The sequence below is a fragment of the Trachinotus anak genome, unplaced genomic scaffold, assembly GCF_046630095.1.
Source record: "Trachinotus anak isolate AG129_WGS33_773 ecotype Australia unplaced genomic scaffold, CSIRO_AGI_Tana_v1 ptg000019l, whole genome shotgun sequence".
Taxonomy (NCBI): domain Eukaryota; kingdom Metazoa; phylum Chordata; class Actinopteri; order Carangiformes; family Carangidae; genus Trachinotus; species Trachinotus anak.
In genome coordinates this window covers 18,529,209-18,634,114 of record NW_027273870.1, presented here as the reverse complement: position 1 = coordinate 18,634,114, position 104,906 = coordinate 18,529,209, and the positions used below count along the sequence as shown (strand labels likewise).

At 38.5% G+C, this 104,906-nt stretch overlaps 8 protein-coding genes and 1 long non-coding RNA gene across 12 annotated transcripts in view; 5 read left to right on the top strand and 4 right to left on the bottom strand.

The window, feature by feature from the left end:
- The first annotated feature begins 6,617 nt into the window (after window positions 1–6,617).
- helt (helt bHLH transcription factor) lies at window positions 6,618–8,755 on the top strand. The gene is made up of 4 exons (XM_071504998.1): window positions 6,618–6,973; window positions 7,530–7,634; window positions 7,810–7,906; window positions 8,167–8,755. Exons 1-4 carry the CDS (start codon window positions 6,806–6,808, stop codon window positions 8,640–8,642), a joined length of 846 nt encoding a protein of 281 aa, XP_071361099.1. The 5' UTR covers window positions 6,618–6,805; the 3' UTR covers window positions 8,643–8,755.
- Window positions 8,756–8,933: 178 nt separating this feature from the next.
- LOC139637109 (uncharacterized) lies at window positions 8,934–24,698 on the bottom strand. Its single transcript, XR_011694529.1, has 4 exons — window positions 24,588–24,698; window positions 23,570–23,695; window positions 13,190–13,301; window positions 8,934–12,942 (listed from the first exon to the last, which is right to left on the bottom strand). It is a non-coding gene; the product is annotated as an uncharacterized lncRNA (long non-coding RNA).
- Window positions 24,699–32,549: 7,851 nt separating this feature from the next.
- Window positions 32,550–34,843, top strand: slc25a4 (solute carrier family 25 member 4). Its single transcript, XM_071504404.1, has 4 exons — window positions 32,550–32,743; window positions 33,435–33,921; window positions 34,021–34,161; window positions 34,277–34,843. The coding sequence occupies exons 1-4, from the start codon at window positions 32,633–32,635 to the stop codon at window positions 34,435–34,437; spliced, it is 900 nt and encodes a 299-aa protein (XP_071360505.1). The 5' UTR covers window positions 32,550–32,632; the 3' UTR covers window positions 34,438–34,843.
- Window positions 34,844–35,395: 552 nt separating this feature from the next.
- Window positions 35,396–43,623, bottom strand: cfap97 (cilia and flagella associated protein 97). 4 transcript variants are annotated; one of them, XM_071504400.1, is made up of 6 exons: window positions 43,432–43,623; window positions 41,532–42,478; window positions 40,408–40,688; window positions 37,025–37,187; window positions 36,499–36,591; window positions 35,396–36,157 (listed from the first exon to the last, which is right to left on the bottom strand). In XM_071504400.1, the coding sequence occupies exons 2-6, from the start codon at window positions 42,451–42,453 to the stop codon at window positions 36,036–36,038; spliced, it is 1,581 nt and encodes a 526-aa protein (XP_071360501.1). In that variant the 5' UTR covers window positions 42,454–42,478; window positions 43,432–43,623; the 3' UTR covers window positions 35,396–36,035. The 4 variants fall into 4 exon arrangements, with proteins under 4 accessions (XP_071360501.1, XP_071360500.1, XP_071360503.1 ...); XM_071504399.1 differs by having other exon boundaries at window positions 35,396–36,591; XM_071504402.1 differs by lacking the exon at window positions 36,499–36,591.
- A 1,887-nt stretch (window positions 43,624–45,510) lies between these two features.
- ufsp2 (ufm1-specific peptidase 2) lies at window positions 45,511–50,691 on the bottom strand. The gene is made up of 12 exons (XM_071505013.1): window positions 50,585–50,691; window positions 50,279–50,369; window positions 48,984–49,167; window positions 48,817–48,883; window positions 48,392–48,546; window positions 48,064–48,256; window positions 47,678–47,824; window positions 47,373–47,537; window positions 47,106–47,230; window positions 46,938–47,014; window positions 46,615–46,739; window positions 45,511–46,531 (listed from the first exon to the last, which is right to left on the bottom strand). Exons 1-12 carry the CDS (start codon window positions 50,585–50,587, stop codon window positions 46,445–46,447), a joined length of 1,419 nt encoding a protein of 472 aa, XP_071361114.1. The 5' UTR covers window positions 50,588–50,691; the 3' UTR covers window positions 45,511–46,444.
- Window positions 50,692–57,434: 6,743 nt separating this feature from the next.
- Window positions 57,435–66,380, top strand: gucy1a1 (guanylate cyclase 1 soluble subunit alpha 1). Its single transcript, XM_071504591.1, has 8 exons — window positions 57,435–57,940; window positions 58,218–58,285; window positions 59,084–59,172; window positions 59,279–59,994; window positions 61,569–62,054; window positions 63,482–63,625; window positions 64,673–64,827; window positions 65,109–66,380. The coding sequence occupies exons 1-8, from the start codon at window positions 57,701–57,703 to the stop codon at window positions 65,236–65,238; spliced, it is 2,028 nt and encodes a 675-aa protein (XP_071360692.1). The 5' UTR covers window positions 57,435–57,700; the 3' UTR covers window positions 65,239–66,380.
- Window positions 66,381–67,216: 836 nt separating this feature from the next.
- On the top strand, window positions 67,217–82,077 carry gucy1b1 (guanylate cyclase 1 soluble subunit beta 1). The gene is made up of 13 exons (XM_071504592.1): window positions 67,217–67,332; window positions 67,631–67,704; window positions 69,650–69,750; window positions 69,896–70,014; window positions 70,768–70,965; window positions 72,152–72,382; window positions 72,602–72,718; window positions 73,403–73,536; window positions 75,424–75,621; window positions 77,079–77,316; window positions 78,049–78,189; window positions 80,162–80,316; window positions 80,666–82,077. Exons 1-13 carry the CDS (start codon window positions 67,330–67,332, stop codon window positions 80,802–80,804), a joined length of 1,848 nt encoding a protein of 615 aa, XP_071360693.1. The 5' UTR covers window positions 67,217–67,329; the 3' UTR covers window positions 80,805–82,077.
- Window positions 82,078–87,751: 5,674 nt separating this feature from the next.
- fabp2 (fatty acid binding protein 2, intestinal) lies at window positions 87,752–89,701 on the top strand. Its single transcript, XM_071504978.1, has 4 exons — window positions 87,752–87,910; window positions 88,529–88,701; window positions 89,083–89,190; window positions 89,498–89,701. The coding sequence occupies exons 1-4, from the start codon at window positions 87,844–87,846 to the stop codon at window positions 89,546–89,548; spliced, it is 399 nt and encodes a 132-aa protein (XP_071361079.1). The 5' UTR covers window positions 87,752–87,843; the 3' UTR covers window positions 89,549–89,701.
- Window positions 89,702–90,590: 889 nt separating this feature from the next.
- usp53b (ubiquitin specific peptidase 53b) overlaps window positions 90,591–104,906 on the bottom strand; it is an 18,212-nt gene continuing 3,896 nt past the window's right edge. Inside the window, exons 6-17 of the mRNA XM_071504977.1 lie at window positions 104,530–104,643; window positions 104,150–104,232; window positions 103,297–103,402; window positions 101,693–101,839; window positions 101,272–101,421; window positions 101,008–101,176; window positions 98,229–98,351; window positions 97,352–98,078; window positions 96,550–96,611; window positions 94,692–94,770; window positions 93,715–94,541; window positions 90,591–93,288 (exon numbers count right to left, since the gene is read on the bottom strand). Of these exons, the coding sequence (XP_071361078.1) occupies window positions 93,212–93,288; window positions 93,715–94,541; window positions 94,692–94,770; window positions 96,550–96,611; window positions 97,352–98,078; window positions 98,229–98,351; window positions 101,008–101,176; window positions 101,272–101,421; window positions 101,693–101,839; window positions 103,297–103,402; window positions 104,150–104,232; window positions 104,530–104,643 (2,664 nt within the window). The 3' untranslated portion in view covers window positions 90,591–93,211. The remainder of the gene's footprint in view (window positions 93,289–93,714; window positions 94,542–94,691; window positions 94,771–96,549; window positions 96,612–97,351; window positions 98,079–98,228; window positions 98,352–101,007; window positions 101,177–101,271; window positions 101,422–101,692; window positions 101,840–103,296; window positions 103,403–104,149; window positions 104,233–104,529; window positions 104,644–104,906) is intronic.

Genomic DNA, 104,906 nt, shown 5'->3' with positions numbered 1-104,906 from the left:
AGCTTCATTTTGGAGTTACATTAATAAATGCATGGGTTAATCCACTGGTGCATTGAACATTTTCCAGTCTGCTTTCAATGCAAACCAACCAAATTTCATTTTTCACCATTCTAGTGCAGCAACACACCTTATGCAATGATGTTTCAGTGGAGAGCCAGTTCTTCATACGCGTTCATCTGAATTAAAACTGGCTGCACTGACACACAGTGGATGTTTTCACTTGTTTTAACCAACAAATGGTTTTTAGGAGCAGTGGTGGAAGGAGTATTCAGATCTTTTACTTTTCCAATACAGTCCAATACAAGCCCTACTTGAGTAACAGTTCCTTAAAAGAATTAAATGTAAAAGTACTCACTCTGCAGAAAAATGGACAATATATTGACATACAATACCTCCAGTATTGCTAACTCTGATACATCAATGCATAAGCAGAATTTTACAGATGTAGCTGCTCCAGGTGGAGCTAGTGTTACATTATATACCCCATGTGCCCTCAGAAGGGTCATGAGATGATTAATTGAAAAGAAAAAAAGAAAAATCAGTTCAAATTTGTTTTCATTTTTGGGAATTTCTCTAACTGTGGCTTTTTTCTTCGGGCCTCAAACAATTATTTCAATGTAACCACGTGAAAAGTTGGTGGAACTGCTCACAGCTCTGAAACCTCTTAAAAAGTAACTAATGACTAAAGCTGTCAAATAAACAAAGTGACGTAAAAAGTGCAATATTTCCCCCTGAGGTATCATAAAATGTAAATACTCAAAGTGCAAGTTCTTTTAAAAATATACTTAATCACAGTACTTAAGCTAAGGGACTTAGTTACTTCCACCATTGTTTAGACCTAGTTATAGCCAGAACTGTGAGTGAGCGGAGCATTTTTACTGTTAAAGACTGAACTACCCAACAATAGGCCATAGTTAGAATCGGCTGACCTCGACCACTTTCAAACAATAAAATGCTACTTACATATTCATGCATTAGTGCCAAGTATCCTGCAGCACAATCTCTCTATATATGACATTATGATATGGACGATTCTAGAGTAGCTTTACTTTGGATACTTGTACATGTAACAGAGTATTTTTACACTGACATTTTATTACTTTTACTTATAAGTAAAGCATCTGAGTACTTCTTCCACAACTGGACCCCGGTCATGTTTCAGATGCCTGTAAGTTGTTTTCTGTTAAAGAAAGAGACTTCAGCCCAAAGAAGTAAAATTATACAATGTTTCATTCATACTACATTTACTTTTGACACTTTTAATACATTTTACTCCTAATACTTTTGTACTTTTTATTTCAGTAGGATGTTGAATCAAATTAAAATCTTATATTTTGCATTTTACATTGCTGTATTGGTATTAATACTTAAGCACCAGAGTACGTCTTCCGCTGCTGTTAAACAGTCAAACTGGAAGTAACTCAACAAACATTTTATCCGGGCTGACACTAAGCGCTGACAGCCTACAGTCAAATATATGCCGGCCAGATGTGACTTTTAAAAAAGAATGAGTTCAGTAGTGATTACCCGAGATACACTGACTATAGAGACCCAATCAGACCAAACAGCAACAACAAGAAACAAGAGACCCTGGAGTGTAATCCCATGCAAGAAAATTAATATAATACAAACAAAGTAGTGTGCAGCACAAGGAAGTCACAACTCTAGATGCCCTATTTCCAGCCCTACATCCCTGAAGCCTCTGGTGAGCATACAGAGTCATGTCAAAGAGAAAATAAAGATATAGATAAAATACCTGGAGCGAAGTTGAAGAGTCTAATGATAGGGTTATGTTGCTTTGTATTAGAGGTACTTTACTTGTGTATTTACATTTATGCAACTTTATATGTTACATTTACACCATATTATATATTACATGTATGCTTCTACAATTCAGTGAAAAATATTATGTTTTTTATTACCTTACATTCATTTGACAGTCAACTACTTGCAGTTTAAGATTTCACACGCAAAACATTGATTTAGCATTGATTAGGATTACATAAGACTGTTATGTAATGTCAGTAATGTTCTTTTGTGTGTGTGTGTGTGTTTTTTTTTTTTTTTTACTATAAAATAAATAAAGGATTTGGCATTTCTCCATCAGAATTTTATTCCTGTCGGCATGGAAAGAGCTTAGTATAAATATTTTTGAGTTGTGAGTCCATGTGCATGAGTCCATAACTCCCTAAACATTTCCTGGAAAGAACCATATTATCTGTTTCCAATTATTTGGAAAACAGACAAATACTGAAACAGTTATTTTAGTTAGAGTTTAGTTTGTTGCCAAGCTGCTACATTAAAAATGCAGCTGAAGCGATTGTGATATAATTATATAACAGGCTATATATAATAACATAACATTCTGAAAGGGCCTTATCTGATTTATAAAAACTTTTACTTTGATACTTTATGTTAATTTAGCTGCTAATGCTTATTTGCAATTTCTCAAGCACAATTTTGAATCAAAGACTTGTAAGAGATCATTTTTTTACACAACACAGTTTTATTCATACAGCACATTACACACGTATAGTCAATCCCACAGCTCAGAGATATAAAACACTGAACTAACTACTACTTTTACTTACATAATGGATCAGAGCACCATTGGTCCAAAGCTGCAGAAGCATCATGCAGAGCTGAGTTCAAAACATAATGAGTGTCCTTTATATTTCTTAGTTCTCTAGATTTCAGATTTAAAGTCACAAAAAAGCGAGTTTATCTGCAAAAGACCATACATCAGCACTTTGTAGGTCTACATCAGCAGAAGCCCATCTGAATTTAGACAAAGAGGCAACAAAACTTTAGTGCTGGCTACAACTCAAAAAATATATTTTCAAAAAATGTGGTACAAAACAAGACCCTTATTGTTGCAATTTTAAAATATTTTTTTATGGAATAATTACAATGTTAAGAGTGATCCTGACTCTCAATTCTGAGTTTATGACAGAATATTACTACATTTATTTTCCCTGATACAAGATACATTTCGCTGTCTGTCACACAGAATCATGCTCCACAATAACTGCATGACTATGGCTGTAATATAAACAATAAGCTTTTTTTTTTTTTTTTTAGAGGGAGGTAACAGTTTGGTAAAGTCATTTTATATAAAATGTTTTTGTTGTTTTTTTCTTCCCTCGCTCTCATCTCCAGTGAGCATGCAGGCCACTGCAGTTCCCTAAATGTACCACAAGAGGGAGCAATTTTGCAGTTTTGCGCTTAAAAAGGTGAGGAGTCCTTTTTACAAATGAACTTTTTAAGAATCTAAATTCTTTTCAAAAACTGACAGTACAGCAAAGAATCCCTGTTATAACGGGTCAGTGATAAAATTGTGTCTTTAAAGAAATCTTTTAAGTGTTTAATATGGTAAATCATTATTCCAGTCAGTGTAATGATATATGGTGACTTTATATGACCTTATTTATGTTTCATCTCCCAAAACACAATATCACAGTGATAATTCTGTAAAGATGTAAGGCGCTTATAGTGATTTATTAGTTTTGTACCCTCTGGAAAATCATTGTAATGCTGTAACATGACTGCAAATTTCGTGAGATGAATATAAAACACATTTCCTCGCATGTTTTAGACCTTTGCTCAAACGGCTGCTGTTTGTTTCTCAATGGGGCCTGTAGCTGCTGAACCATGTAGTCTGAACTCAGCTTAGATCATTTCCACGGGCTCAATGGGGACCGTGTGAACTGCTGCAGTTCAGGCTGAGGGTGGCGCACCAAGCCAAAGGATTGTGTCGGGGACCCTCTGAGGTCACCACGGGTCAGAGCGCAGCGCCTGACAACACACACAGACTCCGCCGCTGCCGCTGCTGCACACTGAGCCGCTGTCACTAATTAGGCTTCATGGCTGGAGGCTTGTTTATGTTTTCCTGTAACGGGCTGGTGTACAGATGTTACACTGATAACACCGGTGATCGAATAGCGAACGGTGGACCGATGCCATCACGAATGAAAAACAGCAGACACATTAGTCAGACAACTGACTAGAATCATAGATTCTAACAAGAATATAATATATATATATATTTCTTTAGGAAGTGTGCCTGCACATTTGTAGCTAGCAATGGGCACCAGAAACCCTTCAAACAATAAACAGTAGCAATAGAAACACACACATTTTAATCGGTACTGAAACAGTGAATATGCACCTCATTGATTTCAATTCATATGTACATTTTCATATGTACATTTTATTATTCTAATCTATGTAAAATAAAGTAAGCATGGATTATGGATATCATACTTTCTTAACACCATATGAACATCATATGCTCTTAACAAACCGGAAGTCTAAGTGACATTATGCAAAGGATAATTTAGCTGGATGTGCAGCAATTTGTAACAGAGAATAAATAGTGCGTTGAAATGCCAGAAGTTAAAGTAAAAGGAATTCCTGACGTGGTTATGTTCAGTCAGGAGCTGTGGACGACAGATATACCTGCAAGAAAAGAAATCACCTTATTCCTACAGTAACACGACTAATGTATCAGTGAAGGCTATAGCTAGTCCTTCACGCTGTTTCACCTCCCATGGAATCACTACATTACACCTATAGTGCTTTTTTTGTTGTTGTTGGTGGTGTTATTTCCATATTCCATCCATGATAACTATTTTTTTTTACCAGTAAAAGCCTTTTGTCATCAGGCTAAGAACCCAAGAGTGACTCATCATGCCATTAGACCCTAGTACTGCACATTAGTGTCAATATGACAAATACAATCACAATGTTGTCATATATTCAAAATCATTTCAGAATGAATGTGCTTATCTGTTCTTGCACAGAGATTCCGGCCTCTCTGGCTGATTCAGACAAACTCCAGCATTTAATACGAGCTTGTTTTGACATTTTTAGGAATAATTTTGCTCTTAAAGCAGCTACCAAGCGAGAGGACGTTTTTAAATCACAGCAGTGATGACACCGAGTCACAGAGGTTGCTAAAAATGTGTAAAATATAGTGAGGTAAAAAGGTGGAAACGCAGTGACTTGGCAAATCATTTACACAGAAGAGCTGAAAAATAGAAACGTATGAAATGTTTATTCAGTATATCAGGTAGTTGTCAGACCATTAAATTAACATGGAAATACAAAATTCAAATCAAAGAAGCGCAATAACTGTTATAAAGAAAAGTCCTGCGCATCATTTGGTTTGGTTCTGACGCAACACTCGGCGTTACAAAATCTGTCAGCAAAAACTTCCAGTATTTAATGCAGTTATTTAAAAAAAAAAAAAAAAAAAAAAGCACACAAGTCCCTCCATATTTCAAAGGACAAACACATAAAAAGTGTTAAAAACTGCACAGTTAAGTAATTGGATTTAATGCCCCCGTCCCGCTCACTCGCGCTTTTCTCTCCATGGTGCTCTGAAAACTCTCCAAACGCTTCAGATGTCTTGTGAGCTTTTCTTTCTCAATCTCCGCTGCTTTTTATTCTTCGACATCGCTCACAGGATCAAATATATCCAAGCACGGTGAAAGTTTCGAGATTAAAACGTTCTCAGTGGAAAAAAAGAAAAAAGAATCGGAGCAAACTGTTTTGGCGCATGGGAGCAGTGTGAATCTGTGAGAAGGAGCGCACACAATAAACCTGTTGTTAACCTTGCTGTGAAAATATGTTTGAAGAAAACAGCCAATTGTTGTATGAAATGTATTCAAGTATAAAATAATGCCCTTTGTTTGGGGGGAAAAACTTCAGCAATGTGAGGGTACAAAAGTCCCCTGTGGCATTTACCAGCACCCTTTGTGCACTTTGCGCTTTGGCGTCTCCACTTGGCGCATTACCCAGGCCCCTTTAAACGCGATTGTTTCTTTCTTTCTAATGACATTTACCGGATCAAAACATGCTGTTAATTCGATCAGAAAGCTTCACCCTTCATAACAATGGCAGTATAATTTCTCCCAAAGTTTGTTAAGTTGACCGAAATTAGGCAAATGAATAGGGGTCTCCAGGCTACCCATCTTGCAGGTGACGGGGAATAATGCGCGTTCACACCAGCTGCATTCTTCTTTATTTCTCCCTTTCTTTCACAGCATTATTAAAATTTAGGCCAATGAAACTATTCATTCGACTGAATAGACATTTTCTTATAGGATAATAGGATACAAATTGAGCCTCTCCAAAGAGTCTCCAGTGGTGGGTAACCCTCGTGTGCCAGAGGCTGCTGGAGACGCTGGCCTTGACGCAGACGACGCTCGTGTGCCAGGGCTAATCACACACCTGCCGAGGAGTCCAACAAAATAAAGAATGTAAACAAAAAGCTTGCCATCTCTCATAAAAGATGGACGTGTCACCAAGTCGTGTGAGAAACGCCGAGAACAAACGGGGGGGACTCCGTCTCCAAAAGATCTCCCCTGAACTTGGCGGAACAGCCTATTAAAGGCTTACTTAATTACTCTAATGACACTGGACAGGCCTTAAAACTCGGACCGGGCTTGGATGAGAGTTAAGATCGCTTGCTGGGATTTGTAAACAGGCGATCGTGTGAGAAACGCGAGTTGGAAGAAAGAGGGTTTCTTTTTTCGCCGGCTTTGTTTTCAGTGCGCACAGTGCGCCCCGCCGGATCAGGCGATCCCAACGCTCAGTTCTTATTTCCCGCCTGGGTTGTTACTATGCAAATAATATTCCGAAAGTAATCACGTGTCTTTTGAACAGCCACGTGGATTAACAAAGCAGGTTTGCCCCCCTGCTAGCCCATGGCTTTGGATTTTTACTATTTCTTTAACTGATCCTAAATGCACACATTTACCCAATGCATGGTTCTAATCCCATGGAATAATTTACACCATGAATGCCAGGGTCCCTTGGATGGTCCCTTTATAAGGGCCAGCTTTCCCCTCAAACCTCAGTCTGCTTCATCTCCTGCCAGAGGAACACATCTCTCCAGCTTCCAGCTCAACTCATTTTCGAGGCGTTTGTCAGATATTCGTCGATGGCTTCTAAGATGAAAGACAGGAAGGTACGCGCTCTCTGTGCGCTCTGCATTTTGAGGACTCAAATATTTTTGGCAACATGACACTTTTAACACCTTTGAGTTACATTTTGGGATTTAGTACTTCACTGTTTTTAAGAAATATTTTTGAACTACTATTTGGAGTCATTTTTACGCTAGTGGAAGAGAAGTCTACTGTTCACCAGCTGGTGGCAACCGCTAAAGGCGCTCTGTTAATGTAAAAAAAAAAAAAAAGAAACATCTGACATTTACGCAACATTTGGTGACAGTTATGCAGTTAATCACATTACAAACACTTACAATGTGTTAAATGTACTAAATGACACCATAACTACATCCATCGGAGACTCAGCGTTAAACAAAACTGTCCCGGCGCGCAGATGCCCGCCGCGCGCTCTGGAGCAGCACAGCGCGCGGCGCGCAGAAGTCGCGAGGAGTTCCAGTTTGTGTACAGACCTCGCGCCTTAATACACAACTTTGTTGTGTCTTTGACAGAAGTGAAAACTGTAAGCGAGATTCCATGTGGTCATGTTGTGTCTCTCTCTCTCTGTTTTTTTTGCAGAGAACTCCCATCTCTCACAAAGTGATTGAGAAGCGACGACGGGACCGCATCAACCGCTGCCTGAACGAGCTGGGGAAAACAGTACCGATGGCGCTGGCAAAGCAGGTATTGTAAAATGCCTAATATTTGAATATGTGATTCATTCTTTTTTATCCAATATCAATCATTTTTGCAAAAAATATAAACAAATAACGATGGGTGTATGTTTATTAGCGATTATAGACATTGTAGATATTTGCAGACATTTTATGATGTTGGTTTTTTTTTAATGTTTTGGTAGAACTCTGGAAAACTGGAAAAGGCTGAAATCTTAGAAATGACGGTTCAGTATCTGCGAGCGCTCCACTCAGCGGATTTCCCCCGTGGGAGAGAAAAAGGTCAGTAAACTTTTCACGCAGCTCTTTTACTTTGCGCGTCCCACCACCAATGTTCTGTCAGCAAAATCAACGCCTTCTCTTCATGCTGGCTGCAGATAAATCTGGGTTATTAGTATATTGGGGTGGTTTTTAGTTCAGCCTTCTTTTAGTTAAGTAGCCCGGTTTTAGTTTAGTTAACCTCTAGTTCACTTTTACGCACCAGGATTAGATCATGTCATCTTGGCAGAGTTGTAATCGCTGCTTACTGTCATTCATTCTAGGTGAACTTCTTGCTGAGTTTGCAAACTACTTCCACTACGGATACCACGAGTGTATGAAGAACCTGGTGCACTACCTGACCACAGAGGACAGAGCTGAAACCAAAGACATCAAGTACGCACGGATCCTCGCCTTTTTACAGTCCAAGTCCCGTGTGGTCACCGAGCCTGTGTTCGGCTCTGTCGGCTCGATGCCGGAACCGTCTGACTACCTAAGCCAGCTGCACTCTTCTCCGGAGCACCAAAGCCACAGTCCATCTGAGTCCGTGTACCAGCAGAGTCCACCGGGACACTTCTCCTGGCACAGCTCGGCCCGCAGCCCGGGCATCTCGTACCCAACAGTGCCGCTCTCTGCGCACACACAACAGCACGGTGGATACTTGTCACCGGTGCAGGGACTCGATCACCACTACTTCAACTTCATCGGCCACACGCACGCAAACACGTTTAGTTTGCACAGTGCGCAACACGCCGTGTAAATACGTTTGCAATTTTTTTTTTGTTGATGTCATTTTTATTTATATGATTGTGAATGATGGAGATAGATCATGTACATGTTGTGAATAAATATTTCTGACTAAAATTCAGATTGTTTTGTCATCATTTACGCATTTCTTTGGAGGTTAAGTGGCACTGCGTAAAGAACACCAAGCAATTACAGTCATATTGTCTTCCTGTAAGAATACAGTGCTTGGAAAAGAAATAAAAAGACATGAGAGGAGAGAGAAAACGTGCAAAAGTGCAACTCAATTTAGGGATTTTGTCCTTGTGAGTAGAAATGTACGGAAAGCAAGATACTAACTATACAAGATCTTTTTATGACATAAAATGAAACAAAATTATCTTGTAAATTATGACTGTTTGGTGGGATTTTACAACAGGAAAATGAAACATTTGGAAAGGAGAAACCGGGCTCAAACTTTATCAAATGCTCCTAAAAGGCTCTGTATTTGCAGAATACTATCAGCAATAAAGAAAATGCTTTATAGCTTTTCTCAGTCTGGTCCACAGACCTGTTTAAGGGCTGATCTGTGGGTTTAGAGGGTGACACAGCAGGTTCCAGGGGGCAAACATGAGCTTGATTCTCACTGGGCCTCCAGACTTAAACAAACCCGCACTTAACAAAACCATTGATTCTTTCAACATTCCCCCTTCAGTAAAATTCAAATCTGACGTTTCATTCAAGGACAGGACACATTTGTACCTGATAAAGGGAATAAAGACTTTAACACAGGCACTATAGAATTTATATAGTTTGATACTGAAATAATCAAAAGCAATTGTGCTATGTTTTGAATAAGTGTTGAATTTCCAGGATCTCGAAGAGTTACAGAAGGAAGTGCCACAACAGGATAAAAGTTGTCCCCCTCTGAACTTTAGCCAAGTTTTACTATTTCCATATATTTAGGCAAATGAGGCGAACTATTCATCAGGATTATGAGCGATGTTTTTCAGGGAAGAGAGAGCCACTGTGGTTAAAAACTTATTGACGAGTAAAGTTTTATTTTTCAGAGAACATAGTAAGAAACATGGCATTGGCATGAACCATTTGAAACAATAAACCTGCTCTTAAGCCTTTGAAATCTTTTGGCCTCACTTTGCGAAGGAGAGCCATATTGGGACCAGTTAGAGGCTCTTTGCACACACAGAATGAGGAATTACTCTGATCAAAAGAGAACTGTTGTTTGTGTCTGCTTTATGTGACCACAGCATCTCAATAATTGCATTAAACTGCTTCCAGGCCCCTTCTGTTTCTCTTTAAGTGAGTTGTGTAGTGTTGGATTGTACAAAAAAAAGGTAAAAAAGGGAAAGGGAAGAGGGGAAACTCCTCGTTGTTTCATTTAAAAAAAAAACCAAGGAGCTCCATTGTGGTGCATGTGAAAGGGGAACAATCTCTGCCTCCTTGTGCTTCATCCTTGAGTGATCGCGAAGAAAAATAATCAACACCATGAAATCAAAGTTTCTATTCTGACAGGAGTGCAAGAAAACAGCTTTTCATCCAGTTTTCCTTTAGATGCAAAACTGAAATCATTGCACATTTCTCTCTCCTGTCATTTTGGGCTCCTGTACCTGGGCATAGGACTGAAATACAAAAAAGTAAGGTGTGTTATAGGTGTCCTTATAAGTTTGCTTACTTGCATGGACAGATAGGATGGATGCAAGAATTGCTTCTAGATGGATGGGTAGATGACAGACGCATGGATAAGCCCACATTAATCGCCTGGATGGTTGGATAAATCCACATTAATCGGCCTCTGACCAAAAAGACAAGCAACAAGAGGGCAAATGAAAGAAATGAAAAACAGTGGCCACGCAGATGGAAAAGTGACAATACGATAAAAAGAGAAAAGGCTTTGAAGGAATACTTGGATCCCTACAGCCTCAATATTGGTTTAAATCCTGACTCTAAACAGAAAAAAAGACTCATGTGCAGCCACATGAGAAAGATTTAGCCACAGCACATCACATGAATAATAATAAACTGAGCAGCGATAAAAAAAGGACTCTGCACCATTTATTGTCATGTAAACTGAGCCACAGTGGTAGAGCTTCAGTTGGAGAATGTTTATCTTTCGCATTAATATCACATGCTGAACATTAACAATCCACTCTTTCGAAAAATTATTCATCACTGGAATGTCAAAGAAAAACACAATTGCACTCAGATTCTCTACTTTTACTTTGATGAGCATGAAGTCAGGCAAGTTTATAAAGAGAAAACAAGTTTCCTCATCCTGTTGAAACAGGCACAATGATGGGAACAAGTTCAAGGCTGAAACATTTCATCCCTTAAAAAGGCTGATATCGTTGTACCAGAATTTTGTCAATCTTTTACTAAATAACTGTAACTTTTGTCTGTGGACACAAAACCCTTTACCCACCACCAAATTTCATTCATTCAAATTTGACCACTTTTATCTCAATACACTTTCCAGTCACCGTTTGTGTTGGTGTATGTAGTACATAGTGCCATTTATCTTTATTTGTTTCTATTTGTTTTTTTTCACGCGCCATTTGTTTAAAGTAGATGCTTATAATATTTGTAGTATTGTAGTCTTTTGAAGTTTTTGTTTAAGTTAGTGATGCATCTCTTCATCATAGCGCATCATAGCATATCGTATCGTATCTTAATGTAGCGTATCATAGCGTATTGTAGTGTAGCGTATCGTAGCATAAAGTAGCGTATCGTCGCGTTTTGTAGCGTAGTGTATCATGTGGTATTGTATCTTAAAGTTTCTGAAGGGGATTTTGATTTCACATTAATGTATCAATAATAATAATGGAATTTATTTTGCATAATGAGTACTTTTAGTTTTGATACTTTAAGTATATTTTACCGGAGAACTTCACATGTTGTGGAGTACTTCACTTTGTGTTATAGCTACATTTACTCAGGTAAAAGATCTAAATACTTCTTCCACACCTAAGTTTACAAACAGTTAACAAATTAGAACAGAAATACCAAATCATTTTAGCAAAATGATTCTACTGATAAAAATGTAATTGTGTAAAATGTTTTTATCATCAGTTTATAAGAAATATTTCTGTAATACTGAAGGTGTTTCTGTGTGCTATGGTTTGCAGTTTGTGCATTTTGCTCAGACTCTGTGTTTGTGTACATGCAGCATGTAGAGGAGCGTATGTGCTCCTTTTAGGATATGTATACACAAACTAGCTTACTGGTTCCCAAACTGAGGGTCAGAACTACCCAAAGGGTTTTCCAAAGATTAGTCTCAGGGGCCACACGAGATCTGTGATCTTTTATATCAAGTCATTTTTCCTTGTAACTTGAGTCCCTTAAGTCTTGTGTTCTTAAAAAAAACCCTGAAATCTGCCATTACAATGAGAATATGCTATGTAAATCAATTTGTTTCAAGAATTTTTCTAACATCGCATTTCACTTTTTAAGCGCAGAATCCTGCCTCTGTTCTAGAAATGTTTTGAAACAAGGTTATTTTTATCAGAAAAAAGAAATCTCACTGTAATTAACTGCTTTTATTGTTTTAAGAAAATTAGGTTTTAGGACTTGATTATGGCAGAGAAGGGATTTTTGGCACAGCTCCATCTACCCCTAAAATACATGGAGAAAGGAAACATCTCATCTTATTCAAATGTTCATAATGTGTTGTATGATGATGCCGATAAAGGTTACAAGCACAAATGGTTTTATACACCAGTTTTAACACACAAGATATAACGTGTTAATTAGTGAGCTCTACAGGTGCAGGATCTGGATTTTGTCACCTTTGGACAGAGTCAGACTAGCTGTTTCCCTCTGTTTCCAATTGTGCTATGCTAAGCTGGCTGTATAGCTTTATATTTAATTAATAGAGAGTGGTATCAATCTTTTCAACTAGTTCTCTGCAAGAAAGCAAACAAGCATACTTCCCGAAATGTTGAACTATTCCTTTAAGGGGTCACAAGCCAAAAATATTGCAAACCAGTGCTGTCCCCTAAAGGGGGACCCATTAGTGGTGATTTGATCTTTGCACCCGTAGGAGCTTTAAAGTCAGGCTTAGACATTTAAGCTAAGCTTCTGAGTGTACAGCAGCAAATCTTCTTTCCTTTACCAAAGTGTTGTGTGTTTGTGTTGCCTCTGTGTGTGTGTGTGTGTGTGTGTGTGTGTGTTGTAAAGGAGGGTTGCAGTCGTGCTTTGGGAGTGAAGCCAAAGAAGTACACAAGTTGTGAGAAATCCAACAGTCACCCAGTCTGGTGGGTAATCACAGTGCCCCAGTGGCATCGGATCTCCGCTGGCTCACCTCAGGATGGTCGTCTGATCTACAGCATGAAAAGACAGAGACAGAGAACAGGGGGGGAGGGAGAAGGGGGGAGGACGGGGGGGAGACAGAGGGAAAGAAGAAGAGAGCGAGAGAAACAGAAACAGTGAGTGCGCTAAGAAAAGGGGGGAAAAGGGATGAAGATCATTCCCACAACAGATACCACTATCTCACAGGGGTTTAAAGGGCCCCCTTTCTGTACACCCCCCACTCCCCCTGCCCTCTCTTCCTCCCCCTCTTCCCCTCACCAATAATGCCAAAACTTGGCAGCCAACCCAGCACATGAGCAACAGTTTCCCATCAGAGAGAGGCAGCAATCCTACTGCCTTGGCACCAGCGATGTCTGAAGAATGACGGGCACTGTAAGAAGAGAGCAGACATGAATGGAGTCTGTTAGGAGAGAGAGAGAGAGAGAGAGAGAGAGAGAGAGAGAGAAACGACATATCAATGCCTTTTGATTGTCTGGGAGTGATTCTGGTGAGAGCACATCACTGAGCTGACATGGCGTGTAAAGAGTGGCAATTTCTGATCTGATGATGTGTGTTTTTCGTGGGGAAAGGTGGGTGTTTCTGAAGACCAACTCAGAAAATAAACATTAATTGTAGTTTTCCAGGCGGCCTCTTTATATTTTGCTTGTGCTGGATTAAAATAAAATGATGTTATGTCAGACATATCTTCGGTAAAATCAACATTTGCTGTAGAGGGACTTTCCATAGTCGTCTCTGCCCCCTGCCAAGGGATGAGGGCTTCACCTTTTTGCACTTGGCACAACCCTCTGTGCTCACCAGCAATGCCATCAGATTATGCAAATCCATGGAGATGTCCTATTCAACACTACCTCCATTTAGAACTGAGATATTTGAGCCAAAAATGAATAGAGTGATAAAAGAGGCAGTGTTTTAAAGGAGGCAGAGCAGGGAAGGGTCAAAGACATCTCCGATATAAATGAAAACATAATGAATACTGTACAAAATATCCCACTGTGGACCTCATTTCAGTCACGCCCTCACTTTTCTTGCTCGTTGTCTTTTTTCAGCTGTTTTGTAAAGTTTTGCAGAACATGGCCGCTGCCACAGACGATATGAGAAATATGGAGGCAAGAGAGCGGCATGGGAACAGCCCAACAAGCATGCAACGACACACTATAGAGGAGAGCCGTGAGTTAAAGAAACAAACAAAAAAAAAAAAAAACAAACAAAAAGAAACAAAATTGGACCAAACTCTTTGTTATTCATGGGAAAAAAGAGCAAGCTTGTTAACTCGCACAATTAAGGCATCATTTGCCAAGAGAAAGTGCAGTTCTTTGTTTTTTGGGGGACAAAAGGTTGAGAAAGCGTGTTTTAGATTGGTGCTGTGAGTTTCATGAGGGTGGGTCTGGTTATCTGGTGTGCAACAACAAGGGACACTTTTGTCACGAGCACAGACAGTGTGACATCAGAAAGTGCTTGAGATAAATCAGGTAATTTTGCATGGTAGTTAGACAAAGAGCACCATACATTCCAGTTCCTGTGTGTGTTTATAAAGGGAGTATGAGTAAAAGAGGAGGCAAAAAAGCCATGTGAGTAATTTCACAAGACGTCTCCCATAGAGTGGCATAATTTATGTTTTAAGGCCTTTTTGTTAAAGACTAATGGCATTAAGTTTGACAACATCAATAAATTATTCAGATTTGAAAGAATATGTTAAATTAAAGAAGCCCCTAATAAGGATATTTGCCTAATTTTTCAGTCTTTTTTCAGAATAATGAAGTGCAGAAATGTAATTTCTCAATTTTTCTATAAAATTACATTTATCTTTTTAAAAATGTTTACTCCAAGAGAATATGATTTATATGAGAAATATAAATATCCATGAATGCAAAACATACTATATTACTACTACTACAACCAGATTTAGTATCTTTCATCCTCATTTTACAACTTCATTTTTTAAAACGTTTTGGATAATGTTTATGGATAATCCAAAAATTTGAAGCCCCTTAATATGTGCAGTTGATATTAAGTAATAACTGATCATTTGTTCTAAAAAAAAAAAAAAAAAAAAAAAGTCTTATTTTATGACAACAAATACAATCCAGTGGGCTCAAACTAAAATAAAGTGCCCAATTCAAAAATGCAAAACTTCTATCTCTAATCTTTTCACTTTATACATTTTCACTGGAACCACTTTCTTCCAGTAAAATACCCACCAGCCAATGAAGGTGGTTTATCATGAGTAACAGTTATACTGTTTCTGATCAGAGAAGTTTTTGTTAAATTTGAAAATTTCATTCACCTACACCGTGTAAGCATTAATATGCAATGGTGGGAAGCAACTAAAAGCTCAGTTATGGTACTTGAATTTATTTCCACTATATACTACTTTATACTACTACCCCACTACATTTCAGACAGAAATATTGTGCTTTATACCCCAATCTGACAGCTGTATTTACTTGTTACTTTACAGATTAATATTTTTTATACAAACAGTATTATAAAGTTAGGGATTTTATGATTAAACAATCAACCAGTTTTATGTAATAAACCATCAACTAATGAAATATATAACTTTATATTTTGCTGATATTTCCTACCACTGATACGTCCTATAGAATACTGAAAGTATTTTTACCTTAAGTTGTAATGGAGTTTTTTTGTTTTGTTTTTTTTTTACATTACGATGTTGGTAGTTTTATTTAAGTAAAGTAAAACGAGCAGTGGTTTTATCCCCTCAAAATCTGAGCATATAAAAAGAAAACTTTAGGCTTGTTGGTAATGTGGGTGAACCAGACCATTATATTTTCTAACAAGTGTTCATAAAAACAGTTTCTCCAGCCCTGATCAAGCATAAATAGGCAAAATTCTGTGAGACTTTACAGGAAACAAAGTTGTTTCCTGATTTGAAAGTGGAAACAATACAGTCGGCCTGTCGAGTTGTAAGCTGCTCTCACTTTTTATTTCCCTGCTCCATACTTAACTCATCTATTTCTCCTCTGTTATGCAAGCAGAGCTCAAGATCTCCAACAGCACTGGAATTTCCATCTTGGGATTCAGTGAAGACTGGGAGCCGTCCTTTCAGCTTCAGTCACTCTCGTGCTTGTGAGACTGCATTCACGAGTGAAGGTTTCTTTAAGAGAGCCTTTAAGTCTTAACCAGGGATGGTGCAATTCCTGCCAGAAATCCCTCTCAAACGTAACGCTTCAGTGGCGAGTGGAGAATATGAAAACTGACATCGTGAATCAGGAGAATGCAACATGAAGCTTTTTGGGAATCTGAAAAGCTGTGATGTGGTCAGACGGTCACAGCTGAGGCACCTGACAAACTTGACGCCCCAGTCGACTCTTTGCAGGGCCAAAAAGAAAGGGTAAATAAAACCCAGAGGTCCTAATGTGCTCCCTGTGCGCTTGGCTGGACTCATGAGGGGTGAGCATGGTATGTTCGCCCTTTTGTCCGGCAAGATGACGACCGCTCCTCTGCATTTAGCTGCGTCCGGGGGCCAGCGTAGGGCCAGCGAGGGGGGACCCCGGGGCTGCACAGGTCACCCTCTGAGGTCATGATCTGAGTAACCAATCCAGGGAAAGAAATAAAGCAGAAATGAGATTGGCAGCCAGTGAGGGTCGGAGACTTCATCTCAAGTGACTGCGTTGGGTCAAACTGAATAAGATCCAGCAAATAAATTTTCTCGTGTGAATGTTGATAGTGTGACTGAATGCTTTCATTTTTAACTGAAAGAGCTTTTTGAGGGAGAGGCAGCTTTAACATAAAAGGGGATGAAGAGGAACCAAAGAAAGACATTGACAAACAAAGAGGAGAGCCAATGAGAGAGCATGAAAGCTACAAAAACACAATATTGTAAATTTAAGGAATATTTCCTTTAGCTTTACAATGTTTGCAACGGTCAGACTGGTCGCATGGTTGTGGTCATCATGGTGGTGGGCGAAGTGGTCATACCCTCACTGACCTCACTGCGACCTTCACAGCAGGGCACCCATGTTTGACACCAAGAACATGAAACAACACAACACAGACTATGGGAGCAACAGCTACATGAGGCAATCAGCTTGAAACAAAAAATGTCATTCACCCAATGAGGCAGACTGGGTCGCCAGAAAACAATCTTTTTGGTACAGCTGCACAGAGTTTCATTAACATAAAAAAACCAAACATATTTTACCAAATCCTTTAAGGTTTGAGAGTGTTTTAATGTGTGTGTACATGTTTTCTAAAGGTGCTGATCAGAAAAAGAGAGTTTATTTGCACCAAAACAGTTCTCCATTATTCAGATTTTGAAGGGTTTTTTCTGAGAGGGGTCGGGGGGCAGGGCATTTTTGCCATTATGAAATGGTGTGCGATGGTGGGATGACAGAAAATTAGAAGGAGAGAGAGAGAGAGAGAACCCTTAAACCCTTAGGCCACCAGGGTGCACTCATGATTCTAATCTTTATTTAAAAGGGACTGTATTCATCCTGACCATCTCACACTCATAACAACTTGCTGGTGTCTTGGAGCAGTTTACCAAGTTAAACAAGTTGCTTTTCGCCTCACACCTTCATTAAACTTAAGTAATGCAATCATTATGAATGTTTGTACCTGTTCGGCTGGGAATTAATGAATAGAGAATTTGCATTATACGTACTGTATCTGTATGTATCTGTATCTGTATCTGTATCTGTATCTGTATCTGTATCTGTATCTGTATCTGTATTGTTTGCGCTGAACATGTGGAAACATTTCAGTAGGTATATTTCTATCTTGCACAGGGCTCTAATGTAAGAGAGTAAAATATTTTTTGGATTGTCTGCAGGTTCAAATGATGTCTTTTTCCACACCTAAGTTTAAATAAAGTAGTTTTTCAACACTGATTTAAGAATACAACACTATCTTTTCCAACTAACACCGAACAAAACTCAATTAATTTATGTTCAAACTTCACGACAGCGCTGAAACTTCCTGACATTGTAACTGCTACACATCCTATAAACCATTATGAAAGCTAAGATGAATCGAGCAGTCTGTTGCCATACATTTGACTTGATTATTTTTCACATAGCAACTGAGGTGTTCATACTTGCTGTACAAGGTGTTCCCGCTGATCTCCTAAAAATATTTGCTGGCAGACCCTTGAAGATTTGATGATAACGTAGGTAAATTAACCAATTCAAACAAAGGTCATTTTTGATCATAGAACAATAGTTGGACAAACTAGCTTACAGCCTTAACAAAAGTAATTTAGGAATTAAACTCCATTTGCTGGTAAAGACCGTGAGATTCAGTTGGAAGTTCCTGACTTAATCTAATTTTTTTTATCAAACATTCTTTTATATTGTTTCTATGAGTTGATTTGACTTTACTGCAGAATATCAGTCCTGCTGCCTCTGCTGAACTGCTATTAGTACGAGGCCAAGACACCAACACACACACACACACACACACACACACACACACACACACACACACACAAAACAGTGTTTTTTTATGCCTAACATTAATACCCATTAGTAAAACAAACAAGGGCTTGAGAGTGCATCATTCAGAGGTATCTGCTGCACTCAGAGCTGGCAGCTCTCCCTGCCAACATGCCAACATCGGGGGTGACTCTCAGGCTGGGATCCATTCAAAGCAACAACAACTAAACTGATCCTCTGAACAGAAAGATTCAATTTGACCTTGTTTGATATCAGACATTAATCTGTATGAAGTGAGTCTTCAAACTCACTTTATGTTATCCATTCAGAATAAATGTACATAATTTTTGTACATCCTTTTTGTAAAGACAACATGCTGTGTTTATCCCAGGTATTTTGAAGATTTTTCAAAAGGTAAAAGAGGCAATGACACATACTCGGTTTCACAAACATCGTCTGCTCTTATTGATAGACAAGAGGTTAATAAAGTTTACTTTTTTAAAAAGAAAGTTGTATGACAAGGAGTGGGTTTCAAATTATTTTTCTATTTCATTTTTAGTTTTTTTCAGTGTTTTAAACTAAAACCATCACAAAATCAGAACTAACTCAAATTATTAGACTGCAAAAGCATCTAAAAGTAGTATTGATGAAGATACGGCCACTTGAAACTTTGTATCTACTGAAGTCAACACCTATGGAAACTGGCTGAGAAAACCCAAACAAAAAAGTCTCCAAAAAAAATAATAAAAAAAGCATTCTCTGCTAAAATCCAGCGGTCGAGAGAGAAATGGGAGGATTAAAAAACAGCCATAGAACAAGCCAGCGTTTGTGGAGAGAAGACACCCACAGATAACTTTTTGAATGGCCGCTTACGCTTCTCCTTTTCTCTCCCCATCATAAGATAGGAGAGGAGAGAAAAAGGACTAACAAGATGCACATTTTACATTGAAAACTGTTATTGTTCCCCTCCTAATCTGGCCCACCATCTGAGAGGAGGGCTGCGCTAAAGAGCGGAGGGGCTTTAATGGGAGGACGAGAGCCAACTCAGGGATCGGGGAGGAGAGGAGAGAAAGGGGGGAGGTGGGGGGTTGGTCTTTGGCTTTAAGGAGGGGATCAGTTGGGAAGTGTAGAATGGATGTTTCTTTTTCTCTATGGGGGGAACTTTGTATTTGACTGTTGTTTGTATCTGTCTTTCAGTGGCCTGATCCCCGTGGGCCTGGACAGAGAGATGCCTCTATATGTGTTTGCATGTGTGGAGTTGTGTGTGTGTGTGTGTGTGTGTCTATATATGTGTGTGTGTGTGTGTGTGTGTGTGTGAGGCAGAGAGAGAAACTGATGGTGGGATCTACCCCTCTTCTTTCCTACAGCTGCAGCTCAGCGGATTAGCCGTCATCCACAAGGCAACATTACACAAGTAGCCTTTGAACAAAAGTCATGGATACTATTAATGATATGGTAATCCGTAATGGAGCTACCTCCCAGTAGTGATTATACTGACATGGGAAGAATGTCCAAGAGTCCTGGACGCAACTACCCAAACAACACTGTGGCTATTGTTGGCAGGCCTGCACCTACATCCACTGGCATCAGCCGACTAACAATCCCTTCCTGCTATACACACACACGCATATAAACAGACACAGACACACACACACACACAAACTGCCCCCTGCTTTTTTGACACCCTTCCCTCCACCCCGATCAACCTATGAATAAAAATGAAAACCCAAAAATGGATAGAGAGAAAGAGAGGGAGGGAAGGGGTGGGAACGGAGGGGAGAAAAACAAAGTGTCTTGGCCAGGATCAGCCAGGGATTTCTCCCTATGTGGTTCCCACACACTGACTCTAGCTGCGCTGTCTCTCCACCCGGTCCATCCTTTTCTGCTCATAGCCAGGCAAGACCACACAAACACTAAATGATTTCATGATTTAATCTCGGACGGTGGTTGAGAGGATGAGAGTTGAGTCAGTGGTCCTCTTTTTATTCCTGGGGTGGTACAAGCCGCTATAGTGGGTGTGGTGGGATGGAGGTGGAGGCGGAGGTGGCAGTGAGGGTGGGGGTAGGAGAGAGGCCACTGTTTGCCTGGGTAAATGTTCTCCATTGGACAGGCTGGGTCACAGCAGGGGTGTTTAACCCTAGAAACTTGTCTCTTTTAAATACAATTACGAATTTCTGTGTTCACTCCTGCCACTAATCCACTCTGATGTTACTGAGGTGAACGCTCTCAGGGGAGCTCAGAGTGTAATGACTGTGCATAATGTCGAAAAGCAACGATGTGCATCAAATTAATATGCATGTGGATTCGATAACAGTCCTTTCTGAATGCAACATGTGATAGCTTCCTAGATTATCAGTGATTACACTGTCTGTAGCGACTCAATAACAATAATTATCCAACAACATCTTTTTGCTTAACCCAATTTCTTTGGGGGGTCCTGGAGACCCTGGGTCATCGTTAACAGCTCAAAAGATGTACATAATGTTGTTTTACCAGCTCAATTATTCATGACTTTAAAAGACTATAAAAGTGATTTTGAACTGACGACTTCTTTCATACTTCCACTACTTCTGTTTGGGGTTTCAGAGGCCTTACCTTTAACACATAGTGATACCATGGATTTGTGTATGCGCAGTATCTGTGGTTGGTGTTGACAGTATTTTTTATGCAGCACTACATGCCCCAAATCCCATATAAGTCTGTTTGGATTTCTGTTATTGGAGTTTTGTAAAAGGCAAAACAGAGTTAGACCTTAAAATACATGTACATTGCAGTGTAAGATTATATCCTATCTATTCCTTTGTCTGCCATGACTTGTTCTCAAAGAAAACATTATATATATTTCCTCATACATAGCCAATATGACATAACATACAAATCCCAGTTTTTATGAAACAAGAAAGGTGTACCACTTCATTAATTGTATACATATTGGGTTTTGCTATGGTCAGAAGAAAAGAAAAAAAATTCATTTTCATGTAGTGGGCTCTGAGGGACCCCCAGAAATGAGAAAATAAGGTCAATAAAGAAAAGTGTTATCATTATGTATACTGCTATCATACAGAACATAATTACACATAATGGAGGCGGAGGCAGAGGTGGTACATAAATGTACTCCTTGTGTTTTATATACAGATAAATATATTTTTTTTATTTTCTATGCAATTCATTTATTAAGCTGTCTATTTATTTGCTGTCTTCATCTAATTGCTCATATTAACAATAAAAAAGAGGCAGAGAATATCACAGAATACACTGAGTGGTAAGTAAGGTAAACACTGACCTCAGGTTGCCTCTCGATCATAGAGCTAAGTCATTAATAAAGTAATTAGGAAGGTATATTGTTAGTATGGGCACATTTGTTCAGTACTGTACTAAGCAGGGTTAAAAGGTAAATATATGCCTTGGTACAAAATATTGGGCTTGATAGGGCATTAGGAAATGAATGGCTGTCCTTAATGGGGTAATCCAACAATTTAACATTACACTTCAAGTTGGGTTGTTACAAGAGACAGTGTGAAAAAGTACAGAAGAAGTTGGAATATCCTGGATTTTAATCAACATCCATTTTTGGATCTTTAGTGATGATACAAAAATGCATGATCGTACATTTCCCAAACCAGTAGCACGTTTTCATTAAACCCTCCCTGCCAGGTACATTTCTACATTTTTTCGTTCTTTGAGAATTTGTCATCTCCAAACCCATGCAAGACAAGATAACTCTCGAGTTCCCAGAGTTAACAAAGCTCCTCCGCAGCCACAGAAGACATTTAGCTGTTGCTGAGGCTGAGTAGCCTCCTCATAACTAGTAAACTGACCCACAGTGCCCCTTCAATGTGATTTTACAAGCTGTCACACAGGCTGAAGAAACCGAGGAATCTGAGACTGAGCTGAAGAAAGTGAACTTTCACATCAGGGAAATCAAACTTTGCAAACGTGTCTGACAGAGATCGCAGTCATGTGAGCTACGCCCACTGGCATTAATCATTCAGATATTACGCCTACCAATGATGAATAAATGCCACACACACATAGACACACACACACACACACACACACACACATACATACATACACACACACACAGACACACACACACACACACAAACAGACAACCATGTTTCCATGGTAATCTGAAAACTTTGAAATTATTGAATGATGAATTTTAAATATATGGACTACTTCTCAGTGTGACAGACTATACTATAGTTTTGTCATTTATTTATTTGTGTTTTAGGAATTTTTCTGAAAAACAAATTGACTCTAACTGAAAAACAAAGAAAATATGGCAGGACTATGGGTTTGGGTTTGTTGGGAGTTTTTTTGTTGAGTAATTAATGAATTCATATTGTGTGTTGTTACACGCTCCCACACTCAGTCTGTTTCATAATATCATGTACAATGTAATAACAGGCCTACTGTTTGACAAACAATACAGACAAACTATCACACAGTGCTAAGGCCGAGTCAAACCACTTCACTGTATCTGTGTTTGATGCTGCAGGCTTTTATTCTGCCAAATTTGGGGTAAGAACTTTCAAAAACGAAGTGTTTTGAAGCAGTTTGTTTCAAGAGGGCCCAGTTAATTTATGCAAATTTACAAACAACATTTAAAATGCCACTTCTTAACCATTAGGCTGCCTCTGGATCAGTCCTCTTTGTAACAGCCCTGTCCTTGCTTGACTGATATGTCAAAGTTGAGGACACGGCGGAGAGGCGAGAATGAAAATACCACACAGGCACTGACACAGGGATCAATCCGATTGGAATGATTTAGCATTTCTACGTTTTGAATAAAAATGAGTGCGCTAGACGGTGGAGCAGTTTGATTAGTGGGATCCCTAAGTCCCTAGAAGCCTTCATGGCCTTTTCTCTCTTCCTTCACTGCCAGAAGAAAAGTCCTCTTTCTCTCTTTTCAGAAGTCCCTTGGTACCCCGGCTTTTTCCTCACTGTTGGTATTACAAAATCCCCATTCAAAACAACCCTTGTCACCTGTCAACTAAGCCAGGCTGGTTTGCTAGGTCTTTATCCTCAGCACATACACTCACATACACAGAGCCTGACTCCCAGCCCCCTCACCCATTAATGCACATATCCCCCCTACATTCATACAGATACATAGACACAGACACAAACTGCAAATCCCAACCGCACACACACACACGCCCACCCACTCACCCATGCTCACACACTAAAACCACATGTCTGAGAGCTGTTACTATAGCAGTTTAAAATTCATTACCCTGTTCACTTTAACAAACGTCCAACACTGGGATGGGCCGCTTTCAGCTGCGCTTTTGCTCGCCGTGGTGAGGCCCCGAGACTTCACGTGCACCAAGAAAGAAGGCTGTTGCATCGTGGGCCAAATCTGCTGACCTCATAGGAGAAGTTAAGACAAAAGAGAAAAGTCTAGATGCAAAAGTTAAAACATAAAAGTAGTATCAGAATTTACATGAGGTGCAGAAAATGTTGCAAATGAGAGAATGAACTTCCTTCCAACCAATTATACAAGAAAAAAAAAGAATGAGATGCTTGTTTTTTCATAAGGCTTAGAGAAATGGAATAAGTTGAATTATTTGAGTTTAATTGTTTCCATGTATTTACTTTTATATTCCTTTTGTGTTATATTTATTGCTGCCCTATCATCATTAAGTAAACTTATATCATGTTGTAATGTTTTAGAATAGAAAACATTTTGCATTAAACAGAAGCCAGGGTATGATGACTTGTTGTTTGAATTACATTTGGTGCCACTTTCTACTAATTTGTACTCTTAAAGGTTTGTAATTTGCTGATTATGGTTAATCAATCATTTAGAAATGTTTATAGATCAGTAAGCCATTTATAACAATTTATTAACATTAACGCTTGCAGGTCTGATGGCTTTTTATAAAATGAGGAATTCATAATCATATGCTGAAATATAATGACTGACCATGCATAAATAATTAGCAGTTTTTAAAAAATCTGTTCACAACTACATTATAGTGAGTTATAAACCACTAATTAGGTGTTTATATGCACCTTAACATGAAGGGTTACATTACCTTACCTCCTTGTTCTACAGTGCAGGAAGTAATAGTGATTTTACATGAGCTTTTTAAAAGTTTTTAATGTTTAATTCCCGTGATTCTTCACGGTATGCATGTATGAATGCTGTCAAGATCGCATTTCCACTGAAATAAAAGTATTGCTCCATCCCAGTCTGCCATTAGGAAATGGGTAGGGAGCATTTCCGGTGTTGTAGCAGCTGTTCAAACCTGAGCTTGTAGAAGAGAGAGTCGGCCTTTGAGGAGACAGGAGGAAGACGGGCGTTGGGGTGGAAGTGGTGGCGGAGGTGGAGGAGGGGGTGGGTGTTTAACTGGTGGCCGTAGAGGGCCGTAAGGGTCAGAGCAGAGGGTGGTCATCCGGCCCGGTCACTTAGCCAAGGCCCAGCGTGCCCCGAGCAGCCGTCGCTCATTGACCCGCTGACAGGAGCTGCGGACGCCGAGGAGCGCCGCCCCACACGGACAGGTCACAGGGTCAATCAGCCCTCTCTCCGGCCATCAAATCAAGATGGACGCACAAGCGGCGACTTATCCCCCCAATCAAAGGGTCAGTGATGCATTGTCACTAACACACAAGCACACAACAACACACCCATGCACACACACACACACACACACACACACACACACACACTGACACAGAATCGGAAATCAAAACAAATTGATTTATCAAAGGTGTTAAGTTTTTTTTCTTCCTAACTAATCTACTTTTAAGGGTTTCAGATAATCTTCAACCACGTTTCAACAAAGACAAGAAGAGCATAAAGATATTAGCCTATGTTTGGCTGAGCTTTTGTGACATTTAGTAGGTGTTTTTGAATTGACATGATACATTAGTGGGAGGAGTCAATGTGAGGAAATCAATATAACAGGCATGGATGATCAAAGTTTTCACCCACCTCAGGTGTAGTAAAAATATCTGAAGAACAAAATCACTCCTCTCTTTAATAAATTTATTTCAGTAATAGCCAAATTACAGAAATTGCAAATATCTGCATACCTGTTCTATACCTGACCTGGCAAACATAAATCTAAGCCATCCAGGAATGATGTAATTATATTTACAGCACACAGAGTGGTGCTCCAGCTACTTTTAGAATTAATAAAAAAAAAAAAAAAACATAACTATCACAAGTGTTTTACATGAACATTTAAACAAACACTTTATTTACCCTTAAAAATAACTGCAAAACCAGAAAAGCAGATATAAAATATAATATAACATCAAGCATGAAAACAAAAAAATGTGGATATACAAGTCCACTAAAAGTTAGCTTTAAAAAGCTGCCTAAGCATGAGCCCCTCAGGCCAGTCATTCCTGTCAGCAAAGGCAAGTCTAAGACATACTCTGGAGTCTGGCCAAGAGGAGCCTTAAAGTAATGAAATCATATTGTCAGTTCTAAAACTAAAGGGCAACCTGATTTCTGGTGTGACCTGATGATTTTCCCTGCTCTGTTTGCTTTGCTAGTTAGGTTTTCTGATGAAACACAACAGCCATATGCATACCATCCAGGGTGCACGATATAACAAAAATACTTTACAATACAGAATAACCGATATGGTTGCGCCACGGTAATTGTTAGCGAAGCTGTCAATGCTCAGTGTCTCAGGTGTTGATTAGAGCTGAAGCGATTAGTCAGTTAATCAGTTAGACAACCGAGACAAAAGTTTTTGGAATCACTCACTACAGTGTGAGGATTTGCCGTTTTTCTTGGTTTCTAACACAGAAACAATAACGTCTTTGGGTTTTAGTGTTGGTTGACCAACAGCAATGTGAAGATTCACCTCGATCACTGAGGCTTTGTGAAAACCATGTCCGATATTGTATAACTTTTTATAGACAATAATGAATCAATTAATTGAAAATATAATCAATACATTAATTTAAAGCGAAAAATGATAATTAGTTGTAACCTTAGTTTAACCTTATTATTTTGTTCCTCATGTAACATCCATGTAGAAGCTTGTTTATCTGCACGTCATGCTGCAAACATGTCTTTTTTAAAAATTCATTCTAAAGCTTTATCAAGTACCATTACACTCTAATGATGGCAGACATGGCTGATATTCTGAGTAATATGTGTGCACTAAAGAGAAGAAGATACAGCATCAAGAAGATGCAACAACAAGGGATTTACATTTACTAAAGTCTTCCTATTTATAATTTGGTGAAGTCACCCCTTTTTACTGAATACAAGATGAACATAAAAGACGTTCACCCCATGAGGAAAAAGATGCAGAACCTCTCTACAACATAATGCCCATGAGAAAACCAATGCATTTACATACATACCAGCAGAGGCGCACAATAGAGCCACTACAGGTTAAACTCTTGACAAACTGTGTGACAAAGTGTACCTCATTACAACCCCTAATTCCAGATGAGATTATTTCACAGCTAAAATTGCAACGCTAATTTGGGACTAAGGGCCGTTACGAGGGCTCAGAATCTGTCTTAAACGGCCTTGAGGTTTGAAGAGGTTGTTGTCTTTCAGAGAAGACTGAAGAATGGATTAATGAAGTTCACACACTTGTGTGTGAGGATCCATCATCTTGAGGGTGCTACAAGTATATTACTGCTCTGAAATGATGAGGTCTTCTTGAGCGATCGCCAGCCCAAGTGGAATTCTTTTATAATGAGTGAGTGATGAGTGCTGCTGTTAAAAAACTTCTACACTTTGGGGTATAAAGAAAAACAACGTAGCGGGTGGTTAAAGAGACTCAAACGTCACAGCAAAGACATGAGAGCTATTGTTCTGGCTTCACGTTGTGTTGTGGGGGTTGTTGCAAAATCCCATGGCCGCCTTTCCTCATGCTAATATTTATAATACACAAGAATGACTTAAATAATTGGTGGAAGTGAATGATATTTTGATATCCTTGTTGAATAACACTTAATACTTCATCTGGATAATGTGCATTACATGGATTGATATATGCTCAGTTTCAATTATTTTACCTGCATTTACTAAAATTAGTGTACAGGGACGTTTGAATATAAGCAAAAGAGAGCAACACAATTACAAAATCCCATAACAAAGATGTATTATGGAATAATGAGTCTCACGTTTTTTTTGTTTTTGTTTTTGTTTTGGCACCATTACCATTCTCTTAAGCAGAAAAGATACAATTGAAGCAAAGATTAATATCCCCTTAACAGGCTGTTTTGTTTGATTAATGAACAGGAGATAACACCATGTATCTGCATTTATCTTATCACACACACACACACACACACACACAATGTCTCCTCTATTTGAACTGATCCCAATTATTCTCATCCTGCCTACCTAAACCCTGAGAATGAACTGTGAGCAAAGTTTGCTTTGTCTAATTGATCCAATTTAGGGAACTTAATCTGTGAAGCTTCTGCCTGCTCTGCTGTCCCTAAATCCCAACTTCAGAGCTGAAGTATAAACAGTGCGACACTTATGAAGCCTGGCAGCAAATGTTCAAGTCTATGCAATTGTATATTTTATTTTATAGTATGTATTATTTTCAAACACATACCTGAAGTGTCTTGAATCAGATACAATGCTTTGTTAACTAGTTAATTAAGTGTAAAAATATTTAATGGAGGAAAGATTCATGGGAAACAAAAGTCTCTTTATGGTATTGTTAGGTTTGTACTGTAAGATACATGTGAACTGATGTTGAGACTAGCATCTTCTGCCAAGTCACCTCCTAAATATTTTGGATGATAACATTAACAAACATTGACAACTGTCACTCAAACATTATCACTGACCCCCACCCTCCAAGCTCAGGCTTCCTACTCTTCTCTCTCTCTTTCCTCACCCCCAGATCTGCTCACATATTCCTTCGCTCCCTTTTTTAATTTTCACCCCACCCCTGTTTCTTCTTGAATCTCTTTTCTCTCCGACGCTCACCCTCCACCCCCACTCCCGCCATGTCCATCCCTTCGTCCCCCACTGACTGTGTGTCTCCAGGTCTTCCTGATTGGTCATGGAGATTTCTCCTCCTTCCCCACAGCAGTGTGTGTTTATGTGTGTATTTGTCTACCTTGGCTGCTCTGCCATGGGCACTGCCCTGACTGCGGGTGAGAAACGTCAGCTGCATGATGCTGTCTTTCTTTCTTTTTTTTTTTTTACCCATACAGACACACATGTGCCTTTGACTCATATTGTCCTCAGTCAGCCTCTTTAACGTTAATGAAAACAGGCCAACAGCCAATAATGCCACCAAAGAGAAGAGAGGGGAAACACTTAAATAATCTCCTTCCCCCTGAGCCCTGGAGAGCTCAGTCTCTCTGTCTGCTCAGGAGAACTCAGTGTGCATCCCAGCCTGTTGGATTTGAGGCAAGAGGATTGTACTAGAGTGACTTTAAACAGGAGACTCATGGGATCAAGCATTGTGAGGGTATAAACAGCCAACGTGATCTTCTCTTAGGAAGGAGCTGAGCTTTTCTTGATGCATATCCCTGTGTAAAACCTGCAGGATAATGCTGCTTGTATTATCATTTACTGTATATCAGAAACACATAATGTTGAGTAGACTTCATTTGTATGTACAGCATTAAAAAAATCCTGCCGATTTCTTACTTTTTTTTTTTTTTTTTTTTTTTTGGTCAAAAAACTATTAATCGCTGTTGTACTGGATGTACCAAATGAAGTCATCTCATCTTAAGAATGTCTGCATTGTTGACATAATTTTAAATTTTTTTTATTGTTATGACCATTATGTAATTGTGAGTTGCTATCAGTGGTTTTAATTCATATTCTCACTGAGTGACAATATTTATGTGGTCCCTGAAGAAAAGGTGCTGTGTTGCATCACCTAAAGGCGCAATACTATACACAATATGTCATGTGTATAATTGTATGGTATTACACAGCATTATACAATGTTGTGCTAAATCTTCATAAAACCTCTGTGTTTCAACTCTACTATCATTTCTGTGCGTCTTATTTTTCACAATCTTAACAGAATGTCAGTTTTCAAAACTTCAATTATTTTATGGCGAAATAATATCCTAACTGGAAATGACCAGTTTGAAACTGCTGGAGTCAGAAGCAACCAGTTGCCCCATGCTGGTGAGTTTTGACCCTAATATCTGTGGTTTTAACCCTGTCTGACATTCATAATCTCCATTATCTTCGAGTCTCTACTGGTCTGAGATAGACAGTAGGGGATCAGAGGAAGAAAAAGATGCTTTTCACAGTTGCTTCTTAACATACAAAATCAGTGACTGTATTGGTGTAAGAGCCGTGCGTAACGGCTTTGTGTATGCGTGTGTGCATGTTTATGTGTGTAGCGGGGGGGTCTAACTGTCTGACACCTGCAGCTCTTCATACTCAAAATGCAAATCCAAGCCCACACCCCCTCCATGACCCCTCCCTCAACCTCCAAGATCCAAGGTTACTGAGCAACGACTTTCGCAAATGTAGATCAGATTTAAATAACAGTACAAAAAGAGTATCAACAGCACTAAACACGGAATTAAAGCTTTTTCTGGAAATAATACGAAAAGCTAATTTTATGATCCAGATAATTTGGACTCTATGTCTCTAGGTCTCCTATGACCATGCAAATGGTCTAGATAATTTTAGATAATAATTATATGAATGACAGTTGGTGAGTTTTACAAAAAAATAAAAAATAAAATAAAAAATCTTGAAAATAATATGATAGACAAGTTTTCAGACATAAAACTCTGTCACACTACATCAATATCAACAAAATGGTTGGTTATTTGACAAATTCTAAACATATGAACTGTGAGTACAGTCCAGAGAATTTAAGGAGTAATTTAATTTCACATTGCCAAACCAGCATTGACAGAGATATAATTTCATTTGAGAGATAATTGACCGGTTTCTTTAAAATGAATAATCGTATGTTTAAACAAAGGTATGAAACCAGGCTGTTCATGGAAGCTCAGAGTGAAGATGCTTTAGAGGAAAAACATGTGAAATGAGAAAGCCGACTTATCCAAGAGTTGAGTAGGTCTAAGTCTATGTGCTGTGAGTATGACTTTTTCTTGTCAGAAAGCAGGTGCAAGCCCCTGTGTCAGCTAGCACCTGCCTTACTGAAGGCAACAAGATGAACAAGATGCTGAATCTCTAACCAGATCTTAGGTTGCAGCCCTGCAGCTGAGCCTGACCTCTGACCTGGCTGGTGGGAGCTACTTAAGAGTGTTTCCCTGTGGGGAACAAGTAAAGTGGTGCATTATTTGTATTGTTGTGCGTGGAGGGTGGAGTAAACGAGAAAAAAAAAAAACACCTGTTTCACTGGGTACCACATTTGCTCGGTGGGAGGTTAGTGATGCCCCTGAATGTAACATAGCTCTCTAGTGCCACCCACTGAACAGTCTAGATGCAGCAGCATGGAGGTTGGAGAACCTGCATACTAACACCATGGTGCATACTAGACTCAGTTAGCACAATTCAGTCTGTATAGATTGAATAGGATTATGACAACAGGTCTCAAAGTTGTTTTCATCCTGTTAGCAACAGAGTCCCCTCAAGAGCTATTTAAATATAATTCTAAAATAAGAATAATTTATAAAAACAAAATAAAATATCATCAGTTGTATAAAAATATGGGTAGTGACATCTAACATCACAGAACATCCTGTAACATTTCCTGCCATCAAGCACTAGATTTTATATACTATGATAAGTATTGGTATTAATTATAATATTAGTTAGTAGTAATACTATTAGTATTTGTACTGAGTTTTACTAGTTTGATATTAACTCTTTAGGAAACATCTTCATACTTTTAGTTTGCCAATGAAACCACACAGTCAAAGAGCGCCACCGAGTGGTTATGGAGAGGTGGTTAAAGTCCTGAAAAGAAGACCGAGAGGATGAAACCTCAAAAACAGCTTCGCTTATTTAACAGAATTTTCATTTTAGTGTAATTAAGTCAGTCTTTGAGAATATGTATATTTTTTGCTGTAGGCTAACGATATTGACACGCAGGCCTACTGTTATTAGTCTACCTGATTTGTTTGTAAAGACATGTCTTTTTACTGTAAAAATGCTGAAAGTCAACTGAAAGTCGTATTTGTTTTCTAATTATATGAATGGAGTAGTCTTGTAATCCAGCCGCACTAGAGGACTGGGGGCTGTAGTACGTTATGTCCAACGTCTCTTCAGTGGAACATAACCAAGCCAAGTTGGCCGGATCACCAGTTTGGATCAAATTGCGTTTTAATCTCAGATCTTGTGTTATCTCACGTCTCAAGTCAGTCAGAATCAGATCTCCGGTGCGATATTTCACAACAGCATTGACTAAAATTATTTGACATGTTTTCCGGAGGCATGCTCGCTTTGAAAGATAAATAGTCATTCTGTCTCATCTCCTGCTGACCTGACGCAGATTTCCGACAGGTGCCAAAAAATAGATGTGCAGCAAAACTGTCCATGTGCTTAGTGGAAAGGGGGAAGTCTAAAAGCAAATAGATAATAATAAATTAATAAAAAGAGCAAGTTGTGGATGGTGATACAGCTGAATGCTTTCAACTTATTTTCCTTTTATCATAAAAAGTTTCCTGAGCACCTGACCTCTGGCCCAGAATCAACAGGTTGTTTTTCACCTGAGGGGACATTCTGGCTTAGTTTAATGAAAATCGGCTTTACGTTTACGTTGCCTTTACTAAGTAGCCTCAAAACATGTTTTTGTGTGAAAATAATCAAATGAAGGAAACCACCGTGATTGCTGTATTTGCAAAAGCAGCATAGGTGTGATGTGAACACCTATGCTGTGAAATGTTAAAAATGGTCTGAACACTGTAGGATGACTATAAAAATGTAAAAACATCAGTTGATTCCCTTTTCAGATGCACTTCCATGATTCCTTGTTTCATTTTAAGGCTTTTGGGAACTCCGTTGACCCCACAAGGGTATGTTTGGATTGTGGATGAGAAGGTTGTTCACTAGCTGGATTTTAAAAAATTACCATAATGATGATTAGATTAGAGTACAAATGGATCTTTGTTTTTAATTGTCATCAAATTACACAGATTGTGTCCTTTAAACGTCCCCGGCTTAGATATGGCATTGGATATGAACATGGCGTCTTGACCTTCAACCTCGGATATTTATTCAACCTCGTTTATCTGTTTGACAAAATGCAAATCCATCACTCAAAATTCTCGCGATAATTGGCGCTGATATATTAGGACAGATGGAGGAGCCTCGTCCACTTGGAGGGGCGTTGGGTTTCCTTGAGGACCTTGGTGAGGTTTGGAACAGTCAGGGGTCTCAGGTTTGCACAAGAAACATCCAACCATGTCGGACGCGGTGGTTAGTTTCATGAAGGACTTTTTGGCTGGTGGCATCGCCGCTGCCATCTCCAAAACAGCTGTCGCTCCAATTGAGAGAGTCAAGTTGTTGCTGCAGGTAAAATAATTGAGTTAACCGTTGCCCACAGCATGAGCGCATGTTCACCGGTTTGTGCGTAAAAGTGTGCGTAAATTCGGGATAGCGGATAAACCAAACACCAAAATGTAAAAGTGGAGTTTGTTTTCATGGAAGAAAAGTCTAATTGTGCACGAAGTAGGTTCATTTGATCTGGTGCATAATGTCAGGGGGCACGTGAGAGGTCCTGCGTTAATCTGGGGATGGTTTTACGCACTGCTCTGCGCAATGTTGCCGACATGATGCTGCTGATGGCGAGAGTTCCTTAATATGTTTCAATAAAAGAGCCATAATAATAGTTTATGATACTGCCTATGCGTTTATTAAGTTAATTATTACTCAATTAGAACAGACGACCACAGTAATATTTAGTGAAAGTGAATTGCTAAATTTAACTTGGAGTGGGTAATCTAATACACGGCTGATTCTCAAGTGTCAGGAGAGTGCCTGGAGGCTGCTCCTACAACTACAGTACATAATGATTAAATGAACATTGACTAAGATTATGTATAATAGGTTACAATAAGTTGTCAAAAGTGAAATACAAAACAATAAATTCTGTTGTCAGCAATAAATGAGGCGTGGCGAAGTTCCTTTGCACAAAGTTTGACTAGGGAATCCATCACATTATGGGGTAATTTTTTAATGAATGTTTTATTGTCTTTGTATGTAGGTCCAGCATGCCAGCAAACAGATCACCGCGGAGACACAGTACAAGGGAATCATGGACTGTGTGTATAGGATCCCGAAGGAACAGGGCTTTCTTTCCTTCTGGAGAGGCAACCTGGCCAATGTGATCCGTTACTTCCCCACCCAAGCCCTGAACTTCGCCTTCAAAGACAAGTACAAGAAGATCTTCCTCGGTGGTGTGGATCAAAAAACACAGTTCTGGCGTTACTTCGCTGGCAACTTGGCATCTGGCGGTGCCGCTGGTGCGACCTCGCTCTGCTTCGTCTATCCCCTTGATTTCGCCAGAACAAGACTCGCTGCCGACATCGGTAAAGGCGCAGCTGAGAGAGAGTTCACCGGTCTAGGAAACTGCATCGCAAAAATCTTCAAGACCGATGGCCTCAAGGGTCTTTACCTCGGGTTCAACGTGTCAGTTCAGGGAATTATCATCTACAGAGCGGCCTACTTCGGATGCTTCGACACAGCTAAAGGTCTGCACATCTGTTCGACCTGACCTTAAACATGTGTTTAACATTGTATATGTGCACTTTCTTGTGACAAACGAGTGACTTAACTTCTCCCTCATACAGGCATGCTGCCAGATCCCAAGAACACGCACATCGTCGTGAGCTGGATGATTGCCCAGACTGTCACCGCTGCAGCTGGTCTTGTCTCATACCCCTTCGACACCGTCAGACGTCGTATGATGATGCAGTCTGGACGCAAAGGAGGTGAGCATCAGCCATGTCCTTTTAGTGATGAATTTGATTAATATGGCCCAATTGCGCATTTTACGCACGTATCCATGGGAACTACGCATCACTGTCTATGTTTCAATTTCCACAGCTGATATCATGTACAAGGGCACAATCGACTGCTGGAGCAAGATCCTCAAGGACGAGGGAGGAAAAGCCTTCTTCAAGGGTGCATGGTCCAACGTGATCAGAGGCATGGGTGGTGCCTTTGTGTTGGTGTTGTACGACGAGATCAAGAAGTTCACGTACTAAACTTTCTAATCTCCCAGTCCCAAAGGAAACCCTTCGCTTTGTTTAAGTCTTAATTCTTGTGATAGAGTGATAACAGCTTGTGGTGAATTACAATGTGGGCATGTGCTGTTCTGCAACAGCTCAGGGGATGGAAGATAACCTGGGTTAACATGCCTCCTCAGAAATCTGTATATATCCCATCTACGACGTGCCAAAAGGCACAAACTTTCAGTGTGGCAAAGTCAAGCCAGTGGTTCAGTGGAGATGTTGTGATGATGCAAAGGATGACGTCTCCACCCGCCATTTGCTCCTCATGTTAGAGTCAGTTTGTAAAGCAGTTGCGGAGGCCCATGTGTTGTTACTTTGTGACCACTCTGACCCATGTGTCCCTCCCCATTTTATTAAGAATAAAGATTTATTAGTCTAATAGTCCAGTCTTTTTGATGCATGTTCTGTAGTCATGGCAACCTGTTATCTGCAGTTACAAAGGTATTTTTCACAGCAGATATTCTGACTTGTCATAGAAGGAAAAGCCCAGTTGTTAACAAGTTCCCCGGTAGGTCATGGCAGTGTGACAGTGAACCAGCATGTACAACACCAGGAAGCTGAAATTTAAGCAGCTAAATAGAATTCAGCCATCAAACACCTGTGCTTGTCCTACTATGGCATGTCAAACTGTGTTCAGTGAAAATGCCTATTTAAAACAATACAGTTAAAATACAATAGGATTTTAATTCGAAAGATGATTTCTGTTCATCCATGTTTTGCTCTGACACCTGCACCGTCGATAAAAGACATCCAGCATAAAGTAGCAGAAGGGCTTGTACCACAGCATTTTTGGCCTTGTAAAGAACCTTTTCAAAAATATTCAACGTTATGAGTGGCACAGAAATACACTGAGTAGTTTAATGTACAGCTACTCTCCTAACCAAACAATGATTAAAGAATCATGTTTTGTGTATGTGATGTGTCCGATTGGTACAAACTGGTCACAAGGGTGTTTTCTTAGAAAAGAGTTTAGACAATGATTTAATGTCCACCATTCCCCTGTTTGAATTTGTAAACATCATACACATAACACCAAAAATCAACTTCCAAATAAAATTTTAATTTTTTAAAAACATAATTTTTTAGTCCATCACAAATTGTACAAGTGTGAGAGAAGGCGGCAAACAAAAAACTGCAGATTTAAAATAAAAAGATTTATTTGAAACTTGCGTCACTTACTGAAATGGTAAACAATGAACTGTTTATTTGTATAATTTCAACACGACTGTTGGAGAAAGGCAATATTTTCCTCAAAAATACAGCAAGATAACTGTTGTGAAGACTTAATGCAGTATTCAGAAGCCACAGTTGAACTATCCAAGTGCATTACAATAGCTTTGAGCCCAGAGAAGCATTTGCAATATTTCAGCATCAAGGAGCATAAAAATGTCTATTGTCTTTATGATCTATGATCATGACAACACAATCACTGAATAGCTGATAAAGTGAATTAAAGGTATGCTGAAAGATAAAGATCCTTTGAACTTCGTACCTTCGACACGTGACCTTTCATTAAGGGGAACCAGTGATTGGCTTCTTAGTAGATTAGATGTCTGGAAACAACAGTGCCTTTAGCACCAGGCTGCTCGGGCTGCACTCAGTTTTTTTGACCTGGGTACAGGTGTGCTGCTGGAGTCCATGGTGGAAACTGTTCTGGAGCTATGGTGGGCAGAACTGGCTGACCTGGAACCTGCTGGTGCGGATGACAGAGAGATATACTCTGATTACTGACTTACCATCACATATTCAAAGTAGATACTAAACATTTTTTTGTATTTATTTTACATGTAATATTTCAACATTTCAGCCACAACAAAAAGGTACAGTGCGGGTAAACACACACACAATCAGACACAAGCAAAATCGTGTTTAATCGTCAGTAAAGCATCTTATTGTCATTTAGCACCCTGGATCTACTATTGGCATATGATTTAAAGTACTGACTCTTGAACCCTGCAAGAATATTAAGTTCACAAAATTGGAACATCAGTGAAGAAGTTGTTACTGATCTATGTATTAGTGGGTGTTTCTTACCGGCATAAGTCATCTGCAGCTGCTTTACAGTGCCTGAAAGTCTTCTCCTTCTGTTAATTAAACCTCTGTAGCCATCTGAAGGCAGCAGGTCAGCTGTGTGATAAATATGCTTCCACTCTGAGCAGTGCTACGCAGCACAGTGCCACATGTTGATCCTCTTTGTTTATCTTGATTAAATCACCACATTCAAACAGCACCGGCCTGCAGCAAAATGACTACACACACTTCTGTTGGTGCTCTTGGGGAATCAAAACTCTCAGTGAGGGTTGGGTCCACAGGTGCTTTTATGCTGGACTACCTCACAAAATGGTTTGCCTTAAAGTGATAATCCACATCTCCTGGTCCCCATGTTTTAATCATGCACATGAAATATGGAACTCGGCAGAGAGATGGACAAGAAGGCACATGCTTTTTTTTTTATATCATGTGTAGCTGAAGACCTTGTATGAGCATCCCCATGTTATCATACTCCTTAGGGTGTATAAATTATTTAAAAGTGTTTTATATCAAGAAACAAATCACCTACCTGAGTTTGTCCTGCTGGTAGGCCTCTTTTTCTTTGAAGTGGTCTCACACATGGGGTATGAAGGAGTGCCAAGGTACCCGGCTTGGCGTTGGTAGTCTGCCATTTGCTCTGAGCGCCTCAGGCCAGGTGTAGGCTTGACAGACTCCAGTCTCTTCAGGAAAGCCTGTAAGAAACACATACATTTTTCATATGTTGAGAACCCATTCCAAGACATATTTTTTTAGTCATAATCAACTCTAAAAGAGGAGGGCATATAAAGGAGATCAGTTCAAAAGTATTCTTGGTAAAGCTATCAATCATGGTTTTAATTTTGTACATGGAGTGCTTCAATATACAGTCCTGAGCACTTTTGATGTTTAGATTCTTATCTATCACACAATGTCATCACGGTGTCTGATAACCCCAAAATTCGATCTGCAGCATGGCAATAACCCCAACCAAACAGCCAGAGTCATAAAAAACTATCCTCAGTGACAAGAAGAATAAGGAGTCTTGAAACAGTCTCAACATTGTGGAGTCAGTCTGGGATCCCACGAAGAGACAGAAGACAATGAGACAGCCTATACTGACGGAAGAAATGTGGCAAGATGTTTAGAACAACCTATCTGCCAAGTGCCTTGAAAAACTGTGCTCAAGTGTACAGAGGAGAACTGGTGCTGTTTTAAAGGCAAAGGGTTGTCACACCAAACATTGATCTGGTTTTTCTGTTTACTGCACTTTGTGAACTGATAAATAAAAAATATTCATGGCAATATTGTGAAAGAATCCCCACTTTACTTTTAGTATGTGCCTGAAAATTTTGCACAGTACTGTATATGCTCAAAAGTTCTCAGTGCCTCTGACAGTGTGTTATGCCTGAATTCAGCAAGAAAGCCTAAATATGCAGAAAGGCTCATAAGCGGAAGTATTATGTAAAAGTATTTGACTTATTGACTAATTCACTCATTTACTGAATTGCAGTATATAACACACAATAACAAGAAATGTTTATATCATTCATAAAATAAAATAAAGGGCAGAAATTAACCACAAACTAGTCCCCAATCTACAATTTCCAATTAAATTACGAAAACATAAAAAGGTACTTCACAGCATACACAACCAAACAGCATGAAGCACAACAGTGTAGGCAAGTGGCTGAATGTCATACATGCAGTCACACTCCCACATGCATGCTGTGCAAAAATCCGCCAGTAAGCAAAAACTCTATATGAAGCAATGCAACTAGCAAAAAGCTCAATAGTCAAGAGACTGTTCCACTGAAGTTCACAAATTCTCAAGAGGTCATAAAAAGATACTATGGATTTCTACAGTAATTGCAGACAGACTGGTCACCTACTGCTTTTCCAATGTGTGATTATTTTAAAATCTCTTCCCTCTATATTAACATCACTTCTTGGACAGAAAATTAAGTATATTGTGTAACTGACCAATCTTGAAATACATGGTATAACTAGTTCTACTTGTGCAGGACAAATGGGGTGTCTTACATGTGTGATGTGTGGGGTGGATACGCTGATCACACGGCAGATTCAATTACTTAGTCTACTCTAAGAATAGAGAGGGGGAACAGCACCCCTGACAATGTGGAGAGATGGAATCAAGAGGGAGAACTGTCTGTACTGCAAATGATTGGAAAATAATCCCTGATAACAATAACAATAATGAAAGTTGTCAAATCAGTAATAATAAGAAACATACAGTAAGTGACAGTAAAAGAAAATAAACTTTTCTGTATTCACTTAATAACAGTAACACACTGCTGCTGTCACTGTTGGCTGAAAATGGTTAATCCAATTTTAATTCCCTGAATCTTTTGTAAACACTGCTGTATTTTATCATTAAGTGGTAAAGCAGAGTAAATATATGAAGTGAGAGGCTGAAGCTGCAGAGGCTGAGCTGTCTTTTAATGTCACTCTGTGGTGGTGCTGCTGCTAGCCTGCCACCTGCTGCTATCTGTCCAAGTCCATCCGTGTCTGCTTTCATGCGGGACACACTCAGACTGACACTAACCCAACCCAATCAACTCGTAGCTGTCTAACTAGTATCCTTAAATATATCTATATATACACATGTTAAAATGAAAAAAAAATAATATACTGGCATAAAATTATGCTGTAATGCACACAGAGACTAAAGCTACAAAAATATGTGCATTTATTGTATGAAAGTTATGACTGATTACTCACTGTGCTTAAATTACAGATTCTCTTGGTTAATTAAAACCAATTACAAGGATGTTTCATTGAAACAATCCTCAATAGGTGATACACTGACATGCTTACATGTTTTGGTGTAAATTACTGATGCAGTAACATAGTTTAGTGGATCACGTCAACTGAATGTATCGTTGACACATCTGTCTCTGAGATTAAAGCGTTGTGTTACACGAATTATACAACAGACAGTTCAAAATTGTTAATGACAGAAGTTAATATTCAAAAAGCCAACAGCAGCTACATATTTCACTCAGATAAGAAAAGTAGAATCTCTAAAGACAAAGCAACATCACTATCACATACTACCCAGTACTAACTTAATCAATTATCTGTCATATTAGATTTTAGCATTATGAAAACTCACCACTATATATTCTCATATAACTTTTCATTAATGAGGTAATTTCACTGAGATCTACAGCTTTTTCGAAACCTGAGTACAAAAGAGAAAAAGAAAAACAAATATAGCCAGATACAGCAAAAGGATAAACACACACAATAAACACAATCAGTTACAACAAAAAAGACATCAGAGTCAATCATAGACATTATTAAATACTACAGATTTGAAGTTGAAACATTTGAAATCCGACAAACATGAGACTTTTAAGTCTTTCTCTATAATTCATTCCAAAGGTGCAAAGTAGTGGAATGTGATCTTCCCTTCCCTTTGCAGCAGACCTTTCTGAATGAAACTGAATGTAGTTCTTCCCTTGCTGCTAGTAAGGACTAGTCTATTTTTTTAATATAGTACACAATGTGTCAAAGGTCCAATCTGAAAATTGCCCTCAGTCAATATAGTCGGTTTACTACTTAGGCACAGGAGCCACCTAAACACTCAAAGCACACATTTAGTCTCACACTGGCCTCAGATTTGATGTCAAAGCTGTATACCAAAGGCAATCAAAACCATGACCTCCCTATCACCTTTCACTGATTACATACTACCCAACTGATGTCTGCTGATGATCCCAGGAAACCTAATTCTAATATAGGAAATAAATAAATATGAAAAAGTACAAATAATGCTGAATACATAAACTGCACAATGATTTTTCAACCAGATGTTGCCATGAATGGTAATATACTATCATGGAGATTGATTAATGCTAAAAATAAGTAAATCATCAAGTATCAAGTTGCAACTGAAGCAGCAAAACTCACCAGGTTCTCCCTCTCAATGCGTTGCTGTTCCCGCTGCCTGCTGAGTGCACTGTGAGAGAGGCGAATGAGAGGCGAGTTACTGGCCATATTGGTTTTCTTCCCAGCTGCACTTTCTGGTCTGGGCCCTGGAGAAAGGCGTGACAGCTCCCTAAGAAGTCGCTGGTTCTCTCGATCTATACGACGGACCTCATCGTTGGTGAATGAGTAGTTCTTCCTGTTTCTTCCTCCAGGACAGTGGAAGACCAGTTTACCTCCAAGCTGACTCTCTGAACTGAGAGAGCCTGAGTGATGAAAAGGACAACGGTTACAGTATCTTTATCTGCCCTTAGAAGAGTTATTGTGTTTTATGCAATGTTGAAATGGTCCTTTGATTCAAGAGTGAATCAAGTGTAGTAGTGACCTAAAATCCAAACAGTGTTTCATAATAAACAACTACAGCGTAGAACTTAATGTAAAGCAAAATTTTACTCAAAGTCAAAGATGTTTGTGTGCATAATGGTATTCGGGTACATTACCATTAGCTATTCAAAAAGACAGATTCAGTGATCTCCCAGAAGAGAAAAGCTTTTTGTGATTTAGGTGAGCTTGAAGATGACGTCTATTGGTTGTTTTATCACTGTTGATTTAAAGGCAGTGTTTTTAGTAAAATGTACATAATTTCTAATGAGTTCTTCTGGATGGATGATTATGAAAAACATGAGCCGTGTTCAAGAAAGGGAACCTTTTTGTGGAAAATTATACTTGTTCAGTTTGGTACAGAAAACAAAGTTCTTTATTTGCAGTGTAATGGTGTTAAATTTAAGAAATTGTTTTCTTGCTTTACAAATATTCAAACATTGCAGTGGTATTTCTCATGTCATATAATTCAATGTGTGCTGGACATGTGTATGTGCATAATACAGTAAATAAGATAAATAACTAATTACACTCAAAACTAAACAAGCACTTAAAGTACAGAGCACTGGTTCCTAATCTAGGAGTCACAACCACCTTCAACAGGTGCATATTTTTTTCTCTAATTTCTTTCCATTTTTTTTCTTTAAAATTCTGAATAGTTTTGTTTTCCATGAGCCAAAAAGGCTGGGAACTACTGGTAATAGTATAGAAATAACAGCTTTACTCACTCTCATCCACATCCTTATCTGAGTCCTCATCCTGATGTATATTGCTGAGGCCACTGGAGGGCACACTCTCATGCTGCTGCTCTTTAAGGCCTCCCTCTTCAGCCTCTGTGTGGTTCAGGTCCAGCGACTGCAGAGGGCTGATGTCAGGAGAGGAGAGGGGGCTCACATCTGTCACTGTATCATCTGACTCCTCTGCATGGCTGGCAGGCAAATCCTGAGATCCTGCTGAGCCCACTCTGGCCCCTCTCTCTCCAGGGGATAAAGAAGACTTCTTGGGTTTGGGAAGGGTGGGGGACCCTAAACTGCTTCTCCCACTGCTACTGCTAGAAGAGCTTTCTGAGTCTGCATCTACACCTACCTTGGTTGAAGTGGGGCGTGAACTTCTCGTGTGCCTATTTCTAATCAGTTTTTTAGGCGATTGTTTATTTCTCCTTTTCGAGTGTTTGGCACTGGAGAGTGATTCTTCTTCTTCAGTCTCATTGGGGCTCTGATTGTACACATCCTTATCATGGATCTCCCCTCCCTTAGCCAACAAAGCCATAAATATCCCACTGGACCTTTTAGAGTGCAAATTGTAATCATCCTCACTATCACTGCTATTATTGATGACTTTATCTGATGTAGAGGCAACAGATGACACGTTGGATGCCCTGCTCCTCTCTTCTTCCTTTGATTGGTAGCTGTTCTCTTTCCTTTCCACCCAGCTTCTGTTTTTGTTCACTTTCTTCAGGTGTTTATTTGCCCCATCAGTCCTGGGGGACAAACCATCTTTTGTTTTGTCAGTCTGTTTTGCATGAAGCCTCTCGTGTGCTGGTGGGCTCTCCAATTTTTTTCCTCTATCCCTGCTGATTCCACCATCATCACAGTCACTATCAAAAAACGAATGATCCACTTCACCGTCTAGTTCACTGGGGTTGAACATGACAGTCTGGCCTTGCACACGGAACCTGTAGAATAGTATAAGATTGAGATCATTCAATCATTAAAAGAAAGCTACATTACAGCTAACCACTCTGTGTTTCAGAGATTAAATGCTTTTTTCTTTTACCAAGCCACTGCATTCTGTTGCAATCTGTTAGCAAACTGGAGAAACTTTATTTAGTTGTGTATTCAATCCAGTGAAAAAAATCAAGTCTGCATTAAATGTAAGGTATCAGGCTAGACTTTTCAAGATGCACTTAAAACCTGCGTTATTGCACAACAATTATATAACATCAGCAAGAAATGATTTCAGACTTGATGCAGATCTTCTCTGTGACATGCTAGCTAACAGTATTAGTCAATTAACCAGTTAGCTGATCAATAGAAAGTTAATCTTTCTCTCTTTTGTAGGGTGCATCAAGAAAGACATACTCCATAGAGATCTCAAGCAGAATTTGCACACTTTCAAGACATATATGGAAACCAGTGGCTGCAGGAAACATACAAACATCCTCACAAATGAAAACATAAAACTCTTTGAGATGCATTTTAAAATGGTGAACAAAAATGCATGATAGTATACTGTGCATGATTTGTAGTTGAGGAGCTAAAACCTGCAAAGACAATGACATGGCTACTTTAAGGTATGTCTCATAAAAAGTGAAATACTAATGAATAAACGCATCGTTATTAGTTATATACCAACACTTTACGCATACGGCTATAGCATTACAAGCAAAGTTAGCATGGGATTTGGACAGATACAGCCATGGTAATGATAAATTACGGTCAATAAAGACACTATTCTCCACGTAGTTCATAACAGTTAACCCTTTAAAAACACCATGAAGACAAAGCATCATTTAATTTTCTACCTCATATTGTATACTTCGAGGTCGATCGCTGGCTAGCCTTACTAACTTACTTCAACTATATGTTTAGGTTAGCTAACTTTAGCTGTATGGCAACCACATCTTACCTCTCGAAGGGTCGCACGACAAACGGTATTTCACGTTACAGGTGCTCTTGGTTCTTTAAAGAAGATTTATTCACCTGAGAAGACGAATAAACAAACCGCAAAACCTGCATGCAAAGCCAAATCTTCTTTAGCGTGCTTCTATAGCTGGATGCCGTGAGCTTGACATGGTGCCTAGTTACTACGTAACGTCACTTCCTGGCAACGGTTGCTCTGCAGCAGCGTTGCGCCCTTTTTATATACATTCTATGGTTGCCCCTAACATTTTGTTTAATAAAATTCAAAAGTGAATACTACTACTACTACTACTACAACTACTGCTTCTGCTAATAATAATAATAATAATGATAATGATAATGATAATGATAATGATAATGATAATGATAATAATAATAATACAATAAAAGTGTACACAAGTGCCCAATTTTATTACAATATTTGGTCATTTAATTGCATTACCATATCAGAACCCAGATAGAAATGGGTTAAAAAGAACTCATCCAAACAGCAAGAAATATATTCCATATATAAACATATGATAATTGAGCTTTAAATTTTCAGCTAAAATTATTTTTCCTTGTGTCCACACTGTTTTCACAAAAATACATATATTGTGTAATGTTTAACTTAATTTCACATTCAATTTCCCAGATAGTTTCTTAGTCGAATCTTTTGTCAGACTAACAAAAAACACAACGAGCCAACATACATTACAACATTATGAGTTAATTTGGTGACTCAGCTTAACAGTCTTAATAACTGTATTTATTTATTCATGATTTTTTTTTTTTATGAGAGATTCTCAAGTGACAGGTATCAATATATGAACACAATGTGGCTACTAAGCAGCTTTTTTTTTTTTTTTTTTACAAAGTACCAAATTAAACTTCAGACTGCAGTGATTTGATGTTGCAGTCAAAAGCAAACAAATATAAATCTATGAAACATATTGAGGAACAGAAGCTGTAGAGGAATAGAGGGGAGGTCATTTTATTTTTTCCTTGGGGATCTATTATGCCAAAGCAACTGCTCCCCCTAGTGCATCTCCATTAACAAGAAAGGGGATTATCTGGAGGCGCGTCCCCTGAAATTACAATTTGTCATGGGTTTTCTCTTAATAACATAGTTAGACCTAGAAGTGACACGCACTAATGAAATGCCGATGTCCTAGCACAATAGTACTTGGGGGAATCTATCGTATAAACCTGTGTCTGGTCACTGTCATTGAATTTACATTCCAATGCAGGATGGGAGATGGGGATTGAATGGGGGTATTTCTGTGACAGTCCCATATTTATACAATCAACCCATGGATAGTAAATCACAAAGAGTCACAAAAGTTTTAAAAGATTTTTTTTTTTTTTTTTTCATAAAATACACATTTCTTTAATGTCTGCTGGTGAGAGGAGAAAATCAGCCATCTGACAACTGACTGGTTGTGAAAACTCAATTACAGGGAGTGATTGTTTTCCATTAATGGGCTGTGTCACAAGTAGATCTCTGAGTGGGACCACAGCAAAATAAAAATTGCTGTAATGTCACTATAATTTATTAACTTGCAAATAATTCAATTACAGAACACATGAGTATGGATTCCTCCTCACTATTAGCTCCCCTCATACAGGCTACAGGTTTTCAAACAAATACAAATCCATAATCCATAAAGCAAATCCATAATCCGTGTGTGTGTACATATACACACACTATACAGTATATACACTATACAGTAAATTTTTTAATTTCATCCTCAGTTTTCCTTTGTTCTTACAGAAAAACTATCTGCATTTATTTTTGGTTGATTAATCGTTTTCAGTGTAAAAATGTACAAATGCTCTGACTGATAGCATTATAAATAAATATATATATATATATAATAGTCACATTCATCGATCATGAACCTTGTCTATTGTGTTTTGTCTCTTTTTTTTTTATTTGCAAATGAATTAGACTGAAATACAAGTATAGGGAGGCGGAGAGTCTGCAACCATAACTGTACAGAAGCACACAAAAAGAACAATTACACTTAATGGATAGTGAAAAGTCAACCAGATGAGCTGATAAACAAAGGATCGACAAGGCTTAAGATCTGCAATCACAATATTATCATATGTGCATTATAAACACGATATCCACAGTTCATTTTTTAAGTATTACTGCATTGTCAATACAGATATATCAAGGCACACCGAGTAGTAGATACCTGAAGACCTTTCACCTCTTATCCATCAGGCTTAAATTCTGTCTTGTCTATGAAATAGTCAATGGAATTATTAAACTGTGAAAAAGGGCATTACAATTTCCCACAGCAGAAATTAATGTCTTCATAGATTTCTTGTTTTATCCTACAGTCCAAAACCCCAAAACTTTCAATTTACCATCGTAAACGGCAAAGAAAAGCATAAAATCTCCACAGCAGAAATCACTGAGTATGACATTTTTACCCGAAAACGATTAATCAACCAAAAATAAATGCTGATATCTTTTCTGGAACTTTAGAACGTTTCAAAAAAGAACAAAGGAAAACTGAGGATAAAATCAAATATACTGTACAATTTAATCCTTTGTAAATTAATTTGTAAATCAGTCATATGTTACAGTAGAAAAGGTGTCCTTCAGCTGGTGTTCATATCATTCAGATGCAGAAGGCCATGTTTTGCATCAGCCATGGCAGGTTGTTTGTCTACCGGTAACATAAAGCAATGACAAAACTTTGTTGACCTTGATGCATTGTATTTCTCTTCAAAATAAAATTAGCCTACTTAGAATAAATTTTATTAGCCTTTGTCATATTGAACAATAGCAAATAAGGAGGTACAGACATGATTAATTTCTCTGTGTCTCGAGTTGTGTCTTTCTTGCCAAGATAATAATTTCTGTAGGACTTAACCAAAACACCATGAGTAAATTAAAAGAATTTAACATTGCTACAGGAATTGGACACATTCCTATAAAACTCCTCAGGTTTCCATTAGCTTTACTGATAACAAACATTGTCCATCCAAAAGGCTGTGAGAGCTCAGATGATCTTTGGCTTCTGAGGCAGGCAGAGATTATAATACGCAGTTTGATCCCAAAAATCTGGTCCTTTCCAGCCACACCAGCCCTGAGAAAGATAAAATATACACCAAGGTCAACACTGTATATGAAAAGTTTTACTCGACAGAGAGAAATGCAGCCAACAGTCACCTTGTCTGTGATGACCTGTAGGTCCTCTGCTCCTGTGTAATGTGGATCAAGGATGAGATAGCGAATCTGCCCAGTGGTCTCACTCCATGCCACACCCAGAATAGTGTGAGCTAAAACTCCCCCTCCTGAAAACACAGGACCAATTTTTTATAACTTAAGGTGGCCTGACCCTTTAGTTTGCATCTAGGTCACAGATTATGTTTGTTGCTACTGTATATCTTACAAAAGATATATACAGTGTTGTTATGGTTAAATAAAAAAATGTTGTGCAAGTTTAATTAAAGCCAAAAATGCATGCACTAATAATCTGAGATTCAACTCACCAATCATGATGGGGGTCCCTTCAGTAAGGAAGTGATTGGCCAGTTCTCTGCCTTTGGATGCCAACTCAGACCCTTGACTGAAACGCACACAAACGAGCCATCAGATAAAGCCAAAACCTCCACATGAATATTACCGTACACAAGGTGCTATCAGATATGTAATCATACCTAACAAACATGATCTTGGAAGTGACCCCCAGTAGCTGGTTCAGAACAGCCTGAACCTCAATAGATCCGATCCACTGGCGGGATCCCACAAAGGATGGCTGCTTGTCTCCAACATCCACTAAAGCCTGGAATACAGTGACCCAAATAGAAGCAGGCATCTTGGACATTATTGATATTAAAATTTTAAAAAACAAAAAAAAAAACAAAAAAAAAACAAATACCTGTACATCTTCTAGTGCATTGCATTTGTATTTACAGACGTAATACCTGTTGGATCTCTTTGTGAGTGGGCACAGGCCGCTCTACATAGCCTTGCTGCTGGAACCAGGAGCAGATGGTCTGCAGGGAGCGATAAGCACAGCCCCAACCATTGTCATCCATACGATCCTGCATGTAGTGATGATAACTGTAGATCCCCTGGACCAAGTATGCCTTGAAAAAAAAAAAAAAAAAACATAAGACAGACAAATGAAGGTTACTATTCCTTGCACATTCCTTGAAAACATCTCGGTATCAATCTTCCAAAGAGGAGATAAAAGTGTAACAGACTTCAATACGGTAATTAGCCATACCTTTCCATCATCCAGGGTAGGATGTGTGAGGACCAGATGAGGGTTTCGGAGATAACCATCTCTGTAGGGCTCATTGGGAAAGTGGTACGCATTGGCTCTTCTAAAATAAGGCCTGTCATCTGGTAGCTCAAACTGTTGATGCAATTCCTACAAACAGAGATTTTGTGCAAAATAAAAAGTAGAGTGTTTCGTAAGTACAAAATGTTGGATCCAATGCCTGCTTGATAAAGCTAGAGGATGAAATGTTGGACTTTCTGAAAATCAGTATTCCCTCCGATTCTGTGTGTTGTTTGAGTGATAAAGATGCTGCCAAAGCTCAACCCTAATATCAGCAGATTTACATTTTGCTTGTCAGGTCATAAAGAAGCTCAGTCTGAGGTGCTCACCTTACGCTGTGTCTCTAGTTGGCTGTCAGGCACTCCTGCTGGGTAAACCACAGTCACCAGTCCTTTTGGCTCAGGAAGAAGAAAGTGGAGCGGTTCAGGCACCAGCAGTGTGGTTCCTTTCATGTGTTGCAAGGTCACTTTCTCCATCTCACACAGCTGATGAGTTAGTGCCTCCACCAGGCGCTCACAGGCACTGCAACACCAGAATAAAAATCTTTCACACTGAGAGACAAGCTTCATTGAGGAGTACCGTCTGGTAATGAGTCCACTGACATACTGTGTTTACAGAGTCTGATCCGTGGTTCAGATTTTTAAAAATAAAACATACTCCTTGATTGTGTCGTTGCCGCTGGTACGAACAACACAGTCTATGGGCAAAGTTGTAGACAGGAAGTGGGAGCTCTGGACTGTTCTGCTGAGGATGGGAGCTGAGAGAGGGCCTGGCTTTGTCACCTCCATCATCAAGTGAAGGTTTATGACACTCTAAATGACAAGCACAAGTATAGTGGCATAAACACACAACATAAAGACGGTAAGTCATTGCTAAAAATTACAGCTTACACTGTATCAATGTGGAAAACTGCTAAATTGCTACAGATAATTGATACCTTTTGGTACACATGATGAAGAACGCAAAAGTAAGTATGTTGCACTGTTCCTGCAACATTTCTGACCGCCCACTGAGGCAAACATTACAAAAATTACTATTTCTGTCCTGGCACTCCCACATCCATCTCCACATTAGAAACTTACCGCAGCTGAACTTTTTTTGTTTTTCTTTTTTCCAGACTTCTTGCCAAAGCTTTCCTGTTCATCTGTCCTGCAGTCAATAAAAAATGTTATTTACTATTCAGCTTACCAAAAGAGGAAAAAAAAAACAGACTTGTCCAGGAGATCAACAAAACATGAAACTGACTCACTGTATCCACTGATGTATACCTTCACACAGTGTGTTTGGTGTTATTTCTTCAGGTGTTGCATTAACACCTTTGTTTGGCCACATAATAACAGGACTGTCACAGACTGTGAAAACGCAGGATTCAGACTTCACCTGAGAACGGAGGGTCTCAAATGTTCCTGAGATCACCTTGTGCATCAACAGCACTGACAGAGGACACAGAAACAGACAATATTAGTTACTACTACTCACATACTTTTGGTTTGAGGCTGTTGGTTTGGGCCTGGCTCCTCAGTTAATTTAAGGGAAATCTTAATACTACAGCATACAATGATATTTAGACAGTGGTATGTGCTTCTGACTTTGAGGCAACAGTTTTAATGAAGACATTTCTCGTTTCAGTATAACAATGCCCTCGTGTATAAAATCAGGTCCATGAGGAAATGGTGTCCTGAGTGTGGTGTGGAGGAACTTGGGTGACCTGCACAGAGCACCAACCTCAACTTCATCCAACAACGAAATGTAAAGCCAACCACAAACCAGACCTAATATCCCAACATCAACGCATGAAATCAGTGAATGAGGACAGCCAGGTTTTAAAATCCTGTGGAGAGGCTTCCTATTGAGCGTGGAGGCTGATGTAGCAACACATTACAGCCCATGGTTTTGAAACGAGATGTTCAACATTCACAGTTGTTAAGACAAGACAAGCTCTGAAAAATGTTACATTTAGAGACTGTAAGCTAATGTACACTGGTGGAAAGTAACTAAGAGGAAAAATGATCCAAAATCTCACCAAATAAATGATTAGAGAGAAATCCATATATGTGTAGCTGAACTTTTTCTTCTTTCCTCCCCAATTAATCATCTCATGACCTCTCAGATTTATTGATCCCCGAACACTGGGCTACACAACCTAACTGTACATTTAGTTTTGAACAGTGAAATGCTGCTTATTCATTGATGCATCAGGATTAACTATGAAATTATTTCAGGCAGAATCAGATTTCAGTCACAGGGACTAAACAAATACTGCTACTCTGATACTTTAAGTATACTTTACTGGTAATACTCCTGTTCTTCTCCTGTATGGCATCTTCTACGTGTAATGGAGTATTTATAGTTGCATTGGCAGCTTTAGTAAAGGATTTGAATACTTCTTCCTCCACTGATAATGCCGCTCCCATGCAGTGACTGATTTTTTACAGCATCCCACAAGAAGAAAGCTGCAGGGAAGTGAACCCCAACATAGAAAACACGAGAAACCCACGTCTAAATAAAGCATATTGTTTGTAATAGTCCATGAACATGCAGTACCGTCTGTGCTGTCCAGCTGACATTTGAGCTCAAGCCTCCCTCTGACCCGAAGGATGGTCCCAGTGTAGGAGGGATGTGAGTTAACAAAAACCTGAGGGAACACAGGACACGTTAGTAGCCTGAGAGGCAACCAGCTGACATTGTTAATAACAGTTACCTACATTATGTCGTGCTCCTTTTTATTGCTAAAGAAGAGCTGAGGAGCCGCCGTCAGCTGGTAGTTATTTACTAGCATCAACTAATAGCAAGCTGTGGGTAACATTAAGTCATATTATATCAAACTAGCTAATTTATCAGGAAACTTACCATGATGGAGTTCAGTCAACTAATGTAAAACTACTGTCTACGTACTGGAGGCTGACATGTCTGTTGTACGTGTCTCTGGCTGCTGCATCCTATTGGACCACACTGACCCCACCCACTGATGTTGCATTCAGGGTAACTCGTAATTTTAGAAATTTCCCCCGGATAACAGAAATGATTAAAACTGTGCTTCTCAGCCTTTTTAAGGGCCCTTTCCATGTCGGGGGCCTGGATACTTAGTTATAGTTGTCTTACTTATGGTCATGACGTGACATATTGGGTGTCCATGAAGACTTGTGAGCAGTTCATCCAATTAGGTATATTTTTACTCCTCGGATTCTTTCAGTAGAAGAGTTTTTGAGGCCTGAGGAGGTAGCCGTTATTTCACAAGACAAAATAAATAAATAAATAAATAAATAAATAAATAAATAAATAAATAAATAAAATACAGTATAATCTGAAAAAATAGACACAATTTTGTGTAACAGATTTTTCTTTCTCTCTGGGCTGCACAGCAGTTACCCTACTGTAGACACCAGAGAGTCAAAATTCTCCAGTCACACTGCTCATTGCTAATGAGTGTCATGTAATCTCTCCTGTGCTGTTTGTACAGTATTAAGTGTGTTGGGCCTTAGTGAGGCATACTATATCTAATTATTCCAGCATCAGTGCCCATGTCACCCATCTTATGCAACACTTCAAAACATGCATCAACATTCTTGCATTTTATCTTTTTGTTTAACTATTTGTTTGATTTTTTATTATCTTTTTTGCAAGGACAAATAATTCAGTGGGAGTTCAAATAATCACGTTTAATACATAGCAAAACAGTAACCTGTTTCTTCATGCATTGCCTGTTTGCCACAGGCCATTACATGGCAGTCATGCATATAGGCCAAGTAGGATGGGTGGACACACAGTTAGAGATACTGTACTGTATGTAGTTATTCTGCATGTAGAAGAGGATGCTTTTTATCTATTTGAAAAACTCTATCAAAACTATCTATCCATCTATTTGGACTCTGTTTGAACTGATAACAGTACACATTTATCTCTTAAATGAAGGGACCTACACTACAGGCCATTTACACCTTCAAGTGTTAAAACCTATTAAATATTCTTACTCATTATGGCAGAGTCAAATAAAGCAAATGTCAGGAGGCAAAGTTTTAGGTCAGTGATATTTTGTTCCAACACTGCTTCTGGAAAAAATCATCAAGGGTTTGTTAGGATTAGTGGTAAAAGGAGTTGGCATGGTTTCTCTCATATTCTAAGCATTCAAAATCAATCATCTAAAAAATGTTTGATGATTGTTGGGGGGAAAGAAAATACATAAACACACTTAAAGGTCTAATCTTCCTTCATTGGGAAAACAGTTGTGGAAATCACAGTTAATTTTGAGATGAGTTTATCTGATATACCAATTAGTTTTGTGGACCAGTTTCTTTATTTCCAAGAGTACATAAATGCAACATTACCAAGGAAGATTTGATGTTAGAATCTATAACAGGGCTTGAATGAATGTGCCTAAATGTTGCAATTTGCCAAAAAAAAAAACCCTTTCTTCTCGTGAAACTGAGTGTATATACATTGTAAGTGTCTGAGGTCATGGCTGTTAAGTTCCTGTGGACTTAGTGTTCTGGACTTGATTTGTGAAGAGATTAGCTATCTCTCTGCGTATCATAAACAGAGAGTTGGGCTCTTTGGAAGAGAGCGTGCAAGGACTGAATAAATGGCAGGGGCCGAAACTCACATTATAAATGTACATTCATCATATGGACAAAGTCTAAGTTTATCTTTGGATTCATTTGGTGTAATATTTGTGAAAAATGATTGATGGCAGGATGTAGCAATGCAAATGAGAGTAGTCTGAATTACAAATAATATTAGAGTAAGTGTGATGGCAAATTTGAAGTGGACTATTATTAGAGACAACTCACTTCAGTTTTTACTAATTTTACAAATTTAACCTATTTTTACCTATTAGGTTCTACAATTTGATGGTCACTGACAGTCAATGAAAGCATCTTGAACTAATGCTTTTTTGTTTGTGTCCCCAAAATTATACAGAATACAGAATACAGGCCGGGGATTACAGAGGTTTGATATAATTTAAGATCTCATTAAAACAAGGTCTTTTTAGGGACAGGTTTATAATTTTTCATGTCTGTCGTTTTAGTGTTCACTCCCATATGAACATTAAAACAGATTTCTCTTGCTGTAATCATTCCTCCTGTTCAAACTGGCCATTAAAAAATTCCTTCTTAATGCACTGTGAATGTAAGTGATAGGAGAGTGCTTCTCATGTGCAAAACTTTATTCCAAAGTTTATCTGAAGATGACAGGAACTTTCAGTGATATGTGTTAGAAAAACACAAGAGGGCATCGTCAAAAGTTTCAGTCTTTTGGTGCAAAATTCCCTTGTTTAGTTATTATCCCTCCACTGCTGCAGAAAAAGGACACAGGGAAACACAAAGAGGGAAATTTATATATGAAAAAGACAGTTAGTTTGTAAGATATTCACTTGATTTGGTTAAGTCAGACTGCTGAGGCCTCATATTTACTTCAGATAAACTTTGTAATACATTTTTTAGCTCAAAAACATGACTGTGGTTTTTGTCTCCCATTAGAATAGAGATAGTTAAATGGCCAGTTTGAACAGGGGGAATAAATACATCACGCAAAGCTTGTTTTAACATTCATATCCTTTAAGTAATATTAAGCCACACATTTTCTCAAGCAATGAGAAAAGATGAATTCATGTGCCTTGTTGTAGTCTTATTCTAGCTTCTAGCTCGCATTGGGATCATGTTTGCGTTCCAAGGTTACACCGATAAAACAAACTGCTGTTGGTCTCTTTCTGTATGTCTACAGGTCTTTCACATTTAAAATAAGAGTCTGATGCATGTAAATGTCTTCCTCCATTAAGGGTTAAGGTTATGCTACCCTAACAACATTTCAAAGTTCAATGTCAGCTGTGCTGTACAGTCAGTAAAAATATCAGTTTTATATCAGATTTTTCCAGGCTCCTGAAAGTTGTATATATGAAATCATCATGCTTTTTCCTAAAAGAATATTATTATACACAAGTAATTTAACACAAAGACACATCCGAGGCAGGACAAGGAAAGAGAGAAAAACAAAACACTGAAAGGAAAAAAACAAAACAAGAAATACAGATACACTCATGTAATTTACAGGAGGCACTGGAGTAAAATTGAATGGATGCATTTAGATTTTCTTATTGTACAATGCATGCATAAAAAAGTATGTGTGCGTGAGGGTGTGTATGTTTTGTGTGTGAGGATATAGGGGGAAGAAGGTGAAAAAAAAAATTGCATGTACATCATACAGCATGCCTGCTATTTAAATTTGTATTGTTTTTCTTTTCATTAAATAATGCCATCTTCTTCACAAACAGCAGGGAACTTGGGGGTAATTAACTGTAAAAACTGGAACAGTGTGGTCCATCGAAATATCTTGATTTAACATCCACATCTTTTGCCTCTGGATATCAAATGACCTTAGCTTCACATCATTGGTCTCCCACTGAGGCATTCCCCATTGCTAATAGGTTCACCCCGGGACAACCTCTGACAGACAAATAGATGAAGGAAACAGAAAAGAAGTTCAACATTTTGCCTGATTAAACCATTGGAATGAAACTATGTACATTTACCCCAATACAATATAAAATATAAAACATTGCACAACTAAAGTTAGGCTACTAGTCATATCAAAGATTATGCGTTCATGTACTATAATCAGTTTATACAATATGATGCACTTTTACGAATCAGCCTTCCCAGCAACAAAATGCTGCATGCACACTAATGCATCAATAATGATAATAATAATAATCCAATAAAACAATGTATAATTTCACTGGGAGGTGCAATTATTCTGCATAAAGAGTGTTTTTACTTTTACCTTTTGCTGATAGTAGTTGTGTGCTTTTGCTTAATACATGACTTTTAGTTGTAACAGAGTAGTATTTTAGATTGTAGCACACAAAGAAACACAAAATGAGTACAAGGAAACTAAAAATGATTACAAAAATACAAAAAACAAGTACAGGGACATACAAAACGATCATAAAGATACTCAAAATGACTACAAAGAGACACAAACCCACAAGGAGATAAAAATGACTACAAAGAGATATAAAATGTCTACAGAGAGACACAAATTGTGATTTATAGACATTTTGTGTCTCTTGCAGTCTGGGGGTCTTCATAATAGAGGGGTGCAGGGCCTTTCACCTGTCTGTGCAGGGGCCCATTTTCTCCTAATCTGTCCATCAGTCATATTTACTGCCTTTTCTGCTTCCTTACTGAAATGTTCTTTGAGGACTAAGAGAGAGAGAAATGAGAAGTGACCTGTGCTCAGTCCTGTCTGCAGTGTGGGCCACAACTCCTCATTTTGTAGGACAGATGCTTCAGAGCTCATCGTCTTGTCCTTCAGCTCCAGTTGTACCATAGTCTTCACCTCTGAAAGAGTATGACAATAAAACAAAGCACAAAGCAACACAAAGCCAAGACTACGACTTCAAGACTTTTCAGTCCTTAATCTTAATTCACTGTCTCACCTTGGCACAGATCAGAAGGTCCATATTGTAGATAATCATGACAAAGAGGTTTGTTCATGTCAGTGCAGCTGGTGCTACCTCCTGGTGAGAGGCGGCAACAGCAGCTGTCACCTCTGTAGTAGCAGATGTGTCACTGAGACCTGAGGATGGCCTGTAGAATATGTGCATATGTGCACATTTGCATTTGCTTCTTGTCAAATTGAAAAGATTTTTTTTTTTTATTCATCTCCAAATTAAAATCAACTTGTCACTGATCTAGTTTCAGCTGGCTACAGTTTTCAAAAAAGCAAAGACGACAGCAGGGGTCATGTGGATCTGAGCCACAGACACAGACACATAGGAGTTGTTGATTTTCTATGTTATAATCTTATTATTTTAGTCTGTTCTGTACACGTGAGCTGTAAATGTGTACAGAGTTTTGTCTTATCTTATTTGAGGATCTAAGGATTGGGGGTGTTGTATGCTGTACAGAGGTAAATCTGTGTTATTGGGCTCTTTCAACAAAACTGACTGCCTAACTCATCTTATTTATTTGGTTTACATCAGCATGTGCTTTTAAGTAAATGTGCTTGTAAAAAGAATGCGTCCCCTTTAATTTGCTCTTCAAAAATATCAGCTCAGTGAGCTGGCCTTTAAAAGTAGACTTGATTGACAGGGCCATACATTTGGATACAGTAAAACTAGCCCTCTCATTTCCTCTAAAGACAATGAGATCAAAACAGGCTAAATAACCATATGATTGTGGTCATCGTTACTCATCTGAATTGTGATTAGTATTCAGAAGGTTCTGCTCAGGTCAGAACATATATGATATCTACAAAATATCTTAGACTGAAGAATAAATCCAATAAGATAGACAAGTATGAACATAACACACCATAAAAGATAAAATAACGTAACGTATATAAAATGAATAACACAATGGTCCTGTCCACACCTGGGGCCAAATCATAGGGTTCCCTCTTTAGTCTCTAACCTATTGCTAGAGACCTGGCCTTTTGTTTTTATGTGGTATAGTGGCATCCTGGGCCTTGTTGCTGACAGACAGCCAATGTAAGCAGTGTGCCAGTCCAGAGTTATCCTTCAAGAAATGACTCCAACTCCCAAGTGACAAGGCTGTTCATTATTTAAGCTCTGAAATGGATTTATTATGTTAGTCAATGAAATCTTTTTTCAGACCAAACAAGCCCAATAAGCAATGTTGGAGACATCTCTTGTGTCTGTGTATTTATGGTTCTTTATATGTGCAGCCCATGTCAGGTTTACCACGCGTGGAGTAATGTGAAAAATGGAGTCTGTAGCACAGGTGCAACAGGCCGGCTAATGATGCATGGATGCTGGGGAGATCTCACGGTTTTGGCCACTCGGCCATCATATCATCACAATTTTGTTTGTAATATAGAAGTAATTTACAGTAAATTGGACCCTTAATTAAACGGGAACTTCACCCAACAGTGAAGTCCATGCTGTTCACTTCTGGTCAGGATAATCGCTATAATCAGTGTTGTAGCCTAAAGCTAATTTTTGTACACGAATTTTGACATGAGACATGCTAATATTGGGATAAATTTGTTTATTGATTATTTATTCGTTTATTTATCAGAGCACATTGATCAGTGTTTCTGTAAATGTTCCTTGGTTAGCTAGTCAGTGTTTTTTTTTTCAACTGGCCAAGCTTTCTGGCAAGATATTCTAAAACCAATGAAGTGACTCTTGAAGACAGGGGAAAATGCCAAAGGGACAACATCATCAATCTTAAACACCAGACAGGCATCAATTTACAGGTCACATGTCATGAGGGATGTTGTAAGTAATGTATGTATTAATGTATGTGTGTGTGTGTGTGTGTGTGTGTGTGTGTGTGTGAGTGAGAGAGAGCGAGAGAGAGAGAGAGAGAGAGAGAGAGGCAGAAATAGTGTAGGTTACAGAATATACTTATAATTTATAATTTAATACAGTAGTATTAAATAATAAAATTAAATAATGTCAAATGAAAACATTAAGTGTCAGTATTTTGAAGGAACACAGTGGGAAAACCAATGGAATTGAATTTGAAGGACTGAGAACATATATATATATATATATGAATATAATAGAAACGTTGTTGTTCGTTTATAGGGGACTAGTTTCATGTGGTGGGTCTCAGTCCAAAGGCTGATCTAAATAAAAAAAAAAAAGTCCGTTGCATGTGTGTAGTCGCCTGGAAATAATTTCTCATAGCTGATAGGTTGCTCAGCTACACCAGCCCCACTTGCGCATGGATTGGCCTAGTGCTCTTTTTTCTCCAGTTTCTCATTGGCTTTTGGTAATGATAGTTGCCCATGCATTTTTCAATGAATTTTGTATGTGGTCTCTGGCTTTGGTGCTGATCATTTGAATCAGCGGTTGGCGAGGAGGAGAGGTATATCCTGGATGAGCACACCAGATGATGGAATTTCTCCCAGAGACCGCAGCTGCTCGACCAGGACTGTCTCCCTCCGAAATTAGATAAGAGAGAAGAAGAAGAGCCAGGAGAGATAACAGCGGGCAAGATGTTCTGCGCGAAGCTGAAAGAACTGAAGATATCCGGAGAGTGTCCATTCTCCAGCAGCGCCAAAAATAATGAGCTCGGAGACTTAGAGGAGCGCTCAGCTGACGACGCGGATTTATTGCCTATTTCTAAGGACGTGCATGGAAAAATAGGTGAGGATCTACCTCGACAGAAGACAAGCAGAGCCAAAGTTAACCTGCATACACTTGGGGAGAGCATCCGAAAATTGGCATGTCCTGAGGTGAGTAAGAAAAAAATGCATGTATTAATATTCACTTCACGCAACTAGCATTCTTTAGTTAGATAGATTATATAAAAAAAAACGACATTAATTGGACTCTGCAGTTGGGCTTGTCGCATGTAGGTCTTTACGCATGCACACAATGTCTGTTTACTCACTTGTGGTAAAGATATGGTAATCCTGCTGTCTTTATTTTGCTGGTGCCTCTGTAATTTAAAGCGGCTTTTAAGTCTTACCAGACGATAACCTTTAACTTGGTGAACACTTTGTCACACAGTTTCAAAGACTGCATACTGCCCTCCATCGAATGATGAGACTATCAGATCACACCAGGGACTCTGAGAGGTAACGTGTTTTTTTCAAGACATCAATAACAACCACACTTCTCCTCCTAGACTGCCACAATTACCGCTACAGGCACTGTAAATTGCAGGCCTACACTACCACGACAACACCACAGCATGTATTCTTATGATAACTCTAAGGATGCTTAGATGTTAAAGCCTCATCTGATCCTCAGCTTACCTCATGATTCCTTGCCAATTTCTCCTGCTACTTTTCCCTACTAGACTGATACTAATGATGAGAACAACAATAAGGTGTGATGCAGACTCAGGCTGCTATGGATACCTGGAGATAGAGAGAAAACCCCTACACATCTGCTGAAAAAACATGACTTTAGCTATAGCAAGCAGACAATACTTTTATCAACGTAGTCATGGTCTGATGTAGAGCTAAAACAAAAAAAGTCATCCGCAACGATTTTGATAATAGAATTTTTTAAATCTAATTTTTTAAAGCAAAAATGCCAAATGTTTATTGGTTAAATGTGACAATTTGTTGATTTTTTTTGTCATATGAGACTAAACTGCATATCTTTGGTTTTTCAACTGTTGGTAAGACAAAACAAGACATCTGAAGATATCAGCCTGGGTTGGGACATTCTAACAAACATTTTTCACTTTTTTTTTTAGATTAAACTCTTAATCGAGTAATTGAGAAAACATTTGGCAAATTAACAGATCATGAAAATAATAGGAAGCTGCAGATCTAGTCGTATGTCTTCCAGTAACTGACCAGTAAAAGTATGGTGCAACAAGCACTGGTTTGTGTGTCTGACTTTGATATTTATTGTCTCATCAGTCCAAGAATTTGCTGCACAGACAATCAGAGTTGCAGTGATGAACCAGAGCATTTAGTGGAGATGATTAACTTTTATTCAACCAAAACAGGTAATGTCAAATCTGACACTCACTGTGAAAACATTAATTTTCATTTTAAAATTCTGGGTATTGTGGGCTTCCCATCTTCACCTGTTTCCCTTCATGTATCTGGCAGCGATCTCAATGGAAGCTTTGAAAGTTTCTCTTGGCGAGGAGCTCTTCAACATGTGTTATGAGGAGGATGGACACATTTTGAAGGTGGTGGGGGGAGCTCTCCATGACTTCCTCAACAGTTTCAATGTCTTGTTGAAGCAGAGCAGCACGCTGCCCAACCCGGACAGAGAGGATTATGTAAACGAACCTTCGGTGCTGTGCTTAGACAAGGATCCGGGTCTGCTTACTGTCTATTTCTTCAACCCCCGCCCGACCACTCAGCTCTTTTTCCCTGGAGTCATCAAAGCTGCTGCCCGACTGCTGTATCACACCACTGTGGATGTGTTGATGGACCCCCCCAGTGCTAAAGACAGCATCTTGCAGTCCAGCCCGCAGCCCAGTCTTCTGTACACAGTTGTTGTTAAGGATGCTAAAAATCTGAGCCCCAGCCCGCTGCGGGCTACCTCAGCTGGGACCCTTCCTACCACTCTATTCTCCACCATTTTCCCTTTCCATCTGATCCTGGACCAGGACTTGGTTCTGGTTCAAATAGGACATGGGCTCAGGAAGAGACTGACGAGAAAAGATGGACTGAGGCGGTCTGCTACCTTCCAAGAACACTTCTCTATTGTCTCTCCCCAGATCAAATGTACCTTTCAAGGTATTCTGACCATGCTAAACACACAGTTTATCATTCGGATCAAGCATGGAGTCTCCACCTCAGACAGCACAGGGAAGGTATGTCGTCATGTGTGTGAGATATAAATTGAAAAGTGACGTCAGTGACTAATGAGGCAGAAAAGGTCTTCCAGTCATTGTGTTAATATTAAATCGAGTAAGAGGGGAAAAAAATCAGGCTGTTTATAAGCACTTGGGCTTATTAGTGGTGTACTTGGCCTGAGGTAGAGATCAAGATTATACCCCCAGTGGAGATCAGAAGCAAATGTCAAATCATTTCATCCATCAAAGGCACAGCCATGCTTGTGCTATTTATGTAACGGTGCACAGCAATTGGTCGCCATGACTAGAAAAAAAAGTGTCAGTGTGTGAAAATGACAGTGGTGTAATGACTAATGACATTCAGTCAGGGATGCTTCCAATTACTATCACACTAGTCGTCCAATGGCAGTTTTACCTTTACATTTATAGACCACAGATTCCAGTTAAAACAGGTTAAAAAAAATCAGTAAGTGGGTGAGCAGAAAGCAAGTGTCTCAATCTCGTCTGTCTGGGGTTGATAATGTATTACACCGTCCACTATACACAAACATGACTGAAATGTCAACAGAAGTGGCACCTTCAACATGAATTATGTTACAATCTTCAAACTGCTTCTGTAGCTGTATTTCTCCCTATAGCTACTGTTATTATAACAGTTAAGAAGACGAAGGGTCTGCTGCCATGGTCTCAGCTCTGGAAGGCTTTAATAGGAAAATCAAACAGGCTGATAAAAGTTGAGTTCCAATGTTTGTTTTTGATATTTTGCAAACACGATCAAGTAAATATATTAATTGCCCACAGGGTGGGAACAGTCAGGATATAAAATACTACTACTAATAATAATGGTAAAGGCTTTGTTGCCATTAGAATTTTGACTTGATTGATGATGCTAGATGAAAAGTCAAGGGATCACCAACCATGAGTAACTATACCAAATTTAATGGCAAGCCATCCAACAGTTGCTGAGATGTTTCACTCTGAAGTGCAAATGTTTATCTCATGGTAGCGCTAGATGAAAGGTCAGGGGATCACAAAAGTCACTAGCTAGGATTCATCCTCTGAGAGCAATGAATGTCTGTACCAAATACCATGGCCATCCATCCAATAATTGTTGAGATATTTCAGTCTGGACCAAAGTTGTGGACTTGACCAACAGACCAACTTTCAGCCAACCTGCTGCTGTGACTAATACAAATGTGCTTAAGTTAGATGGGATTTTTTGGATTCTTGAATTTGTGCTCCACCCGAACATAAATAAACCTCTTGGGGTTGTTTACTGTTGTGGCTGACAGACAGCTGCATACAGCTGCTGTTTCATAAATGCCACCCAAATGGCCAGTTTGCTTTTCTTTTTTCTAATGTTTAAATTCCTATATGCCTTGAGGGAATTTTATGTATGTATACACTGCTTAATTTGAAATACACAGATGCTACACAAGGAAAAACATCTTTACATATAAGGTTGTTTTTTCTTGAATTTGTCCTTGAAAAGTATTGTCCTGCTACAGGATGCGGTCATTAAGCCTCATTTAAACTGGCTTTACAAAATTCCAGTCAATGAACTTTTCTCTTCATGTGATTTTCCCTTTCAGCTCATGGACCTTAAAGGTCAGATGATCTACGTTTCAGAGTCCAATGCCATCTTGTTCCTGGGCTCACCATGTGTGGACAAGCTGGAGGAGCTCACAGGCCGCGGCCTCTACTTGTCAGACATCCCTATCCATAACGCACTGCGTGACGTAGTTCTGGTCGGCGAACAGGCCAAAGCCCAGGATGGTTTGAAGAAGCGTCTGGGGAAGGCCAAGGCAGCCTTGGAGCATGCTCACCAAGCACTGGAGGAGGAGAAGAAGAAGACAGTGGACCTCCTCTTCTCCATTTTCCCTGGCACTGTGGCACAGCAGCTGTGGCAGGGACAAACGGTCCAGGCCAAGAAGTTTGACAGGGTTACAATGCTCTTCTCTGACATTGTGGGCTTCACGGCTGTTTGCTCCCTCTGTACCCCAATGCAAGTGATCACCATGCTCAATGAGTTGTACACCAGGTTTGACCACCAATGTGGAGAGCTTGATGTTTATAAGGTAGGTTAAAGGAACACACTGAAAGGGCACACCACTCAGAAGTCAGTGAAGCTGATGTTAAAACTTAAACATATGCTTAAATTTCTGTTATACCTGTAGCAACTGTTGAGTTGAGAAATAAAATAAAAATATTAGAGAGCTGACATTAGTTAGCTGGGCTCTTAATATCTTAAATCTTGGCATCATGTCCCACTATTTTTTATGGCAATGTGTGAAAGATAAGTCTGACTTAACATCCCAGCATTTTTTAAAAACAGTTTAAGAGGAAATTAAGGAAATTCTTTGCCATTTTCCACATATAAATTGGATCTTTCATCCTTGTAAATCACATCTTCTGCTTAAAAAATGTTTAGTTTTGACAAACATATAGAGTCTGTTGTTCTTAAGATCTTTAAAAGCACTGTAGCCAGTCGCCACTCGTATTTAAAATCAAAGTGTTTAAACTCCTCTTCATGTCATTAAACCCCCTAAATCCCCAGAAATCTTAAAGAGGCCATGACCTCAGTATCCTCCATGGCTCTGTCTGTAGCTCGCTGAAAACAAAATCTGCCATCGAATGAGTAATTTTTTAGGCTAACTGTAGCTGCTGACACCACTGGATAAAATAAAAATCTATTAAAAACTTTAAAAAATATATATAAAAATAGAGAAGATATTTTTTTAATAATTAAAATAGAAATATTTAAAAGTATAAAACTACTGTGGATGACAGACGAAAGATTCACTTTTCTTTCTTTTGACAAAAAATAAATAATAAAGGATGTCAAATGATGCCTTCACAGATTTGAAATTTTTAACGTTAAACAATTTTGTTTGATAAATTCCAAAGGACCGAAAGGACCGACTGTAACTCAACCAACTACCGTAGTGTCTGCCAGAGGCTGTTAATCTGCAGGGAGGTTGGATAATGTAATCAAAGTGTCATGGAAGCATAACAGACAGAGCAGCATGTTTGACAAATATCTTGTAAAACGCTAGGAAGTCAGAGGTTCCTTCAGGACCCTGTTTCCACTCCACATGTATGAGTCTAAAAATAGTTTCACTTTGTCTCTGCCACATAGCTGCTGAGTGCTCTGCCGTCCAGATTTACATGTACAAAGGCGAAGAATAAGAAGACAAAACGCTTCTGGACTTTTTAATATGGCCAGGGATCAAGTACTATTACAATTTAAGTTTTATTACTCCTTGTTTCTTGTCCTGTACTGCAAGATGAAGAGCAAGTCAGATTCATAATCAAAGAGATTTTGATTAATATCCACTTGACATTTGTCATTCTCCTCAAGGTTCATTGTCTTCATAGCACGGCACATATTTAATTCTGTTAAGGGAGCCCTTGGCTTTGGGTGGAAGGGGGCACAAACACGTTCTTTTTTTCTATCTCATTTGCCAGGTTAGAACTCATTGTAATGACCCTCCACTGTGTTCAGGTGGAGACCATTGGTGATGCGTATTGTGTAGCTGGCGGCTTACACAAGGAGAGTGAGACTCATGCTGTTCAGATTGCACTCATGGCCTTAAAGATGATGGAGCTCTCAGATGAAGTCATGACACCAACTGGAGACCCAATACAGGTGAGGGTCAAGTACTGCATACTGTAATACTCCTCATTCAGTGTAATTATATAACTTCAACAACCCAAGAGAGTTTTCATATGAAGGCATTTTAGTTAAAAAGAAAGGTTCTCCATTTGAAAGAAATGAAGCGTTCTCTAAAAGAATGAATACAAGTTTATTTAAGGCACCCTCAGACCTTTGCCTATAAATTTCAATATAGTGATTGAGTCACATTTTTCAACTGCTGAAATGATCTTCTTCACCTATAGAGACCATCTAAAAACTAATCAGCCAAGAAACTGAAAATCTATGCGATGCTTCAGGATGTTAACTATACAAAGCCTTTTCACATACTCTCTGACTTCTCTGCCCTGTCAGAGGCTCCCACTGATGACATAAATATTTACAAGCATTTCCTTCCTTGTAAAACGTTTCCTAAGTTGAAATTTGAAAGTGTTTTAAATCATGCATTGTGTACCGTACAACCATGTTTACGTGCTACTAGTCCTCTTCACTGCTTTTGTTGGTACATTCCTATGTTTGTTCACACATTACCACCAGCAACTGTCGATGAGCATAGCAGAATGAAAACCAAGGCAGGAATGTGTTTTGCACTGCCGACAACCTTGAGTATGTTAATGTGTGTCCCCATACACACGAACGATACAAACAAAACGGGGACCTACTCATATAAGCCTTACTTCATACCACTACTAGTGGTCAAAAGCTCCACCTCTAAACAGGAGTAAACTATGTATTTGTTGGGGACTGTTTTCAAGTGCAAATTTGATGTGCTGCAGGACAGTATTTATATGTTTATTTTGCCTAATGAATCAATTTATTGTTGAATTTTGAATTGTGTGAGATTTGTTGACTATAAGAAAAATATGGACTATCACCAGAGTTATCCTTTAAAAGTATCATTTTATTATGTGGACAGCAGCATTACTCAGGAGCTACACTGATACCAATACTACCTCTACGCTAATACACTGTAAGAGGTTCAGTTCTGTTCATGAATAAAAGACAAGCAGAAGCCTGATTTGTGTTGAATGTTTTTCCCAGATGCGTATCGGCCTCCACACTGGTTCAGTTCTGGCTGGTGTAGTTGGGGTGAAGATGCCACGCTACTGCCTTTTTGGGAACAATGTCACATTGGCCAACAAGTTTGAATCCTGCAGCCAACCTAGAAAAATCAATATCAGCCCTACAACCCACAGGTGACGTTACTCTGCAAATGCAAGTTATAAGTAATTGTTGCAGTTTCATAATTATTATCATCGTGAGAATTATACCTTAATAACTCTTTACAACTCTCATAAACCATATAATGTGGCTCAAAAACAGTAAAAGTGAATGTTGCAGCGGAAGAAGAAAACAAAACAAAACTAAGTGCTCTAGTTAGGAAACTCAGGAAACTTAGATCACTGTGTTTCCTCTGTGTCAAATAATTTGCCACATTGTTTTTAGATTCATGTTTTATTTGTGCTCTTTGTCCCAGATTGCTGAAGGATCGCCCAGAGTTTGTCTTTGTTCCCAGGAGCAGACAGGAGCTTCCGGCCAACTTCCCAGAAGACATCCCTGGTGTTTGTTACTTTTTGGAGGCCTCCTTCAAAACTTACTCAAACTGACTCTGAATGAAGTCAAGCTGCTGCACAGTCCAGAAACATTAGATATAAAGAAATATACATGTATTTAGTGAATACAGTGCAAACACCTTGTATATTTTAGTTTGGGTTGTTTAGCTAATGATGATATTGTCTATCAGTCAAATTCTCGCAGCTTACAGAGATGTCAGTTTGCTGTCAAACTTGAGTCTTGTCGATATACAATTGTCTGTTTTTACAGTTGTAGTGAAAAGAAACACTCACTCCCTTAATTTTTCCTCCAGAATGAGTCATCTCTCCAAATTGTTTTTGAGTTCCCGCCACACACTGTCAATGATAGACTTTGAGACACTTTTTTTTAAAGTATATAAATTATGAAGTATCAAATATATGAAACTTACACAAAAAATAAACAATATTTAAAACAAGTTAGCTGTCTTTGAATGGCAGATTTGAGGGGCTTATATCATTTTGCATAATTTAGATATGATACAGAAATACATTCTGGATGTTGATTCTCAATGTGATGTTGTTAAACAGAGTGATTGCTTTTGTCAAGGTTATTGTCTGTAAATATCTGAATGGTCCATTTATATCCGTCCTGCTACCTGCTAAAGGACCTTGGCCTGTTGGGATGTCAGAAGAAATCAAGATTAAAACTGAACTGGCTTTGTCTGTTTCAGTGGAAATGGAAAAGCTGAAGGAAATACTGAAATATTAAACTAAGTGATACACGGTAGATTCAGGTGCCTTATGGGAGCTATACAGGCAAGACCACAAATGTGAGACGATGAGTGTCAAACATTTTTTTTTTAATCTTCACCTTTTCTTTAGATATAGCTTAATATGAATTTACATGTCTGTAATTTCTTCCAGAGGTATGTAGTTCTAACTCAGTATATATTTGTAATAATATGTAACTTAAACCTCCATTTATTAGATATAAAGCATTCCAAGATCCAATTTTATTAATATAAGTAACATATTTTTTTTTCACTGTACACATGTTTATAATGTATTTATTACATGAGTTTCATAGCACTCCTTTCCCATACAGAGGGCATACGACACAAGAATACAATGAATGTTCTACTATCACTCATAAAGATGTGCTTTAATCATTATTGTAATCAAAGTGCAATAAATATTGACATTAACAGACTTAAGTGACTGCCTTTACAGTAGAAAATATTCTACAGTACAAAAGATTTACAATGTTGAATTAGGCCATGGACACAAACCATTATGTGATGATAATATATGCAGTGGTGGTAATTACATGTCACATACTTATTTACAATTTTAATTTACTTGCATTTTACAGAACAAAATATTGTTATTTGTAATCTATTACATACAATCATGTGACAGGAGTTACTGGTTACTTTCAACAGAAGATTTTTTATTTAGAAAAGAAAACAGTTTAAAAAATGTATTCTGATGTATTTTTAGTGATTAAATGACCCATAAAGCATATAAAGTTGTTAAAATAGGCTCCTTTTTGACCTGCCACAACACTAAATCACTATTTTTTTTAACACTGTGCAGTTAATACCCTACTTTTGTACATCTACATAATTTTTTAAATGCTGGACTCTTGTAAAAAAAAAGAATATGTACACATATGTACACACACACGCACATATATATTTGTATATGTGCTGCTGCTGTAACTTAAATAAGTAACAAGATATGACAAGATATGATAGCGTATAAGATATATTTTTTGAAAGAATAGCCTGTTTTCTGCTTATTTGGTGTCACAGCACGCAGAGGAGTTGTAAAGTTCACAGAATAAAAACATGCTGTTAAATACCAGTGACTGTGTATCTGCCTGCGGAGATTTCAGCTTCCCCAGCATCAGCTGGACATCGGCATGGGCAGCTTTGTTCTCATTGGTCAGGAATGTCTTACGTAAAGCCGTCCTTGATTTGCTATTGGCCAGACTCACTGTCAGTCACTCACTACTGGGGGAAAAAGGGGGTGGGGGGGCTGGGGGACGGGGGGGGGGGGGTGGACGCGGACACACTCAGCATCTGTACCAAACGATGAAGGTTGTGTCAGACTGAACGGTTTTTGCTGAAAAATAAGGAAAAAACAAGAGCAGCTGCCATCATGGTATGTAATTACCGAGCTTGTATTATGGTTTAGTGCTGGTAAAATAGGCTGTTTGTGGCGCGACGCGATGCATTTGACATTTCCTGCTACTAGACCACTATGTAGCCGTTACACAATAATATCTATATAGTGTACTGTGCAATAACAGGTGAGCTAAATCTGCATGCGGATTTATTTTAAGCATATGATACATTTGATATGACTTGTAAAAGCCAGCATTCGTGTATGTTCCAGGAAAATTTGCCGGTGTGCATGAAATAATGATTGACGCTGCTCGTGTTTTCCATTAATTTCACAGTATGGTTTTGTGAATCACGCCTTGGAGCTCCTCGTTTTAAGGAACTATGGCCCGGAAGTGTGGGAAGACATCAAGTGAGTTTGTGGATCGTGTGTTTACTATTCGGCCCTGTTGGTTGGTATCATAGGTTACACAGTGGCCAACCAGACCACAACAAGGATACAGGACGGGCCTACTGTACAGCTAGCTCCCTTTCAGCTCACACATTGCCAGCGCGTTGCCAGCCGAGATGTAGACACTTGTGCTTTCGCTGTAATGATTAACCTTTCATTCTCTGAGGGCTCTCACTGAAGCTCAGACAAAGTTGGTGAAAAGTTGGACAAAAATGTCACGTTTAAAATTCTGTCCCACAGCAGCTTCTCTTTTAGTCAGCCACGACAATGATTGTAGCCTGGAAAAGATGCACTGGTGAAATAAGTACTTGTATATTATATATATTATCTAAGTACTATATTCAAAGTAAAAACAGGGAGGTATGGTCATCAAAATGTGCTTAAAAATGTAAGTATTGGTGCAGAAGATGGGCTCTCTTTTTTTCTCTTACTAATGCATCAATGTATAACATTTTAATGTTGTAGCTGGTTGAGGTGGAACAAATTTCTTTGGTTTTATATATTGTTGGGTAGTTTCTTGTACTACAATATATATTAAATGGGTATATGATTTTTTTTTTTTTTTTTTTTTGATTGCATAGCAACTAGTGTCCGCTTGTGTTGTTTGACTGCTGTCAGATAAATGTAGTGGATTGAAAAAGTACAATACTTCCTTGCAAAATGTATTGGAGCAGAAGTATAAAATAGTATAAAATAAAAGTACTCAAAGTACCTCAAAGAGTACTTGAATGAATGCATTAAGTTCTGTCCTACCACTGTAAAGCTGAATGTTAGTTGCACCCTGCAAGCCAATGCAGTGTTGTCGCTGTGAAAAGCATCTTTGGTGATTTAATATTATCATATGTAAACTAAAGGATATTGTGTTTTCCGTCATGGATTGACAAAATTATTCTATTTCCCGAGTTATTATTATTATCTAAAAATGCAGGGTCACAAAGCTGAAAGTAGGAGTCTTTTTCTTAACTATTTGTGTATGTATCATATATATCATTTCGAAGGAGAACGTGGCACAGTCCAACAAATTGTAAAAAATATCCCCTCATGGAGCAGATCCCCCAACAGATTTTGGTTACAGTTACAACTTATAAGGATGAATGTAATTCCATTCCCCAGTGTAATGTTAACATGCCATTTTTTCAGGATTTTAAAATGTTTGGCTCAGTCTAAGTTTATTTTTCATCTGTAGTCTTAACTGCCCTCGACCTGACCCTGCCTAAAAAAAGAAAGAAGGAAAAAAACAGCAGCAGCTGCCTTGTGTAAATGTTTTCAAAGAGGTCTTTCTCCAGCCACCACAAAAAAACTATACTGTTGTGCAGCATCTCCAAATGTAACTCATTGTTATTTAATGCACAATTTATCATGTTGGGTCTGTTTGCAGTCTTGATGAGCTGAGTGATTTAGAAATGAATTCCTATTTTCTTTCCAAAACCTTTCAAGGCTTGGTATGTTTTCCCAGCTGTTACAGGTTCTGATGAAATGGCGCTCGCCGGTCAGGCCTGTAAATCATTTCTGTTTTCTCAGTTAAACAGTAGTAATCAGACTCTCATTAAGATTTCTGACTTTTTTTAAAATTGGATTGTCAAATGTATAAATAGAAAATTGCTCTCTGTGCAGTAGATCCAAATCTGATTATCTGAATTTGTTTCACAGTATAGTTTTGGAAGCGCATAACCTACTTCAAAACATATGGAAACCTTTTAAAATGAAGACATCTCACATTGACTGGCCACAAATAAACTGACTTGTTCCTGTAAACAGATGTCCCTCTGTGAATTAAGCAACAATAGAAAAGCAATTCCAAAAAGGCAGAGCCAATGGTTGCCTGAACAAGTTGCCTGTAATGACTGTTTACTTCTGCTGTAACGTTTGCTGTGGCTCATGAGTAACAGCTTCACTTTGTTTTCAGGAGGGAGGCTCAGCTTGATATTGAGGGTCAGTTCCTTGTTAGAATCATATATGACGATGCCAAAACATATGATCTAGTTGCGGCTGCAAGTAAAGTTCTCAGTAAGTGACAGCATTAAATTTTTTTTTTGAATTATTGTAAATGAAAACATTATATGTGGTATATATATTACAAATGGAGTTTCATGGCACATTTGCAACCTGTATCACAAGCTGAGTTATTAATAAGCTCTGTTCTGTATTTCAGAGATCAATGCCGGAGATATCTTGCAGATGTTTGGGAAGATGTTTTTTGAATTTTGCCAGGAGTCAGGATATGACACCATCTTGCGAGTGTTAGGATCAAATGTTCGTGAATTCCTGCAGGTATGCTCTCTCTTCTTTGCCTGTACGACAGGTGGATGGTAACGCTAACTATAATCATTTGTAAAATTGCAGTGTTTATGAGGACTCCACTGATTTATCATTGCATTCCTATAACATTGTAGGACTAACAATACGCAGTGTAAAAAAAAATAAATAAAGAAAGAAAAGATCAGAATTGATGCAAAGACATCATCCTTTTGATTTCATGCATTTTTCCTCCTTGTTAAAACCTGGCGCCTAAATTGCCCATAATGCAAGTGAACCGATGACAGTTTGTCTGGAGGTCTGGGTGTGTTATGCTAAGGTAGCCATGAGGGGTTTCTCTCAAGCAGAGATGAGGGGTGGGCTACAGAGATCTAGTAAACTCACTTCTTTTTCATTCCGTGCCCCTGGATTCTTTTCATTTGAAATGCAATGAGCTTTAACTGTGTAGGAGGGTCAAAGTAAAGATGTTATTGTGTTGAATTATGGGAAATCTATGGGACAGTGTTTTTGGAGCTTGACCCATATGAGGAACTAAAAGTCAGGGTATCTCATCCTTTACTATTTCCATTTTAAACATTCATTTTTTGATCTACTTCTCACAAGCCCCTCATTGTTATGGAGGTGCAATACTAAACAATGGGAGTGCCTCTTTAAAGCTTAATGTATTTTGTACTGCATCATCCCCTAACTAATTATACCTCAGCCAGGTTTTAATTAAATGTGCTGTTCTTGAATGTTGCATATTTTGTCTTGAATCTAAATTTTCAGAATTTAGATGCTCTACATGACCACCTGGGTACTATTTATCCCGGGATGAGGGCTCCCTCATTTCGCTGCACCGATGCCGAGAAGGGAAACAATCTGATTCTTCACTACTACTCAGAGCGAGAAGGCCTGCAAGACATTGTGATCGGCATCATTAAAACTGTCGCTCAGCAAATCCACGGAACAGAGATAGAGATGAAGGTCTGCTTTGCTGTTTTTGTTCCCTTTTTGTGCAGTGAACTCACAGCTCTAATGGCTCTCTCTGCTCCCAGTGATGAATGAAGATGACTTCCAAGTTTTTTCTCTCTAATTTATGGTACAACATTCAATGAAGCCTTTTAGTCCCTGTTGTGCTTTGTGTCAGGATGTGTAAGTGTGCGTCTCAGAATATAATTAGAAAGGTTATGAAGTAGAGATTAAACAACAGAAAGTTACAAAATATCCGAAATGGAAACAGTGCTTCGCCGTGACAACTGCAGTTCAGCAGTGACTTTTTGGCTAATGTCTGTGAGTCAGAGGATATTTTTAGATCTAAGTTATAGAGTCTCTAGCTTGGAGATGTCGGGAGTCTTTTGTTGAGTTTTTTCTTCCATGGTTTTATTTTAACTTTTGTCTAGCTGTTGCTGAATTTGAATTGGCCAATCAACTGCATATTTTAGCGATAATTAATCCTGAGGAGAGCACCTTGATTTTTTTTTTTTTTTTTTCCATGGCTCATTTACTCAAGCACACTAATTTGATTTTGTCAAGCTAGTAGGAAGGATTGTAACAGCGAGATGTCATAAACTGTCCTATTGTAATTTTATTTGTATGTTAATGTTCAGCCCACAAATCACAGTCTGTAATCTACTCCAGTAGACTGCAGGATGATGTTCTCCTCAGACATCTACTGTACTTTGGCTGGAGTTTTCTGTTTCATAAGCGAGTGACATTTTCTCCCAAACCTAATCATATTGTACAGACAGGATAATATTTTTCAGCAATTGTGTGTGTAATGAAAGAACAGAAAATGGCAGACGCTCCAAATGTGACACCCAATTTCTGGAAATATTAGCCACTGTTGCTGTGGCAACAGGGTGCACAGACAGCAGCTTGACGTCAGCATGCCTTATGCCCATAAACCCACAGAATAATGTCATTTTATACCCTCTTAATTTTAGAATAGCAGACTTGAGATTAATAATAATATTACTGGGATAATATTATTGACACGAACATTGCAAAGATGAAATATTCAATTAAAAATGTCTTATTGCCACAACCATGTGCCACAAGACAGACAAGTTTATTAATTTTACCTTAATTATTGTAATAATGTATTGTAACAATAACAACATTATCTAATCAATTATTTAATTATTTAATTTATTTATTTTGTCTTATGCAGATGATCCAACCCAAAAGCGAGGAGTGCGACCACATCAAGTTCCTCATCGAGGAGAAGGATTCCGAGGAGGAAGCGTTCTATGAGGATCTGGATGGCTTCGAGGAGAACGGAACGCAGGAGACTAGAATCAGTCCGTACACTTTTTGCAAGGCCTTCCCGTTCCACCTCATGTTTGACAAGGACCTGATGCTCACACAGTGTGGGAACGCTATTTATCGAGTCCTGCCACAGGTGCACGTTCACATCCAATTAAACCTAAAGTGTGCTTCACGTGCAGCAAATCTTAGTTCACAAAGCCAGCTTTTGATTATATTTTTGTCAGTCTTCTATTTGTCCTAAACTGAGTAGTTCCCCAGAATGCTGCAGTATCTAATTGCACAGATAACAAATATTGCAATAGTTTTTAATATCTTTTGACTGAAATGTGTATATTTTTATTTCATCCCCCAGCTCCAGCCTGGTACCTGTATCCTCCCTTCAGTTTTTTCTTTAGTCCGTCCTCACATCGACTTCAGTTTTCATGGCATCCTTTCCCACATCAACACTGTCTTCGTTCTGCGAAGTAAGGTACATATGGCATGCGATGCAGTTTTTAATCACTATTTTAGTTATATTTGAATACTTATCCAGGAGGCAAAAAAGCACTAAAACAGACCCAAGTCTGAATGATCAAAACATGGTTTGATTGTACATGACAGGATGTGTTTATAGTCCTATATATTAATATTGATGAGCTTACTGATATTTTTAGAAGCTGCATAATATTTTGACTCTGTGGGTTTCATCGGCACTGTTGTGAGGATGAAATTGTTAGCATGCAGAGATTATTGAGCATGTGAACAATTAATCAAAAAATTTTATATGTAGAATTTTATATTTATGTTTATGCATGAAAGAAGGAGTGCAAGGGTCTATATGTCAAATGGAGAAACCGTAAAGGACAGTTAAAAGGTGAAGCAAATTTTGTCAGTCTTGAGAAGATAGATCTCTATTAAATGGAAATTCAGGTGGGAAAAATACAGTAAGAATAGAAAACAGTTGAATTTGTGTACTTGCTACATAAGCCACAATACAAGAAACACAGAGTTGCACATAAAATCTAAATGCTCTTCAGTGGTAAATGATGCACTTTAAGCAAAAAAACATACAGATTTAAAAATAAAGAGTTAGTTGAACTGGTGCCCAGTTTTGAGTCAGATTTAGAGAAGAACATGTAATGAAATATTCATAAGTGTGATGTAATCATGACAGGAGGGCCTGCTGAATGTGGAGACTGTAGAGAACGAGGATGAGCTGACGGGGGTGGAGATCAGCTGTCTGAGATTGAAAGGACAGATGATTTACTTGCCAGAGGCGGAGAACATCCTTTTCCTTTGCTCACCCAGGTAAACCCATAGTGCGGTCTATCCTGACAGAAGCACACGCTGAATATATAAACCAAAACACTGATTCTTTTTTACCTACGGAATGGGAAATTCATGGCAAAGATACAAATCCTGAAATGCAAAGTCTTAATTTACTTGGGTGAATTCCATTGTACTTCTGATTATACAGAAATAAAACTCTGATCATACATATATACAGTCCACTATATACATAAGCTACAATTTGAAGTAAAATTTAGATGCTGTTAAACACTTGCTCAAATGCCTCAACAGAGTTTGTTATTGTTCATTTTTCTATTACTATGCTGGAAGGTTATCACCAATGTATTTATGCTTATCTCAGTACTTTTCGTTCCCTACTCTATGATGTCCAGCCCAAAAGTTGTTCCTGCTGAAGACCTAAATCTTAATATATACTTTCATTTTAAAAAGGCTCACTAGTTAGCCAAAATATCCAGACACTGTAGTCTTATTATGGGGAGACCGCATACACAGTGAGTCGCAGAGCGGTGCGAGCTCCAAGGCAAGTCTCCCAAAATGACCATGTGATTGATATGTCATCATAGATAGCGCATATACAAAACATTCCTGTCATTCTTTTCTTCAAAAACACTATTTACAAAATATTATTGCCCTAGAGTTACACAAAAATTGACAATAAAAATATTTTGTGACCATAAATACAGAGTATGACATTACATGTCACAACATGTGGGCAAAAAGGTTAAATATCCATTTATTAGTACAAGAACAATAAAAATTCTGTATTCTTTCAATCTGATTGGTCAGACTACCATTTCCAAAACACAGGGTCAAATCATCTCCATCACATAGAGAATGGTGTACTGGAGAGGAGTCGTGCAATGTGTTTTAACTTTGAGGCGAATGTTACACGGTGTTACCCGGCAGCAGGGAAGAATGTGTGTCTGATTGTAAACAAACTACAATTAACTTCACACTATTGAAGGAACATATCACAGATCAAAATAGAACATCTTATATTACTGTTTACAGGATAAATACTAAACTGATATTAATGTGTAAAATTGGTGGAATACCCCATTGATAGTTTTTGGACAGCAAAAGCAGTCACAGTATTCTGTTCATATACAGGAAATGTTTATACAGAAAATGATTATGAATTGTTGGACAAATGTCAACAGAAAACCTTTTCTGCTTTGCTCGTAATTCAAATGTGTTCATAATCTTTGTAAGGGTGTTGTGGTTATTTATGTTCACTTATGCTCAAATATATTTTGCTTTTATAAACATATATATGTGTGCAGAAACAGGGCAAGAGAAAACAACCCCATAAAGGAATAAAGAAACCTGTGAGCTGGTAATTACATCGGTTCTTGTGTTGTAACCTCCATTAGCCTCTGTGGTCCTAATGTAAACAATCAGACATTTCCAGTGACATATCAAACACAGGAGAGCGGGGTTCAAGAGGTCTTGTCCTCACAGATCGAAAACACTTTGCAGAGGACAAGATCAGTGTTTTCACAAAAGGTTGCCGCCTGACAGAAAATAACAGGGGCTGAAACAGAGGATCATGCTCATTCACCTGACCAGAGAGGTCTCTCACAACACAGTGTGTCTGACCTCTGGCCACAAGAGGAACATTTATCTGGAGACAGTCGACTCAGCCATGAAAGGAGGATAGTGATCTCACTGCTGGCAGTTCATACATTATCCTCTGTTAAATTTATGCTCATTCTTTGTTTGAGCCAGAACAAGAAACTAGTCTGCAGTTTTCCTGCTACTACAGACACACAAGAGATTTTCAGCAATTTCTTTGTGAAAATAACTGTAAGACCAACAATAATGAAGAAGTAGTTCACGGTTTTCTCCCTTCTCTGTTTACCTGTTCTCTATCTTGGTGGCTAGTGTCATGAACCTGGATGATCTTACACGAAGGGGGCTATACTTGAGTGACATCCCACTACATGACGCCACGCGTGACCTGGTGCTGCTGGGCGAGCAGTTTCGTGAGGAGTACAAGCTGACCCAAGAGCTGGAAATCTTGACAGATCGTCTGCAGCACACCCTCCGGGCCCTGGAGGATGAGAAGAAAAAGACAGACAGGTTTGACTGTAGAGGTGTTCTTTCTTTTTTAGTTCTTAATTTAGCCCACAGACACACTGTACCTCCAGCTTTTAGTAAATGACAGTAGAGTTATTATAAACACACATCACTGTATCTTATAAATAGCTTAAGAAATGATCCTCAAACCTGCCAGATATTTATTTGACCCAATCTTAGCAATGTAAGAATTGTAAACAAAAATGGCACTCTGCAGAGTGCAGAGCTCAGCCAGGACCAAACTATCCTACACACGCCTGTCAGGTCCAGATTATTGGACATTGGGAACCGTGGTCCTAAGCAATAAGCTTGTCATTCACACCAATCAATTAAGCAGTGTTTACAAACTTTTCCTTCTAGTAAGTTACTGAGAAAATTGTGTATTACAGTCATAATTATGTATAATTATATGACACAACCCTGTAATTATCCAAAGATTATGAGTCAACCTCAATCTCACTATGATATATGTGTAATTACAGCGGTGTTATTCTTGTTTTATCCTCTAAGATTGCTCATGAGTCCTTAAGTATTCCCTTTTATGGATGGACTTTAGACAAGAAACTGAAGAAAGACTAACACGTCTCAGTCCACTGAGGTTATGTTGAGCCTACGTCACAGTAGAACACCTAGGGTCAGAATCTATTGTTATACCCAAGTTGATATTTGCCTAAGCTACTCCTCAGTACCGGTTATGGTGAAGACACTCAGTTAGTTTTGACTCTGGCTTTCAGAAAAGGGCCTGTCATAGTAATTTGGCACAGCAGTGGGTGACAGCTGGAGAGGAGCATGGAGGTGGAGCATGGTCTTTATTAAGACTGCTGTAGCAGCCCTATCTTCTCACAGGAAAAGACTTTCACTCTCCTTTTGGATCCCTATATTATTATTCTCGCCATTCTCTGCTCTCAGAGTGCCTTGGGCTCTGACTATTGATTAGAATTCATGGCTCCTCTCTAAATTTTTCAGAGAGCTGTTGCTGCAGTGTCGCTGCATTCTCAGAGTTTTACAACGCTATGTTTTCTGGTCATGAACGCAACTGTTTTTGCTGGTGTTTACCTCATGAGAGAAAACACTCTTCACGCCCTTGAATGTGAATTGTTATAGATGCTACAAATACATATGTATAGCCTCGTCTACTGGGTAAATACACTCTATACACGAGTATAGATTTATATGTAGTGGCTGTTAGCTGTATGTATCCTCAAATTATGATGCATCATGGAAGGTATTTTGCTTTTAACAGGCAGCCATGATCTAACTAGTTACCATAGAAACACCACCCTCCCATCTGAGAGCAGCTTGCATAGCGAAATGACCAAAAGGTGGTGGGTGAGCAAATAAAATGCTGATCCAAAGAATGGACTTCAGTCTGTGTAATGCCCCAGCCCATTACTCTGCTGCTCGAGTACACCATAACTATGGTTTTTGCTCAAAATGTTCATTTCTTTTCTTCCTTTTAGATTGCTGTACTCCGTTCTGCCGCCGTCTGTTGCCAACGAGCTGCGACACAAACGGCCTGTCCCAGCAAAACGCTACGACAACGTGACCATCCTCTTCAGTGGCATCGTAGGATTTAATGCGTTCTGCAGCAAGCACGCCTCGGCCGAGGGAGCCATCAAGATAGTCAACCTGCTCAATGATGTTTACACACGTTTTGACATCTTGACAGACTCTCGCAAGAACCCTTATGTATACAAGGTTGGAAGCAAGAATTGAACCATGACAGTATATCATGTATATTTGTAAATTTCTCTCAGATAGGACTGGATTTATGCAGCAAAGTGATAATGAAACAAACTTTACAAATGACTACAATTGTATTGTCCAAAATGAACAATTCAATTGCGTTTACCTACCATGTTCTCAGCTGGTTCTCCAGCTTAAATGCACAAGTGAAGCCCCCTGGTGAATAACGTTATGCAATTGTGCATATACACGCCAGTAAGGGTGTATTTATATCAACTTAGTTGAGTTTTTCACCATAAGAAGAGTAGTACCAACTTCTAAACACAGTGTAGTTTTACAGAGGCACTACACCATTTTATAGGCCTCGTGCAGCAGATTTACACTCCAGGCTTTCAGACAAGAATGCACTTTAAGAAGTCAAACAGACCTCGGCAATTCCAGGGGATCGGCTTCAGGCACTGGGTCACCAAAAGAAGTAATATTTACTCTACAAGCTGAATGGCTTGGTGGTCCTGGGGTTTTAGCAGGACTCAAAGAGGCCCTGAATGTCTTAAAGCTGATGTAAGTGTTTAAGTGTTTATCTCAGGGTGTTTCAGTTTATTTCTAGCAGCACGGTGCATTCAAGAACTCCCTTTGCAGCACAGTGGGAACAGATGATTTCACATGAAATGAAAGTAAAGTAAAAATAAAACCGGTAATGATATCATTCATATGAAGAATGACAAAATGTTTTTCTTCATACAGGTGGAAACAGTGGGTGATAAATACATGACAGTGAGTGGCCTGCCAGAGCCGTGCACGCACCACGCCAAGTCAATCTGCCACCTCGCTCTTGATATGATGGAGATTGCTGGACAAGTCAAAGTGGACGATGAACCAGTACAGGTGTGATATGAATCTCTCATAAATGTTGTGCTAAGTCAGGCTGTCAAATACACACTGCCATTTTTAGGTTAAACAGATGGTACACCAGCTAAGCTAGTTTTATATATTTATAGTATATTTTTTATTTATATTTCTCCTATACACATTAAATGTAACAGTGATCCCCTCTTACACTTCACACTTTTTGGAATGAGTGTAGTTGCAAGGAAAACACAGCCATCATGGTGAGAAGTGGAGAAACAGACCTTTCACCCCTTATGAAATTAATTCACTGACTAAGTATGTTTATGTTTTGGTTTTGAAAAAAGGTGCCGACAGTGCTGCAGCACTTGTGGTTTGAATGGGTGGAAGTGGCAGGGAAAGCCTGAGCATCCTGTGCATTACCTCCAGGTGATGCCTATAGTGGAGGTAGCACATTGCTGTCTGTGCCCCACAGTAGACTCAGCAGCCACAAGGACTGTGCATGGGGAAAATGGCAAATTGGGAGAATTTTGAAAAATTTGATAAAAACAGAAACATTTGCAAAAATACATAGGATACATTTAAATAAGAACAATGGTGCTGACAGAAAAGTGAGAATCATCCACTGTGAATGTTTTTTTATGAGTACAAGTTTAAGCATCAATATTTTCTTTATTTTATCAACTCCACATATCATAATTTTGCCCTCAAAAACCTCACAATTAAATGTTTGTATTGTGTGTGTGTGTGTGTGTGTGTGTGTGCGCGCATTGTACATGAATGCTAATTAGCAGTATTTCTTGATTTTTCCGACCCCCATGTGTACTGTAAGTGTCTTTTATATCCTTGTTGGATAGTTTCTCTTTGGGGGTGCTGTTTGGCTGTGTTTGGCACATGTCATGGTTTTCCAACTGCTTTATATCACATTTTTAATTATTTTGCTGTTTTTTTTAAAGCAATGCATCTGTGATTTTGGCAGAGACAATTAGGGTTTGTTGCAGCATTGTAAATGTCTAATATCGCTTTGAAACTCCACGTAGTAAAGTGTTGAGTGTCAGGCCTCTTCAGAAGCTGACAAATTCTGCTTCCACGTAGTATGACCAACTCCTTAGCCTTGGCCCTTTTTGCTGATTGATATCTGTGCATCTGGACATATTTCCACAGTGAAGTAATAAGCAGTGAAAAGTTGGAGAAAAAACAGCAGACTTTTGTTTAACTGACTGTTAGAGATTGTTATTGTATCAATGACTGTTGAGACCTAACTTTGGAAAATCATGTCTGCTTAACAAAAGGCTGTTTATTTTGGGACATGGCATTGGCTGAAGAGGAGTCCGGTTCAGTAGCAGAAACAGACTCAAATCATCTCATGATCCTGGGGCTAAATATAGATACTCATTTGTCCCAGACACTCACCACGTGTTCATGTTCTGAAGAAAATAAGCACTGAAGTGCCTACAAGTTCAAGTGTAAATATTAGTCAGGAGATTGCCTGGGGCTGCTTTTGGAATAGCTAGTTTATTGCAAACCTAAAACCTAAAAAAAAATCTAATTTTGTACATGGAGTGATTTCTGGCAAAGTTAACCTTATATCCACCCACCAAATGTTGCACCTTTTCAGTCGATAGCTTTAAGATTTTCTGCCAACAGACTAAGAGTAGCTTTCAGTTGGATAGCTGCTTGCATGTTTTTTTTTTTTATCTTGCTCTCTGTGGAGCACAAATCATTTACTTTATTCAAATGCTAGGATCGTTTTTCTTTCTTGGTGTAGTTTTGAAATAGATAAATAAGGTTTCATGTGCTTCTTTAAATAATGATTTTACCGCAGATAAGTAATGATAAATATTGTGGATATTTAAAATAATATTTTTAAACTTGATTTTGCCAGTATTTGACAAGAATTAGGGACATCTTTGGCATATTTATGTGCTTTGGTCAAAATATTACCAACATACAGAGCAATGACAATGGATTGTGTGTAGGGTCTCCCTTCTTTATTCTCCTTTCTTTCCAGATTACTATTGGTATCCACACAGGAGAAGTGGTCACTGGGGTGATTGGCCAGAGGATGCCAAGATATTGCCTTTTTGGGAATACGGTCAACCTCACAAGTCGTACAGAAACTACTGGTGAAAAGGGAAAAATAAATGTCTCAGAATATACTTATCGGTAAGTCAAAGTACCTCCTTGTTTAATGCCACTGGCATATTACCACCTTTATTTTATTCATCTGAAGCTATGTTTGGATTTTGACACTGGTTGTAGAGAAATTAGGTGGGTCTGAAGGAGCTTTAGAACTTGGTTAAACAGAATTAAAACAGATTTGTAAAGTGTGTAGGGAAGTGTCAGTATTAGATATGAAGAAGTTGGAATCTATTTCATACAGTGCAAGGTCTACACAAGCGACTATTTGATGTTCTTTGTTGACAGAAAAATCTTACATTAGAACAAGCGAGATAAGAAGCCACCCAGGACCATACAGTGAGTGATTTGCGATGGTGTTGACGTTGTATTCCAGGTGTTTGCAGTCTGCCGAGAACGCTGACCTTCAGTTTCATCTGGAGTATCGGGGCCCCGTCACCATGAAAGGAAAGAAGGAGCCAATGAAGGTGTGGTTTCTCTCCAGGAAGCCTACTGACACAGTCCACCACAGTTAAAACTTAACTATTCAATACTAAAACATAAAGAGTGTCATCTAATGAAAGCTTCAGTTTGGCACCGTCAAAGGAATTTTGAGGCAGAGATGAGATGGATCAGATGTATAAAAAGTGAATTTATTCACAGACCTGCAGATATTTTTAATATAAACCATGGTTTTTTAAAGTGAATATGAACCCATTTAATTTCTCTCCCTCCTTGTTTTCTGCTTAACCATGATCTGTCATGACTTCACTATACTTTTGTAGTGTACACACAATATGATAAGTGATACAGTATATGGTACATTCAAGTTTGATACAGTTTTGGACAAAGTACACTCACATTTTTGTTGTATAAAAGAGTTGATAAGCAAACATTTCCCATCTATCTTAAATGTTTTTAGTTGCTAATTTTGTCATTCTGTATTTTTTCTGAAACCTGCCAAAAATACTGAGAATCTATAGGCTTTACTCTTTCAGCCAAAATTACTTATTTCACTTATAAAATACAGTATTTTTTTAACCACTGTCATTTTCACTTTAAGAGAGATAAAGACAAAGTCTTGATTAAAAGTGAAAGATTTGACTTACAAGTATAAAAAAAATGCGCTATTACTTGCTTTATAATGAAATGGAAAAAAAAAATACTTCAGCTTAGTATCATATTAGTGCCATTACATTTTTGTTCATTGGAAGTGAGATATAGAAGGTTTTAAACTGAATATGTTACACTGGCACTAAGACCATTAAAAGAAATAAGAAATTGTATTGTATACGTATAGATTCATATCACCATGTTAGTTATTTGGCACAAAAGCTACTGTTCTAACTTGATTCATATGTTAAAATTCAAAGATGTATTTTTAATGTATAATTAATGTTTAAAAGTTGCAAATGATCCCATGTCAGGCCATTAGTAAACATGTATCACCATGTATCTATCACTGAATCATAGAATAATCCCGTAAGTAAAAATGCGCACTATACACTACTTTATTTAATATATTTATTGCACCTCTCTACTTATTGCACATTCACATTTTGTGCACTTCTATGAAATAAGAGTACTATTTTCATTTCTACTGTACGTCATTGAGATAGTCTCAAAGATCTACTTATTTATTGTTAACGTCATGTTGCTTTGTATTTATTGTTTTATTTTGTAAGAACTCTTTAGTTTAATGTATTGATCACCTTTAGAAAAGAAGAATATAGTACATTTAATTATGGATGAAACTACTGTATGTGCCTCCATTATATTTATGATTAAAGTAAAACTTTATGTGCTTTATGTGTTTGATTAATTTCACTTGTATATCTACTGTACTTTGTCACCACAATTCATTATTATTGCACCTAACAGGAAGAAATCCTCTCCCACAAATCCAGCTTCTTGTGCAAGACACAGATGCCCCATTTCTAGGGTTTTAAGACATGATTGTTTTATTTTAATGCTTCTGTTGGGAGTTTAACTAATAAAAATAGTCCCGAGAAGTGCTGGATACTTGATATTTTCCTTTGTACAGTACAGACTTTGCCAAACAAACACATTAACAGATGAGCAGAAAAAAGTAATGCATAGTCATAACTTTAACTGAAGGCAGTGTTGTAATTCAGTATAAGCCTGGGATGTCAGTGTTATTAGGTACAGAGCATCGATAATATTAGGCATGTGGATTCTTTTGTAAAGTGCTCTCTCTAGTGGCCAGTTAGAGGATTGCAAAATATTCAAAAGTTTAACATCTCTACTGTGTCACTGCAGTTTTGACACACCTGCTGTCATGATGGTAACTTAAATTGAATTTTTTAAAACTTTTTAAACTTTTTGTGCTTGCCTTTTACTTGTCTGTAGTCCTTGTTATCAAATCAGGATAATCTCCCTTTTGCAGTACTGTATAAAATGGTTGGGCTGGGGCCTTTTCTCCTTGTTTGAACTGGTTTGAACCCTTTTGAAGACATGCAGTGGTTGGAACAGGTCATTCCTTCAATTGTACCATGAACTAGCCATGTAACCAATAAAGGTTTTTTAGCATAGATTCCATGCTGCCTTGATACACATGAATGAGTGCCTGAAGAATAAATCCATAAAGAACTATCTTCAGCAACAAGAAGAACAAGGAGTTTGTAGCAGATGGTCTGGCCCTAACAGAGCCCTGATCTCAACATCATGGAGTCAGTCTGGTTTAACATGACACGTAAGTAAAATTAAGATGAATTTAAAACTTATTAGCTTTAATTTTGAAAGCATCCTGACTTTAATTTTAGTTAATGCCTAATGGTTTTACACAGTATTCTGCATGTTATTGTACATGTTGGTACGCCGAATTCACTTTAAGCAGTTCCTGTTTGTTATGTATCATTGGATGTACAGAAAACTATCAACAGATTACTTTGATAACGAAGAAAACTTAAAAATGATGATTCTCAGGCAAGTTCTGCAGTTTTTTTTTTCTATGATTGCTGGATATTGGTCCCATGGAAATTAGAGATAATGATATCCTCGGAAATGGAGTCATACTGAACCTAAAATATGTGTATGATATCTTTGTGCTCGGATTTGTCTGACGTATCGTCAAATTGCTGCAATCAGGCGCTAAGGCTTTTAAAACTTCTTGTTGTTGCCGATGCAGCAACTGTCGACCATGGTGATCAGCAGCCAAACTACAACTAACTTCCTGTTGTTTTCAGAACACATGCGTGCAGCTGTCCCCTTACCTTGCACAGTGTCTTCCTCTTCCACAGGAACCTCGCTCAGTTTGGACACCGGAGGTTGCCACACATAACTGAACTTGCCATGCATAACTGCCCAATTAAAGAAAAAGAAGCTTACAGCTAATCACCTCAGCTAATTGGATTCACGTGACCAATTTGAGGAGCTAGTTAGTGTGACCAGATGTCCCCCTTTTCTGGGGACAGTTCACATTTTTGGTAGCCTGTCCCTGGCTGAAGTTGTCCCCTGAAATGTCCCAGTTTTTAATTGTGAATTAAAGACATGCCGGAGAGGCAGGTAGCTGAACAGAGAGGCAGCCATCTAATGTCTTGCTTGTTTAGGCTAACATAGAGGGCTGGCTGGTAGCTGTTGCGGCTTCAGAAATTAGGCTAAATAAATTTATCCAATCAGATTTCTCTCTCTCTCTTTTTTTTTTTTTGGTCTCTGGGCGGAGAAAATGTTTGCTGGCTCACTCAATGGTTAGGAAGCTGGTTTGAGAGTTGTTTCATAACCAGTAGTAAAGTAACAAAAACGAACACACCCAAAGCTGCCTAACTGGAAGTTGAAAAAAGTGTTGGGATGAGTGAAGAAGTTGTATCTGCAATGGACTTCGTTTGACAATGTTCACAATCTGAAATACTATTTACAAATAACATTTTAGATTCTTTTGATCGATGGACCCTTACAGACTAAAGGAATATAAATGATGAAGAATAATGAGACAATCGGACTTCACAACCGCTTTAAAGGTAGGGAGTCAACATCTTGCCATCTGGTTTGTTTATGATGCTGGTAAAGAGAAATTTACTTTTGTACTCATGGTTTTTGTAAAATGACCTGAACTGTTGAATTATGGAGAATCTATTCGGTGTGTTGCACATCCTTATATGGTCGCCAGCGATCAGGTGGATTTAAGGACTCTCAGGCCCCTCATTTGCATTTTTCCCCTCCCCATCTGTTTAAGCTTAATGTAGAAAAATAGAAAAAAACTGCAAAATTATTGGCCGGTTGTGAGTTAGGGCTACAATGAGAAGCGCATTTCCTTTTTAGGTAGTAAACAGAAAGTACAGGAGGGTTTCCTTCTATTTCATACAAATCACCCTGTTTTGGTTTTTGTCTAACCTGTAATATTTATTTCTAATCAGGTGTTAAATTGGGCCAGAGCCCTCCGGACCGAGTTATTCAGACCATGGGGGGAAAGTGAGGAATATCCGTGAATCTTATATTGTAGCTAATTTATTTCCATGCTGCCCCTCTCAGGCCAAGCATGCAGGTATGTGTGTGAGTGGGTAACTTGGTTTCGGCAACACTCTGTGTCTCAGTCGCTCTGAAACTTTCTTATTATTCAACAGGGTTTAAAGTGAATAAGCCTTTACAAAACATGAGTGTGATGAAACTGAAATCTCATGACATAATTTTACAGTTATCATAAGAGGAAGGCTCTGAGATACTCCTTCATGAAGAAATATAGTTATATATGCTAAACAGACTTTCTGTGCACACGGGACAAAGTCTTAATGTCAGAGCACAGTTCGTCTGCATAACAATTGTTCTTGGTTTTAGCTAACGTAGGTTAAAATGATCTGCTGTTGAAGTTATGATTGTTTATTTCTGTGTAACATTAAAACTACACCAGCTAGAGGTGCTATGAAAACAGCTGCTGTTAGAACCTGTGAGCAAAATAAACAGGTGACATTAGATAGTTGTTGTGAGGACATTCCATTTATCCAGAGTGTTTTACTTGGTTAGTTTTCAACTTTGAAGATGACCTTGTGAGTATTGAGAAAAACAACCCCCAGGTTTAACATTGTTTTACCAGGTTTAATCATCCAATCACACTGTGATGTGTTATCAGATAGTTTCATTTATATAGATCATTTGTTTTGTTTTTTTTTCTGAAAATGGTTGAGTGGCCTGCAACCTACTACCATTTTAGGTACATGATGTTTTTATAATTCATTTCACATTTGATACATTCTTCTAATAATCCCTTCCTGTCCTCATCCACCAGTTATAAACTGTTCTTGATGAATTCTTGGTTTTCATAGCACCTCAGTCTAACTAATCTGGACTAATGCAGGTTCCTGTTACTTAACTTAATTCAAGAGGTGCAAAAATTGTTGGAAATTACAATCTTTTTTTCTGGCGGAGGACCCCCAGACCACCACCAATTATGTATCTTTCCAAGTTTGCTCCTCATTTTAAACATAACCTGGCAGCCATCTAAATGCATTCTTTCACAATAGAGCAGTAACCATGATACATGTGTACCAAATAACATCTGTGAGGATGTACAGCTAAACTGATGACCAATGTTCCATCTAACTGGGATGATGGGGTCCTTCAAAACTGCTAGCTGTGCTAGCAATGCGTATATACTTTCCACAGTTCTTACACCGGCCTTGACCGGCATGCACCAAAGTTCTGGGTCCACACATGCCTGACATCTTTGCACATTTTTGGATTAGCTAGGAGTTAAGGGGATTCAGGCACTACCAAGATGGCGATGGCAGAGCAGCCCAACCATACAACCAGGGTGGATTTACATTTTATCAGATGGCCAGACACACAAATCCAACTGAGTGCTCATGTCTACTGGTGGTTGGTTTAGTATCAAACAGTTAAGAGCAAATTCCCCAAAGTTTCGGCTAAAGAAAGCAGCACTGAGCAAGCTGGTGTGGGCTGCATGAACAACAGGCCTTTTTACCATCAGGTCTTTGTGACGTGTCAAACTGGTGTAATTAGTAACGGCTGCAGCCCATTGAGGCACAATATAAAAAATCCAGTGCCCTGCTCTTGATTTATTGATGGTTTATTGAAGGACCAAAATGGAGTTGAGCCATTATTAATTTTGTTATTAATTGCACCTAGTGTTTCCTGCTGTAATATAACAAAATGTGACCTGTAAAAAAGAACTTTGCATTTATAGCTATCTTCCTGAACATAACCTGGAGCCTGTCCCTGAAAAGTCCTAAAATGAATATCCTCAAAAGTAATCAATAAAATCTCAAAGTTAATTCTAAAACAAAAGGGTTACTAGTGTAGTGATACTGAATGCAGTTATGTTTCGGGGAAATATACACTATGTTATTTTTTTGCATGTATTGCAAAACATGCAATAAAGTTTGAGCCCTACAACTGGGCTCAAACTTTATGTGGGATAATTGTGTTAAAGTTTAGCTTCGGCAGGTCTTAATCAAGTATGTCCTAAGCTCATCTGTCAATTTCATCACTGCAGTCACAGTGGAAAGGTCCTTCTTGTGATAAGAGGCAGATTCATTGAGGTGGAAGTGAAGGTCAGGCAAAGGTCTCTCGTGCCAGGTATTGATGAGAAGAAACTCAGATAAGAGAGAATTGACATGTGCATTTATTCATCTCTTTGTCAGACATGGCAGGAGTATTTAATCAATCCTTTTTCACGTACAGCTAATATTTATATTTTATTATATTTTTGTGACACCTCAGTTAGTTTGGTATAAAAATATTATTGTCAGTCTGTTTTTACGAATAGACTTTAAATACCCAACACCCAAACTCAAAAACAAAGAGACACTACGAAAACATTTCCTCACTGGCATAATCTCTGTGTTTACTAGCTGAGAGACTATAAAGAACATCATAATAAGTTCAGTTGATCCTAATGATAAACAATGAGTGGCAGATGGTGACTGTGTACTCTAGTGTTTGTTTAATATTAACTTCAAATATCAAAGGTTTCGTTTATCAACAATGTCCACATTAAGGTCAAAGGTTTCATTAGAAACACATTATCACCTGATCACTGCTGTAATTGTATAAAGCAGTTAAATCAAGTGCAGTAATGTCCAATGAGTGACAACAAGTGAAGTAAAATTATATCCCAGACAGTCAAATTTAAACTAGTGCAAATGTTGTATAATAAATTTAGTTTATTTTGTTTTTGTCTCTAAGTGCTCTAAGTTAAATCTAGAGACATTTTATATATTTTTCTATATTTCTCATTATATCAAATGTGATCTGCTTCATTGCTGCAGTTCTGCAAAACTGTCAGTGTGGGTCAGGACCAACACCCTTTGTAAACAGAGATACAGGTATAACAGGATGCAAACAGTTCTGCCATTCAAAAAGAATACAGAGTCATTTGGCATGGATTATTGGGCATGGCACAGTTCTTTCTATTCAAAACCACTGTGTTGCCCTATCAGCTGCAGTGCTAGATGTTGCCATGAGAAAATTTGAGCTTTAAACGGCCACATCAGCATTCAGATAGATGACGAGATAAGAGAGTGTGTGGTTTAAAAGGAGCGGCAGACTTTGAGTAAGACACTCCTTGCTGCAGAGTTGTCCAGTTCAGCTCCCACCGCCACCATGACCTTCAACGGCTCCTGGAAAATTGATCGCAATGAAAACTATGAGAAATTCATGGAACAAATGGGTGAGTGATGTCAAACTGCTGATAATCTGTTTTAGACTGTTAAAGATGTTTCTTGATGCAGTGTATTTGCATCAAGAAATCAATGTATTTGATGCAGTGCTAGGAACACTACAGTGTATTTCATTACTATGTTTATTTCTTGTGGAAAAAGGTGACCATAAATATTATCAAGAGCTGATGAGGCAGTTGATAGAGCACCGATAAAGTGTCGCTAGTCACATCATATAAAGAAAGATGTTTCCAAGTCAGAATGTCAATTATGCAATAAACTGATAATAAAACTTTTTTTCATTTTATCACATTTTTAAGCATCTTTAAATGGTCTAATCATGATTTAAGTTATGAATTAATGTTAATGTAGTTTAAGCCTTTAAACACTTTAATAGAAGACTGAACCAAAAACTGGAGCTAAGGTCTCGACTGAAAACATGATGGCACGATGACCTCTGGTAGATTTGGCTGGTTTGTGATTTGGCTTTTGTACCTACTTACCCTCAGCAAATACACAAACCAAGGAACTACCTTTGTAATACATGCACTAGAAAAGTAATTAAATCCTGACAAAGTTCCTGTGATTGTTCAGAGCCCATTGTATATGTCCAACTTGTCTGTTGATAGGAATTAACATGGTGAAGAGGAAGCTGGCTGCTCACGACAACCTCAAGATAACCATTGAACAGACTGGAGACAAGTTTCATGTCAAGGAGAGCAGTAATTTCCGCACTCTGGAAATAGACTTCACCCTGGGGGTCACCTTTGAGTACAGCCTTGCAGATGGAACAGAACTAACAGTAAGCAAAAGAGAAATCTACTGGGGCACCTTCATCCATCATTACACCATTAATTACTCAGAAACCAAGCTTTACAAGATTCAAGTTTGTCACCAGTCAGACTATTGTTATTTTGCCTGATCGTTCTCTTAATCCTTTAGATGAGCTGCATATTTCACTCGATTTAGACTTTGAACTTTTGAGCTTCAAGAAATAGTTTGTTAGCTGAGAAAACAATCCACATATCAAGGTTTGACTTTTATTATGGTAACCCTCGTGCTCAATACCACAAACAGTCACAGCCATAGAACTGTCAAAAAGTGCAGCCTGCCCTCACACTTTTGCAGAGCTTTTTCCACCTGGCACTCATGTTGTGACCAAGTTATATGTTTCACCCTGCAGGGCTCATGGACCATTGAGGGAGACATGATGAAGGGGGTTTTCATCAGAAAGGACAATGGAAAGCAGCTGACAACAACCAGAATCATTCAAGGAGATGAACTCGTACAGGTGGGATGAATTTACATCTATGCAAAGTAGGCCACCAAAAATCCCCTCACACTTATTGACTGACTTTACTTGTTTACTTGATATTCCAGCTATCACTCTGTCTGTATTTCTGAGTCACGAGATACTGTAATAAGCTTTACATACACATATGCCAGTCAAAATCTGATGCCTGTATCTTATACTGATTTTAATTTGTTAATACATGATAAATAAGGACCTCAGACATAGTAAACCATCTTGATTTTTCCACCAAATGCAGAACTATGAAATGATATAATAACTGTCTGTTATCATCTTTCTCCAACAGAGCTACAACTATGATGGTGTGGACGCAAAGAGGATTTTCAAGAGGGGTTAGACCACAAATGTTTGATTACAGGATTACATACAGTATTGTGATAAATCATTGACTTATACCTAATAACCTGTGAAAAGTGCACTTCTTGTAATGCCATATATTTGAATTGCATTGGATTTTGATACTTGCAGTAATAAAGTGATACTGTAACTACCCGTGTTTTCAGTGAGAATGTGAATTGAAAGAAGACACATTAAAATGACTCATTTTAGAGTGATACAATAATTTAAACTTTATTCAACAATGAGTAAAAATAAATATATATTATCTACAAAAATATAAAGTGTAGACAGATTTTACATGTTTCTTTTGATTGGTCTATACTTACGCAAGTCACGAAGTCAATCACTGAAGCACCGACAACTCAATTCAGCAGTAATGTCAGGCCAAATCCTAACCACACACGGAGGTATGACAATAGGAATCAGTGAGGCCTGCACATCAGGCCATATCAGATAAAAATCAGTGGCATAGAGTGGAAAGTTCTCTTTTGTTCTTGAGTGTTGATGCAGTACAGTGTAATCAGGTTCTGACCCCGTATATGTAGGACAAGATAAAAGATACTGATTGATGCGATGCCAGCTGTGACGTAATGTGACACAGGACAAAAATACCTTTCATCAAATGGGCCTCTAGAGTATATAAAGCCTTCATCTGAAGGCTACAGATCATTGGTGCAATTATTAGCTTTCCTTTACCAAGCGAACAGATGCACATATACACACAATCATCCAAGATAAGCACTGGGGGAAAAAAAAAAAATTCTTGTTTTTATACATTAAGGCTCCTTCAAACTTCGAAGCACCCAGCTCTGCCACCCAGGAGGTGGGATGCACTTGCTACTTATAAGCACTGACTGCCCCACTTTCTGCTGATGACATTTGAACATGTCAAACTTGCCAATTGCAGCTGGATGAAGAGCGAACTGCTGAGTTTGCTGCCTGCCGCTGAGGCTGTAGCTTCCAAGTCTGAAAGGGCTTTTAGGAAGATTAGACCTGGCAACAAACCCCCACCCTCCACCCCCACCACACACACACACTCACACACACACACACACACACACACACACACACACACACACACAAACACAGTACAATGGTGCACACAGAGGATTGTCAGCAGATATGTCACTATTAGCATTGCATATTCAAAAGTTTTGCATGACATCCTCCATCCTTTTCATTCATCTCCTTCATTCCATAAGTGTGGTTTCACACACACACACACACACACACGCACACACACACACATACACACACACACACACACACACACACACACACACAAAACAACACTTCACACTGAAAATGTCAAGGCACTCTTGATACAACTGAAGACACAAAGTTCAAAATGTAAAATAAAACTTCCTATTTGTTTCGTACAGATACAGAAAATAATTAAATAACAGGGAAAATATTGTAGATAAAAGATAGAACCATTAGTCACATAACAAACCACAAAAACACTTTGCAGGTGAGACAACATTAAGATAACCTGGTTCATATACTCAACCCAGTTTCATCCAGTAATTTAGTAATTTTGATTTCTTTATCTAGTTAGTATATTAGATATCAGTAAACAAAAATAGAATTATAATCACTACAGCACAATCAACTCATTTAAAGGCATGTGTTGCTGTGTATAACTGAAACATTATTAGAAGATGGCTTCTTTTTTTTAATTAAACAAAAATTAAACAGTAAATAAACAATGAAAAATTGCAAGTAGATGTTAAGATTACATGTTTTGGTGTGATTACAAACACACACACCCATAATTCTCTTATGTCAGATAACTCAAATGCAACACACGCAAACAGCAAATTTAGTTACTTAGTATATGCAGTGACAATAATTCAGCAATACCTTTACAAAAAAAAAAAAAAAAGCAAAGCAAGTGAAAACACACATAAATAAATGGCAGGATGTTTAGGAAAAGACTTGGCAATTTAGTGAGCAAAAGAAAATTGATATTAATATTTGAATATTGAGTAATACTGATTTTGTGTTCTCAGGAATGTCTGGTATACAGAATACAAAGCTTTAAAAAAAAAAACACTAAAATATGCTGTGAAAGTTATCATAAAGTAACTTTTAGTGAATGCATAGTATGTCTTAGACAGTCATTTCCCAGTGTATTGTTTGCATCATATGTTTATATTTACAACAGGATGCATAAACAAAAGTATGTGTTCTGGCATGACCAAGAGAATCATCATTCAAGCGTTAAAAAGTTTCCAAATCAACTCTACTTACAAAATGCTATTTGATTAATGTATTTTATTACAATTAAGTAAAATCCAATAGAATTAATGTCTGTAGGACTCACAGTCCAGTATTGTCATGCTCATGCTTATGCTGTACACACAGCTAGTAAGACTTTGCAAAGGCCACATGCAGGTTGTTTCAGAACATTAATGTTATTAACAAGAATACTCGTGTGTTGTGTTGTATGGTCAATAATAATATCAGAGAGGCATATTAAGTATATTGGCATCTTTATGAAAATACCTGCAAATACAGACCTGTTTAAATCTTTTTACTCGAAGAGGAAGACTAAAAAAAAAATACAATTTGACATCACTGTGAATTAGAGAAAAGGATTACAAGAACCAGCACAATCGAAGGTAGAATACACAAGTTTACATGATTGTATATAGTGACCTGCCGAATAACCTCCGGGCTGCCCCACCTACCATACGTCAACAAACGATAGGCTTTGTAACTGAGAGAAACTGAACACAGTCTGTCTCTTTCAAAGATCTCTACATATTTATGAATGACGGCGTGAAATCTGCATATAATTTTCCAGCAAAATGAACAAATCATTTGAAATGAGAAATTAATGAGAATCTTTCTCGACAGATTTTTACAGCCAATGGGAGGCTGACTGTTACGGGACAGCCCACAGTCATTCATTAACAGATAAATGTTGTAAAAGAACTGATAAACGATAACAGCTGAAACAAATCAGTAACCAAATATAAGTGAATGTTGCGACATCTGTTCCCGGGTGACCCAAAGCCCCGAATGTGCATAAAGTCAGTAAGCTGCCCATAAAAACATTTCCAATCGTATTAATTCACTCTCCTTTGGTGTGATTAAATGAACTACCTTAAACCTACTGCTGAAGGTTTTATTTTGTTGTGTAGAATGACATCATATTCTGATAAAGTATCTTTAACATACCTATTCATGTCATCATCCTGTGATTTGTTATCGCAATTCAACTGTACAAACCACGGTACAATCAATCTGATGGTGGCTCACCATTATCTCTCAGGCCTGACTTTACATGTATCGGTATATCTTCCACTCTGCAACACTTCTGCAGAACTACTGTACAAATAAAAAAATAAACATTTTAAACTTGACATAAGGTGATTAAAGACTCTGAAAACTGTCCAGATTTTGGTTAAAACTAAATCTTCTTGCAGCAGTGCTGCAGGACAATGGAAGACAGTATATGTAATAGGTGTCAAACAATACATAACAGCATTTAGAAATAGGTTTTACTTATGTGACAAGCTTGCATAAATACATTCCGCTCAATTTGGAGATGGCGGGCTTCAGAACATCTTTCCATTCTCTAAACTCTTTGGCATCCAGTTAGCACTCCACTGACCACTGTCCATCCTTGTAAACAAACCTTACCAAGTGACACTCATAAAAAACCACGTTCGTCCAGTCCTTTGGCTGACACTGGGTTCCATTTTGCAGTGGGTTTATTGCTATTATGGCCTGTAAAGTTAAAAAAAGAAGAAAAGTCATGTTAAAATTGTGTTTTACAGAGTTTCCCAACTGACAACTGAACACTGTAATTTTGTCTTTTCCAATAACTTTCAGGTAGACGTGAGCAATATAAATAAAACCTTCCATCCGGAAAATATGAAATCTAATATTGTGATATTGATACATATGGTGGTATAGTCTTTAAAATGAACTTGGAAACTCTTGGAAACTGATTCTAAATCTTCCATACAATGGTCCTGCTATTTGTTGTGCTACATAAAACAACTGGAGATGTTAAAGGAATGGCTGCTACAGGATAAACAGTATAGGAGAACCTCCGATGGTTGAATTTACATCATCTCACAGTACATATTTTATCATACTGCCCAGCCCTACAGTACATTCAGGTTTGCAAGCATAGTTAGGAAGGCTCACTTGTTTCAGGTCTGGCTTTTGGCACATCTTGTGAGTGTGTGTCAGCAGGAAGTGTGTGGCTGGTATCTCTGCGCTCAGTTGCAACCACTGTCCGTGGTACCGTGGCAGAGAGGACAAGAGGCCTCTGGTTGTGGTACTTGAGACGGTATGTTTCTGTCATACAGTTATCCACATTGAAGTATGTCGTTAGAGAAACCTCTTGAGCCGGCATCGCCTGCTCCACTCTGCATCCAGTCAGTCTTTCCTCTCTTTCACATGACGACGGGGTACTCCTCTCTGGGTCAGAGCCCGACTTGGAGCTTGCATCTGAGAAGGTTCGGAGGCCTGACATGTCAGGCTTCCTGTGAGGACTAACGTAGGATGTGGATGAAAGACGAGAAGGCGATGGAAAGGGTTCTTGAAGCATCCTCGGACGGAACACGGCATGGCTTGTCTCGCCTTGGTGAGGAGAGATCCGCTGGGAGGGTCGAAGGTGAGGCGACCCTGTCATGCCGAGCTGACGCTGATTGTTCAGTTGAAGAGGTTCTGCAGTCACATTGCTGGGAGGGTGGTATGACAGGGTTATATGAGGACACTGGGACTCAGAGGCGATGGCCTCGCTGTTGCTGATGCGGTAAGTGCTTTCTCTTTCCTCGGGCTCCGAGAGAGCAAGATCATCGGAGCTGTTCCATTCTGAGCTGCTGGTTTTTGTGATGTGCCTCAGGGCTGTACTTTCTTGACAGTTTATCAGCTCCTGCTGATCACTCTGCCGGTTATCAGAACCAGCAGAGTCCCTCTCTGAAGGCACTGCTTTCCTGGAGGTGCTACAAGTGTACTTTGATTTCCGTCTACAAAAAAGAAAGAGGTGTTTATACCAGAGGATAATGGGAGTGATTACTCAAGTATAATGGAAATACCTGAACATAATGTACTGTATATGATATATTCTTAATTACACATATTGGAACAATTTTTATGTAATCTAGAAAAGACACTACCTCGAACTTGGACTGCACTTTAGATGTGAATGTGAAACTTGGTCATAGTTCTTTCCCTGAGGTTTGGGTTGATGTTTACCTAAAAAATATAAAATAAAGGTGATCAAAACATAGTGAAAGAAAAAGAGACAATTAAAAAAAAAGAAGAATATAATCTGTGTAGCAGTGCTCCTTTTGGACAGGTCTGCTCTAGTGTGGCAAGTAGCTTTTTGCATACTGTAATTATTGGAAAAGGTGATGTATTTTCTTCCTTTGACCTTGCTAACTCTGGAATGAAATGTTGATGATGAAATGAACTTCTCTTTAGCCCTATAGGAATATTGATGACAAGATAGAAAAGATAAAAATCCCTGATAATATTAACAAATGGGAAGACATCTGCCCTAAAAAACAATCTAAGGAGGAGGAGTAGAGTGAAAAACAGATTTAAGTGCTGAGATTAATCCCCTCAGAATTGTGAGATTTAATTCAGAATCCTGAGAATCAAGTCAGAATTCAGCTGAATAGCAGATTTTAGACTTTAATCTCATAATTCAGATTTATTTTTCTCTGAATTCTGAGATTAATATCCAAATGCTGTTTTTTTCACTTTGCCCTAATCTTCTTCACTAATTATGAAGTGGGCATCTGCAGATGCACACACACACACACACACACACACACACACACACACACACAGACATGATTAATTAAAGGCAGAAACTAAGCAAAGACAAAAGGGCCTACACATCTGACTAAGAAGCGGTTAGCCCCTCAGGACACAAGGTGGCAGCAGCAGAGTGTTAATCTCGCTAGACTTTCTCACAGCTGGATGAACCAGTGAGTGTGCTCGCTCCATGCACCAGCGCAGCGCGAGGCAGTGTGGTGCTGAATTCCTTCCCTTTAAAAATAGATGTGTTATTTTTTTTCCTTTGCTGTTGCCCTGGAGAGGTCCATGCAAGGATAAAAGCTGCTGGTTGGAAACACTGGCTCTAGATGCACATAGCCTCGATAAAGTATCAAGTGCAGCAGACTCAAAGTAGTGCATGAAACACAAAGATATTTATGACAATGCCAGCAGCCATGTCCAGCTGTGCTATCTGAACGAGCTTTGTGGGATTATTATCAGATTAATGTCTCTGCAGGGCTGACTGGGTGAAGAGGTTAAATAAGCCAGAACAAGCTCAGAAATCAACTCAAACATTAGTCAATCTTCAATTACTCTCACATTATCAGTAGGAGATCTGTTTGTTTTTAAAGACTAACAAAATACAGAGACGAACAGAAATATATGGAGAGAAGGAAACAGAGGAAAGTAGGAAAAACTCCTCTTTTGGAAATTGCTCTCTTGTGGCAGGAATCTACTTGCGTAGTGCAAAATGTAATAATCTTTCTTACACTTAATTATGTAGGACATGAGAGTCATACATAAATATACTCAAGCCATTGTGTGCAACCCAGTGTGTGTATCTTTTAATTACATACTGAATCTGTGAAAACTGAAATCTTTTCTTTGTAAATCTTTTCCGGGAGGTTGTGCAGATTAGATGTGAGATGTAACTGACCGTAGCCAGTGGCAGGCTCTAAATCATGCTTTAATTTTCATCTCCTTTTCATCTCACTTTTGTTGTTGGTATGTCAGCCTATCCTTTTCCTTCTTCCTTCAGCTATGTGTGTTGTTGCCAGGGGATAATTATTCACATCAGTTTTTGCCATGCACAGTGTCAGGCTACAATGTAAACTGTAAATATAAACTACAATGTAAACGTAATACAGTCAAACTGAAAGTTAAAACTAGGTAAGTGGTTGTGGTTATTGAGAGTTGAGAGTTTTACTGTGCTAGGAAAACTAATGAGGCTCTGTAAATATTGGAACTTACCGTTGTATGAAGGTGAGGACATTACACTCGATTTTGCATCGCCTCCCTTTTGATGCAGCTGGCTAGAAATTAAAGACTAAAATTATTCTCAGCATGTTTTCAAGCTGATTTGTCAGTTAATACAGTAAATTGTAAAGCTTCTCAGACACAGCCAAAAACAAACAAAAAGGGATGAATAAGAGAAGAAGAAACCCATGAAAAACACTGGCAGAATAAGTGAAACAAAGACATTTCCAAAATCACTGTCAGGATTCTAACATCCCAAAATGTGATTTTTTTTTTTTTAATGTTTAACATAAGTCCTAAACATTAAACATTACAGTACTGAAGAAGCAGATTTTGTGTGGATTTTTGTCTTTTGCTGTATTGTTGTTTTAAGAAGCAGTGTGTAGAAACCATATACTGAAAAACACAACAAGTCTGATAAGTTCAAAGAACACGGTCAAAGATTCACAGACATATTGTCTATTCATTCCTATGTGTCACACAAAGCATTAAAGTAGCGTGTGTGCATTTTTATGAAGATATAACATAATTTAATACCACCTGGTACTTCTTCCTTTACACTCACTTAAAGTGCGATACATACAGATGAGTAAAGTACCAAATAATTACAGCTGCAGCTAAGTAACTACTTAAAATATAAGTAATTAATTAAATCATCATCAGCTTAAGGTCAGTAAAAATCTGTAAGAAATAGGCTGTTACCACATCTGCAGTTCTCAGTAATCCTGTACATTCTCCACACCTCCATTTGTCTCTGTAGAGAAGTACCCCGAACAATTACACAGTTGTGTCTTACCTTTGCAGCTGTGCCTCTGGTGTTGATCTCTGGTCTTTCACAGCAAAGCCATCAACCCCAGGTGAGTCGGGATTGGTGGAGCCACTGCTGAGTCTATCGCTGCTCTCATAGCCAGACTCTGTCCTCTGAATGGTCCAGGTTTCACTACGCAGCAGCGTCTTGGGGCCACCCTTAAGCCTGCTGCCCCTCTGTTGGTTGGCCCTGCTCTCTGACTCCACAGAGCTGTGGCTCTCAGTCTCATGCCTCTGCTCGTCCTCATAAATGGTCATTAAACACTTCTGCTTTCGATCGTCTCTGGTTCGCACATATTCCCTCTCACGGTCTCGACTTGGTTCAGTGTGCACCTTTTCCTGGGATGAAGGCTTGCTGTGCCGCGGGCTGTCATGTTGCTGCTGGCGGCGCTGCTCCAGTTCGTTCAGCACCGTGTCCACATTTAACACCTCCCGAATGGGTCTCCAAGTGGACTTAGATTTACTGCGGCTTCCTCCGCTTCCGCCTTTTTCCCATTGCTCCTGACAGCTATCCTGATCATAGCGACTTGGGGAGGTGTTGTTTTTCTGGCTATGACCACCACCCTGTGTACCCAAGGACTGTCCACGTGGCTCCTGAGATCCTCTGCTGGAATGGTTTGATGACTTCTCAGTGTGTTGACAGCTTTTTAATTTTTGGTCTGCGGGAGGCCTCGGTCCATTCTCTGGAGGAGATGACGATCTTGCATGTGCCATCTCTACATAAAGAGGACACAAATCATTTGTAGAATTACTATTTCACACATCTTGTGATCTATAGTTATCTACACCGGTTGCCCCTGTATGTGTTTTTTCCTCTGTAATATCAGTGTTCCCCCTGTACATAGTATGCTGACACAATGCTCTACCTTTGTGTTGAGATGGGTCAGTTCTCCGATGCCCTCTATCCTTTTTTGATGTTTCACCTGGCCTCTGCAAATTCTCCATGAAAGGTTCTTGGAATTTGTTAGGACTGCCAAGGGGATGTTTGGCTGAGGGAAAAAAAAACAAAACAAACGAAATGGTGGTTGTGCTTCAATGCAGAAAATTGCACTTTAAACTTGTGATTTATTTTTTGGTTCATTTTCTGGGGCCTGCTGACAGTGAAGTGAACCAAATAGTAAAATATTTGGCCCTGACCTGCATAAGATATCAATGAAACAATCAGTGTTGACTGTGTACATCACTGTTTTGAGGTACAACATGAAATTTAATTTAATTAAAATTAAACATGATGTTTACTGGAGGTGTTTTAGCCATTTTACAGCCCTGCCACTTGTTCTGGGTTCAAACTAATTTGCACAGTGTCGTGCACTGCAGGCACCGAGCTTGAGAAACCTACATTATATTTTTGACTCTCTGACCAAGGCTCATCATTACTGACCCTCCCTCTGTCACTCATTATAAATTCCAGTGCAGCTATAATAGATGGTTTGGCAATTTCAGATCAGATGCCAGTGCATCATGCATGTTAAAACACACTACTGCTTACGCATTTGCCAATGCCGTTGCGTGTTTCTTTGCCTCTGTGGCAAGCAGGTCACTGCAGTGAACTGCGAACATCTGCCTCCACATCAGCACATTCACCTAACAGCTGCCACTGTCTTTCAGTTTTATATCTCAACTCCTCCTTTCTGCACGTTAGGTAGATCGCTGTCTGTAGCGGTGTTTCCTTCTTTATTATTTTATGCAGTTGGTACTGTGCTTCAAGACAATGCGTCATATTTTTGTTAGGCTCTACAGTAAAAAATAATGTGACAGGTGTAGGAAATGCTCTCTGAAACACACGGTATAAAAACTGCATGAAGCTGGTGTGCATGTGCGTGGCTGCTGGATGTTACAACAGCGGTGAGTAACAGCAGTGAGTAAGCTGTAGTATTATGGATTTTCAGCTTTATTCATGTAGCCTAATGCTGACATTTAAGTACAACACTTCTACTGAAAAAGGATAGTATATTCAGACAACTGCCACGTAATTAACTAGTACACACTTCGTCATGTTGCCAGAAGTAACACCGAGACTCTCCAGTTTAGCAATGCAAGTGCAGTATAATACTGCAGGGAAGTTATTTTGGTTAGCTGAAGTTTATAAATTAAACTGGAAGAAAATAAAACTCCTACCACTATGTACTCGTAGGGAAGATAAACGGTACTTCAGTAAACCTCAATTAAAGTAATTTCTGAAACAAAAAAATAACAGTTACTTACGCTTAATTTCATAAAAATAAGAATCCCGTCCCATGCCAGTGAAAGTGTCTGGCCACCACACTAAAGCAGAACAATCCATCTAAACGGGCAAGGCGCCATTGACAAAAAAACCAAGATAAAAACCAGATAAATTAAAGGGGGCAAACATCGGAAATGTCTAGGGGAGGAGTGAGAACTGTGGAGCAGGAGTACGAGTGCGCTTGGCCACAGGAGCAGGGATTAGGGAGGGAGGCGTGGGTGGTAATCTGCGTGCAACAGAGGCATCATCCTCATGTCAAGTTCAAGCCAGCACACAGGGCAGGACAATCTTTCTGCCCACGGTTTAACAACACTCCCAATCCCAATGCAAACCATAACTGTAATTTGTGGAGTGACATCATTATTGTCGTAGGTAGTCGCATTGTTTGACATTTAATTCCACTTAATGATACTTTCAAAAAAATTGTTCAGATGTTATAATAGATATGGTTTTTTGGAAATAAATTATTAGACAAATTAAAATCGATCACTATTGTAATCCCTATCATGCTCTTATTAATCATTATTAGTACCACTATGTTGCTGTCTCATTTTCAAAATTTAATGGCCCATGCCCAATACCTCCACCAAGTTCGGTGCAAATCAGTTCAGTACTCTTTGCATAATTCTGCTGACAAATAAACAAAAGGGAGTGAAAAGAATAAATATTAGCTACCTAAAGTTACCTCATTACTTGTTTTACTGTGACGCTCACTCGCTTCCTTCTCTAGTAGGAATGTCGACTAGTTTGGTGGGTTTTACAAAGTAGGTGATCATCTTTGGGTAATGTGGAGCAAGCCATAATTAAGATTCTGTTATGATAGTTGTTCCCAAGCTTCCATGGTCCACACTTGTTTCTGGGTAGGAGGTAGAACATAGACTGTGCAGGGCTAAATTAAGCGTTTTATAGATTGTGGGTTTACAATTCTGTGAAGCAGTGAAGCAATGTTTATTCCAAGGGGGGTTCAAAGACCTTCTGTGTGTACCCGACATTAAGTTTTAATTAAAAAGGACATACTTTTAACGATACTTTTTTAATTGAAGGCCAGCAGCCATGGGATATACAATTTACTGTAATCCACTCTCACACATGCACTTGTGAAAAATAACTTATGCTGCGGTGGTTACCTGTTGTTTAATACACCTTGCGCTGATTTACAGCTATGTTCAAGGTGGGGCAATAACAATTTTATTAGGCCCCTGCATACATTACATCACTAAAATATATAATTTTTCAAAAATCTGTAGTACAAAGAACAGCTGTATTTACTGTATCTATCACATTGTTTGATATAAAAGGACTTGAGAAGCCTCTATATCTTAACAATGATGTACTTTCCAAAAATGTCTAAATACACACATGTTGAATGTCCGTGAGAAATTCTAGGGTTAGATGTGCTGATAACTGGAGGATTGTCTTACTTGTCATGTCACCATTTACTTGGGCTTTGTACCGCGGACACATTGTGGTTTGTCTTGGTGCATCTTCATTAGACACTGGACTTCCCTCAGGATTAGTGTAAAATAAAAGAAGTGGCTGGAAATGTCCCCTGATACATTTAGAGGCAACGTCTTTCCATTTGGATCCAATCTGTGAAAAAGAAAAGGCTGATATAAGAGCATGTAACAGACAGTAACAGGTAGTCAACTTTTGGGATCAAGCAGATTAATAGCAGAGTTCCTAACCTCCTTCACAGTAGCATCATCGAAAAACATCCATTTTGAAGATTTGGTGTGATAGGCAAAAGCTGAGTAGTGTTTACTCGAAAAACAGATCATCCCCACCAGATGTAGCTCACTCCGTTTGGCATTTTCATCAGTGACACGGTTGAAAAGCTGAAAGAGAGCAAACTGAAGTTTGAACTCTGCATCTTTCTCTCAGGCAGATGCTAAATCCTATGAGAATAACATTTATGTGTGTGGTTTTGAAGTCCCTTTTCTTCCTGACCTTCATTTCTTATATCATAACCAAAGGTAATAAAAAATGAGAGCTGTGATCGGTGTAATTTTGTGGATATGCAATTTTTTAAATCAAATCTTTTAACACAACTCAACTGGTAAATCACTCTACACAGTACAAACATGATGAAGACGATGATGCTCTTACCCCACACAGGTTCAAACGTGGGCCAAGTGACCGAATGACATCATCCGTAAGGTCAGACTGCTCAGCATCCCATACAAATCCTATAGTCACAATCTCTGGACAGTTCATTAGCACACGGCGGATCTTGATACTTTGACCACAGTCACTCTGCAAAATATGAAGAAAAACATATCAAGGCCCACAATAATATGCATGAAAGAAAAACACTGATGCCCGAAAGTTCTCTGTAATGATAAAAATAATTGCATTTTGCAATTTAATGATCCAAGAACTTTCTCAGAGCAGTTTTTAAAAGAACACTTGAAGTAGGGGGAAAACACAGCTAGCCAGCGTTAAAACAATTAAATATCTGTTTAATTACAAAACAGTTTGTGTGTATTTAAGACGTGTAGTGGCAGAAAATTTGACATTGCAGTGAGCAGCAATCTTAAGCCTTTCTATTTTTGTATCTGTTTCGTGACAAACAACAGCTTGGCCTAGTTCATCAAGTCAAAATGACTGTCTAAAAAAAAAAAAAAAAACAGCACAATCTTGGATGTGTTAGTGATACGTTTGTTAGCTAACAAAATACAAAAATAATATCAATATTAATTAAGTTTATTTGTATAGAACTTTTCAAAACCAATATTGCAAAGTGCTTCACATACAACAACAACAACAAAAAAAAAACCAAACAGATGCAGGAGTAAAATCAAAAGACAGAAATCAATGAAACCATTGTTATAAAGTGCTTTACACAAAATGAATAATGTCAGCAAAGATATTAGAATAAAGTAAACAAGACAGAAACCAGCAGACTAGACATAAGATCGAAATCTGTGCAGCGCATAAAACATAATAAGATGTCAGTGTGTAATCAACATGGCTGAGGTTAGCTGTTCCCCTGCTTCCAGATCTTGTGCTAAAGGAAGGATCATGGACCCAAAACCACTCCTGCGCACTGAGATAAAAGTAAATAGATGTTTTATTTCAAGTCTCAGTAAGAAATAAATTTCCTTTATTTCTCTGTCTCACACCCACCCAGACAAGACTGAAATAAAACTCATGTGACTCATCACTTCAAAATGCAACAATCAGGAGTATTGCAAAGATGGAAAAGAGCCAGCATTATCTGTACATGAGTATCGTTAAGTCAGTACTGCAGTTTGACGTTTTTGGAAGAATACTGGGTTTATTGAAACAGAGCACTCAGCTCTGCCACACTGATGCACACTGAAGAGGAAGACAGTAGCAGCAAATACAGATGAGAGAAAAACAGTGGATAAGCCCTTACTGCTATTTATATCCTAACACTAGTCTGGCACCATCTCCTTCCGGCCGCTTCAAGTGCAGTGTCACAGCAGAAAGCACAGAGTGTACTCTGCATAGTTGCAAGAATCATTTTTGTGTCCATTTTACAGTAACATGCTAACCGTTTAGCTAAACAGCTAAATTATTCATTCATAGCTGCCTGTAACAAATCAGCATTTAATGGTTGAATTCAGACGGATGTTTCGACAAAACAGCAGAACAGGGAAAAGTGCTGAGCCACCAATTTGAAGAGATTTGTTAATTGATTGAAAAACACATCACATTAAACTGAACAATAACAATTAAACACATACCGGGCAGCTTCGGAGGTCACCTGTGTTGTTTGCTGCCTGCAGCAATTCTCCAAACATGTCTGACCTGAGCCTCTCGTTCTTCCCCAACATACGATCAACCTGTTGGCTGTGCATGAAATGCATAAAGAGAAACTGGTCAGAGATAGTGGAACACGCAGCGGATATTTTCCATTACCACTACCTTGATGCATAACCTTTATTCATGCAGTAACAGACTAGTTATCAATATGAGCTGTTTTAAACTGGGATATACACTTCCTGGCCACTTTATTCAGTACACCTATACAATTTCATGCAATCCAAAACCACAGATCCTCTACATCTATGAAGATTATAGTGTTCAGTTTTTGTCGATGGTGTCAGAGAGGTTTAAATTCAACTAAATGTTTAGTAACAATGACTTTTTCCAGTGTGCAGGACTAGTGAGTGCATGCATGCAGAAAGTGAGCAGGCATCTTGCACTTGTTGCACAAAAGAGAAAACACTGCCTCATATTTGAGCTTAAATCATGAAAATATAAACCCAAACAATTGTCTGGCATCTTCAGCCTTTTGGGAATTTTCAGGGCAGATCTAGAGATGATAATCAACCCTGGGTGTTGAGTAATGTGATGACTTAACTAAATCCATAAAATCCAGTTTCACATGTGATTAATGGTGAAGCATGTTACAGAACATTTCTCAACAGTGCACACGTGAGTGATGTGTTTTTAAATGCTACTTTATCAGGTGAGGAAGAGACTATGGCTGTTAAAGGGAGGCAAGGAAATTGATCTAGGATGCTTAAAATTGCAATCAAATAATTTCCTAGTAACCTTTTTTAATACGATATATGACCTGTATTCAGTACTCACCATAAAGCAGTGGTTGAGACATAATGTACAAATTCTGTGAACGGGTGTGGGTCTGAAGATGCACCACAACAGCGACACACAAACTGCAAAAGAAGAGGAAAGATTATTTAACAGATTATGTTTTGTGTTTACACTTCAGTAAATGATATGTGCATTAAAATGTCATAAACATGAACTCTAACATTTAGTTATAGCAGCTGTAGGAGTAGTTCTTTGTTGTTCTTATCCTCCTTAATTTTTCTTCCTACTGAAAAAAAACTGTACAACTTATTACCAACTCTATGTACCTCACGTTAACACATATCTTAATACAGTGCTGCACTGTTGTTCAACATCACTGAACAAACGAAATGACAAACAGCTCTAAAAATATTAGTTACCTGTTCATAAAGCATCATGGCAAACTTCTGATGGGTGATGCAGGATTTGGATGAACAAGCATCAGTTGCAGTGTCCGAAACTATGTGTAAATGAATTCGCTCCAGGATGTTCTCCTAAAAGATAAGTATTAAGAGCAGATACAGTGCCAGCATTGCATACATGCACATACACATGCTACATATGCACTATGGCACCACTTGAAACATTTGCATCTTAATGGTCTAATTCTGTAACAACCAACCAAAAATAACATGGATTTAAAATTGTTGTAGATGATCAAACAAATCCTAAACCCTAACAAGACTTAAATATGCTAAAAAGCAACATGTCAAAATGCACCTTTACACACAGTAGAAAAGAGCCTTTTATCTTCAGT

Coding starts and splice junctions, on each gene's coding strand:
- ufsp2 (XM_071505013.1), bottom strand. Junction 48,884..48,983: donor GGTATACATCAGTGGATACA/GTGAGTCAGTTT, acceptor TATTGACTGCAG/GACAGATGAACAGGAAAGCT. Junction 47,015..47,105: donor TCCAAGATCATGTTTGTTAG/GTATGATTACAT, acceptor TGTGCGTTTCAG/TCAAGGGTCTGAGTTGGCAT.
- slc25a4 (XM_071504404.1), top strand. CDS start 32,633: ATGTCGGACGCGGTGGTTAGTTTCATGAAGGACTTTTTGGCTGGTGGC. Junction 33,922..34,020: donor ATGCTTCGACACAGCTAAAG/GTCTGCACATCT, acceptor TCCCTCATACAG/GCATGCTGCCAGATCCCAAG. Junction 34,162..34,276: donor GCAGTCTGGACGCAAAGGAG/GTGAGCATCAGC, acceptor CAATTTCCACAG/CTGATATCATGTACAAGGGC.
- fabp2 (XM_071504978.1), top strand. CDS start 87,844: ATGACCTTCAACGGCTCCTGGAAAATTGATCGCAATGAAAACTATGAG. Junction 87,911..88,528: donor GAAATTCATGGAACAAATGG/GTGAGTGATGTC, acceptor GTCTGTTGATAG/GAATTAACATGGTGAAGAGG. Junction 88,702..89,082: donor CAGATGGAACAGAACTAACA/GTAAGCAAAAGA, acceptor TTCACCCTGCAG/GGCTCATGGACCATTGAGGG.
- gucy1a1 (XM_071504591.1), top strand. CDS start 57,701: ATGTTCTGCGCGAAGCTGAAAGAACTGAAGATATCCGGAGAGTGTCCA. Junction 57,941..58,217: donor GAAAATTGGCATGTCCTGAG/GTGAGTAAGAAA, acceptor TTTGTCACACAG/TTTCAAAGACTGCATACTGC. Junction 58,286..59,083: donor CACACCAGGGACTCTGAGAG/GTAACGTGTTTT, acceptor TTGTCTCATCAG/TCCAAGAATTTGCTGCACAG.
- helt (XM_071504998.1), top strand. CDS start 6,806: ATGCCAGGGTCCCTTGGATGGTCCCTTTATAAGGGCCAGCTTTCCCCT. Junction 7,635..7,809: donor CGATGGCGCTGGCAAAGCAG/GTATTGTAAAAT, acceptor ATGTTTTGGTAG/AACTCTGGAAAACTGGAAAA. Junction 7,907..8,166: donor CCCCCGTGGGAGAGAAAAAG/GTCAGTAAACTT, acceptor CATTCATTCTAG/GTGAACTTCTTGCTGAGTTT.
- gucy1b1 (XM_071504592.1), top strand. Junction 67,705..69,649: donor GAAGTGTGGGAAGACATCAA/GTGAGTTTGTGG, acceptor CTTTGTTTTCAG/GAGGGAGGCTCAGCTTGATA. Junction 80,317..80,665: donor GTCTCAGAATATACTTATCG/GTAAGTCAAAGT, acceptor GTTGTATTCCAG/GTGTTTGCAGTCTGCCGAGA.
- cfap97 (XM_071504399.1), bottom strand. CDS start 42,453: ATGTTCAACCCCAGTGAACTAGACGGTGAAGTGGATCATTCGTTTTTT. Junction 40,689..41,531: donor AGATAAGGATGTGGATGAGA/GTGAGTAAAGCT, acceptor TTCATCACTCAG/GCTCTCTCAGTTCAGAGAGT. Junction 36,592..37,024: donor TACCAGCAGGACAAACTCAG/GTAGGTGATTTG, acceptor TTTATCACACAG/CTGACCTGCTGCCTTCAGAT.